Here is a 144,179-nt window from a genome sequence, read left to right as displayed (position 1 = left end):
CTCTCTGTCCAGGTTGTTGTGTCCCTGGGCAGGACACTTTACCCTACTTGCCTACTGGTGTTGGCCAGAGGGGCCGATGGCGCAATATGGCAGCCTCGCTTCTGTCAGTCTGCCCCAGGGCAGCTGTGGCTACAACTGTAGTTTGCCTCCACCAGTGTATGAATGTGAGAGTGAATGAATAGTGGCATTGTAAAGCGCTTTGGGTGCCTTGAAAAGCGCTATATAAATCCAATCCATTATTAATATTTATTTTTTTATTATAATTTAATTATTATTGTAATTATTTTATTATATATATTTTTTCTTTGTTCCAAGAAGCATAGGCAATAATTTTCACATCCTTTTCAAAAGCACATAAAATGAAGTCTTTTAAGATATAAATTTTAAAATGTAAAATATATTTTTGATATTTACTTCAGAAAGGTGCAAAATTGTCTCCAAATCCCTGCCCATGAAGATAGCTGCCTTGCTTGTAAATTTTCACGCTTCTTGTGGATTCCTGCTCCACAATGCAATGCGTAATTAACCTCCTTGGACCTGGTGTCCACATATGTAGACATCACATTTTGGGTTGTCTAGATGAAAATACTAAATTTATCTCTACAAGGGCCTGATATCCACGTACGAGGACATCATGCTGCCACTGCTCTATTGAAATTTTAAACGAATATCCTCATATGTGCATCTCATTTTTGTCTGAAACAAAAATAAGGTGAAAACAAATCTGGCAATTCTTTGTTTTTACATTCATCAGGTCCCAATATGCCCAAATATTAAAGAGAAATTAAAAATGCATGCCATGGAAGAGTTCAGGTCTTAAGGGGGTTAAAGAAATACAGATAAAAACCTGTGAAATATCAAAACAGAAAATTCCTTCATGGAAAAACTGTAGATTGTACAATATTTTTACGGATTTCTTTTTACTGTGTGTATGCTGCAAATAACAGTCTTGCAACTTGCATTGGCCACAAATTCTGCTTATAGCTCTTCATTGTTATACGTTTTGTGAAATGGTTTATGCTCCCTGCTTCTATTTTCATACCTTGGTTTCCTTGTGTTTATGAGTTATTATTATTCAATATTGTTTTTCCTCTTTATTATGCATCTCTATTTTAAATGTCTCAGGTTTATTAGTTTACCCTTTAGTGTTCCCTCTTGTCCTTATACACTCACCTCTGTATTTTGTATTTTTTAGTTTCTTCCATGTTAAGTCTGCCATGTTTGTTTGTTTTTGTCTATGTCCAACTCATGTGTCTTAGTATGTTAGTGTTTTATTTTGACAGTCCCCTGTCTCATGTGCATTATTTCAGTTTTACTCCCCCCGTCTCATTATGTCTAATTTGTCCCTACTGTGTTTCCCCGCTGTCTCCACTCCCCTAATCACCCTCCAGTGTATACATTGTATCACTTTCGCTTTGCCAGCTCATTTTCCCAGTTTGCCATTCATCACTTTCCCAGTTTAGTTCTACTAATTTGAAATTCTCAGTTCTTTTATTTATTTATTTTATTTTAATATTATTTTTTTTTGTTTTTGGAATAAATGTCTCACTTTTATTAAGATTAATCCTGTCTTTTTGTATTTGGGTCTTTTACCTCAGGACTCAGTCTGCACATCTTACAGACCTAGACACCCATATTGATTAAAAAATTTTTTTTTTAAAGTACTAAATATCAACTATAGATTGGGTTTTTATATGATACTACATAAAAATGTTTTTCTTGTCCATATTTACTTTTAAAATGGTATTCTGATAAAAAAAATAATGGATGTACCTTTTTATGTTTAAGATGTTCATAAATGGTTGTTGTAATTACAAATCTTAATAAGTACATACTGATTGAAAGGATGTTATTACAGATAAAATCATGTGTATTTAATGCATATGAATAATAATTTTTTTGAAACAGCTGCACTTAACAGGAATAACTACTCATCTGTGGTCTTACGTAGCTTTTTGACTGTGTCACATCTGAAAATACTTAAGCCTGTAAGTTCAAGTAGGAAAAGATATCCCATGATTTTACACACAATGTCATTGCATTTACTTGTAAGGTGTGTCGAAAACATCTGTTTCTTCACTGGAGATGGCAGTAGGCAACATGCACTGGGGATACTATTTGGTATGCTTAAACATGGTCATTGGAGCATATAACTTTTTTTATGTTTTATTTTGAAAAGCAACAAAAAAGACATAAAGTTTAATGCAGGCTGCTGATATATTGTCCTGCATGTTAAGCTGTAATATTCAAAAACAAACTTCATATTCATTCAAGTCCACCAGCATACAACAGACCCCCACCCCTTCCCTGAGCTAATAGTTTATTCAATCATCTCACAAATCATCTGTCATGTTATGACAACTTATTAAACGCTAAATGAAAACCATTGTTTGCCCCTGAGGACAACAGCCATTTTCACTGACTGCTTGCTGTTTTCACTCAGAAAAGATCTTTGTTCACCTTCTCCTGCCGTCAGAGTGCCGAAGGGGCCGTGGCTGCCACCACCAGCTGCTGCTGTTTGAAACAGTGATAAATGGGCTATCAGTGCTGGTGTAAACGGTGTGACTCGGACGGCTTAGTCTGCCGCAGTGTTGACGTGTGAAGGGCATGGTCATTGGTTTTAAAAAAAAATTGAATGCCACTGACTGTAATTGAGCTTTGACTGGTGATGTCATGCTGAGGCTGTCGGCGCTGGCCATTTTTATGTGACCTCATGACAGAGTGACGATATGAGTGCTTCGAATATTAATATTTTTGTAGGGTAGTGTTTTTGTCACTTTACATTCTTTGATTCTTATGAATCAAAGAATCAATGAATTTAGTGATGAAGTACCATCACCAAAGTATTTGACTCATCCCAACTTCATTCAGCAGCTTCTTCATTTGGAAGGAGTCCTACAACAGATAACAAGGCTCCAACAGTCTCATTTTTTAGAAGTATGAATAAAATAAGACAATATTTGGACTGTTCAAATTTATATCAGCTAATCTTTAATAAGGAAAATATGTCATTATTGAAGAAAATTTAGCCAATATCACACCATATTTGTACCTAGAATACAAGGCTGAGGAGAAAGAAATGCTGGTTTCTATGGTTGTTTTCTAAATGTTGTCCTTACTTTGATTTAAGGTAAGATGGAGAGCTCATTAACACATTGGTTCTTTTCCTTTGTTTATAGTTTTCTTTTAAACGTAATGCAAACCTTTCCAAGATATCCATTGTACAAAAAGAGAACACTATGTTTTCTGTAACTGAAACAGCTAATGTAAAAACTGTAGACAACGTGTTTTTAACTTCAGAGTCAGCACCTCTTGAGTGCCTTCCCAATGACATTTACAAAAGCTTTTCGAACGAAAGCATATGAACCTCACTCAAAATCTGTGTTTCATGCTTGTAAATCCTCTAGAGCCCAGCATGAGTTTTATACTGCTGAGCATAGATGTTTCACTCAGATATTGAATATTCTGTTTCCCAGCCTGCTGATTCAGAAGCTGTTTTTAGTAACCTTCAGGAACTGTATATTATGCTCCTGAACTGGTTCTTCCCAGAGAAAGTTTAATGTGCAGGCCTGACGAGAGACTGTTGCTCCACCTGTAGCAGTGCAGCTTTGCCTGTACAGCTGGAGCAATAGTCTTCAGTGTCTCTCCAGAGACTGAACACCCTGCACCTATAATTGCATCTAGGGTGTGTGTGGCCAGGGCCCAGCCCATTCCTGTTCCAAAGTTGAGTGCAGCCAGTCCCCAGCCTCACCTTCAGCTTCCAGAATTGGCAGTGGGTCCTGTGCAGCCCCAACCTTCTGACAAGACTGCATACCCTGCAAAGCAGGCCCAATCATCAGAGGAGAATGTGAACCCTGCACAGCCCAAACCCTCTGAGAATCCTGAGCTTCCAGGGAACTCTGAGTCTTCTTTATCTCCAGTACCACTCCAGCCACCTGAACTTGAGCCAGTGGGTCCCACTTTGCCTGAACCAGAGATTTCAGAATTGGGTCCTACACTGCCTGAACCTGAACATAATGACCACTCATATCAATCACACCATTCAGTTCACTGTGCAGATGAGTGATGTGTTATAGAGTGAAGGGGTTAATGGGGCAGTCCAGGTTTATGCTGCCTTTTATGCTACAATAATTCAAGAATTATTGTGTTGAAACAAGAGCAAGCCATCGTGCAGATATGGAGATCTGACCTGTGGATCAATACTAACAATAGAGTCACACTTAAACAAAACAAATTGCACTTTTCTTTTTTCTTGAATGAGTTTGGGATGGAGACGCTTAAAACTTTACTTGTCATTGTGCACAAAAGGCATTCGGCTATTAAGAAGCTCAAAATGTGAAGGACAAGTTTTATGATTCAGTGAAAGCTCTGCCATTAAGTGATTTCTGGTCATAATTCAGAACTTTAAGATTAGAACAAACTGTGGCACTTTTATTTTTAAGGTACTAGCATGAGTCCTTGGCTGACATTCCTCCAGTGAACCTCCATACTTTAAAAACCTCAGTCAGCTACTCTCTCCCTCTGCAACACAACAAGTTTCAGACGTGAAATCAAAGTAGAGAATTAATAACAGTCGACAGCTTACCTGAGCTCCCTGTCTGCTACCTACTCCATGTTCAAGGAATAAAAAAAAATATTTGGGTCAGAACGTCCCCTCTGGTAACAAAGGATCTTCTGGCTGCTGTTTCTAGAACAAATTGTGTGGGGATTTCAACGGGATGGTTCCAATTCAATAGAGATTAAGCAATTAACCTCAATGTCGCTGTAATTATTAAGACATTTTAGCAAGAAATGAATTAATTTCCCAAAAGGTGTCAGAAAAAAAACGGATCTACTGCTCCTTGCCCAAAGAGAAACAGAGAGCAGTAACATGCTAATAGGTAATTAGAAGAAAATACAGAGTGAAAGATAAAGGTGACATCTTTTAAACACATAGAGATGTATGGAATCAGTAAAAGCTGTACTCGTTCTGACTCCACAAACCTTTAAATATTGTTTTCATGTTGGTGAAGGTTCACACAGAGATGATTAAAGGTGAGACAGCATGTATGGACTATAACCAGAAGCAGAAACTCTGAATTCACTTTTAATTTTTAAACTCAAATCCTATTACTTTGGCATAATCTTATACTATGAAATAATAAACATATAGTTTCATGAATCTGCCTGCACTTCTCAGTGCGTGCATGTCTCAGCTTATATAGAAAGCATGTTAGCTGAGACCAAGTTGCTATGTTGATGTTGTTCCTCCAACTTTATTGCAACTGACAAATCAGTTGGGATGTCATAGCTCACACATTTGGACAACACTAAAGTGCAGCTCATCTTGTAGTGAAAGAAGTGCATAACGACAAAGTCCACATTAAGATCAGGTTGTGGTGGATGAAAGGATCGAACACTGGACTTTAATCCACGACAAAAATATAATAATCAGTTCCACTCATAATTGCAGTGTGGTATAAAAATAACACCAACACATTTCATAGGAAAATGTAAAATAGTCATGAAAAGACAATTTGTGTGCATGAAAAAATTGTCAGTTTATAGCAAACTATTCTTTGCTAACCAACACCATAATTTTATTTTAAACCTGACTTTTTTAGAGGCTTAACCGGCTGCTTTTTATGTCATTAACTTAACTGATTATAAGGAACTGTTTTCAATGATTAATAACTCAATTAAAAAGTCCTAAAATCTATCCCACTCAAACTGTGAGCTAAGGTGTGACCAGTGGCATGATTGTTTTTAATGCAAACCCCTCCAAACTCAAAATGTGGCGTTTTTTCACCCTTTAAAACAGAAGAATCTTCACTTTTTATAGAATGACAATCACAAAATATAAAAATGTAAAATGTAAAAAAAATAAAATTTATGTTAATACAATGAATAAATTAAATGACTATATTATAAGCTATGTGAGACTGTGCTGTCTAACCATGTTTTTGTTTTTGTTTATCTTTAGTGTGTATTCAAATAGCATTTCTAACTAAAAAAGTTTGAGTGTTGCCTGTTAAACTTCATTACAGCTGTATTTGGACAAGGAAAAACATTTTTATTTCTGTTTTCTCTCCTTTTATTCAGTGTAAAGATGCATTTTTATTCACCGAAGAATCCACACAGTGTTAGGAGAGGGGTTATGATTGTGACCATGCAGGAAGACTATTTAAAATGTTCAGCTTTAGTTAGTTTAGTCCAACATTATTTGAATGCTATGGTTCACCCAACTTATTAAACCCTCTGTTTTACCAAAGGCGTCTTTTAGCTCACATTCACACATTATTCACACTTTTCTATGCATGCTTAATGTGAGACCTTATCACTGATTATAGCTTGCTCTCTGCCCTGAAATACACAGTGCTTTTATAAGGCACACTTTTATTTGCGCTGCTTATTTCAGGAAAGCACTAGTTCCTTCTAAAAGTATAATTATTAAAACCACTTCATTAAAATTATTTTCACCTTTTCTGTTATCATAAATTGAAAAGTGCAGTTTAGTGCACTTTAATGAAATGACTCATGAATAATTTGCATGACTGAAATAAGCTAAGAATCTTTCATTTGAGTCAATGGCAACTTTAACACACCCACATACACATCACTCCTTATTCCACTGCTGTGCTGAATTTGACAGACAGGTGCGATCATGTGGGTGGACAGAAGTTGCCGCCAACATCATTACCACTTCAGAGATTGATATTCACCTCCAGTCACACTACTGGCTCTTTAATTACATCTGAGGATACTGAAGATTAATGAAATAGGTGACTTCATAACAGCACTGAGGGGTCAGAGGTCAAAAGGAGACCACAGAGAGTAGTGTTACTGAGTGGGAGCAGTGGGACTGCTGTGGGATTTGATGGTATTCTAATTAGTGTGCTAATCTACAACAGTTTAAATGTTTCCAGTACGTTCTGTTTCCATTGTGCTGCCAAGTTAGAGATTGAGATCTCTCGGCTCATGTTTATCCAAAAGTGGAATAAAAAGATTTAACATCCAGCCTTTTTATGGCTAAAGTAATTCACAGTGCCAAAACAGAGTTTATCTATATGTGGATATGCAAATAGTTAAGAACATTTTTAAACTTCAGACTTAAACTCTTTTAGGATAATAATGTACCATGAGATCTTTAAGATGTGATGACACCCATCTGGCTCCCCAATCCAAACTGGGAGCTGGTTCCAAAGAAAAGGCGCTGGAAGCTGAAGGCTCAGCCTCCCATTCTCCTTTTTTAATACTCTAGGAACCACAAGTAAACCAGCATTCAGAAAGTGCTGGGGAGATGTGATACTATGAAGTCTTTAACTTCTACCAGTTTGAACCAATCTGACTTTCTACTTTTAAAAGCATAATTGATCAATCGAGAAGTTTGAACTCGGATCATGATTCCCTCCCATCCCGGATTTTAAAGGATGCGTTGATGTAATTGGGCCTCATTTCTTATCATGGATAAACGTATCATTACTCACGGGCCGTGTCCCATCTGCATTTAAACATGCAGCGATGGAACCTGTCCTAAAGAAAACTAGCCTCGACCACACTGACCTTGCGAATTATAGGCCAATCTCTAAACTTCAGTTTTTATCTAAAATATTAGAGAGAATCGTCCTCTCCCAACTACTGGCCTACTTAAATGCAAATAATATTAGTGACAAATTTCAGTCTGGTTTTAAACCTCACCACAGCACTGAAGTGGCATTGCTGAGGGTTTTTAATGATCTTCTTTTAATCACCGACTCAGGTTGCCCTGCCATTTTAATTTTATTGGATCTGTCTGCTGCTTTTAATATGGTAGACCATAAAATTATTTTAGGGAGACTGGAACATGTTATAGGCATCAAGGATTATGCCCTTAATTGGTTTAAATCCTACCTCTCGGGTAGGACTTTCTCTGTCTGCCACTGCTCCTCTTTGTTGTGGAGTACCACAGGGGTCTGTGCTGGGCCCTCTACTGTTTGCCTTGTACATGCTACCCCTGGGTTCTAGCTTTGACAAATATCAGATCTCCTACCACTGTTATGCTGATTCAAATCTATTTCCAGTTGTCTGATGACCTGCCAGCTTCACTGAATCGTTTGTCTGACTGCTTGAAAGAGGTTACAGAGTGGCTGTCAGCCAATCCTCTCATTTTAAATGAGAAGAAAACTGAGATTATGGTGTTTGATAGTCACACTCCACATGACCAGCTAGCTGCCCGATTTGGTCCCTTTGCTTGCTTTCTTACAGATACTGTAAGTAATCTAGGTGTTTGCCTGGATGGTTCATTTAAGCTGGATAAACAGGTTTCCTCAGTAGTTAAATCTGGCTTCTTCCAATTGAACCAAATTTCAAAGGTCAAACAATACCGCACAAAGATCTTGAAAAACTGATACGTGCCTTTGTGACCTCCAGATTAGATTACTGTAACTCTCTCTACTCTGGACTCCAACTCGCTCACCTCCACTGATTACAGCTCGTTCAGAATGCTGCAGCTTGTCTCCTAACTGGAACTAGAAAGTTTGCCTCTATTACTCCAGTGCTCTCTGACTTACATTGGCTGCCTATTAAATTTCGTATTGATTTTAAAGTTCTGCTGCTTACTTTCAAATGCCTAAACAACCTTGCCCCTGACTATCTCACTGATTGGTATCTTTTGCCACATTTACATTTTATTTTCCAGAGGCAAATATATCTACTGTTTGTAGACAACCCAGAGCATAACAGCAGGGTGCAAGATGCTAGCAGGGCATAAATAGAATGCCATAACCAAGTGGCCGGCATAGTATACAGGAACATCTGTGCCGATTATGCCCCGGAAGTCAAAATAAGATACACTCCCCAGGGTGGTTGAGAAAGACTAAACCAGATACAAATGGAGTAACTGGTGATGGCTAACCAACTGGACATAGTAGTGGTGAACAACCAGAGGAAGACGACAGTAGTGATAAATGTCACTAAGGCTGACAGCAACATCAGGAAAAACAAACATAAGAAGCTCGAAAAATACCAAGGATTGAGAGAGGAGTTAGAAGTTCAGTGAATAAATAAAAACTATGAATGAAAGTCAGGGAACTGAATAGAACATTTAAAAAAAATGTCATGAAGATTAGACTCAACAAATGTACAAATGGATATATTCAGTCAATTAAATAATTTAATTAAAATGATACATTCTAAACAGAATTGTATACTAAATGATTTTTTGCATCTTTGAGTGAAATGACTTATTTTACAAATGTATTTTATCTATATCTGTGATCCCTAAACAGAACCTTCGGTTCTTAAATGTCAGGAAGTGGAAGTGAAAGTAAACACTCCTGCCTGTTTATCTGTCAGTCTGTAAACCATTACAATCAGCCAACTGGTAGCAGGTATTAATTCTTATTCCCATCATTACCCTAGTAATTGGCCTTCTGTTGTGGTGCAGCTTATTAAATACTACCACGCCAATGAGGACACACCTTTATTTATCTTAACAAACACTAATTACAACTGTTTGTTAAGTCTTAACAAGCTTGTCCGTAACATTACAATTCACAGTGCCTTTGAAGCTGAGACCCTGGAAAAGATGTCCCCAGCACTGTTGCTATCACACAAAGGAAAAAATGTTACAGTGCAAACTACACAGTGCATTGTCAGTAAAATGTGCATGTATTCACCTTATGATACAGAAATTGTGTAAAGTCTCTTTAACACTGCCAAACACAGTTACAGAGCACAGAATACATCAAGAACACCTACAAAATTAATTTCACTTTACAGTTCATTATATACATGAATGTCACGGCACTTTTTAAAAGCTGTAACCTTTTCAGGGTGGAATGATTGTACAGCATACAAATTTAGTCTTTCAAAAGCAGAACTTTGGTGCACAAGTTGAAATGTATTTTGGATTTTCTGTAATGCACATAGGCTGAGAAGTGGTGCTTAAGGTTCTACAATGTCCTTCAACATGACAAGACCAAGGTGGATTTAGCAGAAACTGACCAGTTATAATTATGGATAAGCATACTGTCAGTAGAATAGCTGGTTTTACAAAGGAAGATAAAACTAATGTCAGAAAAATCTTCTATATCAATAAACTTAAGCCCATTTGAAGTTGGAAAAAATGTTGATCGTGGAAGTGAACAAACTTCAGTTTCGCAAATCGAAAGAGTTGTGTAGACAGGCACTACACAAGTAACAGTCCATTTACCACAACTCTGCAATTAAGGCATGGGAGACTCACATCCAGGTATCACCCCTAAATGTGTTATTATTAAGCAAAAAAATAAATTAATTGTTTATAAGAAAACAATCATAAAAATGCAAGGCTGTAACTAAAACACTACATATTCATTTTTGTTTAGGTTAAACAGGTTAGAGTTTTACAGGGTGGAGATATGGTCATGAATCTCACAGACTGTTGACGTTTACAACAAGTGTTTGGCATGTAGAAAATTCTATAGATGCACCTGCTTATGTTCCAGTAATCAAAGCTTCTCTTTGGGTTTGTAGCTCCCATCTGGATCAGAGTTTCCACCCAGGAACATTACTCTTCTTTTTTCTCTCCCTCTTTCCCTCTCTCTCATGCACAGTGGTGAATATATAGTTCAATAACAATGAAACAACAATAAATTATTATTTTTTGTGAAATAAATATTTTATTATGCATTAAGAGACATTCCAGAAACATACATTCCAATATTTGTTCTCACCACATCCAGGTTTCGAGGCAATAACTGAATGATGTGCAATAACATTCTTAGATTCATGTAATCTTTTTTTATCTGCTTCTTTTGGAGAAGATATGTGTAGGTCAGAGGACTTATTGATGCTAATATCACATTATGATAACAGTAAGAAGCAATTTATTTATAAAACAGAAAACCCAGGTTTAACCCTGAAGTTATGTCGATAATCCCAAATCCTGCTTCATAGCACAGGCTTCTGGTCTGACCCACTTGAGATCAAATTGGGCTGTTTGTGCCCCTTGACCTAAAATGAGTTTGACACCTCTATATTTGATTGTTTTGGTAATAAAATAGTGTATACCAAATAATGGCATGTCATGAGGCCCTTATGCTGTGTTGTTAAGCAACTTAGTTATGACTGTACATTTGATTTTTGTTTTGTTTTTTCTCTCCCCCTCATTCATTTATTTCTACTGCTATCCTAATAAATATTTAAACATTCTTCTCTTCGTTAGCTTGGGTCGAGTAAAACGTATAAAAAATTGATAACTGATAAAGAAGTCAGTCAGTGTGGGGAGATGAGAGATGGGTATTCCTGGATTACAGAACCTCCTGGAACAACCAGTGAATATGGCTCACTCTCTCTGTTCTCCAGCTCTCCCAAGAAAAAGAAAGGTCAAACTTTCAAATTTCAAACATCATCACAATTTTGCTTCATTAATGTCCACATTACATTGACTTCATGCTGAGTGCGACTCTCTTGTTGTGTAAATCTTACTGTCAGTATGTTCTTAGGGCCTTTTTCCAGTAATTGTTGCTGTTGCAATGTTAAAGTGTTTGTTCTTACCATTGCTGCATATTTAAACTAGCAGGCAAACAAAAATAAATGCAAAGCTGTTAACTGAGCTAAACTTTATTACCTAACTGTTATTAACAAGCTGTTGAGGTTGTTTAAAGGACATACCTCTGAACAAACTTCCAAGAAGGCAGAGCAGAAGAGTCTCTCCTTGTTAAACCAGAGAGCTTCCTGTCCCTTGGCCAACTCAGTCTGGCTTTTCTTGTCAGTTTGTGATTTGTGGGTCTCACAGGAGAGGAATGGGAAGAGCTCCTCTAGGTTAAAATCTGCAAACAATGAGTCTTCTGCGAGTGTGATGGATGGGGCACATCCTAGTCCATTTGTCTGTGCTTTAAGCTTGCCCATATCAATTGTTAAGAAAACTTTGATTAACATGCAGTCCTGAGTGTTGGCTGGCCACAGTAGAGCAAAGAAGAAGAGACTACAAAAGAAAGAACATAAGATGGATGCTCACTAGGTTCAGGAAGTGGGGTGTAAGGCACGGCAGTGGGGAAAGTGTCAGTCTATCACAAGGCCAACAAAGAGATACAATCATTCATGCTCACAATCACACCTGTGATAAATACATTTTCATGTGACTCTATGCAGTCCTGCAAAAAACTAAGTACACCCCTTGATTCAATAGCTACCTTCAGCAGCAAGAACTTTAAGGAATACATTTCTATATTTTTATCACTCTTTATCACTGTGGAGCAATTTTGGCTCTTTATAGATTTGCTTCAGTTCATTGAAGTTTCAGATTTTAGTCTAGATTTTGATTAAGTAATTTTAATACCTTGGATCTTTTCTCTTTTTTTTCAGCCATTGTGTCAGTGTGCAAGTGTGCTTGGGATCACTGTCCGGTTGTGTGACCCAATTTCAAGGTTTAGCTGTTAAACAGACGGCCTCACATCTGACTTTAGGATACTTTGCTATGCAGAGGAGTTCATGGTCTACTCAGTGATTACAAGATGCCACATCCTTTTGCTGTAAAAGAAGCTAAATCATCACCCCTCCACTACTGTTTTGACAGTTGGAATAAGGTTTTTGTGTTGATATCCTGTATCTGGTTTTTGTCACTCAGCATTACTGTTAGACATCTTTAACCTGGACTCATTTGTCCAAAAGACACTGTCCCATCTCGTTCAAGCTTTTTCTAATTTTACTACATGAATTTTAATGTTTAACGTTGCCAAATGAACCCTGTAGAACATGAGGAGCTCTTGCTTTTTGTTGTTGTGGTTGTTGTTGTTGTTGTCTTGAAATTTCGGAGCATTGTATGATCTGCAGGAATTTGCTGGGATGTGCGCTCCTGTGGAAAATTGTGTTATAGTGATACCTGAAGGCCAGACAAAACAACTGCTAAATAATTTGTATTTAGAGGTAATCACAACTGCTGCTGATGTATTAATCAAGTGCATTTGATTAGCAGCACTGGTTTGCTACCTTTTAATTTGTATGGAAGCACTAAGAGCATACTTGTTCTTCACAGGACAGCATAGCATCCTGTAAAAACGTGTTTTTTCAACATGCCTACGTGGTCAATTTACAATCACCAGTCAACCTAACATGCATGTCTTTGGACTGGAGGATCAAGCTAGCATTCTGGAGAGAATCCAAGCTGTTCTGTTTATTTTCCAAAGGTGGACATTCATATAAGTAGTGAGCTTGTCATGACTCTTGAAATTAAGCAGGTGTAGAGACTGTTATTGAGGTTTTAAAGAATAAACCCATATTTTTAAAATATATCCAGCAAGTAGTATTTGTTACCCTTGATTACATATTATAAAAAGCTGGACACACACTGTATAACTGAGCTTGTTTAGTGTACAACATAACATAATTGATATCTTTATTAAGGTATTTTTATTTTATTTTCGTAAAGTTATCTAACAAGCACTGTGTGATGTTTGACTCTTGTATTACATAACTATACTAAATCATATTCGAAAACCTTCTGGAATCAACACAACTTTGTTACTTGGACTTCTGTGTGCAGTGATGGAACCGCATTTGGTCATTTGCTAAAATGAGACTTGCGTTGTCTTTGACAGGTTCCAGATTTGTAGCCATCAAAAGAACTGTCTCATCCGTGTGCCACCGCTAAAAAGTTTTTAAAGTTCAGGGAAAACACTAACTTTTACTTGGAATTTTCATGAGCAGTTTAAAGCTGTGTATTTTTAGCATCTTTTGTACCATATGCATAGATATCCAGTCCATTTGCTCCTTACAGGACCATCGTTTCGCTTCATGTCCGGCCATCGTTTTGCTAATTAGACCTCCTGAGAAATAATTAGATGACTCGATGAAAGCGACCGGGAGTTTTGGCTTCACCAACAAACGCCACGTTTCTCTCTTTTGTACTGCATATCATGCCGCATTTTTGTCGCCGCAGGAAATGCTGCCTGTTAAGGCAGAAAGTCTGTCAAAACTTTTTGATGATGAAAATCTCCATGTTTTTAAAGAAGACCACACAGTTCCTATGTTAAATTTATCTTGGAGGACAACAGAGACCGTTGTCACAATATTCCAGGAGAACTGTTGGCCCACTAAATTTTTTGTTATACTTCTACTTTTCACTTTAATTCAAGCATAATTTTTCCAAGAGGGATATAAAAATAGATAAATATAGATTATTTACACCCCTGTGCATCCAGTAAAGAAACAAAATACAAATCTGAAAGTATTTTGAAGGGACAAGAAAACTGTTAATATTCTGATGATTCAAAACAATTCATAGAGTCAGAGTGAACTAATAATGCAACAGGTCTGAAAGTTAATCTTTAAATGTATAAAGAAACAATCTGATTTCCAAATGGATTATATGTTCAATAGATAGCAAATACAGAGATGGCAGTATAGAGGAAATATTGCAAATTACATGTGTCACTCGGGATCTTGCGCTAGCATTCTGCACCACCAGCATTAAGGCCTTACCTTTTCTGACAGTGATTTGCAATATTCCAGCCTTGAAGTTACAATCAGTCTTTGAAAGAAAGCAAGCGTTTGGCCACTTTTATTCTTTGGCTTTTAAATCAGAATGATTACTACTACTTTTATTTGTCTTATTTCTTACTCAAATCTTTTCATTTTATGCTTGTATTTCTCAATTTTTATCATTAATTTTTATCATGTTTTTTAATCTCTTTTGATTATCTTAAATGTATAGCACCTTAGTCAATAGTTATTGCTTAAATGTGCTATATAAATAAATCTGACTTTGACTTAGCTAAATGTCAGATGATGAAAAAAGATTATTTTGACAACAGAGCTAATTTGTAAGTATAGTTTAGTGGATTGAAAAGCCAAACAACTACAAGCATTAATAGGAGTTGGTGTCAGGTTTCACTGATAGGTATGTCCAACTATTATCGCCATCAAAGTGAAAGGCAATATTATATACAGTGTTGGGATCATTACTCAAAAATTACAGATTACTTTATTAAGTTAGTTAAATTAGTTAATTTTTTCTTAGAAGCAATGTTGTGCATTACTTAATTACTTATAATTTCTTACTCCACTCATTACCTGTTGTTTAGATTACTCCAAAAAATAACTTAAAGACATTATCACAAAGCATTTAAATCTTAAATCTACAGTTCCACACACCAATACAATACAAAATCCTATCCTAATGATAACGCATACAATATTTCATTCAGTATTTATGTATGATTACAAAATGACAACACTGAGCAAAGTTGAGCATCAGCCCAAAAGGACTGAAAAAGCGATTGTCATTCAGTTGTAGAAACATGCACAGGTAGAAATGGAGGGTACGCTACAATGTGTAGAAACATCTGGAAAGGTATCAATAACACTATTGGGAAATCATGACAAACCTAATGAAAGTCAGTGTGTCAATTAAAATGAAAAGGAGTTCTTTGAATGAAAGGAAAATAAAAAGCGGAAAATGAGAGAAATCTTGGCAGTGGTGAGTGCTCCTTTCTTATTAGCATTTGCTCCAAATGCTAATAAGAAAATATTTAGAGTTTAAATACCTACATTCTACTAGTCTGTAACATAACTCACACCATTACTTTTTGTTTACTTTGACATTATTAGTTAGCTTAGCTAGCAGAGGAGTCTGGTATGGTGATCTCCCCTGGCTGTTATGTGACACTGGCAGTAGACTTTTTAGTGTGGGTAGCAGAGTGAAAGAATGCAGAAGCTAGAAGTCATAGTATTAACACCTTATAATCAGCCAGTTTGGTCTTGATTATTGTAACCAAAATAAATAGTCTGCTTTTCTTGAGAAATGTTTTACCTGTTGTGTTTTTTGAACACCAGTCATGGAGTGATTTGGAGGGTAAAATCCAGTATGTTGAACAACACTTAACTACAGTAACTGCAGTGCTTCCAGCACGTCACTTGTTCCATTTGTTGTCACATTACAGTCTTATTCCAAAACAGATTAAATAAAATGTTTCCACATCAAAATTCTACACTCAGTAGTAATAAAGTAATAAAATGAGGGTATTTTGCTAGAAATTCTTGCAAGTTTAATAAAAATAAAAAACACATAAGTATTTTACTAGAGGCTAACTTCAAGGACATAGCACAGGCTGCCATCAAGTGCGGGATCTACCAAGGAAATGCGCTTTCCCCACTGCTGTGGGGCGCACACAGTTGCAGCAGCTCGATGTACCACTGGTCAGTGTGGTGTTTGGTTATCCTTGTACGTTTTGTGTTTTGTTTTGTGCGCGATCAGTCAAGCGAATAACATCTTCAGCAGACATGATCTTCTTAAGATCGGAGTGAGTTACCGCGTGAGCGTGACCATGGAATTTATCCACTCACACAAAATACCAGAGGAAGTAGCGAGGAGACCGGGCGCTCCTTGGATTACTATTCCGGCGGGAGGGAGACGCAGACGGCGACGAGAGAGAAGGAGGAAGCGAGGCTGCCGGGCTGGCGTGCTAACCAGGCTAAGGAGGAAGCCTTTCAAACCACCGCTCCCGAGTTTATATCTCTCGAATGTCAGATCCTTGGCGAACAAGATGGACGAACTAAGGTTACAAATAACAACGGACAATCACATCAAAAACTCATGTATTCTTCTAATCACTGAGTCCTGGCTGCATCAGTCCATCCCGGACTCTGCTATTGAGCTAGCAGGCTACACCGCACAGCGCCAGGATAGAACAAACAATTCCGGTAAGAGAAAAGGAGGGGGAATCTGCATATACGTGAATAACAGCTGGTGTACAAACACAGTGATCATAGACCGTCACTGTTCTCCGGACATAGAATATCTGACTGTCAAATGCAGGCCCATCTATCTTCCACGGGAGTTCACTGTTGTGGTAATAACAACTGTTTACATACCGCCAGATGCAAATACTAACGTGGCACTAGCGCTTTTGCACACGAACATCAACAATAAACTCAATAAATATCCTGACGCAGTGCACATTATAGCGGGTGATTTTAATCAGGTGGATTTAAAAACAGCTATCCCTAATTTCCACCAGCATGTGAAGTGTGCCACGAGAGGGGCTAACACCTTAGATAAAGTCTATTCCAACATCAAGAAGGGCTACAGGGCAAGACCCTTACCACATCTGGGCCAATCTGACCATTTATCCCTGCTCCTAATTCCTGCATATGCCCCAATCAGGAAAACTGCGTCGACCATCACTAAAACTATAACAACATGGCCAGAGGGCGCTTCTCAACAGCTACAGGACTGCTTTGACAGAACCAACTGGAATATCTTCCAACATCAAGACCTGGAAATGTTCACAAACAGTGTCCTCTGTTACATCAAACACTGTATAGACACTGTCACAGTAGACAAGCAGATCCGGGTTTACACCAACCAAAAGCCATGGATGACCCGGGAAGTCCAGCAGCTGTTAAAAGAGAGGAACAGCGCCTTCAGGTCCGGAAGCAGGGAGAGCTACAGCAGGGCCAGAGCCAACCTGAAAAAAGGCATTAAGAAGGCCAAGGCGGACTATAGGAAGAAGATCGAGAACCACCTGGAGAGTAAGAACAGCCGGCTGGTGTGGCAGGGTGTCCAGCAGCTGACAAACTACAAGTCCAAATCAGGTATGGCTGAAGGTGACCCAGCATTGGCGGAGGAGCTGAACATCTTCTTCACACGCTTTGAGGTCACTGCACCCTATGCCTCAGAGGAACAGCTACACCATACAGCCCACAGCAGCAGTACCATCATCACTCTGGAGGAGCATGAAGTGAGGCGCACCCTGCGGGCTGTTAACCCGAGGAAGGCAGCCGGCCCAGATGGCGTACCAGGACGTGTGCTGAGAGACTGCGCAGACCAGCTTGCCTATATTTTCACCAGGATTTTTAACCAATCCCTTGAACAGTCAAACGTCCCACCCTGCCTCAAGACCTCCACCATAATACCCTTGCCCAAGAAATCTCATATCTCTAGCCTAAATGACTATAGACCAGTGGCACTAACCCCGGTGGTGATGAAGTGCTTTGAGAAACTTGTGCGTTACCACATTACAGCAGCCCTACCCAGCAGCCTTGACCCACACCAGTTTGCCTACAGAGCAAACCGATCGACAGAGGACGCCATAGCAACAGCACTCAATGTAGCATTAACACATCTGGAGAGGCAAGGAAGCTATGTGCGTATGCTCTTTGTGGATTATAGCTCGGCATTTAACACCATTCTTCCATACAAACTGGACGCCAAGCTAAAAGACCTAGGGCTTCCTCACAGCACCTGTAAGTGGATCAATAGCTTCCTCACCGACCGCAGACAGAGAGTGAGAGTGGGATGTTACACATCTCCAGCCCTAAATCTAAGCACTGGGTCGCCACAGGGCTGCGTGCTTAGTCCACTGCTCTACTCGCTTTATACACACGACTGCACCCCCGCCCACCAGAGCAACGCCATTGTAAAGTTCGCAGATGACACTACTGTGGTGGGGCTCATATCTGGAGGAGATGAGTCTGCCTACAGAGATGAGGTGGAGCGGCTGTCTTCATGGTGCAAGGATAACAACCTTCTCCTAAACACGAAAAAGACCAAAGAACTCATAATTGACTACAGAAGACACAAGACAGAAATCCAACCACTAATCATCAGCGACGACTGTGTGGAGAGGGTGGCAGACTTCCGCTTCTTGGGAGTCAGCATAGAGGGAAACCTATCCTGGAGTGTGAATACCTCTGAGCTACTGAAAAAGACACAACAGAGACTGTACTTTCTGAGAGTGCTTAGGAAGAACAACATCACACAGAGACTGCTGGTGTCTTTCTACAGAGCCTCCATCGAAAGCATACTAACGTACTGCATAGGCATATGGTACGCTAGCTGCACAGTGGCTCAGAGGAAAGCACTCCAGGGAGTAATCAACGCTGCCCAAAGGACAATCGGCTGCCCTCTCCTCAAACTGAAAGACCTACACAGTTCCCGCTGCCTCAAAAGAGCCCATAACATCATAAAGGACACCTCACACCCTGGACACTCCATGTTCGAACTGCTGCCTTCAGGTAAACGGTATAGAACAACATACACAAGGACTAACAGACTCAAACACAGTTTCTACCCAATTGCAATATCATGTCTCAATGCTACTAAAAGTAGATGACTTTCATTGCCCCTGTTGTCATTTGTGCCCTTGATGTTGGAATGCTTTCAGACATGTTTTGTTGGATGCGCTAACAAGTTGATTGAGTGATTGATTGTTTGAGTGATATATCAACTAGGTCGTATGTTGAGTGTCTGTATGGGGCCTTAGGCCTGGATTGCTTGGGTGTATCTACGGTATGAGAATACTGTATTTTATATGTATTTCTATCTTTTATATCCTATCATTATAGTTTTTAAGTATTTAATTATAGTTTTTAAGTATTTATCTTTTGTGATGTTGCACTGACCAGAGACATCTTTCAATTTCATTGTACCTGTGACAATGACAATAAAGAATATTCATTCATATTCTGCATAGGCCTGAACCCCCTCAGTGAGATCAATGACAAGACTAGCTATGGATACATTGATTCACCGAGCCACACCACCAGGATATACAACAAGGATATCGGAATGTCATTCGGATTAGAGAAGTGTAGTCGGATGGTAACAAAGACTGGAAAGGTTCTCAGAACTGAGGGGATCAAACTTCCAGAAGGCAACATTGCAGTCCCTGGCAATGAGGACAGCTACAAGTACCTGGGAATTCCACATGCAAATGGGAACCATGAAGAGGCTGCTAGGAAACTGGTAGGAACAGAAGTCCTACCAGTGGCTGGACAAAGCTGGACTGAAAGACAGCACAGAGGCACTAATCATGGCAGCACAAGAATGAAAGAAATCTCCGTCATGCACAGGTACTGAGAAAAAGGCGGAACACAGGTCCACCTTTATTACTCCTGTAGTCAATAAATCTCCTATGATGACATCTAGGACTGAGGCTTTTTCGGCAGAAATGGGACATTGCTTGACATATACTGGCTTGTTGTTTTTCAGCTGTGCGTGATAAGGTGTGCAGTCAATAAATCACTGGTGTGAGCAGTTATCATGTTGTTGAACAGTGTGAGAGAGACAAAAGTGTGGCTCCCAGTCATGAGATTACCTGGTAGTGGCGTCTGTACACGTTTTTTTTGGCACAGTGTGTGACATAGAGTACCGGACAAAAAGGATGTTGAGTTCATTCTCTGCTGAGGCGTCCAGCTGACACAGAGGCTGTTCCTTCTCCATCATGTCGGTGCATAGCAAAGAAAAAACATAAGCTGTTATCAGTGTCAGCAAACATTTCACCCTTTGTGTTAAATGAAATACACAAATTAATTTTTGCTCTGGGTGTCTGCGGCTGCTGGAAAGCTGAGCTAAATTTGCACCTCTAGCTTGTCTACCTTGTGGGTTAAAATTCGGGTTGTAAGGCTGCCTAGATGTGGAGCCATTATTGCGTGCTTCTTGTGGTTGCCAGTTACCTTGACTGGAAGAGCTCCGCTGACGCCTAGTGGCAGGAACTTGTACTGCGTTCTGTGGTCGAGGCGCGTGTGCCCTGTTGGAAGCTGCAAATCGACACTCCCTAGACCAATGTCCTATCTTCCCACAGCAAAACACATATCTCTACTCTTATCTTTCCGTCCTCTGAAACTTCCTGGCTGTGCTGGAGCGGATGATCCTGCATACATTAGTTTCTCACTTTCCTCTGAGCCTTCAACATCAAAATTCAACATCATCTTAACACTTTTAGCTTTTGTGGTAGTAGGGGAAAGATCTGCACTAGCCTTCAGTTTTACTGACCTGTTTTCTGGCGATAATCGTTCGGGTAGGGTTCCGGAAATAAATTAGAATGCATTGAACTTACAGTTCTTAAGTTGTAAACAAAGTCAGTCACGTAAATACTTCCGCATGTTCTGGATACGTAATCATGGAAGTCTTCACCGATTCGCGGACGTAGGTTACACGTCACCGGAAGTGGGAGTTGTACTGAGCCGTTATTTGTGATTTTATATTTTATTTTATTATTTTTTGGTTTTACAGGTAATTTCGATTTTTTATCGGACCTGTCTGTGGTCTTTGAATTATTCTGACCCATGTTCAGTGATTTCCAGAGGGGTTTACACGCTTGAAGGATTTATGTTAGTATTTTGCTGCGGCACAGCTGAGGTTACTTTAAATCTTATCGCTAGCTAGCAATTTTTGTTTGGGTGAGCAATTTCTCACTTAACGAGCCACTTCTCGCAATACAACAGGCAATCTCCTGTGTCTTTCTGCTTTTAATTTACTTTATTCGGGGACTAAGGAAGTCGTCAGTGTATCTCTCTGGATCACTAAGTGAAACTTCGTCAGCATATCCCGTTTCATTATAGATCAATCACTGAGAGAGGTATAATACAGTCCCATATAAATATTAAAGACGTGTATTTACCTTCGTCAGCGGATCCCACTTCTGACACCAAATTGAAAGAAATCTCCGTCCCGGGTTTCTCCATGGATCGGGTTTCCTCCAAGGCGTGAGCACCGATAAGCAGAGTTCTGTATAAAATTAATTATTCAAAGTAAGCTCAGGTATGCCGTTCAGCAGGTTAGTTACAGCGCCGGGAGTAGCTTGGGAGAACAAAATGACACAGAAACTGCTTCAGGTTGCTCTTCCAAAATCAACTCAAAGGTTTATTCAGTATACAACAGTTTATATAGAGGAAAAAAAAGGTTCGTGTGTCAGCAGATTCTCAGTTCAAACCGGTACAGACCAAATAAGGAAACGTCTTCCTGCCTTCTGAGCAAAGAAGTATCCTTTGTGTAGTTTATCAGTTCAGCTACAATTTATGATCATTCCAGCAAAATACACTCCTAGACATAGAATACAGAGTTCTTTCATTAGTGAATTCTGAAACAAACCACCTGGCCTTTAACAAGCTCTTTTCTAAAAGATAAGGAAGGGAGGATGGGAGTAAGGAAGTGATCTCTGTGGTGTTTTCGACCTTGAGGTACCATCCTGTGATTCTTACACATTAATTCTTGGGTCACAGAGAAAGAGAAAAACAACTAGTAAATGGGCCTTATTGAGTAACAGTTTTCCTGTATAATATCACTATAAAACAATATCCTGTAAATGCTACCATGGTATCAAAATATCACAACAAAGAACAAGCTCTGAGCACAAGATCCAGAGAGGCTGGGGTCTATCACACCAGGCAAGACCCCAGGTGCAGGCTGTGTAAAGATGCCACTGAGACAATCCAGCACATAACAGCAGCGTGCAAGATGCTAGCAGGCAGGGTATACATGTAACGCCATAACCAAGTGTCCGGCATAGTATAAAGAAATATCTGTGCTGAGTATGGCCTGGAAGTGGGAGACGCCCCCTGGGGTGATCGAGAATGACTAAGATCCCGTGGGACTTCCAGATACAGATCCAGATAGATGGACAAAATGGTGATGGCTAACTAACCAGACATAGTAGTGGTGGACAAGCAGAGGAAACCGACCATAGTGATAGTCGTAGCGATCATACTTGCCAACCTTGATGCCTCAGAATTAGGGAGACGTTCAAAAGGGCTGTTGGGGGGGGGGGGGTCGTCATCAGTGTTGGGTGTAACGCGTTACTAAGTAACTGTATTTTACTTTTTACGTTACTGTATTTAAATTACTTTTCCACTGAGAAAGTAGAGTAACTGATTACTGTTCATTTTTAGGTATTTTAAATACAGTTACTTACAATGTACCTGCGTTACATTGTAAAATAACTAAACTCGCTGAAAATCATTATTTAATTTCAATAATTTATCTTCTAAAGGTAAAAATAAACTCTGCCGCTTTAAAATCGCTGTAGTGCAGCTGTACGTCATTTCGCGCCAGTTTGCCGCATAGTCGTATTCTACAGCGGAAGATGTCGGACTCGGCTGAAGCGAGGGCCTGTTTTATGAAATGGAAATATTCCCGTCATTTCACTTTTCTAAAACAAGCAGACAAGAACATTACGGTAATATGTAAGCTGTGTCCTGGGGAGAAAAAATTATCGGCCGCTGTCAATAGCACGAGTAATCTGCTGAAGCACCTGACACGGCAGCACAGACAAAGCCTTCTGAGTGAGCCATCTTCATCATCCATGGATAACACCGCGGCAACTCCTGCTAAGCAGACGAAACTTGATTTCACTTCAGCAACACAGAAAGTGTCTGAAGGTGAGCTGAAGAAAATGTTACGTTGTGGAAGAGATGCTACCGCTGCGTACTGTAGAGTCTCTGTCTTTTAGATGCAAATTAAACAAAATACCTGTGTGTGGCAAAAAAGCAGCACTGCATGATCGAAAAACGTTTTCTACTTACTTCGATAAGTGTTATGCTGACATGGAAATGGAGCTTAAAGAGACATTCGAGAGTTTGGAATATATTTCCACGACTGCTGACATGTGGACGAGCCATAACAAAAGTTTTCTCGGAATGACGGCACACTGGATTGATCCTTCTACTTTTGTACAAGGACATGCAGCGCTAGCATGTAAAAGAGTTCGAGGGAGACACACATATGATGTCATTGGCAATGAAATCGAGCAAGTACATTCGGCTTATGGACTCTCTAAAGTGACAGCCACCGTGACAGACAACGGGTCCAATTTTATCAAAGCTTTTAGAATGTTCCAAAAATCAGACTCTGATGAGGAATCGAAAGAAGATGAAGAGGTGACATTTACTGATGTTGAGCAGACCCTCTCCACAGAATCTGAAGGACAGTTTTCTCTCCCTCCACACTTAAGGTGTGCATCACACACACTCAACTTAATTTTTCATGATGTTGAGAAATGGCTTCAAGCAAATGAGGCAAAATTCATCTACAGAAGTGCAACTTCAAAGTGTTCTGCAATGTGGACAAAAGCAAACCGTTCTTCTGTTGCTTCAGAGTTGGTAGATAATTTTTTCAAGAAAAAACTCATAGTAGCTGTTTCAACAGGATGGAATTCATTTCACGACGCTCTGTCCAGGATCACTGACATTCCCCTTGCTGAATTAAATACTGTCTGCACTCAGTTTGGAATCAAATGCTTCACTGATTGGGAGTATCTGTTCCTAAAGGAGTATTGTATCGTGTTGAAGCCACTCACTGTTGCACTAGACATATTGCAAGGAGAAGAGAACTGCTATTTTGGAATCCTTCTTCCAACTCTGGAGATTCTAATGTCCAGGACGCTGGCACTGCAGGACGAGCTTAAGCTGACAGCATCCCTCCCTGATATCATTGTTAAGGTAATCTATATATAGCCTTACCCTAAAATAAATTTTTGTTTTATTTATCATGCTCTTATGTGAAGTGTCTGATGTATTTTTTCTCATAGGCGATCAAGGTGCGCTTTTCCTCAATGATGGACAATAAAGAAGCTCTCCTGGCTGCAGTCACTTTGCCTAAATTTAAGTTACGCTGGATCAGAGAAGAAGAGAAAAAAGACATGGTTAGGGCAATGCTTACTACAGAGTGCCGTGGGTTGTCTCTTGAAGACCAACAACCTGCTCAAGATCACAAGAACCCTGCTGACTCCACTGATGACTTTTTTTCATTTGAGGAGGACGACTGTACCTACTCTGCTGAAACAGAGGTGATGGAATATTTGAAATCTGCTGGGTCTGAGCTGGGTGTTCTTAGCCAGTTTCCCAGGATTAAGGCCATTTCACTGAGGTACAACACAGCCACACCATCAAGCGCACCAGTCGAAAGGCTTTTTAGCCTCGGCAATCTTGTGCTTACACCCAGAAGGAACAGACTGTCAAGTGAACGCTTTGAGAGACTTACATTAATGAGATACAACAACTTTTTCAAAAACAACACAGCTAAGTAGTACAAAAAATGTTTTGGAAAACATGAGTGCATACAGCATGCAGGAAATATGGTGCTCATTGGTTTGAGGAAGTTTCAGAGGAATTCTGTTTGTTAACCAAAGTTCAGAGTTAACTTCACTTTGTTGAATCACATGACATGATTACATACATTATGTATGAATATGTTACTCATTGCTTTGAAAATGTAAACATTTTAATGTTTACTGCGTGAAATATGTCATGTTTAACATTTCTTAAGTTAAGCTTTTTTGTTATTCAGATATGTTGCAGAAAAATATATTTGTTATTCTGGAATTGTGTTTCTTAGCTAAAGAAAGTTACATTCCTTACTAAAAAATGTAATTATTAAAGAATGTTTTTTTATAGAATGTAATAAAGATGATTCAGGAAGCAAAAAGGCTAAACTATTTCATGTTGACTCGTATTTTTTTTTTTTACTTATTTATTATTTAAAGAGTTTAATTTCTATTGTTTGTCCACTCAAGGTTTATGGGGATTTTAATAAGTATTTAGTTAAATTACTTATTGAGTAATTAAGTTACTTTTCAGACACAGTAATTAGATAAGTATTTTAAATACAATATTGATTAAGTAATTAGTAATAGTAATTAATTACGTTTTTAAAGTAACTTACCCAACACTGGTCGTCATATACATATACAGACAAAAAACTTGAATTTTACAGTGTTTATTTATCAGACAAAATAAGTTAAATTAATTAGCTGTCCAGTACCTGTGCAACAGATGGTAGTGATGGTTCAATAGGAGCATGCTATACAACAACAGATACAAGTGTATACATAAACAGAGAACTGAGGATACTCTTCCCTAACGGGTGGAATTTGGGAGAAATTCAGGAGAATGGTGGCTCCGGGAGATTTTTGGGAGGGGCACTGAAATTTGGGATTCTCCCGGAAAAATCGGGAAGGTTGGCATGTAGTGATACCAAATAGCAGAAGAAGGAACACGAGAAGCTGAAAAAGTACCAAGGGCTCAGAGTAGAGCTCAAGAAGATGTGGATGATGAAGGTAACAATGGTCCCAGTGGTCATCGGGACCATTGTTACCTCCCTGATAACGACTGTGTTTAGTCTGTTCCTTCCCATTCCATGCAAGGCCACCTGGGTTGGCTGGAAGACTGTTTACTTAGCCTAGCAGGGCGAAGGACACTGTCTCAGCTGAACTCTGGACACGCACACACATACATATACACTGATATGCACACCTCATCCCCCCTCCCTTTCCAAACGCCTTCGATGCTTGTTCCCTCCTGGGAACACGGCAGGTCTGAGCCCGCGCTGGAATGGTAGCGCTGGGCAGGATGGCTGCTGTGTTTGCTACGGATTACTCCTCACCCCCTACCCAACCCTGTGGCTTGTCACATGTTCCATAATGTTGTGCTGTGGACATTTATGTGCTTTTTTGTGCAGAGGAGTTTTTTTGTTTCCTGTTCTGATGCTGGCATCCCAGGAGCCCAGCATGAGTAGAGGTCTCTTTTTTTCATCTTGTACTTTCCCATTGTATATTTCAGTGTTTTTTCTGTAACACTACCGATCTCCGACCTGTATCCCCATGCGATGTCTGTGTTGTGTGTGTAAGGTCGGGGGGGTTCCCATTTCACTGCAGGGCTACCAGCACGTGGCGAATAAAGCCTTGATTGATTGATTGATTGATTGATTGATTGATTGATTGATTGATTGATTGATTGATTGATTGATTGATTGCAGTGACTCCCAAGCTAGGTGAGTGGCTCCAGCAGATCAACAACATCCGAGATCTCTGTCCAGAAGAGCGCAGTCCTAGGAACAGCAAAGACACTGCACAGGACCCTCAACATCCCAGGCGTCTGGTAGAGGACCTGTGCTTGAAGGACCACCCGCAGGGACGAGACGGGAATAAATATAAATCTCACAACAGCAGTCACCTCAAGGTGGTTTATATTGTAAATTAAGGACCCTACAATAATACTGCACACACACACACACACACACACACACACACACACACACACACACACACACACACACACACACACACACACACACACACAAAGGGTATTTTATACGAGTAGACTGTTTTGACTCTTTCTTTGATTTTTGAGAAACACTTTGAAGACCCCTGGGATGAAGGGAGAGAGTACTCCCCCTCATCAGAGAGGGCTGCCTGTAATGCTATTACAGTACATTTGTGTGTGTTGGACTCTGCTGATGGTCTGCTAATGACAAATGGATAGACTGAGCCAATGGGGAGCGAGCCGTGTGAAGTCAAGTGCAAAATTGATATTTCAGGACAGCTGATGCATTGTGGGAGCCAGGTCTGCTTAGTATCACTGGCTCAGTGGCACAGAGATGCAATACTGACTCTGTTTCTATCAAGGGTTCAAGAGTTTTTTATTTAAAACCTCTCCTAAGTGAGGAAAGAATGCAAAGGAATTGTCTTTAGAAACACTAACCGATGTAGATGATAACAAATACATTGGTTTTTGAGTTTTCAAGCTAGAGTTGACAAGGCTAAGCATCAGGGTTTAAAATGAATGAAAAGTCTGTATTAGTCTTTGGTTGATTAATAGGCTGGAATACCAAAGTAAACACAAAGAGAAAAACTGACTAAACATGGAAGATCTAATAGAAACACAGACTAGGTACAGGGGACATGGGAGAAAAGGAAAAAATCTTGAGAATAACTTACAAAGAAAACTAGGAATACTAAATCAGAATGAAAACATAACATGAGCAAAGGTGATATTCAAACTGAAAACTACTACAAAGTCAAACAGAAAATATCAAACAGAAACCGAGAGTCCAAAACTGAAAAACAAAAACAAAAAACAAACAAAAAACAGGATTAGATGCATGAATGCAGAAGCATTTTATATTCTCAGATGACAGTGAGGAAGATGCAAAGGTTGGAAAACATGAGTGAGTCTGCAGCTAATAAAAAATAATCCTCTCTGATAGCTTTGTTTCCTGTTTCAACTTCTTCTGTTCCTACACCAGCACTTCTGCAGTTTCTTTTCCTTTTTTTCTGAATTGCATCACCCATCATTTTGGGAAAGACTCAAACAAATCCACCATGTCTCAGTTGCAGGTGTAAATGCTTCTGTGTTCAAGTCACACTTTGTGCAATCATTACCAAGATTTTTTTTCTTTTGCAACCACTGAGGCCAAGTTCTGGCTGAAAGCACAGTGGAGATACTGACACAATCATAGTAGAATAGGGTAGCTAAGTAAAAAACCAAAAAAGGGCAGAATCATGGACTCATGGAGGAGTCCATTTTTCATATCCAGAGGTACTGACTGTGGGGGTACAGCTCAGAAAAAGAGCATTTGATCACAACTCAAGAGTTTTGTGACCCAAGTCCAGATGACCCACACAAAAAAGATGTGCATGTAAAGTCAGTAATAGTGTTTTGGAACCTGGAAAATTTGATCATTTCATTATTATTGTTGTTGTTGTTATTTATTTAATATAGTACATGTCAAACTACTAAAAGATTCTGGCTTAAAATTTTCACTTATTTTTAGTTTCCCCAGATTTAGCCAAATGGTTCTGAAGTCTTTGCTGTTGAAATGTGTTCAGTGGTCATAATTTTGACATGACTGTAATTCAGATTTATTTATCTTCTCCTAGTGTACATGCTAACCCAAACTTTAGGTCATCTTTATTTTGTTAAGGTAGTAGTATAAAACCACTTAGTTAATTTGAATTCAATTTCAATTTCTAGATCGGTTTTGTTTTATCTGGCTTTAGTTAATACTGAATGTTCTTTCATTCCAGTCATTTTTTAAGGGTCCCAGTAGAAATGAAGGTAAAAAAACAAAACAGTGCTCATTTTCACTTGACTGTGAATAACACACGTATGAGGCTTCTGTTTAACTTATGGATTACAGATGTTTGTTTTTTTAATTAACCAGGGAAATGCACCTTCTTATGTATATACATGAGTGCAAGTAAAAATAAATATAAGCAAATAAAGTGATCTGTTTGTCCCCTGAAATGATCAATAACACTAAATTAAACCTGGCTTTAGTGTTTTTCCAGCTGATAGAATAAGAGCAGGTTTACTGTTTGGATCCTGCATGTTCTGAAGCTGGATGATGAAGCTTTTTCAGCTGATTTATTTCACACAAAATGTTTATTTATTGGAAGGAGCTCAAATCCTTCGACTCTGTGTGGATTTAAAACTGAAACCTGCAGTACCGGACTTTTCCTCTCTGGACTAAACAGCTCACCACCTCCCCTTGCAGACCATGATGGATCCTGGAGATTAATAAATGGATAAATTTCTCGGGAAGCTGAGGATAAACAGTACTCAGTACAGAGCAAATTCAACAACACTTGTTTCTGATAGTTGATGGAAGTATATGAAAAGGGCACTGCCTATGTTTACGTCTGCATTTGGGGTTCTCATCCACAACTCATAACATAATGCACTGGCAAATAAAATAGACTACTCAGACTATCAAGTTTTTGAAGATGTTCTTTCCCTTTCACAGAAGAATATTGAAGTTAAGACAAGGCTCATGCCATGATCCTTGGAGGACTTGCATGGTGCATGAGGACCCCCACTGGAAGCTGTGATCCCAGGGCATGCCAGTGCATGCAGGAGGTGTACACATTGCATGCCCTTTTTTCACCTGAGGTCAAAAAGGGTTTGTTAAACATACAGCCAGCTAGCCACCCACCTGGTGCAGTGACTGCTAGCCACCTGCCAGAGCCCACTTCCTCTCTTTTGACATTGTCAGTGTTTGCAGCAGCTCAACACCCAAGCCTCGTCACTGCAGCCCCACCCTCCAGAGTTGACTATGCAGTCTACATTGCACCAGCCTGAGTATCCTGAGCAACCTGAGTGGCCTGGGATGCCCAGGCAACATGTGCAGCGGCAACCATCCACTCCACCAGTATATACCATATATTCGTGCATTCGAGCCAGCCCAGTATAAGCCGGAAGATCCTGAACCTGCAGAGTTTCAGAGCCAACAGAACCCAAGTCTCTGTGCCCTGCTGAGGATAATTGGAGGTGAGCTTCCCTTCCTCCAGGACATCTACAGGAAGCGGTGCCTGAGGAAAGCAGGGAGGATCATCAAAGACTCCAGTCACCCCAGTCACAAACTGTTCAAACTACTTCCATTAGGCAGGAGTTACTGCAGTATCCGGTCTCGAACCAGCAGACTGAGGGACACCTTTTTCCATCTTAGAAGGTCTTAGAGTGTCTTAGAATTTGTTATATCTTTGTAGTCCAAGGTTATATTCTGGCTCTGGGTTTTGTAACATTTTAATGTAACAGTTTTGTAATCTCTTTGTTTCCCTCAGTCAAGCCACAGTGTCTGTCTGTTCTGTGTTTTTTCTCTGTATATATCTTCTGCCTTAGTTTAGTTACGTTTCCTGTTTCATTGTGATAGTCTATTGTGTGTGCACTGTGTTGAGTCTAACTTCCCCTTTATGTATATTAATGAATGGTTCCCACTTTGTTTCCCTTGTGTCTCCACTTCCCCTAATTGTCTCAGTCTCCCCTTGTCCTTTATCAGAGTGCAGTTCCTCAGTTTTTGTTCCCTAGTGGTTCCTTGAGCAGAGTTAGTTTAGTTAGTTTTTATTTCCTGTTGGATTTGTATTTTGCCTATAGCTAGGTTTTTTGTATCACCCCCAAATGAGTTGTGGAATCACAGTTTTAAATGTTAGAAATAAATATTTCTAACAAGCGGCACGGTGGTTAGCACCGTTGCCGCACAGCAAGAAGGTCCTGAGTTCAATTCCAACATCAGGCCGGGGTCTTTCTGTGTGGAGTTTGCATGTTCTCTCCATGTTTGCGTGGGTTCCCTCCGGGTACTCCGGCTTCCTCCCACTGTCCAAAGACATGCAGCTTGTGGGGATGGTTGATTGGATAATCCAAATTGTCACTAGGTGTGAATGAATGTGAGTGCGAATGGTTGTCTGTCCCTGTGTGTTAGCCCTGCAACAGACTGGTGACCTGTCCAGGGTGTACCCCGCCTCTCGCCCTATGACAGCTGGGATAGGCTCCAGCACCCCCCGCGACCCTGAAAAGGATAAGCGGAAGCGAATGGATGGATGGAAATAAATATTTGATTTGTTCCCCTCATTTACTTATTTCTCTTTGTTAAATTGTATTTTGAAAAAGATTTTGAAGATCTGTTTTTTAATTTGGAGTTCAAAATTGATTTTTGAAATGCATTACTAAATCCATAAATGAATTTAGTAATGCATGTTTTATTGCACAATTCTTTATTTTGATGCATGTGGCTCTTTTGGTCCTCTATAATTGGTCCTCCCGATGTCTGCATGGAATATGAAAATATGATGTTTGTGCATCATATCCTGCAAACATGAAGCTCCCAAGTCTTAATGATTTAAAATTAAAATCCTCTGAAACACACAAACTCACACACACTCTGTCATGGTCCCCACGTTTTTGTTTTTGTTCTCTCCCTCTCCCCCCTGCCGTGGCGGTTCTCATTGTGGGCTCCCGCCCCTGGCCCACGCACCTGTGCTCATCATCACACCTATCGCTGATTGCTACAATCAAAGGAGCTTCTTAAGATGGCAGACCTATGCTACTCGTCGCTGGAATGTTGAGCCACCAGCGTCATTCTGTATTCAGCAAGTCTGAGCCTGTAAGTCTTCGTGCGATCTTGTACTAATTAGATTTTCTGTGTGTGTAGATCTTCACTGGACCCGTCCCTGTATCTTTGAGTGATTGAGTGAGCTAGAGGAGCGTTGGAGGAAAAGGAGTGGGATTGTTGCTGAGAGAGTGGAGTGTGTTTTCGGACCCTTCCCCTCGGACCCTGGAGCCCCGGACCCCTCTCCCGAACACTTTGTATGTATTATCAACTGGTGAAATCACTGTAAATAAATGCACTGCCAGCTTTTGCAAAGGTCTCCTGGTCTGCGCCTGAGTCCATCTACAAAACCATGTCACACTCCCTCACAGAGACCCACATGAATTTAGTGCATAATTCAATTCATGTTACAGTTTTTCTCAGTCGCTTTGGTGCATTTCTCACAACAGAATTGAACTCTCCACCACTACTAAGGCACTTCTCAAAACAATTAGTGCAAACTGCAAAACATGGTGGATAACTTGCAAAAGTGAGTCACTCCATCAAAAAGAAAAGTCAGGTGTCCAAAATAAGTTGTCAATGCATCAACAACAAATCCCTTGAGCAAAACAGACAATACATTCATCAAAAGCAAGTACTGATACCAAACAAAGTGTCAGGGCTGTCACAATTACAAGTCATTAGACCAGCACCTTTGGTCACAAAATCACATGGTCTGAACATGTTCCCATTGTGACGGATGTCTTTGTAGGTGCTCCCCAATGACATGTCAAGTCCGGACCGCATGCATGGCATGTTGAAAACCATAAATTGTAAAGGACAATCAAGACACTCCATATGCACTCTTGATAATATTTAATTGAAACTGTTCACAGCATTGTGCAAACTGGGGAAATACAGTAAATCAAACATTTTACAGCAAACAAACTCACCTAGACAGTAAACCTCACTGCAGTAGTTACGACTCAAAAAAAACAAACTGAAAAACAGACACTGCTGCATATCAATCATTGATATCTAGACGCTCCCGTCTGTCTGCCCACATATTTGCATCAACATCACAGCGTATGTCAGCTCTATCGATGCATCGGGGAAAGTATCTTCTGGAGTGTCGAATCCACCCTCTGCAGGACTCTGCTGTGATGTCATCACAAGCTGCATCCATAGCTGCTAGCAGGGTCATTTGGGTATGTGGATGCCTGTCATATACCTTCCACCTCCAGGAAGAGAAAAACTCCTCAATTGGATTCAGGAATGGACTGTAAGGAGGAAGAAACTCCATAAGCATCCTGTCGTGTGCTGCAAACCACTGCCTGACTACAGCAGAGTGATGGAAGCTTACATTATCCCAAACCACTACATACATTGTCCGATTGTCACCAGGATCATCCCTTCCATTTTGTGGGATCAGGTCCCTATGAAGAGCATCCAGAAAAGCCAACAGGTGTTGTGAATTGTATGCACCAATACGAGGAATATGGGTGTGAACACCATTCTCTGAGATTGCGGCACACATTGTAATATTCCCTCCTCGTTGGCCTGGGACATCAATGGTGGCTCTTTCACCAATGTGATTCCGTCCACGCCGTCTGCCTTTTGCGAGATTGAATCCCGCTTCGTCAAGATATACAAACATGTGCAGGGGTTCCCTGGCCTCCAACTCCAGGATATGCTTTACAAAGGATGAGAATCAGACAGGTCTGTAATGGTGCATTTGGCAGAACAGATTGTACAGTTGGAATTGTACATAGGATTACAGTAACATGCATAAATGTAGGTTGAGTACATGGCCTAAACTGTTACAGTGAACAGAGGTACATATGCGAACATGTGTTACCTGTACATACTGGTGACGGAGCTCCTTCACTCGATCACTGTTCCGTTCAAATGGCACTCTGTACAATTGCTTCATGGACATTTCATTCCGTCTGAGGACTCTGTCTATGGTGGAAATTGATATTGACTGAATATTTCCGAAGATGGTGTCATCGTTTACGACAGTTCTTTGTATTTCTCTCAGTCTCAAAGCGTTGTTTGCAGCCACCATTGCACAAATTCTTTCCTCTTGCTGCGGAGTCATAAGTCGACCTCTTCCACCTCCTCTAGGTTGTCTGGCAGTCCTTTTTGAGATGCAGATGGGAAAACACACACATGTAAGCGCAAACATGCTTACAGTGATTGTCACAGGACTATCATTCAAAACTCCTTTCTTTACAGCATTACTGTATTGTACCACAGCACACTATGCCACACCTGGGCCAAGTCTGCGCTTCAGTTACAGTACGTCTATGTGTAAGGATCTGTAAGGTCATGTCCTAATGCAAGTCTCCTGTATGACTATGAAAGTGCAGAGCAAATTAGTTTGTGCTGCATACTGTAACTAGATTACGGTGTGCTCACCTGTTTTCCCGACGAAATGTCTGGATGATAGAACTTACAGTAGTTCTCCCAACATTTGGCTGCACCCTTCGACCAGCCTCGGCCATTGTGAGGCCATGGTTTATCACATGATCCACAAGTGTTGCCCTGATTTCGTCAGGAACGTGTCTATGTGGTTGGCCTCTTCTCACCCGGTTTTGTCCTCGTCCTCCACCGATCCTCACTCCTCTTCCACGAGGCTGACGTTCCATGTTCTGCTGTTTTGTAGATTCAGTATGCACCTCATGCCAATCCTGTCTGTTGGTTTACATTGCAGTATATATGTACTTGTGGAGTGGGGGATGCTGTGCCGCGGTTCACCTGTGACTGGGTAGGAGAGGCTTTTCATTGGTTGCAAGTAGGAGTGACACACACCAATTTTCATTAGTGTGAGATAAGGTTCACCTGAGACATGTAGTTTATGGAGATTTTCATGGGAACTCCTCCAAAATAGGGTTTTCAAAATGGGTGTATGAATCGTTTGACAAGCTGTTCAGCAATTTTGAGTGCACTGACACAAGCAATGCAATGAAGACTATTAGTTGTAAGGACAATGACTATTCAGCCGGTACAAGTATGAATAATTGTGACATTCATGATGAAAGAAAGGAGATAGTGATGAATAGGAAGTCAAACGTGACCATTCTTTAGATATTTGTACTCACTCAACTGCTTCATGTCCAAAGGCATTTGCCTTTGGACGCAGTGAACGTGAAACCGCCACAGGGTTGTGCCAAAACGACTACATGTTGTGGTGGTTGAACTAACTGTTGTGCAATGTTTAATTCTGTTGTGAGAAATGCACCAAAGCGACTGAGAAAAACTGTAATATGTATTCTCCAATGAGAAGCCTGCATTATGTTTGATAAAGTGTGTAGGTATGTATTTCATCATGTTAGCGCTACATGGAGGATGAGAGTTTTGGGAGAAGCTGTTGCATTTTTCATGCCTTTTGCATTCATATAGCCCTCAGCTTTAAGGCCTATACAGTAACCATCTGTTATTAGCAGTCAGGACCTAAGGCTAGTATCTGCAGATTGAATGTGTCCAGCAGATCCAGTTTCAAATGCATAAGGATAGGCTGAAAAACAGAGTTAATTTGCTGATTCAGTCAGGTCAATAATTTATTAGATAGACATATTTTTTTAGTAACTGATTATAACAAATATATGGTATATCCACAATATTTGTAGCTGCTTTTGTTTTAATTTCTAGTTGAATGTAATCACTAGGCTAAATGTAAATTGCTAGAACTCTCAAGGAAGGAAAATTTGTTCCCTTACAACTGAGCCAGAATTCTGACTTTCACAGATAGGAACAGTCAGTTAAAGATACTTCTGATCTCAACTCATTACATGTATACAGCAGTCTACAGAATCACTTTCTTCATTCCAACCTCTGGAGCTTGGAAAGACAAGCACCTGGACATCTTTAAGTTTCTTGAAGACGTTTCTGTGTCAAATACTGAGCTTCAGTGAAGATTCAAGTTCCAGTTATTTATATTTCCTATCACCTTAAATCCTCACTCAAAGACAAGTATCTTTGACAGTGTATATATAGGTGTATCATATATAAGAGACATATTGTTTGTTTAATTTGTTGGCAGCACTAAATTTGGCTCAATGCTTACATATATGTGTAAAAAGCAAATGTACGAGCTGTGATAACTGTTTCTGATTGAATGAAGAGCAGACTGATATATTAAATATTCCTTTATTGGGTGAGAAAATCAGACCATGTCATAACTGCTTTAAGTCATACAGAATAGATATCAGAGCCTTAAACAGGCTGACGTCTGCTAAATGGGTCAAACTGGGCAGAAAGTATCCAAACACATAACATCCTTATAGAATATGATGTAACACTATAGATCAACTTACCTCAGAATATATAAAGCATATAAACAATTACAGCAATATGATGCAACAAACACAGCAGTACTGCTAATCCAAAATACTCAAAGCTTCATAGAACTGAAACAAACATTTATTTTTAGCTCCATTCTGCTGCTGATACATACTTTAGGTTTCTGAATATTACACTTGTTGCTGCCTTTCATAGTGTGTAACTTGAAGGCCCTGAGTACTTTCTCCCACACTGAAAACACTGGAATGATCAAATTATTTGAACATTACCTAATAAGACAGTCTGTCTATTCTCTCCATCTGTCAGCTGCTGCAGGCTCTTCCTCCTCCTCTTCCTCACACACTGCTGAGGTTTTTTTTTTTTTTTTTAAATAAGTTGACTTATGTAAGTTAGACTAAAGTGTTTTGGGTTATGGTAGTTTGGAGCATCTCTAGAGCTGAAATAATATTATTTAATATAAATAATTATTTTACTAAAACCTTATAGTAAACCCCAAGTGTGTGACTAATCAGTGATAATTGTTATGACTAAGTTTAGCAAGTGTCAGACGTTAGGAAGTGTGCAAAGCTTTTGTTATAAACATAAAAGGTATCGTTCGGTCAAAAGCATTTTTTATTGTTAAAAAAGTTAAAAAACAATACATAGATGAGTATAATTTTAATATCTGATTTCAAATTTCTTGCATAAACACAGACGTTTGTAATGGTTACAAGTATGGCTGCAGACATACAGCAGGTCATCCACCAATTACAAGGTTGGTAGTTCATTCTCTGGCTCTTCCAGTCTGTATGCCAAAGTATCCTTTGGCAAGATACTGAGCCCCAACTTTCTCTCTGATGCATCCATCAAACTATGAAAGTGTGAATGATGGCTAGAAAGCACTTAGGCACAGAAAAAAGTGCTTGTATGAATGGGTGTGAATGTTGTATAAAATGCTTTGAGTGCTCAAGTAGATTGGAAAAACACTGTAAGAGAGACAATCCATTAACCATATTATATTTACATAAAACTTAATGTCGAGATCTGTAAAGGGAGACCCAAATACAAATATGAGAAGCAAAATATCAAAATAAAAAGATGTACTTTATTCAAAAAGTTGATAAGCAAAAGTCCAAATAAAAGGACAAAGAAAAAGGGAACATGGAGTAGAAGAACTCAGACAACCATTTGGAAGGACCACAGGGTAAACAACTAGAATGGAGAGAAAGACAAGACTGTATTTACACAGGGGGCTGATCATAAAATGTAAGAAGTGAAGAATCAAACAGAGGGGAAATTAATGAAGAATAATCACAAAGCATAGGAAAGAAACAAATCCTTAAAAAAAACAAAACATGAAACAACCCAAAGAAATAAATCCATGACATGGAAACTATACATGATGAGAAATAGGAGAATGTCAAAAGCATGGGAAGAAAAAAAGAGTTAGAATTAATTAATTAATTTGTTAATTAATAAAATTAAAAACTCATAGAAAATCATGGCGCCAAGACCACTAAACTAAAAATTAATAGTAGATGTGAATAACCATTTTAGTAAACCAAAATTAAACTAAAAGGAAAAAATAAAAACCACACAAGGAAAGAAAAGTGAAACTAAATACAAAATAACTTAAAACTTTGGAACTAACTTAGGAATATAATGTGCATACAATGTATTTAGTCTTTGCCAAACTGATCGAATTTGTGATCAAAAACCACTACACACTTCTGCATACATGTTTACTGGAGACCGAGATCTCATCATTGGCAATCATGTTTTATCTGACTAAAGATATACGGAAAATAAACCTAAAAGTATATACTCATTCATTAATAATATAAAAAAGCAAAAGTACATACTTTTAATTCTTTAAAATGATCTGAAATTTAAAATATATATACCGGGTATATGAAATCAAATTTTTATAAAGGATGAAAAATGCAAAACCACAAATATGTCTGAAAATAGTGTATTACATATATAATGCAATTAAAGGACCCTCAAGCAAACAAAATGAATGTGGAAAACAATATTTAAGTGTGCCTATGCGAAGGCACACTTATTACTATTGCTCGGATTTATTAAGTGTGCCTATGCGAAGGCACACTTATTACTATTGCTCGGATTTATTATTAAGTGTGCCTATGCGAAGGCACACTTATTACTATTGCTCGGATTTATTATTATTATTATTATTATTATTATTCTTTTTCCGCCTGAAATTTTGGACCTTAACTCGCCCCACAGTTTTGAGACAAGGTTTACATATGATATATCATTGTGTGCGGCTGGAGCTGGAATGAGTTGCTATGACTTTTGGTGTTTATTACTTCTATAGTTTTTTAAATATGAATATTTTAATGCAAGTTTTTTCCCATTGAAATGAATGGAGAACAAGAAAACTTCATTTGTGGTGTGCTGGCTCACTCTAGTGGTATGTCGGGAGTAATGCGAGGCGGCCGCTGTGTCCCTGTGGACGCTTTTATTTTGTATAACTACCGGAAGTAGTTCCTGTGTACTGACGCTAGCTGGGTAGCTTGCGCCGCGTCGCTTAAAAAGCAGCCGGGCTTGTCTTAAACTTAAGAGGCTGACACTCGCTAAACCACCCGATCGCTCGCCAAGCGACTGTTTCACACTGGACTTATTTTTCGTTTATATGGGCCGATGATGAAAAACTAACTGAGTTGTTTGGTGGTGGCTAACGCGGAGCTAGCTAGCCACCGGTATGTGTCTCTTTCCCCTCATATGTGGGGAAAGAAACATGTGAGGCGGCCGCCGATCGACCGGTTTTCAGGTGAGAATGTAGGTGTGTAAACGTCAAATATCTGCTCGTTTTGTCAAAACATCCCATATTAGCAACAGATTTCTCACGATGTTGCTGCTAGCCGGCTAGCTAGTTTGGCCGGCCGGCTAGCCGGCTAGCTAGCGCCGCTTCGCTCAAAAGCACCCAGGCTTGGCTTTCAGTGAGGCGTCTCTAACTCCTTTCACCCCCGATCGCTCCGCAAACAGTCTTTGTCTTAGCTGGACTTATTTTTCGTTTATATGGGCCGATGATGCTGGTCGATGTGGAAAAAATAACTGAGTTGTTCATATACCGGTGGCTAGCTAGCTCCGCGTTAGCCACCGGTATATGTCTCTTCCCCTCGTATGCGGGAAAGAAACACCAATCGACCGGTGGTGGCTAACGCGGAGCTCAATCGTGGATAAGGGAAACCCAATGCAGGAGAAGCAGGCGGCTGGTGAACTGAATTTCAGGTAAGACGTTATTAACTGCACTCTATTTGGGTCAGATATAAACCGAGTTTAGGTGTAGTTTATTTCCGTTGTGCTGACAGTTACAATAACTGTACTGCGTGCTAGCTAGCACGACGGAGTTTCTATACAGCTGTGCGCGCTAAGTTACTGATTTTGAACTTTATGACAGCCTCCCCTATTTTCAGGCGAGAATGTAGGGGTGTAAACTTCAAATATCTGCTCGTTTTATCAAGAAGTCCCATATTTTATCAAGAAGTCCCATATCTCTCACGATGTTACTGCTAGCGCCGCATGGCAGCTAGCTGGCTAGGGCGGCTTGGCTGACACCTAGGCCGGGCTGACTGATACCCAGGCCGGCTCACGCTCTCGTTTCACCGCCGCATGGCAGCTAGCCGGCTAGCTGGCTAGTGCGGCTTGGCTGCCACCCAGGTCGGGCTGGCTGACACCCAGGCTGGGCTGGCTGACACCCAGGCCCGCTCACGCTGTCGTGTCACCCCTAGTCTTTGTGATGACTCTTGGTTGGCTGCTGGACTTATTTTTCATTTATATGGGCTGGTGATTCAGTATGAGTGTCCGGTGAACTGAATGTCAGGTAAGACGTTATGTATATGTAAGGTAGTGACTGGAATAAGTCACAAGGTGTCGCTGTTGAGCTGCATATATGTTGTAAATTTTAGCAATTTTGACCATTTGTCCTCTGCAGGACACCGTAGTTCAGATTTCTCGTTCGCGTGGGCGCCATCTTGGTTCAGTGTTTACTGTGATGTGCAAAGGTAAGCACTGTCAGTGGCGAACTGCATTGGTTTTGTTTAAAAATAAGTGTTCCACTGTGTAAAATAGCGGTTTGTCATTTAAGCCGAGCATATATTTTGTTTATTGAGAGGTTCATGTATTGTCTGATGAGAGTATGAGACAAAGATATACTTTTCTTTCTTACTCTCATATAAAATATTTAGCTTTTATTAAATAGTTATCTGAATCTTACAACCAAAGTTTGTATAATAATACACAAGATTGGCTGTAGACCATTGTTAATCATTCAGAACACTGTGTAAAAATAACAAAAAGCAAAAAGTGAATGGAAAGTGCATAAATATTTATTTTACGTGTTTGATGTGTGTGGCAGGGCGTGGTCTGCAGTGCCGCTGCAGGGGAGGTGGACCCACCTCAGCGGCATCTGCAATCACGCCTCTCAGGTGTAAAGTCTGTGCTCTCTCTGCTTTTTTTTTTTTTTTTTTTTTTTTTGTGTATGTGTCGGGCTGTGAGATGAAAAGCTACAGCCGGCTGTGTGGGTACAGCAACTATGTGTGAAAAGTGGTCCATAACGTAATGCTTCAAAGTGTGTTCATGCAAACATTGTCGGGTCTGCTTATGAACCTCTGCGCACAGCGTCTACAAATTGGGGCTGTACGAAGTCACCTCATCTTTACACAAAACTGTAAGCTGTCATCTGTGAGGCGCGAGCGGTGTTTGGTTTTACCATAGTTCATGGTGGAGAATGGCTGCTCTGCTGAGTTTTGCTCTCTGTAGCCGTTTGAATGGAAAACTATATTGATTAGCGGCGGCATAGGCACACTTAAAATTTCTTCAGAAATTTTCGCTTTCTAGTTATTATTATTCTTTTTCCGCCTGAAATTTTGGACCTTAACTCGCCCCACAGTTTTGAGACAAGGTTCACATATGATATATCATTGTGTGCGGCTGGAGCTGGAATGAGTTGCTATGACTTTTGGTGTTTATTACTTCTATAGTTTTTTAAATATGAATATTTTAATGCAAGTTTTTGCCCATTCAAATGAATGGGAACGAACGAAAGTGAAACTTTACTTACTTTGTGGTGTGTTTGCTCACTCACTTAATTTGTGGTGTGTTGGCTCACTCTAGTGGTATGTCCCCGTATTTGGATTACCATAATGACAACAATACGAACGGCGCGCACAGCGTTGGTGCTTTCAGGAACCATTGGAATTCTTAAGGTTGCACGAAGCATTGAATAGTTACGGTAACGGCAATGGTGTACGCTTGGTGGAAAACTGCATATCCCACAATTCAAAGCACGCCTCTACCAGTCAAACAATGGCGGCTGCCACTTGGTTTAATATATTCCTCTTATTTGTGTTTCTAGGTCACAAAGTAAACTTTTAAGATATTTTCAGGTGAGAATGTAGGTGTGTAAACGTCAAATATCTGCTCGTTTTGTCAAAACATCCCATATTAGCAACAGATTTCTCACGATGTTGCTGCTAGCCGGCTAGCTAGCGCCGCTTCGCTCAAAAGCACCCAGGCTTGGCTTTCAGTGAGGCGTCTCTAACTCCTTTCACCCCCGATCGCTCCGCAAACAGTCTTTGTCTTAGCTGGACTTATTTTTCGTTTATATGGGCCGATGATGCTGGTCGATGTGGAAAAAATAACTGAGTTGTTCATATACCGGTGGCTAGCTAGCTCCGCGTTAGCCACCGGTATATGTCTCTTCCCCTCGTATGCGGGGAAAGAAACACCGATCGACCGGTGGTGGCTAACGCGGAGCTCAATCGTGGATAAGGGAAACCCAATGCAGGAGAAGCAGGCGGCTGGTCAACTGAATTTCAGGTAAGACGTTATTAACTGCACTCTATTTGGGTCAGATATAAACCGAGTTTAGGTGTAGTTTATTTTCGTTGTGCTGACAGTTACAATAACTGTACTGCGTGCTAGCTAGCACCACGGAGTTTCTATACAGCTGTGCGCGCTAAGTTACTGATGTTGAACTTTATGACAGCCTCCCCTATTTTCAGGCGAGAATGTAGGGGTGTAAACTTCAAATATCTGCTCGTTTTATCAAGAAGTCCCATATTTTATCAAGAAGTCCCATATCTCTCACGATGTTACTGCTAGCGCCGCATGGCAGCTAGCTGGCTAGGGCGGCTTGGCTGACACCTAGGCCGGGCTGACTGATACCCAGGCCGGCTCACGCTCACGTTTCACCGCCGCATGGCAGCTAGCCGGCTAGCTGGCTAGCGCGGCTTGGCTGCCACCCAAGTCGGGCTGGCTGACACCCAGGCTGGGCTGGCTGACACCCAGGCCCGCTCACGCTGTCGTGTTATTTTTCATTTATATGGGCTGGTGATTCAGTATGAGTGTCCGGTGAACTGAATGTCAGGTAAGACGTTATGTATATGTAAGGTAGTGACTGGAATAAGTCACAAGGTGTCGCTGTTGAGCTGCATATATGTTGTAAATTTTAGCAATTTTGACCATTTGTCCTCTGCAGGACACCGTAGTTCAGATTTCTCGTTCGCGTGGGCGCCATCTTGGTTCAGTGTTTACTGTGATGTGCAAAGGTAAGCACTGTCAGTGGCGAACTGCATTGGTTTTGTTTAAAAATAAGTGTTCCACTGTGTAAAATAGCGGTTTGTCATTTAAGCCGAGCATATATTTTGTTTATTGAGAGGTTCATGTATTGTCTGATGAGAGTATGAGACAAAGATATACTTTTCTTTCTTACTCTCATATAAAATATTTAGCTTTTATTAAATAGTTATCTGAATCTTACAACCAAAGTTTGTATAATAATACACAAGATTGGCTGTAGACCATTGTTAATCATTCAGAACACTGTGTAAAAATAACAAAAAACAAAAAGTGAATGAAAAGTGCATAAATATTTATTTTACGTGTTTGATGTGTGTGGCAGGGCGTGGTCTGCAGTGCCGCTGCAGGGGAGGTGGACCCACCTCAGCGGCATCTGCAATCACGCCTCTCAGGTGTAAAGTCTGTGCTCTCTCTGCTTTTTTTTTTTTTTTTTTTTTTTTTTGTGTATGTGTCGGGCTATGAGATGAAAAGCTACAGCCGGCTGTGTGGGTACAGCAACTATGTGTGAAAAGTGGTCCATAACGTAATGCTTCAAAGTGTGTTCATGCAAACATTGTTGGGTCTGCTTATGAACCTCTGCGCACAGCGTCTACAAATTGGGGCTGTACGAAGTCACCTCATCTTTACACAAAACCGTAAGCTGTCATCTGTGAGGCGCGAGCGGTGTTTGGTTTTACCATAGTTCATGGTGGAGAATGGCTGCTCTGCTGAGTTTTGCTCTCTGTAGCCGTTTGAATGGCAAACTATACTGATTAGCGGCGGCATAGGCACACTTAAAATTTCTTCAGAAATTTTCGCTTTCTAGTTATTATTAAGTGTGCCTATGCGAAGGCACACTTATTACTATTGCTCGGATTTATTATTATTATTATTATTATTATTATTATTCTTTTTCCGCCTGAAATTTTGGACCTTAACTCGCCCCACAGTTTTGAGACAAGGTTCACATATGATATATCATTGTGTGCGGCTGGAGCTGGAATGAGTTGCTATGACTTTTGGTGTTTATTACTTCTATAGTTTTTTAAATATGAATATTTTAATGCAAGTTTTTTCCCATTGAAATGAATGGAGAACAAGAAAACTTCATTTGTGGTGTGCTGGCTCACTCTAGTGGTATGTCGGGAGTAATGCGAGGCGGCCGCTGTGTCCCTGTGGACGCTTTTATTTTGTATAACTACCGGAAGTAGTTCCTGTGTACTGACGCTAGCTGGGTAGCTAGCGCCGCGTCGCTTAAAAAGCAGCCGGGCTTGTCTTAAACTTAAGAGGCTGACACTCGCTAAACCACCCGATCGCTCGCCAAGCGACTGTTTCACACTGGACTTATTTTTCGTTTATATGGGCCGATGATGCTGGTCGATGAGGAAAAACTAACTGAGTTGTTTGGTGGTGGCTAACGCGGAGCTAGCTAGCCACCGGTATGTGTCTCTTTCCCCTCATATGTGGGGAAAGAAACATGTGAGGCGGCCGCCGATCGACCGGTTTTCAGGTGAGAATGTAGGTGTGTAAACGTCAAATATCTGCTCGTTTTGTCAAAACATCCCATATTAGCAACAGATTTCTCACGATGTTGCTGCTAGCCGGCTAGCTAGTTTGGCCGGCCGGCTAGCTAGCTCGGCTAGCTAGCGCCGCTTCGCTCAAAAGCACCCAGGCTTGGCTTTCAGTGAGGCGTCTCTAACTCCTTTCACCCCCGATCGCTCCGCAAACAGTCTTTGTCTTAGCTGGACTTATTTTTCGTTTATATGGGCCGATGATGCTGGTCGATGTGGAAAAAATAACTGAGTTGTTCATATACCGGTGGCTAGCTAGCTCCGCGTTAGCCACCGGTATATGTCTCTTCCCCTCGTATGCGGGAAAGAAACACCGATCGACCGGTGGTGGCTAACGCGGAGCTCAATCGTGGATAAGGGAAACCCAATGCAGGAGAAGCAGGCGGCTGGTGAACTGAATTTCAGGTAAGACGTTATTAACTGCACTCTATTTGGGTCAGATATAAACCGAGTTTAGGTGTAGTTTATTTTCGTTGTGCTGACAGTTACAATAACTGTACTGCGTGCTAGCTAGCACGACGGAGTTTCTATACAGCTGTGCGCGCTAAGTTACTGATTTTGAACTTTATGACAGCCTCCCCTATTTTCAGGCGAGAATGTAGGGGTGTAAACTTCAAATATCTGCTCGTTTTATCAAGAAGTCCCATATTTTATCAAGAAGTCCCATATCTCTCACGATGTTACTGCTAGCGCCGCATGGCAGCTAGCTGGCTAGGGCGGCTTGGCTGACACCTAGGCCGGGCTGACTGATACCCAGGCCGGCTCACGCTCTCGTTTCACCGCCGCATGGCGGCTAGCTGGCTAGCGCGGCTTGGCTGACACCCAGGTCGGGCTGGCTGACACCCAGGCTGGGCTGGCTGACACCCAGGCCCGCTCACGCTGTCGTGTCACCCCTAGTCTTTCGTGATGACTCTTGGTTGGCTGCTGGACTTATTTTTCATTTATATGGGCTGGTGATTCAGTATGAGTGTCCGGTGAACTGAATGTCAGGTAAGACGTTATGTATATGTAAGGTAGTGACTGGAATAAGTCACAAGGTGTCGCTGTTGAGCTGCATATATGTTGTAAATTTTAGCAATTTTGACCATTTGTCCTCTGCAGGACACCGTAGTTCAGATTTCTCGTTCGCGTGGGCACCATCTTGGTTCAGTGTTTACTGTGATGTGCAAAGGTAAGCACTGTCAGTGGCGAACTGCATTGGTTTTGTTTAAAAATAAGTGTTCCACTGTGTAAAATAGCGGTTTGTCATTTAAGCCGAGCATATATTTTGTTTATTGAGAGGTTCATGTATTGTCTGATGAGAGTATGAGACAAAGATATACTTTTCTTTCTTACTCTCATATAAAATATTTAGCTTTTATTAAATAGTTATCTGAATCTTACAACCAAAGTTTGTATAATAATACACAAGATTGGCTGTAGACCATTGTTAATCATTCAGAACACTGTGTAAAAATAACAAAAAACAAAAAGTGAATGAAAAGTGCATAAATATTTATTTTACGTGTTTGATGTGTGTGGCAGGGCGTGGTCTGCAGTGCCGCTGCAGGGGAGGTGGACCCACCTCAGCGGCATCTGCAATCACGCCTCTCAGGTGTAAAGTCTGTGCTCTCTCTGCTTTTTTTTTTTTTTTTTTGTGTATGTGTCGGGCTATGAGATGAAAAGCTACAGCCGGCTGTGTGGGTACAGCAACTATGTGTGAAAAGTGGTCCATAACGTAATGCTTCAAAGTGTGTTCATGCAAACATTGTCGGGTCTGCTTATGAACCTCTGCGCACAGCGTCTACAAATTGGGGCTGTACGAAGTCACCTCATCTTTACACAAAACCGTAAGCTGTCATCTGTGAGGCGCGAGCGGTGTTTGGTTTTACCATAGTTCATGGTGGAGAATGGCTGCTCTGCTGAGTTTTGCTCTCTGTGGCCGTTTGAATGGCAAACTATACTGATTAGCGGCGGCATAGGCACACTTAAAATTTCTTCAGAAATTTTCGCTTTCTAGTTATTATTATTCTTTTTCCGCCTGAAATTTTGGACCGTAACTCATCCCACAGTTTTGACACAAGCTTCATATATGTTATATCATTTTGTGCGGCTGGATCAGGAATGAGTTGCTATGCCTTTTGGTGTTTATTACTTCTATAGTTTTTTAAATATGAATATTTTAATGCAAGTTTTTGCCCATTGGAATGAATGGGAACGAACGAAAGTGAAACTTAACTTACTTTGTGGTGTGTTTGCTCACTCACTTAATTTGTGGTGTGTTGGCTCACTCTAGTGGTATGTCCCCGTATTTGGATTACCATAATGACGACAATATCAACGGCGCGCACAGCGTCGGTGCTTTCAGGAACCATTGGAATTCTTAAGGTTGCACGAAGCATTGAATAGTTACGGTAACGGCAAGGGTGTATGCTTGGTGGAAAACTGCATATCCCACAATTCAAAGCACGCCTCTACCAGTCAAACAATGGCGGCTGCCACTTGGTTTAATATATTCCTCTTATTTGTGTTTCTAGGTCACAAAGTAAACTTTTAAGATATTTTCAGGTGAGAATGTGGGTGTGTAAACGTCAAATATCTGCTCGTTTTGTCAAAACATCCCATATTGGCAACAGATTTTTCACGATGTTGCGCCGCTTCACTCAAAAGCACCCAGGCTTGGCTTTCAGTGAGGCGTCTCTAACTCCTTTCATCCCCGATAGCTCCGCAAACAGTCTTTGTCTTAGCTGGACTTATTTTTCGTTTATATGGGCCGATGATGCTGGTCGATGAGGAAAAACTAACTGAGTTGTTTGGTGGTGGCTAACGCGGAGCTAGCTAGCCACCGGTATGTGTCTCTTTCCCCTCATATGTGGGGAAAGAAACATGCGAGGCGGCCGCCGATCGACCGGTTTTCAGGTGAGAATGTAGGTGTGTAAACGTCAAATATCTGCTCGTTTTGTCAAAACATCCCATATTAGCAACAGATTTCTCACGATGTTGCTGCTAGCCGGCTAGCTAGTTCGGCCGGCCGGCTAGCTAGCTCGGCTAGCGCCGCTTCGCTCAAAAGCACCCAGGCTTGGCTTTCAGTGAGGCGTCTCTAACTCCTTTCACCCCCGATCGCTCCGCAAACAGTCTTTGTATTAGCTGGACTTATTTTTCGTTTATATGGGCCGATGATGCTGGTCGATGTGGAAAAAATAACTGAGTTGTTCATATACCGGTGGCTAGCTAGCTCCGCGTTAGCCACCGGTATATGTCTCTTCCCCTCGTATGCGGGGAAAGAAACACCGATCGACCGGTGGTGGCTAACGCGGAGCTCAATCGTGGATAAGGGAAACCCAATGCAGGAGAAGCAGGCGGCTGGTGAACTGAATTTCAGGTAAGACGTTATTAACTGCACTCTATTTGGGTCAGATATAAACCGAGTTTAGGTGTAGTTTATTTTCGTTGTGCTGACAGTTACAATAACTGTACTGCGTGCTAGCTAGCACGACGGAGTTTCTATACAGCTGTGCGCGCTAAGTTACTGATTTTGAACTTTATGACAGCCTCCCCTATTTTCAGGCGAGAATATAGGGGTGTAAACTTCTAATATCTGCTCGTTTTATCAAGAAGTCCCATATTTTATCAAGAAGTCCCATATCTCTCACGATGTTACTGCTAGCGCCGCATGGCAGCTAGCTGGCTAGGGCGGCTTGGCTGACACCTAGGCCGGGCTGACTGATACCCAGGCCGGCTCACGCTCTCGTTTCACCGCCGCATGGCGGCTAGCTGGCTAGCGCGGCTTGGCTGACACCCAGGCTGGGCTGGCTGACACCCAGGCTGGGCTGGCTGACACCCAGGCTGGGCTGGCTGACACCCAGGCCCGCTCACGCTGTCGTGTCACCCCTAGTCTTTCGTGATGACTCTTGGTTGGCTGCTGGACTTATTTTTCATTTATATGGGCTGGTGATTCAGTATGAGTGTCCGGTGAACTGAATGTCAGGTAAGACGTTATGTATATGTAAGGTAGTGACTGGAATAAGTCACAAGGTGTCGCTGTTGAGCTGCATATATGTTGTAAATTTTAGCAATTTTGACCATTTGTCCTCTGCAGGACACCGTAGTTCAGATTTCTCGTTCGCGTGGGCGCCATCTTGGTTCAGTGTTTACTGTGATGTGCAAAGGTAAGCACTGTCAGTGGCGAACTGCATTGGTTTTGTTTAAAAATAAGTGTTCCACTGTGTAAAATAGCGGTTTGTCATTTAAGCTGAGCAAATATTTTGTTTATTGAGAGGTTCATGTATTGTCTGATGAGAGTATGAGACAAAGATATACTTTTCTTTCTTACTCTCATATAAAATATTTATCTTTTATTAAATAGTTATCTGAATCTTACAACCAAAGTTTGTATAATAATACACAAGATTGGCTGTAGACCATTGTTAATCATTCAGAACACTGTGTAAAAATAACAAAAAACAAAAAGTGAATGAAAAGTGCATAAATATTTATTTTACGTGTTTGATGTGTGTGGCAGGGCGTGGTCTGCAGTGCCGCTGCAGGGGAGGTGGACCCACCTCAGCGGCATCTGCAATCACGCCTCTCAGGTGTAAAGTCTGTGCTCTCTCTGCTTTTGTTTTTTTTTTTTTTTTTTTTTTTTTTTTTTTTTTTTTTTTGTGTATGTGTCGGGCTATGAGATGAAAAGCTACAGCCGGCTGTGTGGGTACAGCAACTATGTGTGAAAAGTGGTCCATAACGTAATGCTTCAAAGTGTGTTCATGCAAACATTGTCGGGTCTGCTTATGAACCTCTGCGCACAGCGTCTACAAATTGGGGCTGTACGAAGTCACCTCATCTTTACACAAAACTGTAAGCTGTCATCTGTGAGGCGCGAGCGGTGTTTGGTTTTACCATAGTTCATGGTGGAGAATGGCTGCTCCGGTGAGTTTTGCTCTCTGTAGCCGTTTGAATGGCAAACTATACTGATTAGCGGCGGCATAGGCACACTTAAAATTTCTTCAGAAATTTTCGCTTTCTAGTTAATTATGCCATTGTACTTGCTGTACACAGATCGAATGCATTTATCTGCTGCAGCTTTATCTTTGACAAGGCTACCATGCAGGTATGTAAAAATGTGCTCGAAAAATATGTGTGTGGATGTATAGTTTTACATGTCTATGACAAAAATAAACTAGGGCACAAGTCCTTTCTGAGATTTCAGCAGATCCAAACACCCCACTGAAGTCTCAAAAAGGGCAAAACACAGCACAGTGTGAGGTGTTTAAACCAATAAAGTGATTACAAACACTAGATTCCTGAAGATGATGATAGTACAGAATCACTGAGATTTTTTTTTTTTTTGATGGGGTCAAATTCAATGAGGGGTGGCAGCGGCACTCTATGCTTTAATCACAGCTGACAGGATGGAAATAGGCTTTTGAAGGACCTGGCAGAGGAGGTGAATCTTCTCATTTAGGTGTCAGATGAACAGTCAGAGGCTGCAGCTGTTCACTATCACAAAGAAGCAAAGGGGAGAAATGCATCATAGTGATGTCACATTGCAGCAGGATCGAGCTAACTGATGAGATCTACTCCCAACTCAGCCTTACTTAAATAAAGGGTGAACACGAGTTTTAACTCACTGTCTGCTCACCAACTTGTTCATGCTAGCATGCCAACATTTGCTTAATACCATCCAGTCATCTAATTCAATATTAGTAGAGTGGCTGAACAGAGTTACTGTAATTTTATATTTTCTAATTACCGGTAGATTTTTTTATGCCACTTTTTCTTTTTGGTTTTTAATTCAGTTTAGTTTCAGTTAGTTTCCAGAGTGAAGTTTCTCCTTTCAGTTTAGTTTTTTCTTTGAAAATGTGTAGTATTAGGGTAGTTTTATTAGTTTCATTGTTAGTTTTAGTCTTTTACTCTTTATGGTATGGAGGTTTTGTATGGAGATTTAGGAAAATCAGTACGGGAAAAACGTAGATTTTTTTAAACAGTTGACTCAGTCAAAGAGACATCCAGGTTCTCAATAAAAATGCTCATCAATGCCCAGCTAGACAAGTTGTAATAGAACAGACACGGACACATGACAGACTGGGGAGACTAAGGGACAAAACACAGGTACAGGACTACAAATGTATTCACAAAGACTGAACACAGAGAGACTAGACAGACAAAGGGATGTGACAGGACGCAGAGACTAGACAGAGACAGATTGGACATGAAGGTGAACAAATATAAACAAACCAGAAATCAAGACCCATACCTACCTACCTTAGTTTGATTTTGTCCCCAAAATCTAGTTTAAATGTTAATTAACTAAAATGTTTCCAAGTATCTGGATTTGAGTTCTCTACTCTGCAATACTTTAAGTTCAATCTATTTTGGCCTCTTACTTGACAAGCTTATTTCAAAAATGTATTTGTACTTTAGAGTTTAATATTTTCATTTAAAACCTGGCTCAGGACTTTTTCACAGGATGTAATGCCCAACAATTGCATTTTTCTAATTCTTCTAGACTGCAGACCTCCTGGCTCTCCTTTGACTTTTCTTGTCACAGCCAGCTGGACATGGCTTTCATGTGCCCTGAGGAAGAACGTCACATAGTTAATCGGTTTGTGATCGCTAGATAACAATAATGTCTGCCACAGCCATGTCCATGTTTGTGAGTGTCATATAATTAAAATACCATTGCATGTTGAACAGCCACAAAATCCCTCCTTTGGCAAATCTGATCACGCCGCCATCTTCCTCATCCCAAAATACAAACAAAGGCTGAAACAGGAAGTTCCGGTTCAGAGGAAGGTCGCGCGCTGGACGGATCAATCGGTGGCCGCGTTACAGGACGCACTCGATGACACAGACTGGGGCATGTTCAGAAACAGCTCCGATGATGATGTCAACGTGTTTACGGAAGCGGTTGTGGGATTCATCGGGAAACTAGCAGATGATACCGTGGAGACAAAGACTATCACAACGTTTCCCAACCAGAAGCCGTGGGTGGATAAAACCATCCGCGACGCTCTGAGATCCCGCACCGCTGCCTACAACACGGGACTCAAGACGGGGGACATGGACCCGTACAAAGCCGCGTCATATAACGTGCGGAGGGCGGTGAAAGAGGCGAAGCAGCGCTACGGGAGGAAACTAGAGTCACAACTCCAACAGAGTGACTCTAGGAGCCTGTGGTGGGGACTAAGGACAATAACGGACTATAAAGCACCAACAACCGGTATGACGAACGCGGCCGTGACTCTGGCAGACGAGCTGAACACTTTCTATGCTCGCTTCGAGGCTGCAGCTAAGGACTCCAACGATGCTAGTGTTAGCGGCGCTAACGGCTGCAGACAGGAAGATACTGCCAGCACCGGAAACGTGCTCGTCATCTCCGAGCATGAAGTAAGGAGAGCCTTCAAGAGAGTGAACACCAGGAAAGCAGCAGGACCAGACGGCATCCCAGGTCGTATCCTAAGAGACTGCGCATACCAGCTAGCTCCTGTGTTCACTGAGATATTCAACATCTCTTTATCTCAGTCGGTGATCCCCACATGCTTCAAAGAGTCCATCATTGTTCCTGTCCCGAAGAAACCCCACCCTGCTTCTCTCAATGACTATCGCCCTGTAGCCCTCACCTCAGTAGTGATGAAGTGCTTTGAACGCCTGGTCAGAGACTTCATCATTTCTTCACTACCAGACACACTGGACCCACTACAGTTCGCTTACCGTCCAAATCGTTCCACAGACGATGCCATCTCTCATCTCCTCCACACATCACTCACTCACTTGGACACTAGAAGGGGGAATTATGTTAAAATGCTCTTCATAGACTACAGCTCTGCATTTAACACCATAATTCCCTCCACACTCACCACCAAGCTGGAGCATCTGGGACTCAGCTCATCTATGTGTCTGTGGATCTCCAACTTCCTAACTGGCAGACCACAGGCAGTAAGGATGGGCGGACATGTCTCAGCCTCCACCACTCTCAGCACTGGAGCCCCCCAGGGGTGTGTTCTGAGCCCCCTGCTGTACTCTTTGTACACATATGACTGTGTGGCCACTACCAGCTCCACCACATCATCAAGTTTGCTGACGACACCGTCGTGGTGGGCCTGATCTCTGATAACAACGAGACGGCCTACCTGAAGGAGATTAGGAATCTGGAGAACTGGTGCCAGAGGAACAACCTCCTTCTAAACGTCAGTAAGACAAAGGAGCTGATAGTGGACTTCAGCACTAAGCAGGAGAGGAACTACCAGACCCCCGTCATCAACGAGTGCCCAGTGGAGAGAGTGGACAGCTTCAAATACCTCGGAGTTCACATCACGCAGGACCTGTCATGGTCCTGTCACATCAACACCGTGGTGAAAAAGGCCCGTCAGCGTCTCTACCACCTCAGACGCTTGAGAGACTTCCAACTGCCCTCCAAGGTGCTCAGGAACTTTTACTCCTGCACCATAGAGAGCATCCTGACGGGAAACATCTTAACCTGGTTCGGGAACAGCACCATGCAGGACAGACGAGCTCTACAGAGGGTTGTGCGGTCAGCTGAGCGCACCATCCGCTCCGAGCTCCCTGACCTGCACTCAATCTACAGCAGGCGGTGCTGGACCAAGGCCAGGAAGATCGTGAAGGACCTCAGCCATCCCAACAACAGACTGTTCTCTCTGTTGAGGTCAGGAAAGCGATTCCGCTCCCTGAAGACCAACACAGAGAGACTGAGGAGGAGCTTCTTCCCGCAGGCGATACGGTCTCTCAATCACACCACCACACAGTACTGACCCACACATACAGTTCTTACACACACTGGACATTCTGGACATTGTTTTCACTTCATTACTTAAATCACGCTGCTGTTATTGTGTATATGCTGCTGTTATTGTGTATATATTTATTTATATTTCTTCATACATTCTTACATAGTTCTATATTGTGTATTTTGTTGTACAGTTATTTTATTTTCAACTTTAATTTATATATTTTATCTTATTCTCCCAGTTAAATTTACCCTTCATTCTAATTTGTGTTGTACAGTTATTTCATTTTTAACCTTAATTTATATTTTATTCCTTCCTAGTTAAATTTACCCTTTTTAATTTCCATATTTATTTCCTATCTTATTCATAGCCTTTTCCTTTTTTGTTTTCTTTAGGTCACGAGCAGTTGTCCAAGCATTTCACTACATATCGTACTGTGTATGACTGTGTACGTGACAAATAAAATTTGAATTTTGATTTGATTCTGTGAGAACAAGTCCCACTAAAGGACTGGAAGTGTCTGTTCTGTACCTCATTGCACTGAGACCATTGGTCCTTGGCTCAGTTGATGCCTTTCTACGGTCCCATCATGTCCTACTTTTCTCATTTAATAGCTTGTCCTCTGGCATATCTACCACACTCTTTTGACTGTGCTTGGAGATAAAGGAAACCTTCTTGCAACCACACATACAGATGTGGCGTCCTGGTAGAGCTAGACTGCCCGTGCACTGTTTTACAGTGAACTTAGACTGTATCTGTTGTCAACTGCACCTAGATTGAAACATCATTGAAACAACTAATAATACACTTACCAAAAAAATCACACCATTTTATATAAAATTGTTCATTAATTTCACAATCGACAGGACCCAAAATCTACATCATTGGGGACAGCTACATCCGCCTTGGAGAAGCACAGGCAAGGGAGACCATTGGGACCAACCTAGGTCTGGATGCCCAGGTCCAGTGGTTTGGCTGGGGTGGGATGGTTTGGAAAAACCTGATCCCTTTTCTTCTTCAATGCCTTGGAAGAAGAGCTTTTCCAGGTGTCCTGTTGATCCACTTTGATGACCTTGGCAACATCAAGAGCATCAGACTTGTGTCAGAAGGACTTTCATGATCTCCACTGACAGTTCCCGCAGATTCAAATGATTTTCTCTGCCATCACCCAGCGATGCCAGTAAAGAAATGCCCATTAAAAGAAGATGGACAAGGCTTGACTCTTTGTCAAAAGTGTGATGGCTACCTTCATTCTGTCTGTATGTGGTTGTATTGTACAGCATCCACAGATAAAGCGTAGAAATCCTGACCTGAATCCTGAATAATATTGCCCTGTGTGTGAAAGGCCAAATCCAGTAAGGTGACGCTGGCTTTGGCCTTCCACTAAGCTTTTGGCAGTAAAATATAAATCAGGAATTTTATTTTTTATACTGTTTTTGCTTGTTCTTAAAAAATGATTTTACATGTCAAAATATTTTTTGGATTATTAATCAATCAATCAATCAATCAAAGCTTTATTTGCCACATGCAGGTTGCCCTGCAGTGAAATAGGACCCCCCCGACTTTACACACACAACACAGACATTACATGGGGATACAAGTCAGAGATCGGTAGCGTTACAGAAGAAACACTGAAATATACACTACGATGGGAAAGTACAAGAGTAAAAAAAAGAGACCTCTACTCATGCTGTGCTTCCATGGTAGGACAGCATGAGAACAGGAAACAAAAAAAAAACAACAACAAAAAAACAACAACAAAACACTTGAGTAAAATGTAAAATGTACTCGTTCACTGTAAAAGATAAAAGAGCGGATAGTCCTATATTAAAATCACAGTAAATACTGGAAATACTAATCTAAAATTTTTAATTAGCTAGTAAAAGGTTTTTAACTTTTGAACAATTTCAAGAAAATACAGACATCAAAGATCTGAAGGGGAAAAGCAATGAAGACATGAATTTTTCACTGCATCTGAACAAGGTTATCGCTCAGTCGGAAATAAATCAGACGACTGAGGCGACTCTTTACTTGTCGTAGCTCTTCAATTAATAAAAAGATGAGAAAGAGAGGCATTAAAATTTCGGCATCCATCATTTCCCGCTGTCACCAAAGGGAAAAGTGGTAGGGGCGGGAACAGCTGGTGACGCAAATCTGAAGGCTAGACCTGGCCTGCGTGGTATTTGCCGTCTTCAAAGGGCCGGGTCCTTTAAAGGATGCAGCCTATGAATTGGGACACAGCTAAGATTCCTCTGCTGATGCTGAAGGATGAGGAGCATGTTTGGCCATGTGCACCGCAAGGCACAGTAATTAAACAGGTCACCTATACTGCCTGTTGACCTCATATTACGTTTGTTGTAAATTAAGGCTTTATTTGTTTTGTTTCCAGTTTCACTTTGATCTGTGACAAATTAAAGCGATTAGCACCTCTCCTTTATTAGGCTGTGGAGCAGCGAGCTTTCTTTAAATAGGTCCAATCGCTGTTGCCTCAGAAATAAATAGCCTCACTGTGCACTCACTCTGCCATAAAATATTTTACTTGAATAAAAAAATATATTTTACTGCTTTGTGTGCTAAATTACGGAGCCCCGCAGGGGACATGGGAGAAAAAAAAATTAAGACGGACTTTTGCGAGATCTCGCATGATGATCTGTTAGATATTGCCAACACCATGTCTTTCATGCGAGCATGCAGGTGAAACGTGGGTTAACTTAGGAAGTTAATAAACCACACCTAACCCTTAATTATTATAATTCATCATAAATCATGTAATATTGATTTTACATTTCCCAGTTGTGGTACAATACAATGAAAGGTCAGATTAAGAAAACACAAGGGGTACTGTAGCAACTGTCTTCTGTCCTAGATCAGATCATCTAGCAGGAAGTAGTATGATGAAGATGTATTATGATATGATAAACGACCCATATAGAACCAGTGAATGAAAAGTCCATTGTGTGAGCTGATCAGTTTGTAGAAATATGATGATTATTAATCTAATGATTTTGGATCTGATTCTGAAGTGTATGGGTGTGGAAACAAATAAGCAAAGTAAGGATGTAGGCAAGAAAAAGGTGTGCTAGTGTGTGCAATTAATTTATCTGTTATAAATACTAATACCTCTGTTTGGGCTTAATTATCTTTTCCCCAAAATGTCTGTGTAAGGCTCTGTTTCTGAGAAACTGTGATTAGAATATGAAAAGCAAAGATCTGGAAAAGATGGCCGTGACACAAATAAAGCCTCTCACAACACAGGTCACATTTTAATTTCATCATGGCAGTGAGGCTGCCTGAGTTTAATAGAGCTCTTTTGAACTTGCCAGATTAAACATTCAGACTCATTTATAGAGAAAGGGAGTTAAATGAAGACATTGGGCATTAAAAGGATATGTCATGTGAAACAGAGCATGTGGGAGGCAGGGAGTGGACCCAAAATGCAGCTGACAGATGAATAATTTAAAATCACAGCTTTATTGCTCGCAAAACGGTGACAAAAAGAAGCAAGATGGAAACACATAAACTAAGCAAGTCCGAGACAGGCAAACTGACAGATGGACAGAGGCTACATGCACCACGAAGGAGGATGAGAACAGAGGGAGACACAGACAATATACAGTGGTGTAAAAAAGTGGTTGCCCCATTCCTGATATCCTATAATGTTTCTGATCATCAAACAAATGTAAATATTAGACAAAGATAAGACAAGTAAACAATGCAGTTTCTAAATGAGGGTGTTTATTATTAACGGGGAAAAAATCCAAACCTACACTGCCCTGTGTAAAAAAGTGATTGCACCTCCTGTTATAACATAAATTAACTGTGGTGTATCACATCTTTGGAAAGCTGAGTTCAATTTCTGCAGCCACACCCAGACCTGATTACTGCCATACCTGTTCTCAATCAAGAAATCACTTAAGTAGGACCCACCTCACAAAGTGGAAGAGACCAAAACATCCTCAAATGGCTCCTCAGTTTCATTGGATCGTGGCATGATGTCTGGCCATAATGCCGCAATCCAAGGAAATTCGGGAACAAATGAGAAATAAAGTAATTGAGATCTCTCAGTCTGGAAAGGACTATAAAGATATTTCTAAAGCTCTGGGACTCCAGCAAACCAAGAGTGCAGTGATGAGGTCACAAAAGGCCCCAGAAGAAGATCAGAAGAACTGCAGGCCTTAGTCGCTCAGTTAAGGTCAGTGTTCACGACTCCACCATAAGAAAGAGACCATTAAACATCTTGATGAGCCTCAAGACTTTTGGGAAAATACTCTGTGGACTGATGAGACAAAAGTTTAACATTTTTGAAGGTGTGTGTCCCACAAATGGGAAATATATTTACACTGCCATACACATAGTAAGGGAAAAAAATATTTGAACCCCAGCTGATTTAGTAAATTTGCACACTAACAAAGAAATGATCAGTCTGTAATTTCATATAATTTCAGTGGTAGGTTTATTTGAACAGTGAGAGACAGAACAATAACAAAAAAAATCCAGAAAAATGCATTTCAAAAAAGTTATAAATTAATTTTCATTTTCATGAAGGAAATAAGTATTTGATCCCTTTGCAAAGTGTGCTTTAGTACTTGGTGGAAAAACCTTGTTGTCTTGGTGTGTCTTGTAGTTGGTCGCATTGGGGGATATACCCACCCACAACTCATTTTCAATGGCCTGCTGAGGGAAGAAGGTTCTCAGCCAAGATTTTCCCATCTTCCCTTTGATGCAGTACAGCTGTCCTGTTCCCTTGGCAGAAAACCCCCCCCCCCCCCAAAGAATAATGCCTCCACCTCCATGTTTGACGGTGGGGACGGTGTTCTTGGAGCCATAGTTCACATTCCTCCTCCTCCAAGCACAGCAAGTTGAGTTAATGCCAGATAGCTCGATTTTGGTCTCACCTCACCACAACATTTTCACCCAGTCCTCCTCTGAATCGTTGCGATGTTCAGTGGCAAACCTCAAACGGGCCTGTACATGTGCTTTCTTGAGTGTATGACCTTCGGTCCTTCACAGCTTAGTGTGTTACCAACTGTTTTCTCGGTGACTATGTTTCCAGCTGCTTTGGGATCATTGACAAGTTCCTCTGGAGTAGTTTTGGGCTGGTTCTACAAACATTGGTCTCATTATCATTAAAACTCCACGAGGTGAGATCTTGCATGGAACACCAGACCGAAGGAGACTGGCAGTTATTTTATGGTTCTTCCATTTGCGAATAACTGCACCAACTGTTGCCACTTTCTCACCCAGCTGCTTGGCGATGCTCTTGTAGCCCATTTCAGCCTTGTGTAGGCCCACAGTCTTGTCCCTGACATCCTTGGAAAGCTCTTTGGTCTTGGCCATGGTGCAGAGTTAGGAATCTGGATGGACCGATTGCTTCTATGGACATCTGTCTTTTATACGTGTGTGTGTATATAATACATATTAAAATTTTTAAGCAGTGCACCTTAATACCAATTATATTTTCTTTGCTTTTTTGCTTTTCAAATTTGCGTTACACTGGGATGGAAATCTGTTACCAGCTATTACAAGTTAATATTAAATGACACATAATTCAATTAATAACAAATGGCAAAATATTTTTCTCCCTCATTTTTTGTTGACTGATTATTATAAGAAAACTTGCAATAAGGATTCACTATTGACATTGTTCTGAAGTCTGCACACCTGCGAAAGTCCTCAGAAAATAAATTGAGGTTGTTTGCAGACTCAGACTTGCTAGAAATGTGCCTGTGAAGGTCACAAGTCTGCAAGGGCAGCAAAGTCTAGACAGCAGTATTCAACTCTTGTATGAGATAAAACCCAAGATTTACTGGCTTAATGTTTACAGTTTTCTCCAGCTGCTGCTCCACATAAATACCATCCAGTGATAACTTCCCACCAGCCCTCCCTTTACTTTATTTCACCAAACAGTTAATAAAGAGAATCATCTTTCTGATTATTTTCTGTTCTGTGTATAAAAGTGGGTTATTACTGCTGAGGAGTTGAAGTAGGGCAGAATATAGAGTTAATAAATAAAGGATAATCTAAGAGCAGTGAGGCCTCGGAGAGCTCACCCTACATTCTGCTCAGTATTTTTAGTTCATCTGAACTCTGAAAGTTGCATTCACTCCATGTATTCAGCAGTAAGGCTGCTTTTTGACAGAAACACAGCTAAGCTTGTTTCTGTCAAAAAACAAGCTTAGCTGTGTTTTGTCTGTCAGTCTGAGGGATGAAGGAGGGATCTGTGGATACAAATCTGTATACAAACTAATACGTTACTGGCTTTGTGAAGGTATTTCAAGGTTTTTCTTTGAATATTGGTGGCTTTTACACTCATTTTTAGCCCTTGTACCTGATGATTTTAATAGGAATAAAAAAAACCCAACCCAAAAACCTTTCAGCTGAAAACTTAGTGTACAGTGTTTCCTTGAAATGAGGAAACTAGAAGTCAGAAGTGGCAGGCAAAATCATGTCCTTGAGAAAAATCCTTACAGACGATTGTAGCCCTTATATCGTGGTTATTGTCATGTCATAACAGAAGTAGTTTGGTACAGACAAGTACTGTTGGATTTTTAATCAATCTGGAAAACACCTGATTGGGAACCGCTTCATTTTTCAGCATGACACGGACCCAAACACACTGAAAATGCAGTAGAACAATATCTGGAGAGAAAAACTTACTTCCATCGATCCATTTTCCTCTTCCCAACTCTGAGATATATTCCCTTCAGCTTCACTCTGCAGCAAAGTTCAGGTTGTTTCTTCCACTTCTACTATTTCTACAGTAACCGTAACAGTAACTGTAATTGTTGTAATTGATGTAATTGGAGTCCACATATGTGGACATCACATTTTGGGTTGTCTAGACCAAAATATGGGTGAACAGCTACCCTGAGGTACCCCTGAGCAAGGTACCGTCCCTACACACTGCTCCCTGGGCGCCCAATAGCTGCCCACTGCTTCACTGAGTGAATGGGTTAAATGGGAGAGAGGAATTTCCCCATGGGGATCAATAAAGTACACTTTCTTTCTTTTCTAAAATACTAAATTTTTTTGCTCTTCAAGGGCCTGATATCCACTTACGAGGACATTATACTGTCAGTGTTCTATCAAAATTTAAAACGAATGTCCCTTATATGTGGATCTCATTTTTCTCAGAAGTAATTTTCACATCTGAAGACAGTATGTTTGAATGCAAAGTAGAAGGCCAGTTGCAATTATAGGTTTAAAATGGTGATAATGACTCCCATTTTCAGACAGACACTCGTGGAAATATTGTGATAGTGGAACATAAAAGTGCCATGACACAGAGTAAACGAATGAATAAAGACCTGGAAAGAAGCTCCTGTCTCACCTCCAAGCACCTGGTAAGTCCCAGTAGAAATTTGATTTGAATATCAGATTTAGTATTGCATTTGATTCATGCAGCATTATACACCCACTACAATTCTAGTTGCTGATTGTGAACATTAGTGCTAGTAATGTGCAGCTCTTCATACAGAAGGAGAGAGGAGGGAGACAGAGAGACACATGAGAGATTATATCCCATTTCCAGCATGAAGAGAAAACAACATAAACCAGAGAACTGAATAACAGCTGACCTCATTCATATACATACAATCATTTAACAAGCCTTAATTAATGGACATAAGTGGATGTTTATCAGCTGTTTTATATGTTTGAAAATGGAAACAGTAATAACATAATAGCAAACTTATTGGTTGTTGTTATTCTGTATATTAAATAAATAACTACTTACATACATAGATAAAAATGCAAGAGCTTATGCTGGAAACAATTAGAAACAATACCATCATCCTGAGAATTCAAGTAAACCCTGTTAAAGGATAAATTCTATTTCAGCCAGGAGTTTCCTTTTTTTTTTTTTACTCTTTGGAGAAATGAGTTGGACAGTATATACTGAAAAACAGAAGCTCATCTCTGAAAAGAAAAACACATTTTTATTTTATTTTGACCCAAAGAAAACAGAGGATAGTCATAAGCTTCCCACATTCATCTTTGCACACTGGTTTGTTGTCCCACATAGGTATTATTGTCAGGGTGCTGGGTCACTGACCCAGCATTTTGTTTATTTTGCAATCATGATTCTTTTGCTGAGTATTCGCCCTCTGTGCGTGTTAGCCGTGTTGCTGTGATTTGTCTCCTGTGCACGCCTTGTTCCCATGTCTGTTTCTTCCCTGACCCCAGTGTCAAGCCTGTCTGTCTCAGTCTCAGTGTGTTTCCTGTTTTATTTTGACGGTCTCATGTCCTGCGTTCAATGTGTTCAGTTTTGCTTACCTCGTCTCATTATGTTCGTTCACCTCAGCTATGTTCCCATGCTGAGATGAACAGCCTTTCCCTATTCACCCTTGTGTGTGTTTGTGCCATGTATCTTTTTTACCGTGTTGGATTGTCTGTCCATCTTCCTACCATCTTTCAGGTTTTCCATGCCTCTTGTTTGGTGTTGTATGCCTTATGTGCCATGTTCTTAGTGTTTAGCTTTCTGTTCAGTTTAGTGTCTTAACCTCCTTTTTCCCGTGTGTGTGTGTGTGTGTGTGTGTGTGTGTGTGTGTGTGTGTGTGTTTGTCCTGCCTTTAATAAACTGCTTGCCTTTAGTTAAGCTCTGCCCTGCCTTGAGTGTCTGCTTTTGGATCCTCTCTGCAAATACTGTCTGAAGCCACAGCCCGTGACAATTATCCCTATTACCATGTAAATTTTGATAACACTGAAAGGCAAAGACAGAATTCCCTTGTTCTTTCATCTGCAATTAAAGTTTAAAATGAGAAACCTGAAGCTAACATTATTCCCACCTCATGTCAAGACCAATGTTCCCTCTAATTTTTTATTTGTCTGAGCGAACACACAAACTCCCTGAGCGATCCCGTGGACCACTGTGAGCAACATTAGACGTGTGCACTGTGGTCACGCCAGCATCGAATCCATCCAAGTTACATGGTTTATTAAAATAATCAAATTACAGCATTTACATTTCTGTTAGACTACTTTTAATTAACTGCTTTAGCCCACTTACAATGAAAATTAAAAAAAAATCTTGTTCATGTGGCAGGATGAACATTATTCCTTGGTTCAACCCACTTTCAGCCTGGCACATTAGGGGGCGCTAGTATAAATAGTGGCCATTTGAGCATTCCTGGATCGCTTACCTGTGATCTCCTTTTTGGTCACCTGACTTCCATTTGGTGTTGTAGAGATCATTCTGAAGCCTCCATCGTGGCTGGTAGGTGTTCACTCATTGTAGTGTGTACATTACCTTACTTGGTGGTAAACAGATATTGTTTTTAGGTCATAGCTGTAGAAGCCTCCTATGAGCCACTCTGCTCATGTTTCATGACGTGGTTTACTCGGTACGTAATTCAATTTTGTTACAATCTCTGCCTTTTATTCTTTTATAGTGATAACTTATTATGCTTTGCAGGAAGTGTGGGCCTTAGTTTTACGCAATGCCACGCTAACTGAAGTGCTGCTGCTTTGCTTTGCTTTTACCGTCTGTTCCCGTTGCGAAGAGTATTTACTTTATTCTCACCTCGTGCTGCCACATTCATGACCTGTGTAGTATGTTAACATTATTAGAAGTAAAAATTAACTTGAACTCCAATTTTGAAAACACAACTTTTTTTTTTTTTTTTTTTTAAATAGAGCTCTGACTTGTATTATGAGTCTGTGGTCTGGGAGAGAGTCCTGTAACCCTGTCTGCCAAATAAAGTATATAATGACCAATGTTGGGCAATTAATTATATAGTTCTTCAAAAAAGTTACTGAGTTTTGGAAACAAAGTTTTTTGCAGCTGTTTACCTGCCACACAAATTCTTTGTGCCACTCCAAAAAATTTCTGTCCACTATGAGATAAAGGAGAACAACATGATACCTGCAGGCCTGCAGTGTTGGGGAGTAACGGAATACATGTACCGCCGTTACGTATTTAAAATACAAAATATGAGTAACTGTATTCCGTTACAGTTACCGTTTAAAAAGGTGGTATTCAGAATACAGTTACTTTGTTGAAATAAATGGATTACACTGCGGTACTTTCCTGTTTCATTTTGTCGCGGGTCAGGACTGTTTGGGTTTTGTTTGACAGCTACGTTCTGTTGTTCCAGGCGGCAGCGTTACGGTTGCCATGGTTACAGGGCGACGCTCTCTCTCTCTCTGCGACTGTGTGTTTCCTGGGTGAGAGAGCGCCTTTTCGTTGTTGTTGTTGTTGTTGTTGTGCTAAGCTAACAGGCAGAATGCTACAAGCATAGCTCTAAAGAATGTAGCATCATGGGCAGTGTAGTCCGTGCTGCAGGGAGAATGGACTGCCATACACGTTATGTGTCTGTGAGCGCGAGGAGGGAGAGAGAAAAAGGGGAGTGGAAAGGTACGAGTTGTCATCGAGGAAAAACGGGAGCTGGAAGCATGTAAATATAATAATAACCACTTCAGCCAAGAAGAGTGCCTGACGAGCCCAGTTGTAAGTAAGCTATTAAGACTCGACTGTACACCGTGTTCGTGTTTTTATCCGAAAACAATAAGTTCCGTTGGAGCAGTCTTTCAACGCCTCTCTCTGTCTCTCGCAAGAAAAGTTGACCCACACAACAAAGTAAAGCTATTTTTCGGCTACGAGCCGACAGGGACCCCGCTGTATTAGTCAGAGGTCCCTTTACTACAGTTCGGAGTCGCGGACCTTCAGTAATAGTAATAAATCACACAGCAATAGTACATTCACGTTGTTGTAAAAAGCACGATAATATATTAAGTAATCCAAAGTATTCAGAATACGTTACTGTCATTCAGTAACGTAACGGAATACGTTACAGAATACATTTTGGGGCATGTATTCTGTATTCTGTAATGGAATACATTTTAAAAGTAACCTTCCCAACACTGCAGGCCTGACAGCAGGAGATGTATCACTCCTGTAACACCTGTAACATTCAGCAGTCGCCTCATTGTTCTGACACACACAACAAAACTATTGACTACACTACACGCTAACTACACAAGATTTGCGCTAAACGTTGCAAATCTCTCACAACTCAAAACACCGCTGTCACTCCTAAAACTTCCCGTTTCTTAACAACTAAATGCCATGTTTTGATTGGTCGACATGGTACATTTTTCGACCAATGGGAAAGGGTGGGGTGTTTTGGTTTCGTCTTTGCTCACAGGTGGAGAGCGCTTTCGAGCGTTTTCCTTATAAAACGCCGTTTTTACCGTTTCTCCCCGCAATAAATATAAAGAACGATAGTATTCAGGAAGAAAACCAAACATTGCATTTTTTTTTTAATCATAACTCTGGTTTTACGTGGCCTATCAACACAATTTAAAAGCTGGTATAAAGTCCACACACTCCGTCAATTGTTCCGTCTGTCCTGCTCACATCTCCAATGGTTGTACACATTGTCATTAACGTGGCTTCACTCCACATCAGCCACGCCGCTTTGCTAGCTAAAACACTAGCACATATTTACTTTAATTTCAATTCAGGTTAGAATTCTTTTTGTGTGCGTAACACAGACTTTCTCTGCGCAGAGATCGTGCAAACAGTGCGCAATTGCACACGTGCGCAGCTTAGAGGGAACATTGGTCAAGACCCTAAAAATAGTGAATATTGAGATAGTTGCGGATTTGTTCCCTGCACTTGTTATTTTCCATATAAAAGTATTTAATTTGTCACCAGAAGAAAACATTTGGGAAGATAGGCAATTAAACTGCATTTTCTATTTAGTGAAAAAATGGTTCCATAAGGACAGAACAAGGGAACAACAACTTAATTTCCCATTGCTGAATAAGAGTGAGATAAGGCGATGACCTACAGAAACATGGAATTGTTAGAGTTGGTATACATTTAGCTGTTGAAGGGGGAAAATAAATCAATGTCACTTTTTTGTTTATTTTTTGTTTTTGCTTTTTTCTTTTTTTTACTTAGTGTATAGTTGTATAATAACTGATTTTAATTCCTATAAATTAGCTTGCCCAGGTTTGAAACATCTCTTTCACATAACACTTCATATTTGTCTTCTGCTATCTGTAAAGAGCTGGTGTCAACCAGTTTTTGTTTACTACTGTAGATTTATTGGCTTAATGCACAACTTGATTTTTAATGACAGTACGTGGAAAAATGTAGGTAATATTTCATAACTGATGTAAACAAATGATCAGTTATTACTTTAAGTATTACTTATGATATGTAAGTATTTGAAAGGTAACCCATCAGAAAGTGGTCAAAATGAAAACACCTTCTCAGTCCCAGCTTAAAAACAATATAACTGTCAGACCAAGCTTTGAATAACAACAGGTTTCAAACATGAGTCAAGCATGGCTTTCTACTAACATACAATGTATAAAACTGTTAACTTTGGAACTTGAAAATCTATTGTGTTCTTATGTGTTCTGCTCTCAAACAGAAATAGTGTGTGGTATGAAATTCCTTGCTTAACTGAAATCGTCATTGCAAATTGCATGTTGGCCAAATATAGAAAAATGTAGAAGAATATACAATGTAGTCTGGTGGAATGGCCAGGAATCCTCTATAAATCTGTAGTTTGATGGGGTTTTTTAATGAGGGATAGTGACCTGTAACCATCGGGAGCTACTACACTGCATTGTTTTATCTGAAGAGACAATATTATGTTCCTGAAATATCTGATGTTACTTATCCATCCCATCCATTCACTTCCGCTTATCCTTTTTCAGGGTCGCGGGGGGCGCTGGAGCCTATCCCAGCTGTCATAGGGCGAGAGGCGGGGTACACTCTGGACAGGTCGCCAGTCTGTCGCAAGGCTAACACACAAGGACAAACAACCATTCGCACTCACATTCATTTGCACATTCACACCTAGTGACAATTTGGGTTATCCAATTAACCTATCCCCACAAGCTGCATGTCTTTGGACGGTGGGAGGAAGCCGGAGTACCCGGAGGGAACCCACGCAAACACGGGGAGAACATGCAAACTCCACACAGAAAGACCCCGGCCTGATGTTGGAATTGAACTCAGGACCTTCTTGCTGTGCGGCAACAGTGCTAACCACCATGCCACCGTGCTGCCTAATTTAATTTATGTCCTAATTTAATTTATGTCTAAATTAAATTAGGCTAATCACCTAATTTATGTCTAAATTAAATTAGGTGAGTTCACATTGCTGAAGTTCCATGCATTTATCAGCATCACTGCCTCAGTTGTTACCTGCACAATAAAACTGAAATCTTTGACAATTGTAATGTCTGATATAACATAAAAGTGAACCCAAAGAGGTTCAAAATCAAGTACTATAAAAACTGTCTGAGGTTCACTTAGTTCCATTGTTTTAAGTATGCGCATCAGTTTGAACAGTTACTGTATATTTTTCTACTTGTTACCACACTCAAAGTGTTCCTGCCTGGTCGATGGAAATTTCTATCTGTAAAACAACATTTCAAATGTCTACATAAAGTGCAAGTCTTGATGTTTCTATCATAAAAATGTCAGATATGATTTTTTATCCTCTCTACCAGACTGATGTCCAGCACATAGCCAGAGTGTCTCAACAGAAACAACAGCTTCATCTCTCTTCATCCAGAAACACATTTTTTTTTTTAAATAACTCTTTATAACTTTTTTTAAAAACTTTTCTTAGTTAAGCCATGTAGTAGATAATTATACAATATTTTCATTTCTATGCAAAGATATAGTAGGTATAGTGGCATTCTGAATGTCTCATCCCCTCCAAAAACATGTCTTCGTGGGCTCTGTTCATCTTTGGTATGTAAAAATGAAACAGAGTTTTGTGCCACAAAAAAGATATCCATCCAATGCACTAAAATTGCTTTTCAAATCTCTTGGAAAATGAACACAGTCACTGTTTTTCCCCAAAAGAAGTTTAAGCTTCAGTTTCCAGAGTTCACCGATGCATCAAACAGGAAGTGCTGGTGCTTTGACCTGCGACTCTGAAGGCTGCGGTGTTCTGTGATCGGTCTTCAGCAACTGAAGCTGGAGAGGATGGTCCGCTAGCTGATGATGGGTAATGGATGATGGGAACCTGTCTTTCTGGTGAGTTGTAGTTGTTGTAGTTGTCAGTGTCAGGAGACCTAGAGGACAGATTTAAGCAACATTAGGAATATTTCTCTTTTAGGAGACATAAAGAGGGGCCATTGATCAAGAAAGAAATTCCAAGTCTCCAAGTCAACAGACATTCAGAAGTTCTCTGAAGAGATGAGAGAACCTGATTAAAGGATCTCAACAGCAATTCTTGCCACCACAGGGAGAGGACTTGTTAGTAAAACGATATGGCAGCTTGTCAAATTGCTTTTTAAAAAACTACGAGGAACTATGAGCATGAGGAAGACATTATCTGATCTGATGAGCCCAAGACTGAACTGTGAGGGTGGAATTCCAAGATTCCAAGATTCCAATATTATGTTATTACATTACGTTATTTCTGTAATCTATAATCCCAAATTTTGGCGTAGCTTTCATGGGTACCTTTTATCATAACTCTTCAATGTCTGGATTGAAAGAGCCTACTGAGAACCAGATCACAATCTTTTCCTTACCCTTACCTAATCATTACCAAGCAGTTATGGTGTTTAAACCTAACAAAACAGTCAATGAAAATAAAACCAAATACAGCATGAAATCAGCAACTGAATTCCTTATTGCCTGTATAAGAATCGCTGTAACTCCTAAACATTTAATGCAATTCAATACTTTTGTTAGATCATTTCATTGATACTTTTTGCCCTTTTAGTAGATTTTCTGACAGTAAGAAAAGCAGCATCACTAGAATTATGAACTGCTTATAATGCTGAACATTACCAGAATAAATCTCATACAGCAGGCATGCCCCCCCCAAATAAAGGAGAACATGAAACTTAGTGAAAATAGATATTTACTTTGGAAAAGAAGCCCTTTTGTAATTGCTTCTAGCTGAAGCCTCACAACGAAGTGACGATGAAGTAGCAGCGGCACTACTTCTGAACAGCTCTTCTCTGAATTATTCATGTCCATCCTGTTTGACTGCCGCTGGAATTCTAAAAGAGCTGGAGGAATCAGATTACACTGAGAATGATGTATAACTTTGAAATGACGTCAACGTTCAAACTGCTCTTAAAATGCTCTGCTCACAGTTGATTACCATCAAGTGAAGGTGCATTTAGAGCATCTGTTGCCTGCACTCAGAGTAAGCATGGCAGATTTCTTGTAGGTGGAGGAGGCAACTGAGCTCAGAAAGTCGTCCTTGTGCACTCAGCAACTGGATTTTCTTGCGTTAGGCCAAAATACACTGCTGACACAATACCCTTATTACAACCAACTCTTTCCATGAAATTCATCATTTCTGATGGCCAATGAGAAAAAAGCTGCAGTAAAAACTTTAAATGCTGTCTCTTTATCACTGTCTGAAACCAAACAGGGCTACTGGATTATCGCAAAAGTAATAATCAAATGTAAAGGGTGTTATAATTCACAATTCAAAATTGAATGTGGCAAAATGATCATTTTATCTCAGTCATTTTGTTTGCATAATGATGATGATAAACTTCAATATGCTTCTCATAAAAATATTAATTTCAAATTAAAGTTGCAAACAGCATTTATCAGGCCCTCGCTTCTCTGTGCACATCCACTCATGCTGCACTCTATCCATATTACAGGTCGGTTGGGTTGTAGGCGAGGAGTTTCATGTTGTCATGTGAGTGTTTTAAGCCCAACACTAGGTGTTGCTGAAGGAATATCTACTAATTATAAGCCATGCCACAGTATATCATCTGTGGAACCACCAATGAAAATTTGATGTACATGGGATGATTATCGCCTTCTGCTGATTTCCTGTACCACTACATGGTGCCATAAGTGTTACCTAATATTGGCACATAGACATCTCCAGACTTGGACTTCCGTCAAGCATGTCAAGTTTGGGACAGACTGGATAATGTGCACTTGAGATATAGAATTTTCTATATCTACCTTTGTAAGTTAATCCCTGTAAGTGTCTACTGCTGATAAGCTAAAAACAAGCAGCTGTATTATTTTATGTTTGAAAGAGAAAAGGGGAGAAAAACCCCATAATATTCAGTTTCTAAATTGCATTGTGTCACTTTCACATCCTAAGTAAATGGATTCCCTTCTCTCCAAGGAGAACTGGATTTTTCTCTGAGTGAGTAGACTGTGATTTACTCCTGTCATTTTCTCCCTGTGTGACTGAAAATAGATAAATCCCCCTGCAGGTTGCCACCACATGGCTGCCTTCAATACAACACTTAAGGAAACATAAAGGTATATATATATATATATATATATATATATATATATATATATATATATATATATATATATATATATATATATATATATATATATAAATAAAAACACCCAGCACGCCCCTGCGGGCGGTTTATCCTTCAAGCTCGGGTCCTCTACCAGAGGCCTGGGAGCTTGAGGGTCCTGCGCAGTATCTTAGCTGTTCCCAGGACTGCGCTCTTCTGGACAGAGATCTCCGATGTTGTTCCCGGGATCTGCTGGAGCCACTCCCCTAGCTTGGGAGTCACCGCACCTAGTGCTCCGATTACCACGGGGACCACCGTTACCTTCACCCTCCACATCCTCTCGAGCTCTTCTCTGAGCCCTTGGTATTTCTCCAGCTTCTCGTGTTCCTTCTTCCTGATATTGCTGTCATTCGGAACCGCTACATCGATCACTACGGCCGTCTTCTTCTGTTTGTCTACCACCATTATGTCCGGTTGGTTAGCCACCACCATTTTGGCCGTCTGTATCTGGAAGTCCCACAGGATCTTAGCTCGGTCATTCTTCACCACCCTTGGGGGCATCTCCCATTTTGACCTCGGGACTTCCAGGTTATACTCGGCACAGATGTTCCTGTACACTATGCCGGCCACTTGGTTATGGCGTTCCATGTATGCCTTGCCTGCTAGCATCTTGCACCCTGCTGTTATGTGCTGGATTGTCTCTGGGGCATCTTTACACAGCCTACACCTGGGGTCTTGCCTGGTGTGATAGACCCCAGCCTCTATGGATCTTGTACTCAGAGCTTGTTCTTGTGCTGCCATGATTAGTGCCTCTGTGCTGTCTTTCAGTCCAGCTTTGTCCAGCCACTGGTAGGATTTCTGGATATCAGCCACCTCCTCTATCTGCCGGTGGTATATATATATATATATATATATATATATATATATATATATATATATATATATATATATATATACCATATATACATATACACAATTAACAGAAAAGAAATAAAATCCGCCATTCACTGAGAACACGGTGATCCAGGCAGTTGACATAATATAAGTAGAAGCTGAGATGGAGACCTTTACTACGCTTCTTAGATCCAATGAAACAAATACAGACAAATTTTAGAAAGCAGAGTTCTCAGAAATATAAAACTTTCTAAAAAAACCCTCTAAAAATAATCATTAAAACAATCTTGTACTGTTTAGTGAACTTGCAGGTTAGTTATACTTCATTCCTTATTGACTTACAGTGGTCATGTAACATACAACACTAAGTGCAATAATCTTTTCTGGCATCGTTGTATTTTTACTCAGTTGTATATAGCATTCGTATTCTATTTTTATCTTATTGTATATTTTTATTCTATTTTATTCTACTGTATATAGTATATTATTTTATTCTATTCTGTACAGCTGTGTACTGTATTTATTCTTATTGTATTCTAATTTTTGCGTCATAACTTTTGCACTGTCCACTTCCTGCTGTGACAAAACAAATTTCCCACGTGTGGGACTAATAAAGGTTATCTTATCTTATCTTATCTTATACATTACTTCAGCAAACTGTAACCACATATCCTTACATTCAAATGCTCCGACTATAATGTGAAATCTGTATATTGTTTCTTGTGTGTGCCCCTGCAATTTAAACTTGTTTTATTACAAGATGCAATAAAACAAGATTAAATCTACAAATCTTCATGTCTTAATAACATAACAGTGTCATCTGTAGCTTGCACCTGTAAGTGACAGAGATGACAGATATGAGCTTAACTGTGTTACACGCTAGTTTAAAATACATTACTGCTCTACAATGTCATATACCGGCTCCCGTCATTAGTGTCTGTGTGTTTTATCTGCCATTTCCATGATAAACACCACAGCTGAGAGTAAACTGGAAAGCAGGCAGCTTTTTTCCCAACATAATTGCTTTATGATGAATTGTGGCTGGTGATGACAAATAATGAGCTCTGTTTCTATTTATTTCACCTCTAAAGCAAACACAAATCACAACTTATCCCATTAATATTGAATAACTTATAGCATCTTAATTCACCCAACCAACATATGTTTAAATCCTGCTGAGATACAGTGGGGCAAAAAAGTATTTAGTCAGCCACCGATTGTGCAAGTTCCCCCACTTAAAATGATGACAGAGGTCAGTAATTTGCACCAGAGGTACACTTCAACTGTGAGAGACAGAATGTGAAAAAAAAATCCATGAATTCACATGGTAGGATTTGTAAAGAATTTATTCGTAAATTAGGGTGGAAAATAAGTATTTGGTCACCTCAAACAAGGAAAATCTCTGGCTCTCACAGACCTGTAACGTCTTCTGTAAGAAGCTTTTCTGTCCCCCACTCGTTACCTGTATGAATGGCACCTGTTTGAACTCATCATCTGTATAAAAGACACCTGTCCACAGCCTCAAACAGTCAGACTCCAAACTCCGCCATGGCCAAGACCAAAGAGCTTTCGAAGGACACCAGGAAAAGTATTGTAGACCTGCACCAGACTGGGAAGAGTGAATCTACAATAGGCAAGCAGCTTGGTGTGAAAAAATCAACTGTGGGAGCAATCATCAGAAAATGGAAGACATACAAGACCACTGATAATCTCCCTCGATCTGGGGCTCCACGCAAGATCTCATCCCGTGGGGTCAAAATGATCATGAGAACGGTGAGCAAAGATCCCAGAACCACACGGGGGGACCTGGTGAATGACCTGCAGAGAGCTGGGACCAAAGTAACAAAGGTCACCATCAGTAACACACTACAACGGCAGGGAATCAAATCCCGCAGTGCCAGACATGTTCCGCTGCTGAAGCCAGTGCATGTCCAGGCCCGTCTGAAGTTTGCCAGAGAGCACATGGATGATACAGCAGAGGATTGGGAGAATGTCATGTGGTCAGATGAAACCAAAGTAGAACTTTTTGGTATAAACTCAACTCGTCGTGTTTGGAGGAAGAAGAATACTGAGTTGCATCCCAAGAACACCATACCTACTGTGAAGCATGGGGGTGGAAACATCATGCTATGGGGCTGTTTTTCTGCCAAGGGGACAGGACGACTGATCCGTGTTAAGGACAGAATGAATGGGGCCATGTATCGTGAGATTTTGAGCCAAAACCTCCTTCCATCAGTGAGAACTTTGAAGATGAAACGAGGCTGGGTCTTCCAACATGACAATGATCCAAAACACACCGCCCGGGCAACAAAGGAGTGGCTCCGTAAGAAGCATTTGAAAGTCCTGGAGTGGCCTAGCCAGTCTCCAGACCTCAACCCCATAGAAAATCTGTGGCGGGAGTTGAAAGTCCGTGTTGCTCGGCGACAGCCCCAAAACATCACTGCTCTCGAGAAGATCTGCATGGAGGAATGGGCCAAAATACCAGCTACTGTGTGTGCAAACCTGGTAAAGACCTATAGTAAACGTTTGATCTCTGTTATTGCCAACAAAGGTTATGTTACAAAGTATTGAGTTGTATTATTGACCAAATACTTATTTTCCACCCTGATTTACGAATAAATTCTTTACAAATCCTACCATGTGGATTCATGGATTTTTTTTTTTCACATTCTGTCTCTCACAGTTGAAGTGTACCTCTGGTGCAAATTACTGACCTCTGTCATCATTTTAGGTGGGGGAACTTGCACAATCGGTGGCTGACTAAATACTTTTTTGCCCCACTGTACATCAGTCCAGCTACCCTATATGGACACAGGTATTGGGCTACAACTCTGAATCTTTGAATTCTGCTCTTTTTAGACCCATTGGCACATAAAATGCCACCCTTGCAACAAGTCAGTTTCCTTCCTCCTACATACTCTGAAATCACCTATTAGTGGTATTATTGCAAAGTGGAAGTCTGTTGGACCATCTCAGCCATGAAGTGACAGACCATTAAAATTTACAAAATAGGATCAAAGAGTGCTGAGACCCAAAGTGCATAAAAGTCACCCACATTCTGTTGACTCAATAGTTGCAGAGTTCAAAACCTTATCTGGCATTAACTAGAGATGGACCGATCCGATATTACATATCGGTATTAGTCCGATACTGACCTAAATTACTGGATCGGATATCAGAGAGAAATAAAAAATGTAATCCGATCCATTAAATATCAGGAAAGCACCTCACAAAACTTGCAACACGCTGTAGCTCGCCTCATAACCTTAGCACTTCGGAGCAGTATGCATCACGTGATAGAGCGGCTGTGGCCTGCCAGACCTGTCAGTGGTCTGGTTGAGCATTTGGAGCTTCGCTAGCAACCCGGCATTTCATCTCCGACAAAGTTATCCCCGAGAGAAGTAAAGCAAGTGTGTAAGTCCATCTCTGAATGTTTGTACAGCATTCCCACGTTAAGCTTAACAACCGATTTATGGAGCTACTGCCTCTTCTCTCTTTCTCCCTCTCCAATCATGAAACTGCTTAATGATCAGCTGATCGGCTTTTCTGTCGCGAGTCCATCTCTCTTGTTTGTTTTTGGCCCACTTTGCACCAGAAAGAGGAAACCAGCGGCTGAACAACAGCAGCACGTTTAAGCTTGATAAGCTGTTGTTAGAATATATTTAATATTACTTTCTACACCAGGATCCTTTTCTACTAGGGGTGCAACGATACTCGTATACTCGTACAGTGCTTTCGGTTCGGTACGCATATGTATCGAACAATACAAAATTTGTAATTTATTTTATCAACTTTCCTTCTGACGATGCTGTCTGTGTTGAGCGCTCAGTAAATCTGCGTTCGACTACTCTGCCTAGGCTGCACTGTCAAGCGCAGATCCACTGAGCGCTCAACACAGACAGCATCGTCAGAAGGAAGAGCGCAGGGCAAGCTAGCGAGACAGAAGTTAAGCTCTCCTTGCAACATGGAAAATTGAACCTCCCCCACCCTCATTCAGATCTGGCGTTCGGAATTATTTTGGTTTTCATGTGACGTATGACCCTGAAGGTAGGCGCGTCATTGACTAAAGTAAAACAGTATGTTGTCATGGTCGCTGTGTGGCAGGCAGGATGAGGACCCAAAATGCAAACTCACGGACTCAGGGGATAAACTCAAAATGCAGCTTTATTGCTGACAAAAGATAATAGGAAAAACTAATCTGGGAAAAACTAACATAAAGCTCACCAGGAAACACAGGGGGAATCACACACAGCATGAGGGAGAACGCGACACAGAACTGAGGAAGACGCAGACATAAATACACAGAGGGTTAACGATGGAAGTGGGAGCACACGGGGAACACAGGTGACACTGATAATCATAACAAGACACGGCAGGAGTGAACGCAACACTAACGGGAGACGGGCAAAGTAAAACAGGAAGTACAGAGGTTCAGACAGGTGGAGAGAGAGCACGGGGAAAACACCGGGCTGGGGAAAACATAGAATAAAACACAAAGAGAGACGAGGGCTCATAAATACACAGAAGGGCACACAGGGGGTAAGAGTCACGAAGGGAAAACACTTAGGGAACAACACAACAGGGCAACTCAGGAAACATGGCCTAAATAAGGAACGAAATACAAAAATACATGAAAACTAAGAATACTGGGCCCACATGGCCCAGGACCATGGCATATGTTGGATGTGCCACGCACTAGTGTGTTAGCGCAGTTAGCTCGTTAATGTGTTGGCCGTTTAGCCCCACGCACTGAGATTTGCCGTGTTGTGGCGTTAACGTCATTTCAACGAGATTAACGCTGACAGCGCTAGTGGGAACACAACGAATATGACTGCACATTTACACCGACATCATCCTAGTGCAAAGACAAGTGGAAGAAGACAAAAACAACAAGCATGCATGCTACAAACTTTACCCGAGTCATTTAGACAGCCGTTAGCACATGATTCTCCTTATGGGGACCTGATATGTTTAATATTGTGGCGAGCTCAGACAAGGTGGAGACGGAGGTGTCGTTTAGTCTTGCTTCCCGTGAGCTAGCCAGGGAGCACAGCCCTTTATTGACATCTGCAGAAGAACACTGCCGCTAGCTAACTGCTCAGCACGGCAACCGCACAGCAACAACAATACACAGGGCGCCCTCTGACCCCGGAAGGACACACCGTCGCAGCGAGAGGGCATCACCCGTCACTATGGCAACATAAACAAAACATAACTGTGCAAACAGAACCCCGAACAGCCCTGACCCGCTACATAGCCCCCAACTAAGGGGTCAGTCGTCCCCGACGACCCCATTACCCCACACAAAGTCCTGCAAATGTCCAGGTGCCTTCTTCTGGCGCACCGGCCGGTCACGACCGGCGGGGAAAAGTCACTAGGGTCAGAACATGGGGTGCCACCATCATCCCACTTCTGACACCAATGTGGCGAGCTCAGACAAGGAGGAGACGGAGGTGTCGTTTGGTATTGCTTCCCGTGAGCTAGCCAGGGAGCACAGCCGTTTATTGACATCTGTAGAAGAACACTGCCGCTAGCTAACTACTCAGCGCAGCAACCGCACAGCAACAACAACAACACACAGGGCGCCCTCTGCCCCCGGAAGGACACACCGTCGCAGCGAGAGGGCGTCACCCGTCACTATGGCAACATAAACAAAACATAACTGTACAAACAGAACCCCGAACAGCCCTGACCCGCTACATACAATATGCTGCTGAGAATATAGCCCAGAAGAAGCGTATAGTATAGCTTTTATTTTGGAAAGAGCCATTTCTCTGTAATAAACTCTCTTTTCCAAAGATGAGTGATTCCTCAATCAGATACAGGGCTTGCAAAATCGCTAGCCCGACGTCTGTTTTACAAATTTGGAAGATCCCAAGAAGTTTCTCTAGGTATCTTTGTTTTTTGTAAGCATGTTTGAGATAAATTAGATAAAAAAAAAGCTTTCCGTCTTTCTCCAAAAGTCCATGATAATATAATATAATATAATATAATATAATATAATATAATATAATATAATATAATAAAGATATATTAGGTAGTTTTCCCCTCACTCACATTCCTCCAGTTCAAAAAGTCTACATCTGTTGGCTTAAAAAAAAAAAAAACCTTGTTAGAAAGAAAACTTTTTCCTCTGTGATCTGAGGGTAAAATTATGGCTGTAAAGTAAAAGTTCCTCAATGGAAAAGGTTAGAAATGAGAATATTAGAGGGGCAGCTCAGGTTGAGCAGTTAGGACTCAAACTTAGAAAGGCAGGGTTGAGACGGTCTGGGCATGTGCAGAGGGCTGGATGTTGAATATGCAGCTGGTAAGGAGGAGGAAGGTTTATGGATGTGCAGGAGTGAAGGAGAACATGGAGAGGGTTGATGTGGGATGCTTGATGTAGAGATCCCATCCCATAGCAACAACTGTAATGCCAAAGAGGTCATTTCTTGAAGACGTTAAGCTGTTAATTTTCATATTTTTTCTATTCATAAGCAAGATTAGACAAAATAAGTATTAAAGATTAAGTTTCTGAAAATGTCGTAGGTTTCACGAATGGTTATTTCATTACACATCATAAAGGTAAATATGTATTGTATGTATGTAAAATTCACCAATAAGCAAATTTTACATCTAAATAATTGATATAGAAGAAGATAATTATGGAAAAGTCAAAAGTGAATTTTGGATAACAGGTGGCATTAGTTACACTAAAAAAAAAAAAAAAAAAAAACTACAACAATAAATGAAGAAAAACTCTCACTGCTAAATTTATTGAACAGGTCATTGTCTGCATTTTAAAACTGACCTCAAAATTAGGACACATTTTAATACATTATTTACTGTAAAAGTACAACAGTAAAAGTTTCTCACACCATCTACAACTGCCTGTGCTTCATTGGATATGCAGCCTTTCTCTTTCATTAAGCATCCACAGTGCTGCACCTCAGTCGGCAGCCTTTGAGCCTCTCAGCTTTTCTCCTGTTTGGGACTGAAACCTGTCCGACTTCTGCTCACTTCATCTATGGCTCCCCTGCTGCTCTGTGCAACCAGCAACCTAGGTGTGGCTAGGCAGTCTGGCTAGGCAAAATTACCTTTTTATACCAATTTCTATATGGTCAAAATGACATTGTCATCTTTCTATCCCTATTACCCCCAAATTCACTATATAATGAATAATTCAATTTTTGAAAAAGTAATGAAACATGAGATCATGGAGTTTAATTGCAGAGAGTTACACTATTTTTAAAATGGCCTCAAAATGACCTCCGTCTTGGTTCTTGTGTTAAATATTTAAAACTGTGATGTTTCTCCTTTAAACTGGTTTAAAACATCTGGAGAGAAACAGAAATTGACATTTCTATTGTAAAAGGTTGAAAAGCAAATTTAATTTGAGGCTTATCTTAACATGGTCATGAACTCCAATAGCTAACTGGCAACATTTAACATTTTTAAAATCAGAGATATTCTGAGCATACTTTTATTTTTCTAAAATTAAGAAGGGGCTTTAATTTTTTAAAAGGTTCATAGCATTAACAGTTTCATATTCTTTAACTGTAAAACATGTTTATGCTCATCTAGATTTGCCACAAATTCTATTGAGGTGCTTTAAAGTGTGCAGATCTGAATAATTGTTTTGTTTGCTTAGCATTAAAAATGTGGTCAGGGGAGCGGAAATTAAAAAGGAGGTTGTTTCAACTTTTCTTTACTGTAGCCTTCTCATTTACTTGAATGGAGAAGGAATTTTAAGGATCTTTTATGGTTTTTCCGGGTTTTTTATTTTATTTTTAAAGGCATAAAAGGTTTACTGGAAAAAATGACAGCATTGGTGTAAATAGTGTATCTACAACAAAGGTGTGGAAAGCAATGGGACAAGAGTAAGAAGAGAGACAGATTAAAATCAGTGTTGAATGAATTTTCTGGCAAACATTACATGTGAGTACTGAAAGCTGAAATATTTTGCCTGCAATTGTCTGAAAAGGAAAAAAAGACTGAACAGCATTTGTTGAAATTACTGTTAAAAATGGAAATAATTACAAGAGCTATAATTAGGAGCTACAGGGCATCAAAAACTAGAAGGCTTTGGTCTTAAATTATTTTGTCTCCATGGTACTGAATGACATTACCTCAGGAAAAGTTGAATGAACCCAACAATCATACAACGAAAAACTATCATGGTGCTGAGTCTTTGACCCATTGATTTGAAATTTATTGTGGACGCATCATTCTTCTTTTATTTTATTTATTTATTTTTTTACAGTAAGAGAGGATTTATGTTCAAGCTCTTTGAACTTTTTTGAGGTTTGTTCCTCCTTGTGCCTCTGAGATTGTTATCTATATTTCTGGTTCATGGATTATGTTTGTCTCCCTTTGGTTCCAGTCTGTATTTTTATAAGGTTATGTAGCCTTTTGTTATCATCATCTTTCCCTTTCTGTCTCGTCAGTCAATCATGTCTTCATGTTTATTTATTGCCTGTCACTGTATTACGTTCATATGTTTTATTACTGGTCTCAGTCTTTGTTACTTCCTGTTTTATTTTATTTTATTTATAACTTCACATCTGAGCAGACAAGTATCACATGTGGAGTTCCCCAAGGTTCCATCTTGGGACCCCTTCTGTTTAACATCTACATGCTCCCACTGGCACAGATTATAAACAACAACAAAATAAACTATCACAGCTATGCAGATGACACACAAATATATATCACAATGTCACCAGGAGACCGAGGCCCTGTACAGGCTCTTGGTAAATGCATTGAGGAAATCAATGACTGGTTGTGCCACAATTTTCTCCAGCTAAACAAAAACAAAACTGAGGTAATAGTCTTTGGCGCCAAAGAAAAACGATTACAGGTCACCAGAGAACTTCAATCTATACATCTAAAAACCACAAACCAGGCGAGAAATTTGGGTGTAGTGATGGATGCAGACCTAAACTTAGAAAAACACATTAAGACAATAACAAAGTCAGCTTACTATCACCTCAAGAATATATCAAGGATAAAAGATCTGATGTCTCAACAGGACCTGGAAAAACTAGTCCATGCATTCATCTTTAGTAGGCTTGATTACTGTAACAGCATCTTTACAGGTCTACCTAAAAAATCAGTCAGACAACTACAGCTCATTCAGAACTCTGCTGCTCGAGTCCTCACTAAGACCAAAAAAGTGGACCACATCAGTCCAGCTCTGAGGTCCTTACACTGGCTGCCTGTCCGTCAGAGGATAGACTTTAAAGTTCTGATGCTGGCCTATAAAGCTCTGAATGGTTTAGGACCAAAATACATCAATGACCTCCTGACCCAGTATGAACCATCCAGATCCCTCAGGTCATCTGGATCCGGTCTTTTATCAGTTCCCAGAGTCAGAACCAGACACGGAGAAGCTGCATTCAGCTTTTATGCTCCTTATATCTGGAACAAACTCCCAGAAAGCCTCAGATCAGCTGAAACACTCAGTTTATTTAAATCCAGGTTGAAGACTCACCTGTTCTCAGCTGCATTTGAATAAAGCACCAAATCCACACTTTAAGCTTAAATTTCAAAACTTACATTTAACTACTGATTTTATCTACTGTTCTGATTTTATCTGTTTTGATTTTATATACTGTTGTTTGTTTGTTTGTTTGTTTGTTAACTAGTTAGTTAGTTTATTTGCTTGTTTTATTCAATTTTAAATCATGCTTTTTATTTGTTCTTGTTTCTAATGTCTCTGTAAAGCACTTTGAATCACCTTGTTGTTGAATTGTGCTATACAAATAAACTTGCCTTGCCTTGCCTTTATTTTGATAGCCCCTCATCTCGAGTGGATTGCGTTTAGTTTTGGGTCCCCTTGTCTCGTTAATCAGATTCCATTCAGCTATGTTCCCTGGTGTTTCCCTGATGTGTATATATTGTTTGTAATGTAGTGCCTTGTGGTTGTGTCTTCCCTTGCAGTTTGTGCTCTCTGCTGTGAAGTTTGGATTTTCCTTGTTTTGGACTTTTTAGTTTAATGAAACTACCTTTAATTTACCCTTTGTGTTTCTGAATCATGCATTTGAGTGCTGCTACTTAACCAGCCTTGTTAAAAACTCGATAAACAGAAACTTAATTTGTTGAACCAGGTTAATTTCATTCTGTTACAAAAACATGGGTAAAAGTAGCTGAAGATTGTAATGAATTAAACAAAAAAAACCTGAACAACACAAATTTAGATCTTCATTAGACCAATGAACATTCAGATGGGAAGAATGAAGTTATATTAATTCAAAAATGTTCCCTGTTTTAACTCATTATTGTTGGGTTGTTTTTTTTTTTCCAGTTTCTGCTCAAGGATTGTTAATATAATTCTCAAAATTACTTTTGACAAGACTCACGGTGAACCTGACATTATATTTTTCATGGACAACAAAGCTGAACTGTGTATGAAATATGGGAATTTGTTTTTCATAAGGTATTTAAAAGAGAAAAAAATTATAAAATGATTACTCCAAATTACATCTGTTGGAAGGCTGTTGACAACTGGGGGGAAAAATAGCTCCTCCTTCACAGTAAACTTGCACCAATAAAGACTGCACACCTGAGGTAGGGTGTACAGCTTTCTTCATTCTTACAATTTAAGTTCCCATGTTTGGAGCTTACTTAAACTCTGTGATTCACAGTTTTGTAAAAATAGGATGACTCCTTGAACAATACAACAGGTTTTGCTTCTATACTTTCTGTTACTACATGCAGCTAAAGTGGTGAAATCAATTTCCAGTATGTTTTGCAAATATGTTCAAATCACCATTTTTTCAGTGGTAAGTGTGTTTGTATTTGTCAGCTAAGCTTGTTTTCTCACCGTGGTGGTTTTCACTCTGCCTCCTGGTTGAGTACAGGTCCAGCCTGACTGATTGACCAGGAGATTACAGCCTTCATCCTCTAAGCATGGAGTCATCTCACACCACTGTCGACTCGTGATGATACGAACTGAGGAGGACGACAAGAGGAAGAAGAGGTAAGTATGCTTGAGCTTCAATTTTAAGTTTTTACGTTATTTGTGTTTTTTCATCAGCATCTTATGGCTGAACAACCCCCCCATCTCCTTTATCATAAATGATGATTTTATTCTTGTTGATGTTTCTCCTTTTACTCCTACTGTTAATAATGAAGAAATAAGTGCAGATACACAACTGTATTTGAAAATTCTACATAATCTGTAATCTATATTCTGCAATGGCACTCCGAGTTTGCAGTGTTTGCATAGAGTGTAAATAATTGTTGAACATACCAAGCTACTCATGCACAGTCTTTACAGAACATTGACAATTTTATTAAGATACACATACAAAATATAACAAGAAATACCAAGGGCTTTATGGTAAACATTGGTGAAATAACCCTTTAAAACAATGTTGCAGCAGATGTAGAGTAACAAGGGTTCTGTGATAGTTAACCTCTGTCCAGCATTTTCAGTCAGATGTGTGTGACTCTGGATCATGTCGAAAGAAGACCATCAAACATCTGTTATTAACAGCTGTATGTGTTTTCAATTAAACACTATAAGTGGACAACACAAAATAATTTAATGTTTCTCATTATGCAAAGGAAATGTGAGGAAAAGGTGTCAAGGGTAAAAATAAATAAAGATGAACATTAGTCAGACATTTACATGCACTCATCATGTGCATAAATATCATGGTAATTTGGGCCTTACCAGATGATCAGAATGAAAGGCAAAAGCAGTCACTCTACACTCTACAGCTAATGACATGTGAAAAAGTTTTCAAAGAAACTGGAGTCCAGTTTAAAACTTTGCTCATAATTCAACAGCTCGTAAAACCATCTTTAGCAGCAATAACTCAAAGTAACCATTTTCTTTACAATGTCATCATTGAGTGATAGAGGGATTTTGGTCCACTCCTCTTTACAAAATTGTTTCAGTTCATTGAGGTTTGCGTCATCTGTTTAAATGCAACAATATTTCAGTTGGGTTGAGGTCTGCACATCGCCTGGGCCATTTGAACACTTTGGTTCTTTTTTTTTTGTAGACATTCTTTTCTAGATTTTATTGTGAGGGTTATTTTTTTTTCTCTCTTGGGCATACAACAACAACAACAACAACAACAACAACAACAACAACAACAACAACAACAACAACAACAACAACAACAACAACAACAACAACAACAACAACAACAACAACAATAAAAATCTCCTTCAAAAACATAACAAAGAACATAAGAGGTTTAACCTAAAAATCCCCCCAATCACAATCTTATTAAATATCCTAAAGGTCTTAAAGGATGTGCTGCTAATACTATTACAGTAGATCTTTAAGAGGTCTTGCAGAGTGCATATCTGGACAAGTGAAAGCAGCTGTGGGAGCATGAGGGTTACTTACCAGGCAAGTGGGTTTAATGTTGTGGCCAATAAATGCAACATAAAGGTAATCTAATGCAGTGTGCATAATTAATGTAGCATGACATAGCATGAACAAAGCTTATGACATGCCATATAATATATTCTAATATATTATGTAAAATAGAATGACCTGAGTTATCAGCACTATGTGGAAAACACACACACACACACACACACACACACACACACACACACACACACACACACACACACACACACACACCACACCACTTCACTTGCAGGGATATTCCTGCTGTTTGAAGTGATTCTTTACTGACCCAGTCTTTCAGTTCTTGCTCTCATTCCTGGCACTAAATTACACACACTCTGAGCCATGTCTGGGGAAACACAAAGAAAATGAAAGACTGTAGAGGCCTGTAATACATAACCTGGTAATCAGTTCGCCCATTGGAGCAGTGGTGTGATTGTGATAGCCTGTGAGTCCCCAATTATCAAACCAATTTCCTACTGAACAACAGTAGCATTGCTCAGCCATTCTTACATCCCCTCACACCTCTATCCAGATGGAGAGATCCTTCAGGAGGAGGAAACAGTTCAGCTTCAGCAGCTCATTTTTATTGAAAATCTTATTATTAGAATTTAGGTTTAGGAAAAATTACAAAGATTAGTATGGTTGTAATTTAAAATATAAATCTCTATAAAGATTTCTGGCCTTTGTTGGAAATGGAGTATATTTTCTTGTTCCTGGTATCATTAATAGGAATAAATGAAAAATCATTTGTTGTCATATTGAATGTATACTAGCAATATCATCTGTAGTGTGTAGGATGACTTCGCCTTCTTCTTGATTTCTAAAGTTAAGGATAAATTGGTGGAAGCGGAAGGAAAAATATCAAGTTCATTGAGGAGTTGAGATGGGCTCTGAGTGGTTACCACGATCGTGGCTCAAGAGTTGGGAGTTCGCCTTGTAATTGGAAGGTTGCTGGTTCAAGCCTCGGCTTGGACAGTCTCGGTCGTTGTGTCCTTGGGCAAGACACTTCACCCGTTGCCTACTGGTGGTGGTTAGAGGGCCCGGTGGCGCCAGTGTCCGGCAGCCTCGCCTCTGTCAGTGCGCCCCAGGGTGGCTGTGGCTACAATGTAGCTTGCCATCACCAGTGTGTGAATGTGTGGATGACTGGATATGTAAAGCACTTTGGGGTCCTTTGGGACTAGTAAAGCGCTATACAAATACAGGCCATTTACCAGATGACTGGGAAAGTACCCCTGAAGTGCTGAGGGAAACACGGTATTTGATGTATCCTCTGGAAAAAGGAACAAAGACAAGCAGACTTGGTATGGTATGACCAAACAAAGGAAAGGATCTGAAGGAAGAGGAAAAAGCAAAGAAAAAGTCGATTAGCCAAAGAGATGAAAAAAGTAGACAAGAGTACTGGGAGTTTAGGCGTATGGGAAACAGAGAGGTAGCAAAGACAAAGGAAAAGGCTTATATTGAGTTGTATGTGATGTTGAGGAGTAAAGGACTTGTATCAAGCTGGAAAAGATGTGCAGAAGATTAGGGTGATTAACGATGTGGCTATTGAGATGAGCAGTGAGAAGACTGTGTTAAAAAGATGGAAGGAGTACCTTGAGGAGCTGATGAATGAAGAAAATCAGAAGAGGATGGATGGAGGACAGTTTCATGGTCCATAGCTCCATGAATTTGGAAAAACTAAGTGTGAGCTCAGTCGTGCTCCTGACTTAATGCATCATCTTTGGATTTTGACTCTTACTCTTGAAAAAACCTTTTTTGGTCTCAGGATCATGGGCAGAGACCAAGCTGTCAGCACTAGCATCTGTCTTTGACATGAAATTTGGGTCAGTTCAACATCAAAGTTGACCTCCTCACAAGTTTAACGTCCAAGATGAAATTGTACGTGAAGATTTCCACAACTAGACTTACAGAAAGTGATCAACACAAAATTTGAACATAATAGGAATGCTTCACTTAGAGGTTTGCTTTTTGTAAGTTCAGTAATTTGATAATAATCAGACACTGTATTAGAGCCTAGTTATTTAAATCTAAAACATGAATTGCTTTCTAAATATCTGCTTACTATTATTATGTCTGCATTGTTTTAAAAAAAGGGGGTTTCAAAACTTTAGATTTTTAGATCAAAAAAATGATTGAATTTCTTACTAAATTTTTGTTTAAATTAGTAGTTTTTATTTCCTCATGTATACCACATTCCCCTGAAAGTCTCTTAATGTCTAACCAATAACAACACAGGATGGATGAATGCATTTCAAGGTGAATTACGTTGCAGAGTGTAGAAAACAGGAAAGAGACTTTGAATCAATAGTGTGAAATGGAGAATCAGTGGATTAATAGCATGTATCGGTAAGTACCCGAACACCTGTGAGCGCTGCATCACTACTCTGACAAATTAATGACTGCAATGCAGATCCATCCACCACCGCCAAGCACAGTTCATTTATCCAGAAAGCGAGGAGGCCATTTTGTAATGACTTCATTCATCAAAGAGGGTGACCTGAAGGAGGGTTGCTCCTTTGTCTCTAGAGAATGAGACAATCCTACAGGAAAGAACACGTTAGGACTGAAGTGCAAATGAGGCAAACAAAAAATCCGTGCTAAACTTTAAAGTGGACACATCGACAGTACACTGAGAAAGGGTTTTTTTGTTTTGTTTTGTTTTTTAATTTGCTAGAAATTAAAAAATCTGTGCTAAACTTTTACGTGGACACAGACACCAGTTTTAATAGGATACTGTGGTGGTGAAAGGTATGTCATCACCTGAGTCTCTGCTCTGGAGCAGGTTTTCTTGAAGTATTCCACTATTCACTACAGGGATGCTATTAGCAGGTGATGGGCAGTGTCTGGTGTTAAAAAATATAGTGCTCAGAGGTTGTTTTGTGTGAACACTGTAAAGAATCTTTGTTTGTGGTCTCAAAGATGTCATGCTTTTTCATTTTTAACTTGTAGTTCTATTCCTGTTAACCAGTAAATAATGAGATAAATATCTAAATTTTAAATAAAGTTGATTTTTAAATAAAGTTTTTTTCCCTCAAGAACTGCAGATATTTTTTTTAACCTAAGATTACAAGAGAAAATACAAACTTGCGCTTTCGCCTGCAGTGTGAACGTATCCAGAGAGACATGACTGACTGGGGAGACAGAGGGAACATGGAGGCAAGAAATGAAATGTGGAGCAAAGGGAGGACACAGAGACCGTAACTAGAAGCTAAAAAACACAATAAATTTAATATGAACAGAAAACCATCTACCAAACTCAAAACCATGAATAACAATAATCAAGGAATACAAATTAAAACGGATACAAAACGCCGTGACAAAAGAGGAGACAGCTACTGATGAAATGCAAAGAAACTTTGGGCTTTATCCATCTAGGCAGTGACTTTCTGAACTCCACATTCAAGAAGACAATTGGAAGAGTGAAAGCTTCACTTATGTTTTCTCATAAAATAGAAGTACTGGACTGATCTGTTGTCTTAGAACAGGGGTGTCGAACTAAAGGCCTCGAGGGCCGGTGTCCTGCAGGTTTTAGATTTCACCCTTGGTCAACACACCTGAATCAAATGATTAGTTCATTAGCAGGCCTCTGGAGAACTTCAAGACATGCTGAGGAGGTAAATTAGCCATTTGAATCAGCTGTGTTGGATCAAAGACACAAAACCTGCAGGACATCGGCCCTCGAGGCCTGGAGTTCGATACCTGTGTCTTTTTTTTTTGTATATTCCTAGAAAAACAATTATTCACAGTATGTTATATTATTTTAGTAAATATCTATTGGAGACCTATTCCAACAAATTTGAAATTAAATGATACCCTGTATCTGAAGTTCTTAAGCTAGTAAATACTGTCAAACAAGTCCTTTTTATGTTGACAAACTACCAGTTGTAGTCAATCGCGATGACTAAAGAGAATTTAATAGGCATCGTCAAATTAAAAATCATTGTGGAATCTTCAACACCACTTATTAAAAGACTTAACTGAATGCATATATACAGATTTTAAATGTGTATGTATACTTTTGACCCTGTATAGATTAGAGAAAATCCAAAATAAACCCAAACATGAGCAATACAAATTTAAAGTAAATAAAGATGCGTGCTGTAAGATCATTCCATCCTGGAAAAAAAACAGTTCAAAGAAATAAAAGTCTCAAATAACTATAATGAGTTTACATAAACTTCTGACCACAACTGCACTTTTATTATCTAGTATTCTATTAGACAGATGCAGCCAGCCATAGCAAACAGATTTACCATAGCATGCTCTAAAAATAAATTATACAAATACAATAAAAAACAGGAAATGACAAAAGCAAATGCTCAAACAAACATAAACAAATGTAAACATAATAAAAAATATAGAAAAGTCAAATCAAAGATTATAGATAAGCAAATAAAAGTAAGATCACCAATACTGTCAGAGCTTTGCTATAAAAGCATGCTCATCTTGTCATCCAGCTAACCCTTCATATCTTATAGCTGTAAATTTAGTACAGAAATTTGTATCCAAACACAGAAACATGTTATTCCCATGAGTTAAGTTATATCCTAGAAAGCGGATTCTGTTCATCTGGATGTGGCGTGCTCAGTGGGAGACATATTTCATCACTCATCCAAGTGCCTTCAGCAAGCAGTACTTTTGTATAGCGCACTGTTATGTAATGTTACTTCTACACAAGAAACCAGTTTTTTTTAAGTTCATTTGTAACAGCTAAAAAGTTGTCAAATTAAACCAGGCCAACGTTTCTGTTTGTTTTACTGTTTGCTATTCAGCCTCAAAGCTTTTTTTTTTTGGATTCATTTGTATTATGACCAAAACAAATGCCACTGCTAATATGAGGTCGGTTTCACGATCATTGACATATGTGTAACCATTGATCAATAGCAATGAGTCTCTGTGGCTTTCAAACTCCAAAGCTTGATTGAGCAAAGAGTTATGGAAGCCATTTATGTGAAAAGGTAACATCCATCTTGGACCAGAGGCCGAGGCCTTATGGTTCAGCAAGGAGAGCATGTTCAGAGTCTGCTGGCAGACGAAGAAAAGGCTGTCTTCCTGCCGGAGCTCTGTTCCCACAATCTGAAAAATGCATATGTTACCCAGTTCCAGTGACACGGAGTTAGTCGATTGGAGTAGGTAAAAACCTCTCTCCCCTGTCTGAACAAAAATGTCTACACAGATGGACACATTTGTGTACACAAATTACACTTAATGGTACATCTTTTACTTACTTACAATGCTATGATTGGACCCATTCCTCAACTCTCTGTGAATGGTTCTCATTGCCATTGATCACTGGGCATATAAATTTGCATATTCATACTCACAAAACTGACCTCACAGCGCATTGTTAGTCATGGAGCAAGTTTTGGTCATCATGTAACTGTGCTGATTATAGGGTTGGGGAAACCTGCAGTCAGCTGAGACTGAAGAAGACACTAAAAACGCTGAGTCCAGATGAACATAACCAACTTTTTGGGATTTCCTTAGTTCATTTGTGGTAGCCAAAAAGGTGTTAAATGAAACCTGGCATTTTCTACCTCTTTTTACAGTTTGATATTCAAAATGTAAACTTTTTTTCCTGATTCACTGATTGTCTTATTTAACATAATATATTTTTATATATTATTCATCGTATTCACCAGTCAGCAGCAGTCGTCTGAGGACAGTGAGGATCTTACCATCCACACAGGCTGGTCTGGCTCTTGTCGTACCAGCAATCTGTTCCTTCTTGCAGGCGCAGCGAGCTGTCTGCCGTGCGATGGTCCTCCTGGGCTGGCTGCTGTCACGGTCCAGAGTCACAATCTCACAGGTCCCTGCTACCAGCTGGCCTGAGGGAAGCGAGCAGGAAAATCCCATAAACTTCATCGGTCAATTTAACTTTGATGACAATGTTTTACATTCTGTTTATTTTAACGATAATTGTACATCTTTAACACTTTATTTTCACTGAATACACTCAGCTTCCAGCTTAAAGTTTCAAAGCTAAGAACATCTCTAAACTTGTTTCCTGAACATGACAGTGACTTCAGGGTACTTAAATGATCTGCACAGTCACAAGCTCAGTCACAAGCTCTAAGTCCAAGAAAGCATCTTTGGGATATGATGGAATAGAAGATTTGGCTGTACAGTTGATGAATGTGAACCTTGCTGCATCTATGCCGCAAAGAATTAAGGTAGTTCTGAAGGTAAAAGGAGTCCCATCTGGTACGAGCAAGTGTACCTAAAGAAAGTTACCGGTGGCTGTATAATAATCAGGCCCCATCTTATCTTAATGACCTTGTAGTACCATATCACCCTATTAGAGCACTTCGCTCTCGCTCTGCAGGCCTACTTGTTGTTCCTAGAGTATTTAAAAGTAGAATGGGAGGCAGAGCCTTCAGTTTTCAGGCCCCTCTTCTGTGGAACCAGCTTCCAGTTTGGATTCGGGAGACAGACACTATCTCTACTTTTAAGATTAGGCTTAAAACTTTCCTTTTTGCTAAAGCATATAGTTAGGGCTGGATCAGGTGACCCTGAATCCTCCCTTAGTTATGCTGCAATAGACGTAGGCTGCCGGGGGATTCCCATGATGCACTGAGTTTTTCCTTTCCAGTCACCTTTCTCACTCACTATGTATTAACAGACCTCTCTGCATTGAATCATATCTGTTATTAACCTCTGTCTCTCTTCCACAGCATGTCTTTATCCTGTCTTCCTTCTCTCACCCCAACCGGTCGCAGCAGATGGCCGCCCCTCCCTGAGCCTGGTTCTGCCGGAGGTTTCTTCCTGTTAAAAGGGAGTTTTTCCTTTCCACTGTCGCCAAAGTGCTTGCTCATAGGGGGTCATATGATTGTTGGGTTTTTCTCTGTATCTATGAAGCGCCTTGAGCCGACTTTTGTTGTGATTTGGCGCTATATAAATAAAATTGAATTGAATTGAATAATCATATCATGTCATGATTTTCATGTGAGAAATGAGCTTTCAAGCTCCTACTTTAACATGAAGGCTTTGAAAAACATTTGTAGGGACCCATACAATTTGCCCATACAACCCCTCACCCCTTCACCTATGCAGATGTATAATTAATCCTCAGAAACAAAATTAAAGTGCCTTTATTACAATAACACATTCTGTCAATTTGTTATTTAAATAAATATTTCTCATGAAAAGGAAAAAATAGAGAGCAGTGGAATCGAATCACAGTAGAAGATTAAAGCCTTGGGATTTGAAGAGGTTGGGTGTATGTGGTTTCTGTGGTGACTGCAGCAGTCCCCCCTGCATGCTGATGAACTGTCATCAATAGGGCTATGGATGGACCATCGCCTTTCCAGAGAGGTCCTGACTCACAACAGCCAGGAGCTCAGAAAAGAGAAAACAAGAGGCTCCGTTCAGAGAGGGGTCAGCAGGGTCACAATATGAAAAACAGCAACGACAATAGAATAGCAGCAGTGCCCACAGCAACAGCCACAAAAACAAGGGGAAAAGTTCATTAAAGATGAGGCATTTTCAAAAGGTTCAGCAGCATTACTCCCTGGGCAGCTGGTCATTTTTGTCAACAGGCATGTCTGGAAAACACCTTTGTGGACACAAATTTTTCCAAAAGAACAAAAGAGAAAAACAGAGAAGGAGATGTTTGTTCTGCCCTATGAGGTTTTTAACAGCTGGGCATAGAATGGGAGGTCAGATATCCACGGCACCTTTGAGGGACCTCCTGAAACGTAATAATTAATTCTTGTATACTATCTGTAATATGTTCTTCTTCATTTATACCTGTTCTTTATGGTTCTTTTGTGATCTATTTATTTAATTTATACACTCATTATATTCGTCATGGGCAGAATGGTGGCACAGTAGTTAGCACTGTTGCTTCACAGAATGTTCTTGAGTTTGATTCTAACATCTGGCGAGGGCCTTTGTGTGAATCACAGAAAAAGTTTCTGGCACAACTTCACCTACTTCCAAGGTGCATGGAGAGGATGAAACAATTCACAATGCAGGAACTCCCGCAACGCTTAAGGGAAGAGGAACAACTTTATTATGTGACCAACGCTTTTCGGCTTGTGGCCTTCATCAGGGTCATAGTAAAACATTGTAGAAGTTTGCTTAAATAAAAGACAGGGAACAGAAAAAAAATTCAAAATAACCAATCACATCTTCATAGATAGATAAGATAATGTATAACAGGTTGGTATTTGGTTAAGTCACACCCAAGTAAACATACTGGACTAGATCATTAATGATGAAGATAATCATCAATAATAAGGGACATAATCCCCAGCTGTCTCAAAATAACACGTGTGAAATACATAAAAAGAATATTATGAATATACAAACAAAAAAAAAAACAAAACATAAAATGGTTACAAATGACAGCATTTCATAAAAAAATAAGGAGGTTGGTGCAGCAGTTAAGAAACAAGAGGAAGTCATAACATGAAAACACATTTGTGGAAAGGTCCTCATTTATGTCTCTACAATGTAAAATCTCTCAAATGTAGACTTAAAACGAGATGTCTAGAATGCTACACCTTCTTTTGCTGATAAAATAAATATAAATAAATAAATAAACATTACCCATGCGAGAATATTGTAACTGGGAAAAAATAATAATAAAAACATTAAAAATATAAAAAGGTTTAAGCTCACAAAAACTCATTGATAGAAAAATCCTCATTCACACCTCTAGGGTGCAGACTTTTAAAACGGAATATCCAAAATGCTTCTCTTTTTTTCCGGATAAAATTAGTATTACCACCTCTTTGTTTTAGTTTAATTGCTTCAATGCCAAGAAAAAATAAAGGTGAACTTGGATGTTTATCATTGAAGCGTCTTGCAACAGGGTTGGTTAGATCATTCCTCTTGATCGAACTTCTGTGTTCATTAATTCGATCTTTTAGAGGGCAGGATGTTTCTCTTATATATATTTTAATGCATGGGCACTGTATCATGTAGATTACATTTTTAGTTCAGCATGTGATAAAGCCCTTTATTGCAATGGTTTTGTTACTTATAGGGTCTTTGAATGATTTTACATTTTTGGTGTATTGACAATTAATGCATGACCCACACTTGAAATTACCTTGTACGTTATGGCTTATTAGGATTTTATCTGAAGTATTAGGGTCCTGGCAAGCTCTATCTTTAATATTCCTTCCTCTCCTATAGGTTATCATTGGTGGTTCCTTATACAGGGAGTGCAGAATTATTAGGCAAATGAGTATTTTGTCCACATCATCCTCTTCATGCATGTTGTCTTACTCCAAGCTGTATAGGCTCGAAAGCCTACTACCAATTAAGCATATTAGGTGATGTGCATCTCTGTAATGAGAAGGGGTGTGGTCTAATGACATCAACACCCTATATCAGGTGTGCATAATTATTAGGCAACGTCCTTTCCTTTGGCAAAATGGGTCAAAAGAAGGACTTGACAGGCTCAGAAAAGTCAAAAATAGTGAGATATCTTGCAGAGGGATGCAGCAGTCTCAAAATTGCAAAGCTTCTGAAGCGTGATCATCGAACAATCAAGCGTTTCATTCAAAATAGTCAACAGGGTCGCAAGAAGCGTGTGGAAAAACCAAGGCGCAAAATAACTGCCCATCAACTGAGAAAAGTCAAGCGTGCAGCTGCCAAGATGCCACTTGCCACCAGTTTGGCCATATTTCAGAGCTGCAACATCACTGGAGTGCCCAAAAGCACAAGGTGTGCAATACTCAGAGACATGGCCAAGGTAAGAAAGGCTGAAAGACGACCACCACTGAACAAGACACACAAGCTGAAACGTCAAGACTGGGCCAAGAAATATCTCAAGACTGGTTTTTCTAAGGTTTTATGGACTGATGACATGAGAGTGAGTCTTGATGGGCCAGATGGATGGGCCCGTGGCTGGATTGGTGAAGGGCAGAGAGCTCCAGTCCGACTCAGATGCCAGCAAGGTGGAGGTGGAGTACTGGTTTGGGCTGGTATCATCAAAGATGAGCTTGTGGGGCCTTTTCGGGTTGAGGATGGAGTCAAGCTCAACTCCCAGTCCTACTGCCAGTTTCTGGAAGACACCTTCTTCAAGCAGTGGTACAGGAAGAAGTCTGCATCCTTCAAGAAAAACATGATTTTCATGCAGGACAATGCTCCATCACACGCGTCCAAGTACTCCACAGCGTGGCTGGCAAGAAAGGGTATAAAAGAAGAAAAACTAATGACATGGCCACCTTCTTCACCTGATCTGAACCCCATTGAGAACCTGTGGTCCATCATCAAATGTGAGATTTACAAGGAGGGAAAACAGTACACCTCTCTGAACAGTGTCTGGGAGGCTGTGGTTGGTGCTGCACGCAATGTTGATGGTGAACAGATCAAAACACTGACAGAATCCATGGATGGCAGGCTTTTGAGTGTCCTTGCAAAGAAAGGTGGCTATATTGGTCGCTGATTTGTTTTTGTTTTGTTTTTGAATGTCAGAAATGTATATTTGTGAATGTGGAGATGTTATATTGGTTTCACTGGTAAAAATAAATAATTGAAATGGGTATATATTTGTTTTTTGTTAAGTTGCCTAATAATTATGCACAGTAATAGTCACCTGCACACACAGATATCCCCCTAAAATAGCTAAAACTAAAAACAAACTAAAAACTACTTCCAAAAACATTCAGCTTTGATATTAATGAGTTTTTTGGGTTCATTGAGAACATGGTTGTTGTACAATAATAAAATTATTCCTCAAAAATACAACTTGCCTAATAATTCTGCACTCCCTGTAGGTACCTAATAGGTTTGGGTCATTTTGAAGTATATGCCAGTGTTTTAAAATGATTTCTTTAATGGTTCTGGTTTTTGGTGTAAAAGTTGTGCAAAAGACAAGGCTAGATTTAAGTTTTGGAGATTTCTTAGTTGCTAAATAGAAATCCCTGCTTACTGAATTCACCTTCTCTTCTGCAGATCTTAACCACTCCTCTTTGTATTTTCTTTCTTTAAATTTGTTCAACATTGTTCTTTGCTCTCATTATATTCATCTGGAATTTCACAGATACGTTTGAGTCTAATCAATTGGCTTGAAGTAATGTATTCCGATCAGTGGGTTTAGAATAGAGACAGGTGGATAGAGATTTGTCTTTTTTTGTTACTTTTATGTCCACAAAGTTAATTTCTTCAGTACTGTAATTGAGGATGAAATGTAAGCCTGCAAAATGTCCATTAAGGAATTCTACGAACTGTAGTAATATAGAGACTGGTCCTTTCTGAGCGGTGAAGTTTGCATGTTCTCCCTGTGTTTGCCTGGGTTCTCTCTGGGTACTCTGGCTTCTTCCCAACTAACCCCACTAACAGGCAGTTAGTGGGGTTTGGTTAATTGGTCATTCTAAATTGCCCATAGGTTTGAATGTGAGTAAAATGGTTGTTTGTCTGTCTCTCTGTGTTAGCCCTGCATCAGGTTGGCGACCTATCAGGGATAGGCTCAAACCCTCCCCAAGGACCCTGATAAGGATAAGTAGAAGAGAATAGATGGATGGATTACAATCATCACATATACCCATTTTATCAAAAAGAAACACAAACATATTTAAGAAATCACAAGTACTAATTGTTTATTTAGTTACATGAAGTGCTTTCAAATGTCTGTTTCTGTTTCTGTTGTCTTTGATCATTCATATAGTTGTTATCAGTGTTGAGTAAGTTACTTTAAATTAGTAACTTAGCTACATTACTAGTTACTTCTATCAAAAGTAACTCAGTTACTTCAAGTTACTCGTTACTTTCAACGTAACTAGTTACTAGGGAAAGTAACTTTGGTTTTAGTCAGAATTCTCTTGTTAATGTGTTTCTTCCATAACTTTGCCAGTCTTCTAGCTTGCTTACTTGCCACAAGTGCACTGTGCCACCTACCAATAGAAAAACAAAGTGCATATTTCCACGAGAGAAATCCCACGCCTGGACCGTCATTGACTGCTGCCATGATTCTAGCCTACGTCACAGTGTCATGTGCGCTTTTTACATCCAACACAAAAACTGCAGTCGTGGTGCTTTCGATTGTAGTCAGAACTCGGAAATTCTGCCTTCCGAATAGGAAGATGTAGGTAACACCAGACTGCAGATGAGCTGCATACAGGGCTGGACTGGGACTATAATCGTTCCAGGCATTTTGACTAGAGACCGGCCCGCCATTATGGGAAAAATCATAAAGCCTTTGAATGAAAATAAACACTGTTGTGACAGTGATGTTCCCTGTTTTGATGGTATATATGTAACAATCTATCAATTGTTTGTTGTAAGATTCAGATAATTATTTTTTAAAAGTAAGACATTTTAAATGAGAATAAGAAAGAAAAGTATTTTTTTGTGCCCTCCTTTCCCTGTTAATGCCCTACTTGGGCCCCTGGCAAAAGCTTTGCTAGACCCGCCCCTGCACAATTACCAGCTGTCAGCTACGTAAAAAAAGATCCTGGTGTTATTTGTCTCTCAGAAACAGTTCATAACTTCCCTTCAACTCATTCATGTCAGCTAAAAGATAAACCTGTTTATAATATAAACCAGATAAACCACTCAGACCAGCGGCCGCCTCGGGTCTCTCCTCCTGCCTCTCCTTTCCCTCATCCACCTGCCATTCTCCACCACTTGCTAATGTTACTGAATCTGTGGAAGCTCCGCGATAGCCACCACACGAAGTAACGAATAACGAGCCTATCTAAATCCCAGTAACGACTAACGCGTTCCTGATTTTTGCATAATAACTAGTTACCGTGCTCGTTACCACAATAATAACGTAGTTACTGTAACGCGTTACTTAATAACGCGTTAGTCCCTACACTGGTTGTTATGGAGATAATATTCAGTTGCACATGTCATTTTGTATATTTAAATTTACATGATCTGTCCTTTAGATCTGATTAACTTGATGGCAGCCAATTATCATGCATTAAATATGCAAAAAACAAAAAGGGCTTTTTTTGTGTGTGTACCTAATAATTTCCTCTGAATGGTGACTGAGAATCTTAGATCCATCACATCTCAGCCACCTGGAATTAGTGTTCCTTCTGATCAGATGTTCAGTTGTTATAAACATGTTGGTTGTTTTGTACCATCCAGTTTCTATCATCTGCTGAAGAGTGTCCATTTTACAGCTTTCACAGTTCAGTTGTTATAAATGACTATTCCTTTGCCCCACCAAATCCCTGGATCACCTAAAAATGACCCCACATGCCCCTGCAAGCCTTCTCACAAGGCTTCTTTACACTGGCCTTCTATAAATTTTAGGGATCAGTTTAAGATTTTGGTGATCACTTTTCTGTAAGCGGTCTATGCAGTTTTAATACTATTTTTCATTGAGTTTAAATAATTCGAGAACAGCTTCACAGCCTCTCTCAGAGGCCACTCTGTCCTTCAGCTGCTTTTGTATTCATTCTGTCATTCTGTGGTTGGGGCTGTTTGAAATACTGGCTGCTGGGGTGAAAAGCCTGTCAGACTGAAACATGGCAGAGTGTCAGAAGTGCTTGGGAGCTCAGAGGTTCTGAAGCAGCATGCAGTGTTTGTTGTCAGCAACGCCTCGATGAAACATGAATAAAGGCGCAGTGCTGTTGTTTCTATCAGCTCGGAGTCATTGCTGCTGTCCGTCACAGAAGTAATCACTCAGGAGGATTAATGTCTTTGTGACAAGGCATACTTTCTCCTCTTCAAAACACACAGGATCCTTTAAGTGCAGGAAAATGGCATTATCGAAACAATAGATGAAAACATCAAATGAGCAACAAAAAGTGTCAGTATGCAAACAAATTACCCCCCTAGTGTAGAGAAGGCTTGCTGTATTACTTCAACTTTGTTAGATAAAAAAAACTACAACATGCTTTCTCCTAAAGTCTTTTAATGGCAGGAGCTCACCCCTCAGTTTACATATAAGTCACAAGTCCACTTGTTTCTGTTTTTTTTTTGTTTGGTTTTTTTATTCCAAATGTATGGTTCATTACCAGAGTGCAAACTCAGAGTGTCACACTCAAGAGTGAGTCACCACATACAATAATATTGACATTAAGAGTGAAGCTGAGGGCTTGCACTTAAAACACAACAGTATATACTAATAAAACAGGAAATTCGAGAAAAAAAAACCCCACACCGTGTGTCTCTAATACAAGCCTGTCTTTAAATGGAGTTGTGACTTTCTGTACATGAGGTTCATACGGGGCTGGTTATTATTTGAGGACAGACACTAATCAAAAGATGCAATGCTAAAACTGAGCTCTGTGCTGATGAAACACATACAAAGAAAACAGTTTCATAAAAGTGAGTCTAACAGTAACATGATCTTTCCTAACACTAACACTGCACACAACTTTGTGCTGAGACTACACTTTTGATGAAGTTCAGGTGTGCACACAGGTGTACACACAAGTGTTCACACAGGTGTGCACACAGGTGCTCACACACACACACTAAATTGGGCTGCTGTTGCCTCTAAAAATATCTTGCATTATTAGTACTCTGTGCTGCTCAGTAACATTGTCATTGTTATTTATGCTGGTCGTTGCCGTGGTTTCTCTGCTGTTTTTTCCCCTCAACAGGTGTTGAGAAAAAAAAAGTTTCTCTGTGTTTTTCCTCTTCTCCTCTATTTTTCTCTCACTGTCTTTCTCTTAACTTTCTCCCCCAACTTCACTTTCTTTCATTTATTTCCTTTTCTGTTTCCTGGGTTGTAATAATCCAAAACAAAAACTCCTAATAAAGTTCTAATAAAATATGACCATCAAGTGGACCATTATAGTCAATGCCACTATGCTCCACTTGTGAAAGTAAATCTGTTTGGCGTTTTTTGGCCTTCAGACAACAATTCTGATTGCTACACTGGTGGACAGGCCAGGGGGGGGGAAATGAAGTTCATAATTACATATGACAGCCTGCATTAATAGCACTCCAGCTATCTCTCTGGTGTGACCTCCCGCTTCTGTTAACCTCAAGGCAGCATGGAAACTGATCACTGCCTGAGAGTTACCATGATAGTAGTTATGACACTTCTCCCTCTTTCTCCTCTCTGTATAAAATCAGGTCTGTAAGGCCAAAGTTAATCTTGGGGAGATGACATTTCTCCATCGCTTTGTTTGCTCTCATACCAACAAATGACACTAATACAGTTAGAAAGTAAGAAAAACTGCTGTCTGTCCAGACTTTCTTTCTGACCTCAGGAATTTTTTCCATCAACCTAATTCAGTATGTTTTCTTGGTCTCAGGGATTTCTCTGGTTTTTGAATTTGATATTTTAATTTTGATATTATTCCAGTCATGTTAAACTTCAGGTCTGATTTTTAAAAAATCCTGCTCATTTAATTATCATTGCAATCATTAGTTTTAGTTGAATTTTGATTGTGAATTGTGATTTTGAATTTAAGTTCCTGTTTGTTAATTTCTCCACTGGAAAAACTCTGTTCAAGTTTTACTTTAAAAGTGGACAAGAAAAATAACCTTTTTGTCAAGACATTTCACTGTAAGAGGCACAGTTGTAGCTGAACTTAACAGGACTAAAGCTGACATTCAGCATCATCCTTTGTTTTACAGCAGTACACTTTCTGTGCAGACTACCTGCCAGTGGGTCCTTCCTCTGATCTCTGCTGTTTCTCTCTGCAGTGAAACACTTGTATGATTTTTACTCCACTGTTTGGCCAAACGAATCGCTTTAAACTCGGCTGTAGCAGAAAAGCTCAGATTACAGGAAAATAATAACAGTTACAGGACATTGTTTTTTCCACTTGTATTGCTGTTTCCTTACCAGTGGGAGCTGACACACAATCTATTCATGGAGATGACAAAAGATAAACTGACACCCAGTGGATATGACCTTTTATTATCTATTGTCTTTTTTTCAATTTCCCTGCAAATTGAATTGTTTACCGTAAGAGGGAAGAAAGAAGAATAATGATGAGGGTGAAACTGATTTTGACGTGATAAAGCAGCTGTCTGCTGGCCCTCTGATGACAGTTAATGAGTCTATTATTGTGCACCAGGAAACAAATTCAGAATCCAGCAACGGGTGAGATGGAAGTCTCTAAAGCAGCTTGTTCTCAGACGGCAAACTAGCAAACTATCAAAGAAGTCAGAGGTTGTGTTTAACATGACGTAGAGCAACTTTTGGAGAGGAAGTATTAAAACAAATCTACAGAGACACCAAACTGTTAACTATTTGTTTGTTTGTTTTTTACTTCTTTTTCCTGCCTCCTGTCTTTCTTTGTCTTTTCTTTCCCCTTTCTTCAGTGTAATGCGTGGTTAGCATTACTGTGGAAATTTACAATTACTTTCATTGTGGGTATTTTGTATGTTTTTTTTTATTTCCTGGATTTATGATTGCTTTCACTGCCCATATTAGTTTCACCAGTGTTCTATCACTCAATGACCTCTCTGTGTATTTATTGTGGCCTTTACTGTAGATTGTATGTTTGATGCTTGATATTTGCCACTGTGGCATCAAATATCCATTAAGCTAATCCATCCACACAAGCTAATAAAGATTTCTAGCAAAATGCATTCATAAACTGTGCAGAACAATGCACAGACACAGAAATCTGCTTATGTGTTCAAGGTAACAGAAGGAATGTCTGTTATTATTGTTATTATTTCCAATTTTAATTAATGACACATTTAATTGATACCTTTGTTGCATCTATTAGGTAGACCATGTAAGTATATTATTAAAGTGCAATGTTAAATATCAGGGAAAACTTTGATTTATAAATATGAAATGTAAAAAGATAAAATGAAATGCATAACTGAAATAATTACATAATTGAAATACAAAAAATATTACTACAATATTATTATATAATATTATTATTATATAATATTCAGCAATATATTATTATTAAAAATTATTATTTGCTTTTTTTAAATATAGAAGCCCATGGATAGTGACAGCGTCTGCTGTAACAACAATCACAGAAAGCATGTTAGCATATGCTGCACACATGTGACATACAACCAGCCAGCTGCAGAGAAGCTACATGACCTGCGAGAACATGACAGAGTGTTGCATGTGCAAAAGAGTGATGTACCACATAGCGTTGGCATCGTGAACATTGGTATTTCAGAAATAAACCTCTCGTTTTGATTGAGTGATGAGACTTTAACCACCCACCCTTCAAAAGAAGCTGCCATCGTCAGTCACATTCAGTGTTGCTTCCAAATAGGATTTTTTTTAAGGTTTTGAATTGTATATTACCCTTTCTTAAACCCTGGAGTCCGACTCCTCTATTTTGCACAGGAACATATAGTTTAACTTTTTTAAAACGAATGTTTTCAGTTGAGCTCGTGTTTCTGCTGAAGACACTTTTATTTTGGAAATCAAAGCTTGTCAGTGTTTTGTGCACACACGGCAACAGATCCTATCTTGTCTAGCTGAGCCAAGGGGGTTTTGGCTTTTTTTTGTCACACTTCCATGCTTACCGCTGAATCACTCGCTGATGTGCCTCCTCCAGACCCATTTATTCAAATCCAATTACACTCTCTGGAGCTTTTCGCTTTCTTAATTTTTGTTGTGTGTTTTTTTTCCTCAGCTGATGATTCCCTCTTTCATTCAGTTGCTGTGTTCATAATTCCCATGAATATATGCTCAACTTAATGGAGCATTGAAAATTAATTTGGGCTCTGAAGGTTCCTTAGTTAAGCTTTCAACACCGCAGGCACAACAGCGTGTCTGCTGCATAACAGGTTTGTTTCCAGGATCTAAACGAGCTTTATGAGCAGGCAGATAAAAGGAAGGAAACACAAAGTAAACAGACAGCATAAGGAAATTAAACTTGATCTGCAGTTTGTCTTCATTAAAGTGTTTCACACTGTGATGATCAATGAAAAAGAGACAACCAAAACAACGTTCTACAACTGATCTTTTATACTGTGCTTTTTTTACCTTGTGTTTTGATGTCATGTAAACTGGCAGACCGTTTTACAAAAACGACTCTGCAGAATCATTGCAAACGTGCAGCTGCTCACTTGACTCTGTTTGAGCTATGACTGATGAATTTCAATGAGCAGCTGCTGGACTTTATGATTTTCCTCTCTTTGCAGCAGCACTGATTATCTAAAACATCTGCATATGATGAAGAAACTCGGAAGCAGCTGCTGAATAAAAACAAAAGAGCAAGTTTCTGCTTCACGGAGAGCAGAGGGGATTTTATTGTTTTCCTGTCATACATCAGAGACTGAGGAGAACTTTAAATGTGCCAGTGTTATGTTGCATCTGGCTGCCTCAGAAATGCATATTCTACCTGAAATAAAAACAGTAACATCTATGAAACATGACTAATTCCAGGTATCACCCACAGTGTGAAAGAAGTCTGGTATCAGATCAGAAATGTCAAAAATCACTTTCACAAAGAGCCAGAGTGGAATTGTCACATCAAGGACAGTTTCTTTTCGAGGCTTGTACTATGAATCGAGCTCAACATACCGAGGCCAGCTTTCTGTTACGTGAACAGCAGCGATCACATGACTCTGGCTCAACTTGGGTTTCCTTTGTGCATTCACATTAAAGAGGTGGTGTTGTAGTATCTGACCAACCACAATTATTGATAAGTGTACTGGCAACAAAGTGGCTGATTTTTCAACACAAAATAAAACTAGATGAAACGCACAATAACTGAAAACAACACAACAGTGTGTGAGAGAAGAAAAGCACTGTAGTATTAAATGTGTGTGCTTTAAGCACATGGATCAGTAAAACTGGAAATGAGATGCTATAGTAAAATGGCCTGTATTTAGTATAGTATAGTAATACACATTAGCCTATTTTAAGTCATAAAGGAAAACTAGCAAAAATGCTGACTTCTGTGAGTTACTACTCACAGCTTTGTCATTTATATACAAAGAATTATAATGGATTATAAACAAGTAGTTCATTCTCTTCCACCTTTCCTTTTCATGGTCGTGGAGAGGAGTGGAGTTGGGGGGGGGGGAGGGGCTATCCCAGCTGTCTTAGGGCGTGAGGCAGGGTACACCCTGGACAGGTCACCAGTCTGTCGCAGGGCAGTAGAACCATAAGACTGTTTTAAATGAATAAAGTTGCATATAGAAATATATATTCAATATATCACACAGAATGGGAAATAGACTTTTGACTCTATTAAAAAATGTAAACCTTCCAACTCTCACGGTTCTTCCAGGAATGGAGGTACAACTTTCTAGAGAACTGATCAGCTGATTTCTAATCTGAAACAAGTTTGCTGCAAGTTAAGGTTACCATGGCAATGGACCCCTGTAAAAAGAAATACTGAAAACTTAGAGATGGACGATCCGATATTACGTATCGGTATCGGTCTGATACTGACCTAAATTACTGGATCGGAGAAATAAAAAATGTAATCCGATCCATTAAATATCAAAAAAGCACCTCACAAAACTTGTGACACGGCATAACTCTGCTCATAACCGTAGCACGTCGGAGCAGTATGCCTCACGTGATAGAGCGGCTTTCATCTGAGGAAGTTATCCCAGAGAGAAGTAAAGCAAGTGTGTAAGTTCATCTCTGAATGTTTGTAAAGCATTCCCACGTTAAGCTTAACAACCGATATATGGAGCGACTGCCTCTCTCTCCCTCCCCTTCCTGCTGCTACTTCAATCGGGAAACTGCTTAATGATCAGCTGATCAGCTTTTCTGTTGCGAGTCCGTCTCTCTTCTTTGTTTTTGGCCCACTTTGCACCAGAAAGAGGAAACCAGCTGCTGAACAACAGCAGCACGTTTAAGCTTGATAAGCTGTTGTTAGAATTTAATGCCGATAGGGCATTAACAGGGAAAAGGGGGCACAAAGACATACTTTTCTTTCTTATTCTCATTTAAAATGTCTAGCTTTTAATAAATAATTATCTGAATCTTACACCCAAAGTTTTAATCTGATGTAAAATGTATAGAAGTCCATTACTCTATATAGTAACTGTTAAGTCTAATATACCCTACACACAAGGCTGGACTGGGACAAAAAATCGGCCCGGGCATTTTGACTAGAGACCGGCCCACCAGGATAAAGATTTAAAATGTGACGTCATTCAGGGGTAAAACCGCAAAAGATTCTGGGAACTTGTGGCAAGAGGTACTAGCGCACGCAGGCTTTCAATTGAACTCAGTTACACAGCAATAAAAAGAAACCCAAAAAAATGGCAAGAAGCTGCTGTATTATTAACTGCAATAGCCGGTCGCATGACAGCCACGGGAAGCCGACGGGCAAAGAGATCGTTTTTTTTATCAGATTACGTCGTTGAAGAGAAATTTTTTAAGCCATGTTTCCGAAGTAAGAGCCGACGGATGGTCTGGATATACCAAATTCTGAGACGTTTAATAATAATAATAAACGTCTCAGAACACTCCAGCTCACAGGTTAGTCTGCTCCAAGCATTCCCACAAAGGTCAGAGTTTTGTAGTAGTTAATACGTCATTTTCATAACATAATTAGTGACATAGGTTACAAGCAAGTCTGGCGCTGAACAGAAATTGTTGCTCTATGCTCCTTTGTTTATTGTGCATAAATAGTGAATTGTCCTGACACAATATTGCGTTTCGCTTCTGTTATTATGGTACATTGACAAAAACATATACTTTTATTCACAGGATAAAACAGGTTTTTTGTATCACTAATTGCCCAGTACGATTACAACATACAATATTATTGTCACTGCTACATTTCTGTAATGCTACCAGAAATTATTTCCACTACTAATTAATTACCGTTGAGCTCAAAGGTTATATTAATAAACGGTTAACGAATGTGTATTTATGACGATGATTTGTGAGACTGGTAAACTTAACCTTTGTTCGTACAATGGTCTTTCGTTCTACACGGTGCATTTCAAGGTCCTGTACCCATCCGTCGGTAAACTGTACCTGGGCTTGTTGCAGTGACCTGAAGTTACTAAACTTCATGAGTGTATGTGTTGTGATGATTTCTGATATGAGGTTCAGTTCTACAGTGGTGATCGCAGGGTGTGCACAGGTCAAGTGCCACTATGACCCTCCAGAAAATAACGAGGACAGGGGATGATCGTTCAGCTCTTTAATGGCAGATTTAGCGTGGGTGTGGGTATGTGTGTGTGTGTGGTTCTACAAACAGAATGGAAAATAGAATACAAATTACAATCAAATTATAGACAACAATAATCACCATATAACATATTACAGCCACATACTTGTCTTATAGGCCCTAATACTAAGCTGGCGGCTTTTACTTATAGTCTGAACCATATTTGACAACAAAGAAAATAAACATCTTCCCATCACTTAACTCTTGTGCCCCACTCACTTATGATGCCAACTAAAGAAGGCAATACACATAACAAATCACCAACTTAAACTGAACTCAGTTTGGCCTAGGCGAACTTAGCTTAGCTTAGCCTGCTTAGCTTAGCGATAACTTAGCTGATAGAAAATGTACAAACAGAGGACGTCCAGAGCAAGAAAACATACAGGCCAGTGGCGGCTCCTGAAAAAAATCTCAGGGGGGGCAATTTTTATGATATCGACTAAAATGACCCATTTAATGAGTACATCAAACAACACAATTTTAATTTAAATTTAAAATGAACAACCATATTCTGGCCATTTGTATAGATTTGTAAAAATGAACAACCACGACTTGCGCTGGAACCAACTCCGACAAAAAGTCCTGTTGTATGCTTTTGACTTCTCCTTCGTTGCCTGGGTTAGTTGAATTTCGGGCTTGTCAGGTCCCAACTCTTTAACTTGCAGTTTTTCTGCCATTGTCCTTCTGGCAAAAGGGTAGGTTAGAAGCGATCTAACCGAATTTGGGGGAGGCTGTGCCTCAACCGTTAACAATACCGCTGCCATCGTCTCTCTCTGACCTTATAGCTCACTTAGGCTACTGACTGAGGTAAAATTCTAGAACAGCAAATCTTCGCGCGTTTTCTGCAGGGGCGCAATTTTAAGCGCCCCCAAACCATTTAATTCAGCGACGCTGATAGGTCAAATATTTATTATTTTCCCCTGGCAACCATTTAATGATAGGCTATTTCGCTGCATATCAAGGGCGCTTTGACGAGCGCCCCAGAAGAAGAAAAACACCGTTTGTTGGTTGAACTTTAATGAGTCAGCTGGTGAAAATGTTAAAATACGCCTGGCTGTATATGGGCACACACATAGTAAAACTATCATTGATGAATTTTTTAAAAATATATATTTTTACTCCTCCACATTTGGGGGGGCGGAGCCCGAGCGCCCCCTATGGGCCAGCCGCCACTGATACAGGCTATCCTTCTTACACAAGAAATATCCTGTAACTCACCAATCTTATGGACGCACACTCTCATTGAACCCACATAAACTGCTCTCGAGCATAACTTGTGATTCACACTGCCTTCATGAACACCATTTTCCATCCCAGTCAAACATTACTCACAAAACGGCCGCGCCCTCTAGTGGCGAGGCAGAAAACTGCATCACAGTCCTGCCTTCAGAACAGTGTACACTCACTCCAAGAACCGTATAATTATAAATATGAGCGTGGTGAAAGTTGGGCAGCACGCTGACGTCTTTTGTCCACTCTGTGTGCTCGTAAGGGTCTGACCCTTTCACTCATTTGATTTTTCCTCGTATCTTTTCTTTGTCTTTTCGTCGAGTCTGTCTTTGTATGGACCGGCATTGTTTTCCTTTTGTTTTGTACATTCCTTTTTTGTGCGCCAAAGAAAAAACAAGAAGGTATTGGAACCGGAGAATGAACGTTTTGCGGTGCTGCAAACGCTTGCATTTGATGCGGTACTTGGATTGTTTTGCCACGAGTTCCCGGCATGCAATGCGCGAAAATCACGTGATTGCTAAACAAGGGGGAGGGTGCATCCGGCCTCCTCTGCTGTAATTGGTCCAGCCCAGAGTCAATCATGACCAATTGGCCAATCCAACACCTTTCATACCTTTTATACCCTTCCTAAAAAAAAAAAAAAAAATCCATCGGCCCATAAAAACAAAAAATTGCCAGCGGCCCACCGGGCAAATGCCCGGTATGCCCGATGGCCAGTCCAGCTATGCAAGTTAGTACTTTTTCCTTTGGGAAAGTACCATCGGTAAATTCTGCAATTCTGTTGAAGAAAGATGTTGAATCTATTTAATTATTCTTGAAAAATAATTTATTTCTCTGCATTTTTTTTCACCCTGCATCAAATTAAAGTTGATTACATAGATTAAGCATCATGAGGTGGAGGGTGGGGGGTGGCTCCCTATTTTTTATTTTTTTTTGCTGGGAGTTTGCAACCCTATTAGTTAGGTTGCTTAATATTTCTCTAAGTACTCTTTAAAATACCAGAATAGGGAGGATGGAGTGGGTTTAAGTTTATTAGATTGATCAGTGTTGCTCAACTATGAAATACTTTGGGTGCAGTGTGTTTTTTACATACAGGTATAACAGAATAGCTTTAGTGTTGTTGTTTATTTAAACTTGAGTATGAACTTATACAAAATGCAGCACGATATTAAAAAAACAGTTTTATTGATTAAAAAACACACTATATCGGATTCATATCGGTATCGGCAGATATCCAAATTTATGATATCGGTATCAGTATCGGACATAAAAAAGTGGCATCGTGCCATCTCTACTGAAAACCCAGGGTTAAGCTTGAACTTAACTTCATAAGGAAAAGTCCTGCTTCATAGTACAGTCATCAGGTCTGCCTAAATCCCTGAATCACACACAACTAAAAGAAAATCTTTAATCAAAACAAGCTAACTACCATGCAGCTAGTGCAAAATCATGAAAAGGACATTTTTCAGGCCTTTGCATTTTATTACATAAAATACATCCGGGTGTAAAAGCAATACAACAAATTGTTAAAATTTTACCCTCAACCTTTGAAATCTTATGTGGTTTTTACATACCACACAGACTAGACTTCTGGTGTGAAATTGGTTCCAAGAAAACATAAAAACCTTGGTAAACTTTTCCCCTTCTCAAAAATAAAGTCTCTTTGCATTTCTTTCCCCTCTTCAAGTTTTTGTCTTTACTGGTGTGTGAATTCAAAACAAAACCCAAATCTCTTACAGTCACAGGCCTCTCGTTACACTCAATAAAACAGTGCTCAGTTTCCCACCTCTCTTGGGAAATTTGCCGTTTAACAGTCATCCCACAAACCATAAGGTCTCCTCAGCACACACTCAGATGTACACTACAGTGTTAATTTCCTCAGTCACACCATAAAGACTGTGTGCTCAGCTATAACTGCTCAGCACACCAAACTGCACACAAATCATAACTGAGCTCTTCTTTATTAAGCTGGCTGTAACCTCTCAGTCTGTGTGCAAGAGAGCCTCAAGGTCCCAGCAGGCTACCGCATAACAAGAGAGAGGTGGGATTAGTGAATGTACAACACCTGTGCCGATCAGCCCTCCCTCAGACCGCTCCCTGAGCAAAAACCACAACCTGCCACTATAATCTGCCTTTATGATTAACTTTGTTTTTTGTTTTGTTTTGTTTTTGCTGTTTTTTGTAGCTTAGGGTTGGAAGCGAGTCTGTTTTAATCTGGCATGTCCGTGGGGTGGGCATCATTTTGCAGACAACAGTTAGCAACAATAGTTATCTCAACACACTTTGTGGTAGAAAAACAATATTAAACAGAGACAAGACTAAATTAACAATCTCCTATGAAGGCACTTGGTGATGGTGGTAAGAAAGAACTGCCTTGTAAGAGGAAGAGGACACCAGAGGATTGCATAGGGTAAACACAATAACAAACAGGACATAACACAAATTACAAGCAAGAGTAGATCAAATTTAATGGTGTGCAATAGTAGCACAAAAGGGGGAAGTGGTCAAGCCCAGTGCATTATGGGAAATCACCCAGTCTCTTGAGCCTACAATAATAACAACTTAAGCTGTGAACCTAATCCCAGCACTATCACCGCCAATGACAAAATATTCCAAAACAGTTCTCTGGAAGAGAAAGTCATAAAGGTTGAAAGAGTGTCTGCCTGGTTTCACAGGATAAGGGGCTTGAGCTCAAAGTGGGCATGAAATGCTTGTACTGTCCATAATTTAAAACATAAATGTATTACAGTTTTCACACTGTATGGTCTAAAAAGTGGGCTCAGTTTTGTTGTGTCCTGGCAATAGCAATTACAAAAACCAAGGAAAGACTGTTAGCTTTTACTCCATGCCTCAAAAGTGGCAAGTGGTTCTTCAACACTGGCTAGCTGGAAAAGTGACCTGATGGATGTTAAGACCTACAGTAGCTAAAGATGAGGCCCTGAGAAAAGTCATTAGACCTACCAAGACACTAACTAATGCTACCCTCACTGTACTTTTATTATCGTTGGAATCTTTTTCAGTTCACTCCACAAGTAAACAAAAAATAAGTTCACTTCAATAACTGCAGATTTTATGTGCAGTATTAACCAAAGATGAGAGAACTGAATATGTTCTCACTGTATTCTTGGCTGATGCAAATTGTTATAATATCAGTTCCAGTTTTTGATATTACAGCTGATGATGTCGTTGAGTGTTAATGCAGCTTAACAAAACACTGATTATAATACATCCAGATGTTTCTCTCTGTTTTTCTGCAGGTGAACATGATGCAGCATGACTGTTAGTATGTTAAAATATAAACTTTCTCCTGCAGATTTTCCTCTGCAGAAGCTGCTGATGAAGACTTTTGCAATCATATTTATGGAAAGCCTACAACAACATGGAGGCTGCACTAGGCTGTAGCAAAGACACTGTGCTGGCACAAACTGTATTAAAGATGCATTTTTTAGGCTACATCGACAAAATGTTTGCTCATCAGCTGACCTGTTCACTAGATCTGGCTCCTTGCAACTTTGTCCACTTTTCCAAAATTAAAATTGCTCAACTTACTGGACACGATCCAGCTTACACCATAGAGGCAAAAGACATTGTTTAATTTTTACTGGCCCTTTCTGATCACAACTTATTAACTCATTTTCACTTTTCATTGGAAACGTTTGAGCTTATTAATGTTACTGCTCTCTTGGTATCCCAAAGGAGGGGCATGTTCAACACTGCAGAACCCCCTGATGAGGTGCTTTTTGCAAACTAGTACTGACAACCACAGAAAAATCAGTGCTGCTAGAGATGGAAGCAGAACAGGTTGATTTTTTTTTTTTTTTTGTTCTCTTTAAAGTAAACGCTGTGGTGCTTTTCCACTTGGATCACTGAGCAATTTTATATCAGTGTTTTTAGTGAATGCAAAGTACGAGTGGGACTCCAACACTAAGCTGGAGCATTGTGTGTGTGGTGCTTCAGGGACAAGGCTTCGTAAAAATGCTCTGCACTTCCTTCTTTTCTTTACTATCCACCACAGAACAAACCTGAACACTGAAATTTTCACAGTGTTGGCGACATTTCAGCCAGATGAGTCCGGAAGGAAGTTACAAAAAGAATTTCTCTACTACTGCAGTGCTGCTTGTTTTGGCAAGAATCACTCAGCTAAAGATGTAAATAATGCAATGTTTCAAGAATGACAATTATATTTATTATGTTTTACTGGTGACTGGAGTTTGTAAGCAGTACAATTTATTTGTTAGTGCAAACAAAATTAAGACCATTGTCTGTCCTTTCTCTATCTATCTATCTATCTATCTATCTATCTATCTATCTATCTATCTATCTATCTATCTATCTATCTATCTATCTATCTATCTATCTATCTATCTATCTATCTATCTATCTATCTATCTATCTATCTTCTTACTATAATGATCATTATGTATGTTTGCATATATGTACACTATTTCTTCCTCAATGTGCAGGCCAATCTCCACAAAACTGTTCGTGAATATTGTCACACATACAGCAATTATTCAAATGTATAAAAAAAAATTTAAATAAAAGATTTATTATAATATTATATTTGTATAAATCATCCCCCTGCAAATGCAACGTTTTATTCTCTGTTTGTATTTTTTTCCACAGGTCACGTTCAACAGACATCGCCTGCACTTAATGTCACGATCACCAACATCTGTATCCGTGACAGAATTTTGTTCTTGTCGCCACTACATATGGAATAAAGACAGAGCGCTGTAATTTCGAGTAATAATAACTAAAGTAACTTAACCTTTTAACTCTTCAGAACTCTTCAATGTCTCTTTTTACACGAGACATTGTATGTTGAGTTCGGCTTTTGAACCAGCTGCTTAAAGTCCTCCTTTACTACTATGTAACTGCATTACTAATTTCCATGCACTATTTTGTTCTTCCTGTCATATTCAGCCTAACGAGAGAGTTTGATGGAGTAATTTATATACTTTTAGGTCACATACCATCAGCTGCTTGTATCATCTCTTCACATGCCGTCATAGCCTGGTTGTACTGTTTCCACCTTTGGCAGGAACAGTTTTCTCGCATATTTTACAAAGCTTTGTGCTTTGTTAGCAATTGCTGATGAAACTCCTGTTTTCCTGACTTTGTCTCCTGTCACGTGTATTATGCAAGTAAACACTTGGCATTGTTATAACATTGTAATATGACACTTTTATGTCACGTAAATACTTCATATTATCACAAATAATATCACGAATAATCTGATATGATATATGACATATACTGATATAGTGACTGCTAATAAGAGATAGATTCTTCCGACTATCTAGACTACAATATCTGAAGATCCGTTTAAAGTGAAAGATCTCAGAGGCTATAGGAGAATAGAAAAGGAACATTATCAAAGATGAAGAATTTGATAAGTAAAGAAAATAAGGGATCCACCAGCAATGACCCTGTTATAAGAAAGTTGCAGGGGTCTCAGAGGATGAGTAGCAGTATCTAAACCACTTCTTAGGTGGGGAAACAAGATCAAATGCTTAAAGTAAACTAAAAAAAATAGATGATGGTAATATGATGGTTAGAGGTTAAATGCAGTCACAGAGCAGATGAATCCAAGACGAAGTTAACAGGAGAAAGAATGACAGCACACAGTGAAACACGGTACAAGGTTACTGAGTCCTCCAGAGGAGCAAATTAACTCTACCCTCATTGTGTGAGTACCACCCCCCTCAGAAAAGATCAATAACTTCATTCTTTTCATTGCAAATAATAAAAAGCATCAGAAAAACATTTGTTTTCCCGATTGTTGTCTTTTAGAGTTGCAAAGAGACTTTTCTAGTTCCTGCTTGAATCTAATCAAATTTTGGTCAAGTTTTAATTTCTAATCATAATTGTAATAAAAGTGTAATGCCCCTGCATTGAGAGAGTGGAGCTTAGCACAAGCCTAAACCCTGTGTACCGGCGGGGTCACATTATGTCATATATTTTCTTAACACAACAGAGATCAGCATACAAATATCAAAACTACTTTTTAACAAGGATTAAAAATAGTCCAGAACATTAGTAAAATAAACACTTTGTATTATTGTGTCTGTTACTGATAAAACCTGCACATCAGTCTAGAAATGAAACACTGCAATAGTAGAGCGACCAGACCAACAAAATAAATGTCACAATTGCTAAGAATGAAGTTTAATAACTTGCCATGACATTCATTAGATTTCCTTGCACGGTCTGTGTACAGAACCGTACAGTCGCTCTGTGTGTGGCACGATGGATAGACAGGTAGAGTGTTTCATCTCTGAGATTGTTTCTGATTGCTTCGGTTTCCTACAGCGAAAAACATCGAAGCTCTGCTGGAGCTCAGACTGCTTCCTGAGCGCCTTATCCCGCCCGGACGTCCCGACCAGGGTCCGTTTCTACTGATGTTGATTCATTTGTTTTACATCTCTGGCCTTAATTTACCATATCATCATCATACCGTAACCATATCACTGCTGCACAAGCGCTGCACAGACGACTAAAACCGCGGGACTGCATGCACAAATGCACTTCCCTGTTAGTGTCTCCGGGTACTGAAACCACAGAGACAGAAACCTTTCAGTACATTTTTTCCCATATTGTATCTGACCTGTTGAAGCACTCTGGCTCCTAAGTTTGACCACAAACATACACAAGCACATATGTATGTAACTATGTAACCAGAAAACAGAAACACTACCTTCCCTCAGGATTTGGCTGTGGAGGAGCAATAGGAGCAGGAAGCAGACCGCGGCGGCAGTCAGAGCCCAGGCCGGCCGAAGGAACTGCATGAGGTGAAGAATGTGTGGGCAAAAAACTCCAAACTGTCCTCAGGCTAGTGCCTCCTCACGACGCCACATCCATCCACATTCGACCAAGAGGAGGACAGAGAGAGGAGACACCTCTCATCTTCGAGATGTGTATTCACAAACGGGCCTGAAGTGACAGATCTTCAGTGGAGGAGATCTGGGATCTGAGATCCACTACACGAGAAATCACAGGGTCCTCACAGAGCTCCCCGGCGGTTTCTGCGGGCAGCAGCAGCTTTTGATGTGGGAAGTCCTCCGCTGCAGAATCACAATCCAATAAGCTTCAAACTAGAAGTTTTCCAGCTTTAACCTGCAACTTACGGCTCGGTGTCCTTTGGATCCATTCACTAACTCGTCCACGTAAAATCCGCCAAAGATTAAACAACAGACACCGGGTCCAAACCGAAGCGCCTCGGGGGGCATACTTTACGCTTCTCCGCGGGGTTTGTGATCCTGGTCGGTGCCTCGGTGCTTGCCTGGCGATAAGTGATGAGCACGGAGAAGGATGAAGAGCAGGTAATGTGTGCAGGTCTGTGTACACCCCCCCCACCACACACACACACACACACACACACACACACACACACACACACACACACACACACACACACACACACGCTCTCGCTCTCTCTCTCTCTCAGTCACATACGAGTTGACGTCACACCAGTTACCAGTTACAAAGACCACTATGGAGGAAAATAAAGCGTGCACAGTATTTAAGACAACCAGACTGAGTGAGGCTACTTCATGATGGACAGGAACGGAATCAGAGCGTCCCTGACCTCCGGGGAGGACTCTGACGTTTGTGTGGGGTGGGATTAAATTGAATTTATCGGTCAATAAATTCAGATTCATGAATAAAAAGTCTCATCACTTGTAAAAGATTATTTTAAATTACTGCTATTATTCCATTATTGGTATTTGGTATCTCAGTTTCCACAGGACGCAAACACAACCTGGAAACTGAAAGCGTCTTCTTAAGGCTTCAACTTGTTTTAATAATGTATTTTTTTTGATAATAAACAGAACATTTTTTTATTCATCATTTATTTTATTTTTTTTGATTTTCATTGAAATAAAAAAAAATATCACGTGTTCAGAGAAATTAAGAGGAATCTCCATTTCAAGTAAAACTATTTGCAAACCTACTTTAGTTAACATTGGCATGTTGGTATTTTTTAAATTGCAGAACAAAAGTACGTTTACAGTATCGTCCTTATTTTGTTATATATACGACAGTAAACACATGAAAAATAGCAGAAATGTCAGAAATATGTTTTCGTGTATTTATTTATTCATTATACATTCATTTAGAGCAGGGGTGAGATGTTTTCCCAGGGGCCACATGAGCAACTGTGGACTGTCTGATAGGAAAGGCTTCTCGTGTGAATCGCTTTGGTAAACATTATAGTTGGAATGTTCTGCGAAGTTTCGGCGAGCCTTCAGGTCCACCGCTCAAATTAACGGTCCTCGGCAGAGTCTCCAGCCGGAGCTGTCGCCGCTCCGGAGATGTTTAGTAGTGTGCACCGGTAGCTGCCACAAGCTCGAGCTGTTACACTGCTGTGTTAAAAGTATGCAGTGTCACACAACTCGTGGTATTTTACAAGCCGTTTTTAGCAGCTGGTCAATGTATTTTTCATCTTATTAATTCCCCTTTTTTTTTTTACAAGTGAATAACTTGTCACTGGCAACACTTCAAGCTCCTCCCCGCCGATCTGCTCCAGTAAAGAGGAATCATGCTCCTAACTCTGAATCACTGTCCATACCACTGCTGCTAATTATTAATCACCTCACAAATATTAGCATCCATCAGCAATCAGTATACAAGAAAAATACTTTTAAACAGATTTAAAAGGTAATCAGTTAAATATAAATACAAAAGTAGCATATATAGGGTTAAGTACACTGTAAAAAAATCGTGATATAAAAGTATTTTACTGTGTATTTTACAGTTTTGTACTGGTCTTCTAGAATATCATTAAATTCACATAAATAGACTGTGATTTTACATTTCAAATGTAAATTAACGTAAAATCACTGTTTTAGCCTGTTTTAGCCTGCTGTGTTAGGATGGACAGCTACAAATAACAAGTATAGCCTAAAAGAAGACAAAAAATAGCTTAAAAAGATACATAAAATCTTTTTTATAATTGAATTTTTCAACTAACTCGATGCATCGTTGCACCCCTGATCATGTTGTGTCATATGAACTAATAATGTCGCTACTATAATGTCGCTACTGATCAATTACATTTTAAAACTTGCTAAAAAGGTCCAAGGAAGTTCCTTTTTCTCTTTTTAAGGAGAGGTCAGTACCACATCATGGTTTTATTAAGTGATTAGTTTCAGTTAAATGACAGGAAACAGAAAAAAACAAACAGCAAATTATTAAAACAAACATCTGTAATGAACACATATACATATACCTATATAGACAACACAAGAACGCTACACTGCAAACCTATTACAGTAAATAATTAGTGAAAGCTATAATGGGAAACAGTGCAGACAACCAAATTTCATTGATTTAGCTGAGCTCATGAATCACAAAAGTGTCTTCATAACTGGGGAGAAAAGAAGAAAAACAAACAAATATGAATGTTTGTGAATGAATGATTCTATTCCACTGAGTAAAGCCTGAAGTTATCTCGGGGGAGATATTTTATCAAATAATTTTTCTTATATTAAGCAGCAATAGTTTTTTTTTCCAAACTTCCAAACTGATAAATATCACGCAGCAACGTTTCTCCTTTGTGTTCAGTATTTAGAGATGAATGAGGACTAATAAAACTGTTGGTTGATGATGGAAACATTTGAAGACAGTAACAGCAGTGCATCAGTTTTTCAACCTCTCTGAATGAATCCATCCAGCTGATTGATTGCTCAGCTTCAGAGGCTCCAGGTTGCTTTCAAAGACTCTTATCAAAGCTCTCAGCGTCCTGTCAGACAAACTCCATCAGAGCTGCCCTACTGCTCTGATGGAGATCCGTCTTCATCAGGTCACGCTCTCTGGATTTCTGCCGGCAGTGATTATTGCTGATGTTTTCCTGCCATCGGTTAGCTTTCCACAGAACTGTCAGTCAGAGGTGTTGTATGAGATGAATCTACAGAGAGAGAGACATCAACAAGAATGCTGCCAGGACCTATCTGCTGTGTGTAACAGCACAGGAAATGAAAAGTGTCTGACAGAAAAGGAACTGAGGAGATGAGGTCAATCAAATCAACCAGAGGTCTAAATTCAACCTGTGCGCAAAGGTTCTGTCTACTCACCAGAGAACCTAGATGCTGCAGAATTAAGTTTTCATTTGTCTGAAGGAAACAAATCTGGCATGGATTTTTCCAAAAAGACCATTTTTTCACTGCCATCTCAGATTCATATTCAGAAAATAAGTCATTACTGCAGCTGTGTAGAGAACTGACTGATCCTGAAAGTATGTATCAATGCAACACATTATCACACATGGACAAGACACAGCACTACACTGTAATCCCAAAAGTTATTTGCATTCAAATGGTTTAGCTATAATTACTGATGGTAATTAATTTTCTTTGTAAAACTAAAATCATATAACTGTGTCAGACAGAACTCATTGGTGGAAGCTTTTTGCACTTAACCTATATTGTTTTGCATGTGATGCACTAAAATGAATACATTTAACATGGTCCTTTCTATTTTAAGTTTATTCTAATAAATAGTTTAAGTTCAATTTTTTATAAGAGAATAAGTTTTAAACTCAACACTCAAATAATAAAAGTAAATTTGATGTTTACTGATCATGTTTAGTTGAAAGCACTTTCACTATTTTTAAGTTTTTGTTGCCCCTCCCATATTTTTCCCGGCACTGGAACCGAAGAGACGTCTGGACTTGTTTGTCAGGAAAAATTAAGACAAGTCGTTTTTGGTGGTTTTGCCTGGGATTGGACATGTTTGTTTCAGTCTACAGTCGATAGGGAGTACTTTTCCTCAAACCTCCACGCACACTGGTGAGTTAAATCTTTTTATTTCAACTTTAAGCAAAAATAGTTGCATGTTACATTACGCAAATGTGCACGCTAATTCAATCTACAGTGAACCCTCGTTTACCGCGGGGGTTACGTCCCAAAAACAACCCGCAATAAGTGAAATCCGCAAAGTAGTGAAAAGTATTTATTATAAATGTTTTAAGGCTGTAACCCTCACAGCCTTAACCCCTGCTCATGCGTAATGGTTCTAGCATCTTCCTCGTCCATCCAAACCGCGCGGTTCCATTGTGTGATGTGAGCACATCCAAACCGTGTTCAGGGTTAGCCCGGGTCCGGACTCCGGCCCCGGTCAGAGGAGGAGGACCAGAGCACGGCCGGGCACCTCCAGCCGTTCACACGGACAAATAAACCTGTCATTATTCTCTGCACAGCCGAGCTCTGACACTCAGCCCCTCGCTGAGGCTCGAGGGGCTGAACACCGCTCCTCTGCACCTGTACGGCCTCTCGTAAAGTTTACTTTATTAACATGTGCGCCGCTGCAGCGCCATTCTCTTTACGGGTTGCTGCCTTATCAACATTGAAGAATGGGTCAAATGCAGAGGACAAACTTCATTATACAGTTGTATAATGACAATAAGCCTTACAGATTCCCCAAATTTTCCTGTTTTTTTTTATTTTATTTGAACAATTAACTTGTACTTAAATAATAAACAACATTTATAGAAATACAATACTTTGACCTTTTATACTTGTGTTACTCTCCACCAACAGGTTAACTCACAGTTTTTCCCCCCCTCTGTAGAATGCTGCTGATGGTGACCTTGAAATCCCAATAGGAATCATCTTCAATGGTGAAAACGGAAGTCCAGAGCAAGAACTGAACCCCTGCCAGCTGGGGATCCTTCTAGAGGGCAATGTGGTAATGGATTCCATCTGCAGTCTTCCTTTGGCAATGTGTCTCCTGTTTGGACTGACTTATGCACTCCACTTGGAGTACCCAAAGTGCATGAAGAATACATTCCTGTTTATCCAGCAGATTATGCTGAATCTGGGACGAAACGATCCTCCTCCAAAACTCCAAAGGCTAAAAAAATGAGCTTTCAATGTGTGTATAGATACATTGAATGTTCACTCTTCATTGAGCAGCTTTTTCTCAAGTTCAGGAAGTCATTATTGTGTTTGTAATTGTCTTTTTTTGTTTTTAGTGGATGGCAAAACCAGGGCTTAAAGGAGTAGTTCACTGATTTTACATACTGAGATATGTTCTTACCTTAGCTTTGAAGAGTTGATGCATACCTGTCTTGTCTTTGTGCGAGAGAAAGGCTCTCCCATATATTCCAACTACCTCCACTTTTTGCTCCTTTTAGAAGCTACCGAGCTCCTCCACGTTTTCCCTATTTATGTAAAATTACATGAAAGGTTACACTATCTAAGTTTAGATTCACTAAATTTAATGTATAGATTTTTTAAGGCGATAAAAAGGGGCACTATATTACAAGCGCGCAGTAACCCTAGTGCACTCTGGAGCATAGACTGAGTTACTGGGGGGATGAAGAAGTGCTCCTACAGTGTTATTACACCTTGTAATATAGTACCCCTTCTTATCGGCTTAGAAAATCCACACGTTAAATTTAGTTAAACTAAACTTGGAGAGTGTCACTTTTCATGTAATTTTACATAAATAGGGAAAACATGGGGGAGCTCGGTAGCTTCTAAAAGGAGCAAAAAGTGGAGGTATTTGGAATATATGGGAGAGGCTTTGCTCCATTTGCATGACTGAGGGCACGCACAAAGACAAGACTGGTACACATCAACTCGTCAAAGCTAAGGTAAGAACATATCTTATTATGTAAAATCAGTGAACTATTCCTTTAATTTCATTGTCTCGCTGGGGCCATTCCTTATTCCATAGTTTTTATTTTTCCAAGTTAAAATATTTGTGAAAATAAGTTTTACTGTTACAACTTGTTACCCAGAGTGTCGCACCAAAGTTCTTTACTTGTGATACACAGTTTTATCTGTTTAAAAGGATTGTTTTAAAGAAAATGTTTTATTGGAAGTCCAATTGTGCAAACAAAAAACTTACTGTTCAAAAAAAACTACCTCAGAGACCACAAATAAATTCTTGTCAAAAAGTGGCTAGGAACAACTGAAATATTGTGTTTGTTTCTGTCATGACCCTGTGCCTTCTCGGCTGACTCTGTATGGCTACAAGTGTTTTTGTTGCGCTGCATCTCTCTCTTTCCCCTGCACTGCGCTCTACCGGGGCGGAGTCATGACGGCTCCAGCCCCTGGCTCGGACACCTGCAAGCAATCATCTCACTCACTTCTTAAGGCGGCTGCTGAGAGTGCTTCCTCGCTGGATTATTGTGTAACACTCGTCAGTGTCATCACCTATCTGAGCCTTTTTCTGAGTTTCTGTCGTGCCACTACTTACCTGCCTTTCCTCTCTGTGCCAGGATTCTCGCCAGCCTGAGGACCGCCGTTGGTGAGCTAAAGCCGGAGTCCGAGCTACCTGAGATTCAGTGGATTTTGTACATAGCCCTCTTCTTCCCGTGCCTGTGCTTCCCGGAGACCCTCTTCCTGTGCCCCCTCACCTGTATATATTCGCACCTGGTGTCTGTGTGTGTAAATAAAACGTGAACTTTAGTGACGGTCTGACTCCGAGTCCCTCCTGAGCCTGACAGTTTCTGAAAGAAATGTCTTCTTAGAAGCGCCATGTGTAAAAATTGGAATACTGTTCAAAGGAAAACAAAAGTCTTGTTTTGTTATAAATAAAGTAGAAAACAAAAACAAAAAACACTTTAGTGGTCTTTGGTTTTGAGTGTGTTTGCCTTGATATATTAAGTTTTAGTAATAATAATACATTTAATTAAAAGACGCTTTTAATTAAACACTACGCAAAAAAGTGAGTTTTGTAATATTAGCACCACTTAAACAATTTAGTTTTTTCTATTAATATTAAGTTAACTGTACTTAAACAAATTATTTTTGAAATATTGAATACTTAAACACTTTAGGTAGCGATGACTCAATATAGTAAATTGTGACAATTTTACTTTTAAGTTTACTTGACTAAATCAGTTAATTTTTTGTTTTGGGTTGATTACTCAAATCATTTGAAGGGAATTGGTTTCCTCAAACGATTTAAGTGTATTGAACTTATCCGGGTTTACAGTGTAGGGCCAGAACCCAGCCACAGAAATGTACTAAAATTAAAACTAATCAACCCACCACCCTCACAAAAAGGATTAAAAAGGGTATAGTTCAGGTACATGGATAAAGGATACACACTCACAAAGTAATTAAGAAATCATACTACATGTACTATAGGACAGTAAATAGCAGAATTAATATCATGTGTCTTTACAATGACCATCCAAGGTGAACCAAATGTTCTGCAAATGATTCAAGTAAAAAGTCTTAGTAAACAAGTCAGTATGTACTAAGGCAGCACCTGAGGAGGTGGCAGTGCTATATAAATGATAAACAAAGCGTGCTAACCCCATAGCGGTAAAATTTAAACTATTAACAGGCAAATGTGGGGTTACCTGTTAATAGTTAATGTTAGTGGGGATGACACTCATCAGTGTCAAGGTGCAGCCAGGCAAGCAGGACGCACTCAAAAGTTCAGTGGATTTATATACAAGGTAATGTGCAACAACAATCCAAACAATTTCCACAGTGTTGATTATCCCAATCCCCATCTCTTCACTTTTTCACTAGTTTTGGAGTCCTGCAATTGAGTCCTGCACCAAACAAATTGTGACAATACCTTTGCCAGGGACACTGTGCCGATCAACGCCGACTCTGCATTCACCAACGAGCTGAATCGGTTCTACGCCCGTTTCGAGGTTAGCCAGGCGGCTAATGCTATCTACCGCCTGACTACCGAGGACAGTGACGTCATCAGCGAGAGACCGGTGACCAGCATCGCGGAGCATGACGTCCGAGCGGCACTGAGGAGAGTGAACACAAGGAAAGCGGCGGGGCCAGACGGCATCACCGGCCGTCTGCTGCGCTGCTGTGCTGACCAGCTAGCAGGTGTGTTCACTTACATCTTCAACGAGTCCCTGGCGAAGTCTGTGGTCCCCACATGCTTCAAAAGATCCACCTTCATCCCTGTGCCCAAGAACAGCAAACCCTCATCCCTGAACGATTACCGGCCAGTTGTACCTACCTCAGTAGTAATGAAGGTGTTTGAGAGGCTGCTGAAGAACATCATCTCCTCCTCCATCCCAGACACCACAGATCCGCTGCAGTTCGCCTACAGATCCAACAGATCCACAGATGATGCCATCGCCCACGTCCTACACACCACTCTCAGCCACGTGGACAAGAAACAGGGTAACTATGTGCGAATGCTGTTTGTTGATTACAGTTCAGCGTTTAACACAATAGTGCCCTGCAGACTGTTCACAAAGCTGAGGGATCTGGGACTTAACAGCCGTCTGTGTGCATGGGTGTTGGACTTCCTCACTGGCAGAACTCAGGTGGTGAGGGTGGGCAGGTGCTTCTCCAACAGCATCACCATCAACACAGGAGCACCTCAGGGATGTGTCCTCTCGCCACTGCTCTACTCCCTCTACACTTCAGACTGTGTGGCCACCCATGGCTCCAACACCATTGTGAAGTTTGCTGACGACACAGTGGTGTTGGGTGCCATCTCCAACAACGATGAGGCGGCCTACATGGATGAAGTGAAGAATCTGGCATCGTGGTGCCAGGACAACCACCTCCAGCTGAACGTCGGCAAGACCAAGGAGCTGGTGGTGGACTTCAGAAGGGGTCAGCACAGAGACTACAAGCCCATCATCATCAATGGAGCTCCAGTGGAGAGGGTGCAGTCCTTCAAGTATCTTGGTGTCCACATCTCCTCAGACCTGACATGGGCTGCCCACATTCAGGTCCAGACCAAAAAGGCTAGGCAGCGCCTGTATCACCTACGACAACTGAGGAAGTTCAGGGTCTCTCCAAAGATCCTCAGGATTTTCTATACAGGCGCTGTGGAGAGCATCCTCACACAGAACATGACATCGTGGTTTGGGAACAGCTGTGTGAAGGACCAAAAAGCTCTCCAGAGAGTGATCCGTACAGCAGAACGCTGCTGCAGGATTGCTCTCCCCCCGCTTCAGGACACCTACACCAGGAGATGCCGGACTAGAGCAGCGCAGATACTGAAGGACCCGTCCCATCCAGGCAACAAACTGTTCCAACTTCTGCAATCTGGTAGAAGGTTCCGCATCTTCCGGGCAAGGACAGAGAGACTCAAGAGGAGCTTCTATCCCCAAGCCATCCGTGCCCTAAACACACACACCCGCCCTCTCACATCATCTATAATTGACTGAGACAGGACTCTTCCAGACACTAAACCAAGGCACAATGTACATTTCAATTCCTTTAATTTTAAATGTGTTTATATTGTCTATCCTGTAAAATAGTCAGATGTCTATTCATATTAATGTACAGAATTCACCTGCTTGCTGCTACTACTGCACATTCACCCAGTGTATATACTATATATATATATATATATATATATATATATATATATATATATATATATATAATGTTCTTCCTCTACCCCCCCCAATTTTTGCACATGTCGAGGAGCGTGTCAGGCTACATTTCACTGTGTGTTATACTTGTATAACTATGCATGTGACAAATAAAGAGCCTTGAACCTTGAACCTTGTTTTACTTTGGTTGACTTTGGTTGCTACAGCAGAAAAGAGATGAAGAGAAAATTTCATCACACAAATCGGTGGTGCAGATTTACAATTTACCTGAAACAGAGCAAAAGTGCTCTTTAAATAGCTTAATGAATATTAAGCATGTAAAGGAAGACGTGTGCATGTGTGTTGGTGTATGTGTGTTAGGAACATAGATAGGACTACGAAGGGGTGAATGAGGTACCAGGATTCAATGGTACTCCAAAAGGCTCACTTCTGTACACTCGGTGCAACCTTCTCCTCTACACTTAACTGTTTATCAGCCCTTAAAGGACAGTGGTCACTTCCTACCGATGTCTTTTTTAAGTACCCTTCATAACAAACACGAACCAATGAATGTAAGACTAGTGTGAATTGTTGATTTTTCACCTGCTATAATATTTACCCTTCATTGCAATTACCCAGTAATGTGCTTTGTGCATTGAAGTTCCCAACCCAAATTACATTTCACTCAAAATATACACCAAGTTCCTCCTCTGATTTTGTTCTCACCCTTTCTGCCCTCTCTCTCTGGTCCCTCTCTCGATGCTCCCATAGGTGACATGTTGCCTACCAGTTTTGCACCATTCATGTTGTAAATTATCTCAACATTCTTCATCTCTGTGCACACTTCCACACTTGGAGCACCTCTGCATTCATTTGCACACCACAATTTGAGCATGTGTTTTACTAGTTTCTTCTATAGAAAAATAAAAACAAAAATAATAAATAATTAAAAAAAAGTATTCATTTTTAAAATGTCACTGAACACACATCCTGCTTTTATCACAGTAACAGTAGCACCTGAGTAGCCAGCGGTGAGGGTAGAAACTTAGATACACCAATAAGGAAACAATAATAATGACAGAAATGGACCCACATGTTATCTGGCAATGTTCAAAACAATAACAGGAACAAAAAACGTTCAAGAATAATTCACCTTAATTAGACAACTGGACTTAAGTAAAGTCTCGTTCAATCACCTGCCTTCATTTTATGGAGTAATTCACGCATTGGTGTTGACTTAAGTATGAAAACAGGAAAGGGGTCAGTCGGAGCTGCATATATGTGTCAAGGCATTTGTAATTTACAAAATAATTTAGACCTTCGAACATGTGCCTGAACAACAATGAACAAAACACTGAGAGAATATCAGAAGTGCATTAGGGCAACAGAATAGAGCCAGAAATTTTTTTTTTCTTAATAATAAAAATATGCTTTAAACAATAATAATCCTTTGCAAGGTTCTCTGCCATTTGCTGTTTTTTGTCCTTTGTGCTGTTGTGAAGAGAGCTGAGACTTGTTTGAGTCTCAAGGTACTTTAATTTTCATCAGCAAGCATTGCCCACAGTTTAGATGAGGACACACAAAACACTTAAGTAACAACTAATATCTGCATGAATTTACCATGAAATACACTACTGAATAAGCATTTACAAAACCTTTATTAGCACATTCGCAAACACACACGTGTGTATGCATCTAAATACTTTCTTAATAACTTATTTCAAGTTTATAAATGATACCATGACCATGTTATATATGAGCTTATTAATTAAGATATGTATATCTGTATTTATAAATACTAAGGAGGAGTCATGCTTTGTAAATATTTAATAAGTTATTCCATATTGTGAAACCAAAATGTGAAACACAGGCACTGACACCTTTCAAAATATTGTTTAATATTTTCACAATGCAACCCACAGCCTTATAGAGAAGAAAGCAATCATATCATGGTGAATCTAACTGGGAATCCTCTACAGCTAGAAACAATCCTGGTTAAATATAATCTTTATGTAAACCCAGATAGTAAACAAAACTCAATAGTGGTCCTTCTATTTATGACAGCAGGAGCATGGTGTCTTCTTTGTTTTATATTCACAGACTTCTCATTGCCTAAACGTGTATAGGGCAGATTAACTTAACTCAGTATAAAAAAAGCTTTCTTTAAAAGTTTCACTCTGAAGTCAAAGTGTTCAAATTTCTGCTGTAATAAGATATCAGGATAAATGTCAGCATGGATTAACTGGTTTGGGAAGTGAAAAAATGCTAAGCTTATCTGTGTTCTCTGCTCCGTTGAAGTATATAACCTCAGTAAGTGTGGGTTGAACTGCCTCGAGCAGCAGGTGGTTCACTGATCAAATGCCAGCATGGAAAGGTGAAAGAAAAATCATCGAGCTGTTTTCTGTGATGAATCTTGATGCTTTCCAGGGTGCGACAGACAGTAATTCTCAGTGTTTACATAGGTGTAGGTGAGATGCAACAGTTTGAGGTTGAAGCCTAAAACCCAAGAAAGTAACTAAATTCAGAGATATTAAAAAAGAAGGTTTTTGTTAAGTGAAAATGATTTTTAAAAAGCAGGTCTTGACTAAAGTTTTTAGGCTGGAGGAGGGGGAAGGTTTTTGTGGAAAGATAAATGTACAGAAATCATTGAAGTTAAAAGATGTTGAAGGAAGATGACAGCATGCTTAAATAGGCAAATTTATCCATTATAGTCTGACTGAATCAGATTACAGATAAAATATGAAACAAGTGAAAAATGTTGCATTTCAAAAATAGAGTGAAAGCACAGTAATGAGCAGATATTAGGATGGGTCCACATCTGCTGCACAAGACTTAAATAGCTCAGGATTTTATAACTATATCACAAACCTTCATACATAAAACTGCTGTACACGATCAAACCTCTATGTTATTTATAATAACCTCTAGTTATAATGAGGCACATTATAATTGCTTATTACTTTAGAATAATATGATGGGCAATATGGACAGTAGGGCAAATGTTAAAATTTGTAAACATTACATTTTTTTGTATTTATAAACATACCTACATTTATGAAAATATACAATTAACCATTCACAAATTTATTCCGAATGTTTCTCAGTTTCATCAAGCCTATCGCATTGCATCTTTCTGGGTGTTTTGCAAATTTGTAGGCAACATTTAAAGATGGCAAGGCAGATACATGTATAGTACAGTTTTTTTCTTAAGTTGAGCAGCTGCTACTTTTGTGCATTCATCCATCAAGGACATGAGCTGGTTTTTTTGTAGTTAAATGGAGTCTATTGTATCTGTTCTGCATATTTTTTAAGACTCTTTGGGTGGAACTGATTTGCATCAATAACTACACATTGATGCAAAATCAGTTCCACCATAGAGAGTGCAGCAGCATATCTTTTAGAGCTGGCTTTACAATATGGATTTTTGGCTAGTCCCAAACAAATAATGACCAACTTGAAAGATCTGCTGTAATATCTTTAGTCATGGCTTTAGAACTGTAGTCCTACATCGCACATTGGCAGGTTCAAAGATCATTTTTACAATGATCTTGTCAAGCAAAAAATAGCCTGGGACACACCAAACAGCCACTCCATTAAAAAATGGCACAATACAGAGGGGCTACCTCGACCGGACAAGACTCTTAAAGGATAGAAGTAACTCTAACAGACGGTTTGAATGAGGAGTGAAAGAGATCATGGAAAGAGTGGGGGGACAGCCCAGGCCCTTTTGCTTGCAGTGCTGATGGACAGGTTGACAGATGAGGTTAGGCGGGAGTTTCCATGGACTATGATTAGGGATGGGAATCGAGAATGGTCCCACTGGTTCAGTTCCTTGGGATCGTTAGTCTGCCTGTCTATTGGTCCTGCTTATTGGTTTCACATGCACTACAATCAGCTGATTTCAGTTTGTGTGCCAGGGGAGGAAAATAGTGGCTCAGTCCACAACGTGGATGTAAACATTTCTTTTATTGCACAAATAGATGAAAGCGCAATAGTAAAGTGGAAGTTAAAGTTGTTTCTGTCCTGCATTCAGGACAGCCAAGAATCCAGATGATGTTAAGATTGAGTGAATGGTGACCAGCCCAGCAGCCAGACCCTGAACTTCAACACATAACAAAAGCAGTCAGGCTGCAGCCTCTGTTTCTACCTGTTCATGTTTCTAAAGTCAAATCACTATAACAATCACTTTAAAGTCTCTCTGTGCTGGTTTTTATGATGAGATGGTGGTGGTGGTAGATTCGAAGATGTGGTGATTTTCAATGGGAGTGACCAAGATGAAAAAAAACTATAAATGAGTGCATCACAGAGACAGCTTGAGCAATTTGGAGACCAAGGCAGTGAGGCAAGGTTGCGATAGTTTGGACATAGTTTGGACAAGCGGGATAGTGGATATACTGCACAAAGGATGATGAATCTCCCAGGCAAGAGAATAAGTGAAATGCCCTCAGGGGTCGGTGTGTTGGTGGTTCTTGGTGTCCGGGCTGGGCGGTCAGGTATGTACCAGCTCACTCCCGGTGACTACTTGGCGGGGCCTGGTGCCTGTTGCTCGGTCAGGCCTCTTCCAGGGCAAAGGGGGCCCTCGGGCCTCCAGCCTCTGGGCTTGCGGCTCGGTTCACTCTGGTACAGCTGGCTGCCGGCGGAGCCGGCGGGCACGCCACTGCAGCCCCTCTGGCTTCTGCTCCGTGGCTACTGGGTGACCCCTCATCTGGGGCTCTCCTCAGCTCTTCCCAGGAGGGTGGCACGGATGCCCCTCCGGTGGTCCTCCTTTGGCTGTCGCACTCTGGGGCCTCTGGATGTCTGGGGCCTGGATCTCCTCCATGCCTGCTTCATGCCCTGGGGGACAGGGCTATGGCTCTCTACATCCTCTAGCAGACCGTTACATGGGGGAAACCTTTTGAATACAAGAGCGCTGATCCACACAGGTGTGCACATGGGTGTTCACTGTTCGTAGACATAAACTACACCTCTATTGGCTGCTATTTCCAAGCACATTGTGCGCTATCGGTCCTATGTGCTGCACAACAACATTCAATATTTAGTATTTACTGCTGTTTACACTTAGCTAGATTAACGTGATGGTGTTGTGGTTAGTATGTTGCTCTGTTGTTTTTGCTTGTTTTCTCTTCTTTTTCTCTCAACAGGTGATCCAGGAGATTTTTTTTCCTTTTCTTTCTCTTTTTAACTGCCCTTTCTCACTGTCCCTCTTCCCTTCTGTTTTTCTTTTCCTTCATACAGTATTTCTTTCTCCCTTTCCTATCCCTGGCTGATCAAATGGACCAATACGGCAAGGCCGTGATGATCCATTTGGCAAAGTAAATCCATTGGGTATCCTTGTTGGTCTTCAGACAACAATTCTGATGGCTAAAGAACCAAATGGGACAGGCAAAAAGAAAAAAAAGAAAAAGAAAAAAAAGAGAATAGTGAAAGACAACATAAAAGATTTATGGATGTAGTGAAGGAGGAAATGGTGTGAAAGAAATGGATGCTAGAGACAGGGTGAGATGGAGGTAGATGATCCACACTGGTGACCTCTAAAACCAGTCAGAGTTGTTTGTTCATGCACTGCTTTGCTACCCAAAGCAGGGAAAAGAAATACTTTTATGGTAAATAATAGCTTCTAAAACTAAAACTTGAGCCTAAAAACCATTTGACATAAAGTTAAACCATACTATAAGGAACTAATACTCCATACATTGTTTAGCCACTTTTGAAATCAGTCTGTTTGACATTTAAACTTGTTTTAAACCATCATCCCATTTATGCTGGGATAAAAGACACAATGCCTTATCCATAATATTATCTATTTTCTACTTAAAACATTTGATGCAAACATGATAAATGTCCTTGTGTATGATCAGCTGACTATAGCTGAACAAACACTAATGTTACCCAGCAGGAGTTCCATAAATCTATCACTGATATTGACTGATTGGTCTGCTGTGACAATCCAGGAGCTCTAAACAGAAGCTTCCAGCAGCCAGATAATAACAGCAATCATCTCAGCAGCAGCAGCAGAAATAGCAGAGCCGTCATCCTGCTGTGTTTTATCAGGGATGAATGAGGAGGCAAGATATCAGCTCCTAATATCCCCCTGCCGCTGTCTGTTGCTCACACCAGCACCACCACTGAAGCAAACGGATTCTTCATGCTTGCTTCCAAAGCATCACTCTTCCTCCTTCTCTTTTCCCTCCTGGCCAAGATTTTAGTGAAAACAGAACACTGTGAAGAAAAGAAAAGAATTATCACAGACAATCAGTTTGAAATTCTAATAGAAGCAAAAAAATTACATGTATATAGATAAAGGGTGGTGTGGCAAGTTATCAGCGAATGCTATCAAGCTTGTCAAATCAAATCAAATCAAATCACTTTTATTGTCACATCACATGTGCAGGTACATTGGTACAGCACATGTGAGTGAAATTCTTGTGTGCGAGCTTCACAAGCAACAGAGATGTGCAAAATACAATAATGTAAACAAGCAAAATACAAGAATGGCTACATCTGAAACTAATAAATATATGTACAGTATATAATAGTATATGCATTTCTGGATGTGTATACTAAATATTTTTCTACGTGTGTGTGTGTGTGTGTGTGTGTGTGTGTGTGTGTGTGTGTGTGTGTGTGTGTGTGTGTGTGTACACATATTTTACAAATTAAATAGAGTAAACAATAAATAAAATATATAAAAATATAGAGAGTTGAGACATGTGCAAAACAGTGGCGTTACTGTACAGTATGGAGTGCATAATGTTGAAGTTCCAGTAGTGAAGCTGAGGTGTCTATGACGTGTTCAGCAGTCTGATGGCCTGGTGGAAGAAGCTGTCTCTCAGTCTGCTGGTACAGGACCGGATGCTGCAGAACCTCCTTCCTGATGGAAGCAGTCTGAACAGTTTATGGCTGGGGTGACTGGAGTCCTTGATGATCCTCCCCGCTTTCCTCAGGCAGCGCTTCCTGTAGATGTCTTGGAGGGAGGGAAGCTCACCTCCAATTATCCGTTCAGAGCACCGCACTACTCGCTGGAGAGCTTTGCAGTTGTAGGCGGTGCTGTTGCCATACCAGGTGGTGATGCATCCAGTGAGGATGCTCTCAATGGCACAGTGATAGAAGGTCCTGAGGATGCGGGGGCTCATGCCGAATCTTTTCAGTCTCCTGAGAAAGAAGAGGCGCTGCTGCGCCTTCTTCACTGTTTTGTTTGTGTGTACTGACCACGTAAGATCCTCAGCCAGATGTACTCCAAGGAACCGGAAGCTGCTCACTCTCTCCACAGCAGCGCCGTTGATGGTGATGGGGGTGTGTACTTCTCTGCACCTCCGGAAGTCCACTATCAACTCCTTTGTCTTTGCGACGTTGAGGGTGAGATGGTTGTCTTGACACCAGTGGGTCAGGGCGCTGACCTCCTCCCTGTAAGCCGTCTCATCACCGTTGGTGATAAGACCCACCACTGTAGTGTCGTCCGCAAACTTCACAATGATGTTGGAGCTGTTAGTGGCTGTGCAGTCGTAGGTGTAGAGTGAGTACAGGAGAGGGCTCAGTACACACCCCTGTGGAGCACCAGTGTTCAGTGTGATGGGGGATGAGGTGATGCTGCCCAGTCTGACCACTTGGCGTCTGTCAGACAGGAAGCTAAGGATCCAGCTGCAGAGGGAGCTGCTCAGTCCTAGATCCTGCAGTTTCCTGTCCAGCTTCGAGGGAACGATGGTATTGAATGCTGAGCTGTAATCTACAAACAGCATTCTCACATACGTGTCTCTCTTCTCCAGGTGTGACAGGGCAGTGTGTAGTGTCAGGGCTATGGCATCATCAGTGGACCTGTTGTGGCGGTATGCAAACTGTAGAGGGTCCAGTGAGTCGGGTAGTGCAGAGCAGATGAAGTCCCTGACCAGCTTCTCGAAGCATTTGCTTACGATGGGGGTCAGGGCTACAGGTCGCCAGTCGTTCAATGAGGAGATGGTGGAGGATTTGGGTACAGGGACGACGGTGGCCATTTTGAAGCAGGCTGGGACTACAGACAGAGAGAAGGAAAGGTTGAAGATGTGTGTGAACACTCCAGCCAGCTGAGCCGCGCATGACTTGAGGACGCGGCCGGGAATCCCGTCCGGACCTGTAGCTTTGCGTGCGTTCACCTTCCTGAAGCACTTCCGCACATCCTCCTCAGACACAGTGTGCGCACCGCGGATGACGTCAGTGCGCACACTGTCCGGTCTCACACACACACACACACACACACACACACACACACACACACACACACACACACACACACACACACACACACACACATATATATAGATTGTCCATATAAATTCCACAACAAGATCGCCACAAATTAAGTTCACCCTTAGCCATTATACCACACCATGTACTGACTTAGCTTTACTCTATAGAAATGGTGGCCTCTCTTTCCTCCAGAAAATTGTGAAGATCCTGTGTAGAGATCCCTAGAAGAGCTGGCACAGGCATAAAAATAATTATTTCAACATGCATAAGAAAAAAAGCAAATAGTTGCATAATTCTAGGACGCTAGCTTGGTTGCAAGCTAGATTGTCAAAATAAAAGCTCCTAAATATTAAAAGGTGTTTACCAGGATAAACACGAATGACAGAACCATTCCTAGATTGTCTCCTTCTTCTCCCCTGTGCCTCTTATCCACAAAGCCCAAGGTTGTTTATTTTGCGCCAGATTTCTCTTGTGGAAATTTTAAAAAAAATAGCCTTGGGCTTAGGAAGTTAAATGACTATGGCAACTGGGCCATTGGTAGCCTGTAATTAGAGTCTAGGTAGGGCGATTTACTGACCTGATAAAGTCTACTCAGAGACACAGCACCTGTATCAAGACTACCATTTTTCCTGTAAAGTTAGGCTACTGGTAATCATACCACAGTCTTTACACAGTCAAACCAATTCAGAGTATACTATTAAGACACAGAAAACAGACACTCTAATGAGTGTCTCGGATGAGAGGTGAAACGTCTTCAAGCAACTTAAAGAAGTCCAGACGCTTTTCTTTCCAAGCTCCTTAGACTACGATGACCTGGATGACTGAGAACCTTCACAGACATATGTCTAAATGGTGAGTGATCAGAATTTTAGGTCGCCTTTCCTACCCAAATGTTAGGCTATGCAAGCCTTGTCTTAACCTGTATATGTGCTCCTGGCTGACCCACCTCTCTCTGTCTGTCTGTCTGTGTTTGCTTGTACACTAACTAAAATCTGTAAAGTGAAGGACAGAACACAATAGACAGAACAGAAAATAACCTAACATGAAGTATCAAAGACAAAAGAAATCACTATGGACTTGGGGAAAACACAAAGAAGACCTCCCTCCACTAATTATCAAAGAAGCAACAATGGGGAGAGTCTCCTCGTTTAAATTTCTGGTGATGGATGTCTAGGAGGACTTCGCGTGGACAGGCAACTCCACTGCTCTGATTAAAACAAGCCTCAACAGCAGCTTTATTACTTCCTGACACTTAAGAAAGTCAATCCATCCACAGAGATGAGAAAATCATTTGACTCCCACTCCCCACACTGAATGACACAGGACTTGCTGCCTCCGTAAAGCCTTTGAAAGATGGAACTGACCTTTCATCAGCACCTTTTGTTCCTCTTACTGCCACCTCCAGGGCCATTCATAGCCCAGACACCTCCAAGCTGAAAAACAGCTTCTTCCCAAGAACCGTTACTGTACTAAACTCCCAGAAACACTCAAATTCACCATCTACATCATCCTAATCTCAGGACTATTATATTTGCATCACACCGTTCATGTGTAAAAAAAAATCTCATAACACTATGTGCATTATAATATATCTTATTTCATTATTGAATTCTCTCATGTCTGTTGGATACATAAGGTGCAATATTCTTATTTGTTTATTTGATTTATACAGCACAGGACGTGGTGCTCCTATCTTAGTACATGATTGGTATCTGTGTGTACGGTTGAGTGTGTGGGTATTGAAATACATGAGTGAAAGAGGAAAATGTAGCTTGGCGTTGGATAGTAGTCTGTAGGATGACTTCGGAAATTGGAAAAGAGATATAAAATGGTGGAAGTTCGAGGAGAACGAATGCTGCTCAGAGTTCAGGAAAGACTTGAGAAAGGCTCTGTAGGGTAGAGTTCCAGATGATTTATGACTGCAACGGTACAACTGAAGTGGTGAGGGAAACTACCACAAGGCATTCGGTGTATCCTCTGGACAGAGAAAAGAGGATGAGGAGACCTGGTGAGGATGTACAGGGAAATAGTCAAAGGAATGGATGAGCAAAGAAAATGTGGGATAGTCAGGGAGGTGAAGAAAGAAGGCAGGAGTACTGGGAGGTTAGGCATACAGCACACACGTAGCAAAGGAATAGGTTATATTGAGTTGTATGTGAGGTTAGATACTAAGGAAAGAAGAGGAATTGCATCAGTTGGCAGAGAGATCAAGCCTCTGATCAAACCTCAGAAAGACCCTTGGGGCTCAAGAGGTAAATTACAATAATTCAAATCAATTTTATTTATACAGCACCAAATCACAACAACAGTTACATCAAGGCACTTTACATTGTAAGGTAGACCATACAATAATACATACAGAGAAAAACCCAACAATCATATGACCCCCTATGAGCAAGCACTTTGGCGACTGTGGGAAGGAAAAACTCCCTTTTAACAGGAAGAAACCTCCGGCAGAACCAGGCTCAGGGAGGGGCGGCCATCTGCCGCGACCTGTTGGGGAGAGAAATAACAGTCATTTAAGATGCTTTACATGATAAAATTAAAAGCAAAAATAAAAGAATAAGAGGCAAAAGAAATACCAGGAGTAACAAGAGCACCCAGAGAGCACAACTCCCCCAAGGGGGTGGTTAAAGTAAAGTAAAAACTTTGATGGTTTTATTACAAAATTCTGATGTTTGCCTATTATGGCATTTGTTGTGTATGGAGCAGAAAAGAGACTCTTGAAGTATAAATTATCAAAGGATGAAGCAATCACACATAAGCAGTTGTGTTACCCCAGGTTACTGGTCAATGACTCATCCAACAAAGCAGAGGCCTCTTCTTCTACTTCTTTTCTTTGCATTAAAATTTGACTTCATTCAAAAGTCAAGTCTTTACAAAAATCCTAACTCCTGTCTACAAGTAACACAAAAAAATCTTTCTTATAAATGTGTAGAGATCATTATAACTGTAACCAACATGTATGTCTGTCTGTATAAACACAGGGTAGCCTCAAACACTGATACTGGATCAGGACACATTGAGCTCATATTGTGAAGCACTGCCTATTGCCTAACATGTAGATGAGATCAACAGAAATCACATCGAGTTCTTCAGTGTATAAATGTAGCAGGCATAAACATACATAGAATTTCTTAGCTGGTGATGTCACGCTTGCTGAACATGTAACATTAGTAATGAAGGAAGTATGAGTATTGCAGTAACCAAGCGAATTTAAGAACAGCAATTTTTTTTTATTTTTTTGCAGAAGGGAGAAGTTCGCCTTTAAGAAAGGATTTATTTAAAGCCACAAGTGGTCCCAGACAGAGGCCAATAACCCTCTGGCTTGCTTTTCATACAGACTTGTCATGTTTGATGACCAATCTCTGGTAAAATCTATATGAAAAAATCTGCTAAATTTAAAAAAACGGTTAAACTGTCACTGGGTTTCATTGCTGGATGGAAAATATTTTAACAACTTTTCACTTTGCATTTTCCTGTCTTTTGACTTCAGTCTTTAAACTTCCATCCAGCTCTGTACTGTACATGCAGATACAACTTGTCCTGCACATTAGGAGCAGAGTGTGTTCAGAGCGGAGTGGGAAGTCATTACTGTGACTAATGACTTGCTGAAGGCATTTTCAGCCTTCGCCTTATTACAGCACTGATGATGACACCTCCAGCAGGGAGAGGACACAGAGAAGTTAGGGAGGGATGGGGGGGGGGGGCAAAGGAAAACTGGGATCCAATTACCACCAGTGCTAAGCACTCTCTGCGGGTGAGTGCTGGCCTTTTCTCCAGGCAGCAGTGGTTGTGGAAGGTTATGTCGTCAAGGGTAGACAGGCAGTGGTGAACACCTCAGAGAGAATTTTCCAGGTCAGAGAGATTTAAAAAAAAAAAAAAGTTTTCATCTTTGTTTGAGGTCAAGAGTAACACCCTGCTACAGGATACATATGTGCAATCCTTCTTTGGCAGTAGATCAAAAGACTGAGAATACACGTAGAACATTTTATTGAAAAGATAACAAGATATGTGATTTTAGTATAAACTCCTTCGTCTATGGATTCTAGTATTTTACAGTTATAAAAATCAGTATTGTGATGCTAAGATTGTACTAGGCCACTGTTTAGGAAAAAAAACTCAAACAAACTAAAAACTGGTGACCGAATGGCTACATTGTTGTCTTGCATTTCTAAATATAACCCAAAATTAATCATATTCTAATTTTGGTCATCAGCCATTTAAGTAGCTTAGCAATGGTGGCAGTGAGGAGAATGTTTACCTATAAAATATATTGGTTACCTCAAATGAATAGCTAATAATAATCATTACAAATCTGTGACATTTATCACAATAAGATTTGCATTGTATAGACTGTTCTTTAGTTTAATTACTCCGACTTATGGCACAATAGATTCTTCTTCTTCTTTCATTAAGACCAACCTATTTGCTTCTATATTTTGACAGTTAAGTTAACCCTTTAAGACCTACCATAGAACCAAGTCCGCCAGAGCTTACTTTATATTTCTACATGCTGTAGTGCCATTTTTGGGAGCATTTCAAGTTGCTATACATCAATACAACTGTTATAGCCCGAATTTTAATAATATTTATGCATTAAATCCATAGTAACCACATAAATTGCAAAAAAGTGCAATAAACTACAGAAAAATTGAAAATCGTTTTTGTTTTTTTTACATATATTTCTAATTAGAGAAATTTAAGAGGTTTATCCCTCAAAACTTTAAATACAAAAAAGTTGCAAAAAATAGTTTACAACCACAGGAAATTTATTTTGAGTGTCTTCATAGTTTTATTTTTGAGATACACCAATTTTTATATACTGCAGAAAAACGAAAAACAATCCTATGATGCAAATTTGCAAAGAAAACAGCATGTGCATCAAAATAAACTATTTCCAGCAGTGCAATTTGAGTTCTAAGCATCCCAGCAACTATTCAGAAAAGCATAAAGTCAAACATGACTGGGACACCAGTTTAGGCTTTTAAGGCCTAAAAGTAAAAAACTACATTTTCCGCGAAAATGATGTCACTTCCGGTTTTGGGCAGGTAATGGCAGACATGCCATCGTTGGCGTTTCCTTCAGTTATTGAATATGAAGCTTCACAGAGAGGTGATGGATAGAGTCGTCTATATTGGCATATCTGTCAGAGCAGCCATGCCCCTAATTTAATATCCACAGAACTATCCCATCTCCAAAGTTGAGAGGTAAAATTAGCTACAGCTCTATGACAACTATGAAACAAAGGATTTAAATTCAAATTCTGATGTGTTTCATGTTTATCCCAGCAAATCACTGTCATCTCAGACATGGTCATATGGCATTATAACAGGAACCAAACTATCCAAACGTCCTCTTAACAGGAAAAAACAAAAAACCTGGCTCAGTACCTTTCAGTCTGGACTGAAAACTGTTTGCCCATAGTCAGAGACCCAGGTTTTATCACCTGCAACGATCATTCACAAAAGGTTAAAATTGCACAGTGCACAGCATAACTGGTTAGTTCTCTCAAAGTCTCTTTCTATCTAAAATTACCAGTGGTTCTGCAGTATCTGTGCAAGTGTGAAATGCAAGAGAAGATTAACTTGAATGAGAGATCAGCAAAATTCAAATAAAGCTATGAAACTATTAGCATCTAATGCATCCACAGAAATGTTGACAACAGGTATTTCTAGCTGTAATAAGTTGGACTCATGAGAAATGAGCAGATGTTAAAGAACTCTGACAATGATCAGATAATTATGACCAGACAACTGAGTTAGAGCATCTTTTAGTTTCTTTTAGTTCTGCCTGTGTAAAGTCCGTGTTTTCTTAGTCTGCGTCTTTGTGTATTGTTTCCTGTTTTATTTTGAAGGGTTATGTCTTATGTCAGTGTGTCTAACTTCACTCCCCCTGTCTCGTTAGCCCGAATTTCTCCCAGCTGTCTCCCTCCTGTTTCCCTTTCCCTGATTACTCCTCTGTGTATATAAGCCCTGTGTTTTCCTTTGCTCTCTGTTGCATTGTACCCTCATATTTGCCTGTGTGTGCATGTTGCCAGTGGTTCATTGTCAGTTCATGTTTTGTTTCATCACCAGCAATAATGCTGAGGTTTTTTGAGTTGCAATTCAGTGTCCGAGTCCTGCATTTAGATCCTCATCTCCGCCTGCCCGCACACAGAGCCCTGACAGTAGGAGGAAGCCAAGACACCAAAACCTTACCAGAAAAGGTCATAATTGGCTCCTCTGTGTATATTTTTGAGGCTCAGTTTTCTCTGTCGACCCTCCTGCTCTGGATCAAGTGACATCTGTATTCACCGTCTCAGCACTGTGTTAAACAGCAGGGTTTTGCTGACTACTTCTCTTTTTTTCTGAAGTGAAGATATTTTTCTGTCTCTGAATATTCCTCTGCCTCCCGTTGAGCTTCTCCTCTCAAATTGCTGTTTTCATCTCTTTAAGACATCAGTGAATTTCTCTCCTTCACCTCAGATTCATGCTGTGCCAGTTTGCTGTGTGGAGACAAGCACTCAGTAGAGTTCAGTGAGCACAGAGGAGAACGCTTTTTTGTTTTGTTTTTTCTTTTTCCAGTATTTACTATATCTCAGCAGCTTGAGAAAGGTATTTAAAAGAGTATGTAGCATATAGGGGGAAAAAAAGCTTGGGTGATTTGGTGGGTGAAGGGGGACTTTTTTGTCTCTCCTGAGCCCACCTTCCTTGTGGTCTTTTTAAAAATAAATTTATTTTTATTTTCCAAGGCAACATATTTGTTCCCCAGGTTTTTCCACTTCTTTCTATATTTCCTCAGATTCATTTTAACGTTTTTGGAATCTAATTGTGTGCATCAGTCCTTGTGTCGCACTATGTTTTTTTTATTCCTTATACTAAGGTGATACGTTTTATTCACTAACTGATAAAATCAAAAACTGCAGTCTTTGCTACTGATTTTCTTATAACCTTATTATTTCTCAATTTTTTCCTAGTTTTCTCTTCTTACACATACATTTTTTAATCTAATGATCTTTCCAGAATCTCCTGGTTTTCTCTGATAATGTGGTTTTAATTCTGGTTTGAAAAAATGTGTTTTATTCGTAGAGTTTAATTTAACTTACTGAACATTTATCGGTATTCTTAAAGGTTTGATTTAGGGTCATGTGTACAATTTATATAGTCATCTGTTATTTTTAGTGTTTTCCCTATTTTCTTCTTTCCCCAGCTAATAGAAATATATTGACACTTACTGAATATGTTTTATCCTCCACACTTCTCCATTGTACTTCCCCCTCTAACCGTTCATCACTTGCAGCATTTGACCTCCGACCTCTTCATGGAGTCAAACATCTTCATTAACTCAAATTACAATGGAAGTGGAAATTGATCAGTAGTATTGGTTTTTCCAGATGAACTGTGGGAATATTGATCTCTACACATTAGATCAGCTGTAAAAACACAGATGGGACAACATAGTGGCAAACTCTGTTGAACTTTAAAAAAAAAAGCTCAATAGATAGTCAATAGATTATCTCTCCTGGTTGCATCGATCATTATTTAAATTGATGTAATGATGTTAACCTTTTTGGGGGTGGGGGTTCAGAAAATAAACCTAGAAGATTTGGTGTTGTTTGGAATGTTGGTTATGACTGTAGATCATAATCATGCTTGGATTATTAAGTAACAGACCCCTTGGCACAAATGTTTAATGAACCTTAGCCAACTTATTTTAAGGATCAAACTTTCTTCAGTAATCAGACATATTGTACAGGAATGCATCCATACACTTACACAGAACAGACCATAACTTAATAAATACATTTTTTCTCAGTTGCTTTGGTGCATTTCTCACAACAGAATTGATCTCTGCACCACTACTAAGGCTCTTCTCAAAACAATTAGTGCAAACTGCAAAACATGGTGGATAACTTGCAAAAGTGAGTCACTTCATCAAAAAGAAAAGTCAGTTGTTCAAAATAAGTAGTCAATGCTTCAAAAGCAAGTCCCTTAATCAAAACAGATAATATATTCATCAAAAGCAAGTACTTATATCAAAGTGTCAGGGCTGTCACAATTACAAGTCATTACACCAGCACCTTTGGTCACAAAATCAAATGGTTTGAACATGTTCTCATTGTGACGGATTTCTTTGTAGGTGCTCCCCAATGACATGTCAAGTCTGGACAGCATCCATGGCATGTTGAAAACCATAAATTGTAAAGGAAAATCAAGACACTTCATATGCACTCTTGATAATATTTAATTGAAACTGTTCACAGCATTGTGCAACTGGGGAAATACAGCAAATCAAACATTTTACAGCAAACATAAACTCACTTAGACAGTAAACCTTACTGCAGTAGTTATGAAACAAAACCCTGAAAAACAGACACTGCTGCATATCAATCATTGATATCTAGACGCTCCCGTCTGTCTGCCCACATATTTGCATCAACATCACAGCGAATGTCAGCTCTATCGACGCATCGGGGAAAGTATCTTCTGGAGTGTTGAATCCACCCTCTGCAGGACTCTGCTGTGATGTCATCACAAGCTGCATCCATAGCTGCTAGCAGGGTCATTTGGGTATGTGGATGCCTGTCATATACCTTCCACCTCCAGGAAGAGAAAAACTCCTCAATTGGATTTAGGAATGGAGTGTAAGGAGGAAGAAATTCCATAAGCATCCTGTCGTGTGCTGCAAACCACTGCCTGACTACAGCAGAGTGATGGAAGCTAACATTATCCCAAACCACTACATACATTGTCCGATTGTCACCAGGATCATCCCTTTCATTTAGTGGGATTAGGTCCCTATAAAGAGCGTCCAGAAAAGCCAACAGGTGTTGTTTATTGTATGCACCAATACGAGGAATATGGGTGTGGACGCCATTTTCTGAGATTGCTGCACACATTGTAATATTTCCTCCTCGTTGGCCTGGGACATCAGTGGTGGCTCTTTCTCCAATGTGATTTCGTCCACGCCGTCTGCCTTTTGCGAGATTGAATCCCGCTTCATCAAGATATACAAACGTGTGCAGGTGTTCCCTGGCTTCCAATTCCAGGATACGCTATACAAAGGATGAGAATGAAAAAGTCTGTAATGGTGCATTTGGCACAACAGATTGTACAGTTTGAATTGTAAATAGGATTACAGTAACATGCATAAATGTAAGTGCAGTACATGGCCTAAACTTTTACAGTAAACAGAGGTACATATGCAAACATGTTTTACCTGTACATACTGGTGACGGAGCTCCTTCACTCGATCACGGTTCCGTTCAAATGGTACTTTGTACAATTGCTTCATGGACATTTCATTCCGTCTGAGGACTCTGTCTATGGTGGAAATTGATATTGACTGAATATTTCCGAAGATGGTGTCATCTTCTACGACAGTTCTTTGCATTTCTCTCAGTCTCAAAGCGTTGTTTGCAGCCACCATTGCACAAATTCTTTCCTCTTGCTGCGGAGTCAAAAGTGGACCTCTTCCACCTCTTCTAGGTTGTCTGGCAGTCCTTTTTAAGATGCAGATGACAACACAAACATAAATAAGCGCAAACATGCTTACAGTAATTGTTACAGGACTATCATTCAAAACTCCTTTCTTTACAGCATTACTGTATTGTACCACAGCACACTATGCCACACCTGGGCCAAGTCTGCGCTTCAGTTACAGTACGTCTATATGTAAAGATCTATAAGGTCATGTCCTAATGCAAGTCTCCTGTATGACTATGAAAGTACAGAGCAAATTAGTTTGTGCTGAATAATTACATTACAGTATGCTCACCTGTTTCCCCGACGAAATGTCTGAATAATAGAACTTACAGTAGTTCTCCCAACATTTGGCTGCACCCTTCGACCAGCCTCGGCCATTGTGAGGCCATGGTTTATCACATGATCCACAAGTGTTGCCCTGATTTCGTCAGGAACGTGTCCATGTGGTTGGCCTCTTCTTACCCGGTTTTGTCCTCGTCCTCCACCGATTCTCACCCCTCTTCCACAAGGCTGACATTCCATGTTCTGCAGTTTTGTAGATTCAGTATGCACCTCATGCCAATCCTGTCTGTTGGTTTACATTATATATATATACTTGTAGAGTAGGGGATACTGTAACGCGATTCATCTGTGACTGGGTAGAAGAGGCTTTTCATTGGTTGCAAGTAAGAGTAACACACACCAATTTTCATTAGTGTGAGATAAGGTTCACCTGAGAAAAGTAATTTATGGAGATTTTCATGGAAACTATTAAAAATAGGGTTTTCAAAATGGGTGTACAAATTGTTTGACAAGATGTTCAACAATTTTGAGTGCACTGACACAAGCAATGAAATGAAGACTATTAGTTGTAAGGACAATGACTATTAAGCCGGTACAAGTATAAATAATTGTGACATTCATGATAAAAGCAAGGAGATAGTGATGAATAGCAAGTCAAAAGTAACCATTCTTTAGATATTTGTACTTACTCAACTGCTTCATGTCCAAAGGCATTTGCCTTGTGCAAAGTTTAATTCTGTTGTGAGAAATGCACCAAAGCAACTGAGAAAAACTAAAAAGAGAGAAAAGTAGCCATAACAGTAACATTTCACTAAAACCTCTGAAGTACATTATTTAAAGCTGTTAAAGCACATTCATACACACACATCTCTGTTTTCCAGCAGATCACCTCCTCTTTTTCCTCCTCTGGCACCTCCTGCAGCTCCTGACAGTACCACAGTCCCACTCCCAAATGAGTGTTGAAACAATAATGAAGCCCAGAGAGCTGTTATCAGGAAAAGCACTTTTAGGATGTATCCATTTAGAAAACCAATAAAGTTTTTTGTTTTTTTTAAACACAGACTACTGGATTCTACCAATTATTTATTTATTATGATAAAAAAATGTGTGTTTTGATAATATTTAAGATAATACAATTCTGGTCTTTTCTTTTCCATTTGCCTCTTGGATGGGCCCCCAAATGTATATGGGCCCCTGGGCATGTGCCTAGAAAGCCCAATGGATAATCCACCCCAGATCATAATACATTTGTGCGAGACTTGATTAAGTGATTAACAGTATGTGTGACTACTTCTATAATTGTAGTAATTTTGTATTTTGCTGACCTGGAGCTTCAAGGTGTTGTAACCCAATCTTCCCGGGAGTGTACCTCATAGCAAATTCACTCGATGGTGAGATCATGCAATGCTCAGAGAAAGAGCAAAAAAAAAAAACCAAAAAAAAAAACGAACTACATCTCAGACTCTATGGACCTCAGTTAGCATGTTAAATCTTAAAGTTAATGACAATAAATTTAGAAAAACATCAAACAAGTATGGCTGGCCTGGAAGGTTTAGAAGTTTGAGGGGTTTTTTCTGTTGTTGATTCATATGTGATTTTGAATCTGCAGATTTACCCATGGCTAACCAATAAACTAATCATGTACAAAATGTGGCAGTACCATTAAACTCTATTCCAGTGCAGGTGGATGTGCTATGGTGTGTGATCGAGTCTGTTATCCTAGCTTGTTATTTCTGAGATGTGACCTGTCATCGACACACATAGTGTGTCTCTAACATATGGAGCGTGTTTACTCACGCAGAGTGCATTTTCTGCTTCACATGACAAATTTCTAACAGTGAACAACACAGAGGATGTCTGACAATGGATCTGGTGAACACACAACAGCAGTGTCCATTCATAATATATCACATCTTTCTGTTTAAGAACACAGCCTCGTTTCTGCTTCATTTATCTGCCAGGAGGCCAAACACTGGGCAAGAGGTCATGTAACACACCCAAAGAAAGATTCTAGGTCTGACCAACCGTCTCTGTCGTGGGCAAAAAGATGACAGTCAATAAAATTCTAAAAGATAATTTATTGACAAAAAATATATCAAGAGAAAAGATAAAACAGTCCAGTGTCCCATTTATGAATTATATAAAAAACACACAGTCCCAAGGCCAGAGCCAGCTATGCCACACGGCCAGTTGCACTCCACGTGTTGCCTGTAACAGGGTTAGAAGTTGTCCTTGGAGACCCACCACCCTGCAAGCATATAGCCAGTGGTCACTACAGCCTCTGCAACTCTGCTGCCTTTAGGCTGTGGCATATAATAGGCCCTGGCCTGCACAGAGAGACAAAACGACACTTTCACTATAGAATTCATAGCACAAAAGCCATCCATCCCAAACATATCTGATTTCATCACATTACATACCTGCACAGAGAGACAAAACGACACAGCAGTGTTTGTAGTGTGGGCTATAAGTAGACCAGTGTATCAGTGCAATCAAGTACACCTGCCTCTAATTAGTCCAACCCCATTCCAGCCATTGGCTCACCAAAAATGTGACACACACACACACAAAACCACTCCCAACCCAGTGCAACTTCACACAATAATATGGAGCTGAATTAACACAGGCACATTAGTCTACCATGTTACACCCCTCCCTGCTGAAATGGTCATTGTCCCAATGACCATGTAATCTATTAATATTAGTCTCCAAATCTCTGTGGAGGCAGTCCTTTGGTTGTTCTTGTTGACCGTCTGGGTTCTTGATGAATGAGTCCTGTCTCGATGCCTTCTGGGCCAGCCTCGAGAGGGATTTCTGTAGGAAGCCAAAACCCAACCCAGGGTGGAGCAGCTGGAGATCTACCAGTGTGTGGCAATGCATTTCCAGTTTTTAAATCTTCCTGCCTGGCTGTCTCCACCTCACTCCTAGAGTTCTGCATATCTTGTTGCATAGGTAGCAAACAAGGTCTCATTAAGTTACGATGCATCACTTTCTCAACATTTCCCCCTTCTTGTCTAATCACATACACCGGCAAATCAGGATCTGCTTGTTTTATGACGACATAAGGTCGCTGCTCCCACCTATCTGCCAACTTACCTCGGCCCCTTGCTCTCAAGTCCTGTAGCAATACTCTCTCTCCAGGCAGCAATGGAAGAGCATCTGCTTTTAGGTCATGATATTTCTTTTGCCGGGACATTTCAGAGTCTCTATGATCTTGAGCTTTTCGGAAGGCATACTGCAGCCGTCTCTGATGGCATTGCACCCAGTTGCTTACAGAAGAGCAGCCCGCATTTTCAATAAGGCCCATCAGCCGATCCTGGGGAAGAAATCCATGCCTTCCAAACATCAAATAATGTGGTGAATATCCTGTAGAACTGTGCACTGTATGGTTATATACCTGGATCATCTCAGGCAGGTGATCTCGCCAGTTTCTCCTCTCTTCACCTAATGTGCCCAGCAACCCCAGAAGAGTCCGATTAAGCCGTTCACAGGCCCCATTTCCAGCTGGGTGATAGGGTGTTGTATGATCCTTCTTTATACCATACAATTCACACAGCTCCTGCACTAGTTGCGATTCAAAGTTAGGACCTTGATCTGACAGCAGTCGTCTTGGTGCACCGAAGGGCTGAATTACCTTGCTCCAGAGTGCTTTAGCTGTCGTCACTGCAGTCTGATCTTTTGTAACTGCAGCCCAAGCAAATTTACTGAAGTGATCCACCATGACCAAAACATTATGATACAGATCGTCTGGACCACCTATAGACAAAAAGTCTACAGACAACAGTTCCATGGGTGCAGATGTCTTAATGGGAATCAAAGGAGCATGTTTCGCAGCAGCCGCTTTACGCAGAACACAGGCCTTACATTGGGAACACCAATTTATAACATCAGCATTTAATTTGGGCCAGAAATATCTTCTTTTAATGAGGGATATTGTTTTTTCTGGGCCCCAGTGTCCTGCATATTCATGGTACAGTTGCCATATAGAATACTTCTCACCCTCAGGAACCAAAATTTGAACTACTGGATCGACCTCCTTGGTATCATGTGATGTCCGACACAGCACTCCATCTTTTAGTGACAGTCGTTCCCAGTGCCGCAGAAGACAGAGAACAGGTTTAGACTCCTGTTGCCTCTCATGCTTATTTGGCTGATGGCCCCTCCGTAGATACCAGGCCACCCTTCTTAGCGTTGAGTCGTCCCCTTGCAAGGCAGACCACTGAGATGGCATGCGTTCAGGAACTTCCACCTGTTTAAAGGATGGAACCTCTACTTCTTCCCTTTGTCCCTCTGTAGCCTCGGATACTACAGGTGATGGATATCTGGATAGTGCATCTGCACTCTGATTAATACGCCCTAGCCTATATTTGATCTCAAATTGAAAACTAGCCAGGCGTGCTGCCCATCTCTGCTCTAAGCTACCAAGTTTGGCTGAACTCAAATGTACCAAAGGGTTATTGTCTGTGTAAACTGTAAAGGGTACACAATACAGATATTCAGCAAATTTCTTGGTTACTGCCCAGGTCAAGGCCAGAAACTCAAGTTTGAAGGAGCTATAGTTCTTATCATTTTTCTCAGAAGGGCTCAAACTCCTACTAGCAAAAGCAATTACTTTCTCTTTTCCATCCTGAACTTGTGCAAGTACGGCTCCTAAGCCCTGGTTGCTGGCATCTGTGTACAAGAGGAAAGGTAGATTAAAATCAGCAAAAGCCAACACTGGTGCAGATGTTAGAGCCATTTTTAAAGAACTAAAGGCTGTGTCACATGTAGAGTTCCATTTAGTGGACAAGGGAACATCCTTCCTCTTAGAATTCTGTGATGCTCCAACTAATATTTGATTTAATGGTTGGGCAATTCTTGCAAAATCTTTCACAAATCTCCGATAATAGCCTGCCAGACCCAGAAATGATTGTAATTGTTTCACAGTAGTTGAAATAGGCCATTCTTGAATACATTTAATCTTGTCAGGGTCTGGAGCAACCACTTTTGCTGAAACACGATGACCCAAATACTGAACCTCTGGTTTTAGAAGACAGCACTTCTTGGGTTTTAATTTGAGGCCATGCTTTGACAGTTTACCAAGGACTGCATCCAAATGAACCAAGTGGGTGTCAAAATCTGGAGAATAGATTATTACATCATCTAAGTAGACAAGTACAGACTGTAAGTTTTCTTCGCCCAGGCATACATGCATCAACCTTTGGAAGGTGGCTGGTGCATTTGACAAGCCAAAGGGCATTCTGGTGAATTCAAATAAACCCATGGGTGTAGTGAAGGCTGTTTTTTCTCTGTCTGGTGGGGACACCCCAACCTGCCAATATCCACTGGCAAGATCAAGTGTGTCCTTCTTACGGACTAACACAACCGGAGAAGCCCATGGACTGCAACTAGGCACAATGATGTTAGCATCCAACATACCTTGAATCAAACTCTTCACCTCCTGATATAACTTTGGTGGAATTTGTCTATAGCGCTCACGGACTGGTGCAGCGTTGCCTGTAGGAATTGAATGCTGCATGGTGCTTGTCAATCCATAATCTTCCTCATGCACAGCAAACACTGCTCGGTGCTTATGCAATAAAGCCTGCAGTTTCTCCAATTCCTCTGTGGACAAATGAAGATCAGTTAAATCAGGGAACATGCATTTCTCCTTGGGCAGGGCTTGCGTTTGGTCCATACTCTAACTGTGTTTACACCAACACGAGTCATGTTCACACTATTCTCTTGTATGATATCTGCTGGGTCAATAATAAAAGTCTTAGCCAA

General features: G+C 40.2%; 2 protein-coding genes and 1 long non-coding RNA gene across 4 annotated transcripts; 1 reads left to right on the top strand and 2 right to left on the bottom strand.

The window, feature by feature from the left end:
* Positions 1-32,315: 32,315 nt before the first annotated feature.
* LOC146665394 (uncharacterized) lies at positions 32,316-34,237 on the bottom strand. The gene is made up of 3 exons (XM_085411141.1): positions 33,722-34,237; positions 33,159-33,441; positions 32,316-32,993 (listed from the first exon to the last, which is right to left on the bottom strand). The coding sequence occupies exons 1-3, from the start codon at positions 33,949-33,951 to the stop codon at positions 32,325-32,327; spliced, it is 1,182 nt and encodes a 393-aa protein (XP_085267267.1). The 5' UTR covers positions 33,952-34,237; the 3' UTR covers positions 32,316-32,324.
* A 25,567-nt stretch (positions 34,238-59,804) lies between these two features.
* LOC146665393 (chemokine-like protein TAFA-5) lies at positions 59,805-112,511 on the bottom strand. 2 transcript variants are annotated; one of them, XM_085413019.1, is made up of 4 exons: positions 110,875-112,511; positions 87,618-87,767; positions 80,386-80,513; positions 59,805-66,512 (listed from the first exon to the last, which is right to left on the bottom strand). In XM_085413019.1, exons 1-4 carry the CDS (start codon positions 110,963-110,965, stop codon positions 66,504-66,506), a joined length of 378 nt encoding a protein of 125 aa, XP_085269145.1. In that variant the 5' UTR covers positions 110,966-112,511; the 3' UTR covers positions 59,805-66,503. The 2 variants fall into 2 exon arrangements, with proteins under 2 accessions (XP_085269145.1, XP_085269144.1); XM_085413018.1 differs by lacking the exon at positions 110,875-112,511 and adding an exon at positions 104,163-104,549.
* Positions 111,432-117,657, top strand: LOC146665392 (uncharacterized). Its single transcript, XR_014912600.1, has 4 exons — positions 111,432-111,499; positions 114,838-114,967; positions 115,749-117,326; positions 117,406-117,657. It is a non-coding gene; the product is annotated as an uncharacterized LOC146665392 (long non-coding RNA).
* The last annotated feature ends 26,522 nt before the right edge of the window (positions 117,658-144,179 follow it).

The sequence above is a fragment of the Rhamphochromis longiceps genome, linkage group LG7 (genome assembly GCF_057381845.1).
Source record: "Rhamphochromis longiceps isolate RC_006_pf linkage group LG7, R_longiceps_female_GT1.1, whole genome shotgun sequence".
NCBI lineage: Eukaryota > Metazoa > Chordata > Actinopteri > Cichliformes > Cichlidae > Rhamphochromis > Rhamphochromis longiceps.
Note: the sequence above shows the minus strand (reverse complement) of the source record. Positions and strands in the feature narration are given on the sequence as shown.

What these genes read in the sequence shown, in the direction of transcription:
- LOC146665394 (XM_085411141.1), bottom strand. Translation starts at nt 33,951, where the DNA reads ATGGAACGTCAGCCTCGTGGAAGAGGAGTGAGGATCGGTGGAGGACGA. An exon ending in ACATTTCGTCGGGAAAACAG is followed by an intron (nt 33,442 to 33,721) that starts GTGAGCACACCG and finishes CATCTCAAAAAG; the next exon opens with GACTGCCAGACAACCTAGAG. An exon ending in TCCGTCACCAGTATGTACAG is followed by an intron (nt 32,994 to 33,158) that starts GTAACACATGTT and finishes TCCTTTGTAAAG; the next exon opens with CATATCCTGGAGTTGGAGGC.
- LOC146665393 (XM_085413018.1), bottom strand. Translation starts at nt 104,256, where the DNA reads ATGGAAAATGGTGTTCATGAAGGCAGTGTGAATCACAAGTTATGCTCG. An exon ending in AGTGTGCGTCCATAAGATTG is followed by an intron (nt 87,768 to 104,162) that starts GTGAGTTACAGG and finishes CGCTTCCCTCAG; the next exon opens with GCCAGCTGGTAGCAGGGACC. An exon ending in CAGACCAGCCTGTGTGGATG is followed by an intron (nt 80,514 to 87,617) that starts GTAAGATCCTCA and finishes CGTCCTCCTCAG; the next exon opens with TTCGTATCATCACGAGTCGA.